This window comes from Schistocerca cancellata, chromosome 4 (genome assembly GCF_023864275.1).
Source record: "Schistocerca cancellata isolate TAMUIC-IGC-003103 chromosome 4, iqSchCanc2.1, whole genome shotgun sequence".
Classification (NCBI taxonomy): Eukaryota; Metazoa; Arthropoda; class Insecta; order Orthoptera; family Acrididae; genus Schistocerca; species Schistocerca cancellata.
In genome coordinates, this window is record NC_064629.1 from 347215882 (window position 1) to 347360060 (window position 144179).

Consider the following 144179-nt stretch of genomic DNA (forward strand, 5'->3'; position numbering starts at 1 on the left):
GCCTGTGCGGGCGTATTTTCGCTGTCTGTCTCCTTCTGCATGTGCAGGCGCCACTGGTGAGAGCCGTTTCCTTCTACGGGATCGATGACGTTTTTTTAAAATATATTGATTTACTGGCATTTGGGACGCGCTCATACAACCATCTTCATAGTTGGATTTCAGTTTTGACGATACCGTCGTAAGGACAACATAACACCCAGCTCCCGTGTGCACAAAATTTCCGACTCGTATGGGAATCAAACCCGGGCCCCTTCGGATAACAATCCCCCGCGGTGATCGCGCAGATACCCAGACGGATAACGGTTGGCTTCTGCACCTTACGCCGTGACCTTTCCTGAGTAGGGAGTTGCATCCAGTCGGCGCAGACATAGCCACACGCACCTCGCTCCAGTATTCCAGCCGAGCGCGTGGCGCCACCGTAGGCTGCCTGTCAAACTCGGTGCCTCTACAAACCCAGTCTTCAGCAAATACCCTGGAGGGAGTTTCCAACGCAGAGTGTCGTTACGATCGTTGTACTGTGTTCCCTAAGTTCCAGCATCCACCACACAAGTTGGCCAGAAACAGTCGGAACAGCTTGTAAGGATGTTCCGGGGGAGTTTGTGCTGAGGAGTAGTTGTTAAGAGAAAAAAATATACATGTTGCGTCGTTTCCGAGTTATTGCGTGCGAAAATACAAGCACTTACACGAGCTAAAGTGCGGTAATGCACAAACATCCCTATGTCCGTGAGTTACCACTTGTGGAAATGTTCATTACCAGTTAAAAGCCGGCCGGTGTGGCCAGCCGGTGTGGCCGAGCGGTTCTAGGCGCTTCAATCTGGAACCGCGCGACCGCTACTGTCGCAGGCTCGAAGTCCCATAGTGCTCAGAGCCATTTGAACCATATGAACCAGTTAAAAGGTGCCTTTTTGCGAAGTGATAAATTTAAGCTAGGTGCGTGAAAGCTAAGTTTGTTCAATTTGAGGACACCAAACGAAGAACCCGTTTAGCGGCATTGCCTCTGGCAGGTTGCTTCAACTTACGAGCGTGATGACCTGATTGCCTAACATATATGCCAAGTAACTCGGAAATGACACAACGCATCGAATTTTTTTCTAAACAATTATTTCTCAGCACAGACTGTTTACAACACCTTCGGGCCTCAACGTGCAGCATCAAAACTCAGTGGGACGAGTGCGCTGAGTGTTTTGCTTTTATTTTGTTTCTTTTTTTTCTTTATCCTGTGAGTATCATATTCAGTTAGACAATTGTCTACCATGTTTTCAATCTGTCCTCTTCTTTGAAGTGTGGCAAGTAAACTTAGATAGTGATCTGAGAAAGTATAAATACACTACTGGCCATCAAAATTGCTACACCAAGAAGAAATGCAGATGACAAACGGGTATTCATTGGACAAATATATTATACTACAACTGACATGTGATTACATTTTCACGCAATTTGGGTGCATAGATTCTTAGAAATCAGTACCCAGAACAACCACCTCCGACCGTAATAATGACCTTGATACGGTTGGGCATTGAGTCAAACAGAGTTTGGATAGCGTGTACAGGTACAGTTGCCCATGCAGCTACAACCCGATACCACAGTTCATCAAGAGTAGTGAATGGCGTATTGTGACGAGCCAGTTGTTCGGCCACCATTGACCAGACGTTTTCAGTTGGCGGGAGATCTGGGGAATGTGCTGGCCAGGGCAGCAGTCGAACATTATCTGTATCCAGGAAGACCCGTACAGAAACTGCAACAAGCGGTCGTGCATTATCCTGCTGAAATGTAGGGTTTCGCAGGGATCAAATTAAGGGCAGAGCCACGGGTCCTAACACATGTGAAATGTTACGTCCACTGTTCAACGTGCCGTCAATGCGAACAAGAGATGACCGAGACGTGTAACCAATGGCACCCCATACCATCACGCCGGATGATACGCCAGTATGGCGATGACGGATACATGCTTCCAATGTGCGTTCACCGCGATGTCACCTAACATGGATGCGACCATCTTGATGCTGTAAACAGAACCTGGATTCATCCGAAATGACGTTTTGCCATTCGTGCACCCAGGTTCGTCGTTGAGTACACCATCGCAGGCACTCCTGTCTGTGATGCAGCGTCAAGGGTAACCGCAGCCATGGTCCCCGAGCTGATAGTCCATGCTGCTGCAAACGTCGTCGAACTGTTCGTGCAGATGGTTGTTGTCTTGCAAACGTCCCCATCTATTGACTCCGGGATCGAGACGTGGCTGCACGATCCATTACAGCCATGCGGATAAAATGCCTGTCATCTCGACTGCTAGTGATACGAGGCCGTTGGGATCGAGCTTGGCGTTCCGTATTACCCTCCTGAACCCACCGATTCCATATTCTGCTAATAGTCAGTGGATCTCGACCAACGCTAGCAGCAATGTCGCGATACGATAAACCGCAATCAAAGTCGGAAACGTGATGGTACGCATTTCTCCTCCTTACACGAGGCATCACAACAACGTTTCACCAGGCCGGTAATCTGCTGTTTGTGTATAAGAAATCGGTTGGAATCTTTCCTCATGTCAGCACGTTGTAGCTGTCGCCACCGGCGCCAACCTTGTGTGAACGCTCTGAAAAGCTAATCATTTGCATATCACAGACTCTTCTTCCTGTCGGTTAAATTTCGTTTCTGTAGCACGTCACCTTCGTGGTGTAGCAATTTTAATGGCCAGTAGCATAAGAAGAGCGAAACCTCATGTACATTTTGTTGTTGTTGTTGTGGTCTGCCGGCCGTTGTGGCCGAGCGCTTCTAGGCGCTTCAGTCCGGAATCGCGCTGCTGCTACAGTCGTAGGCTCGAATCCTGCCTCGGGCATGGATGTGTGTGATGTCCTTAGGTTAGTTACGTTTAAGTAGTTCTAAGTCTAGGGGACTGAGAGCCATTTGAACAATTTTTTTGTGGTCTTCAGTCCAGAGAATGGTTTGATTAAGCTCTCCACGCTATTCTACCCTGTGCAAGCTTCTTCATTTCCAAGTAACTGCTGCACCCTACATCCTTCTGTATCTGTTTAGTGTATTCATCTCTTGGTCCCCCTCTACGATTTTGCCCTCCACTCTGCCCTCCAATACTAACTTGGTGATCCCTAGATGCCTCAGAACAAGTCCTACGAACCGATCCCTTCTTCTAGATAAGTTGTGCCACAAATTCCTCTTCTCCCCAATTCTGTTCAGTACCTCCTCATTAGCTGCATGATCTACCCATCTAATTTTCAGCATTATTCTTTAGCACCACATGTAGAAAGTTTCTATTCTCTTCTTGTCTAAACTATTTATCGTCCACGTTTCACATCCATACATGGCTACACTCCACACAAATACTTTGAGAAAAGAATTTCTGACACTTAAATCTGTACTCAATGTTAGCAATTTTCTCCTCTTGAGAAATGCTTTTCTTGCCATTGCCAGTCTACATTTTATACCCTCCCTACTTCGACTATCATTAGTTACTTTGCTGCCCAAGTAGCAAAACTCATCTACTACTTTAAGCGTCTCATTTCCTAATCTAATTCCCTCAGCATCCCCTGATTTAGTTGGACTACATTCCATTATACTCGTTTTGCTTTTGTTGATAATCATGTTATAACCTCCTTTCAATACACTGTCCATTCCGTTCAACTGCTCTTCCAGGTCCCTTTCTGTCTCTGACAGAATTATAATGTCATCGGCAAACCTCCAAGTTTTTATTTCGTCTTCATGGATTTTAATTCCCGTTTCCTTTACTGCTTGCTCAGTTCCGTACAGTAGACCAATGCTGTCATCCTTCGAACCAAGCTGTAGCTTATGATATGGGTAATGTACAGAACTGAAGTACACTATTGCACTGGTTAGATTGCATTTGTCGAATATTTGGGAATCCTACTTTATATTCCCTCTACTATCTGTTTGTAGCCTCGGAATAATAAATCGAGGAATTTCAAGTGGAACTGATGTCTTAATTGCCCAACACTGTTAGAATACTGTTCGTAGAACTCGATACTGTAGAGTTCCCATGAACAGATACTTAATGCCACTTGAACTCCAGAATCTAATACACGTAAAATTTCAAAGACTTCTCATCTGATACAGACAGATGAGGAACTTGCCGTACCAGTTTATTGTAGAAAATTTAATTTTCTTTTTGCACATCTTGAATATACGCGCTGTTATCTGTCGTACTTTCAATGATAATCAATTCCTGTTTGGCCTTTATGATTATGTGCTTATTACCCTCAGAGAACCCAGTAAACATTTTGAGAGGAATACACACGCTAAACTGATTGCTTATCGATCCCTCTATGAAATGTCCTGGATTTTGCAAAGCACTGGCTCTGAGCACTATGGGACTTAACATCTGAGGTCATCAGTCCCCTAGAACTTAGAACTACTTAAACCTAACTAACCTAAGGACATCACACACATCCATGCCCGAGGCAGGATTCGAACCTGCGACCGTATCGGTCACGCGGTTCCAGACTGATGCGCCTAGAACCGCACGGCCACACAGGCCGGCCATGCAAAGCACTCAGGTTCACGGTTGGTGTGGAGATGTTTATTTTATGGGATGATGTTATCTCCTCAGTGTGTGCGCAGTCAGCCTCGATGCCATTAAGTTCTTTTTTTTTTTTTTTCTTGAAACAGAAAGTTGAGCGCAGTAGGTGTAAATAGTAATGTTGCTGCTAGAGAGCTACCATCCTTCATAAGTGTGCCGTCCAGGTATATGAACTGTTGCTTGGAATAGATTAAGCATCTTGATTTTAAACGAGAATACTTATCTTTTCATTATTATTAAACATTGCCAGAGTAAAAGGTTTGTGGGAGAAATACGAGGAGTGATTCTCTCATTACATTGAACTGGGGCTAATATGTTAAGAGACATCATTACATGGTTTCAATCCCATCAATTTAAGGAACAGGTAATTCTCACGTATCATGTTGTCCTTCTGTTGCAGAGTCGAGTACTCACAGATGTCTGGGTCGGTTTGGTATTTCATATCCACGCAGCAACTGATGTAAGTCTAATATCCGAAGTCAATTGGAGGTATATCGGGCTACTCGGAACCTCATCGAGCTACACCTGATCCCATTGTAGAGAAGAATCTGTAGACTACGTTTACTCGATCGCTGAGATACGAAATCGTTACCACATGGAGCGTACTAACAGATAGAATATGTGACACATACATTTTATCAATATTATTCCTGAAAACTTGGCGCCTTGAGAAACCCGTTACTCATCCAGTTTTGTCGTTTTCGTCTCTGTTTTAAACATATTGACGTACGCATATAAGTTAAATCCTTTTACAGGTCACTTGTAGTTGCATTTAAATCGTCAATATCGTATGAGCCAGGGGGTATTTCCACAGTTTTACTATTTCCTACATGCAGTATATTGTTCTTCTCTGTGATAATAGGAATGTTTATGTGTCTTTCCAGACTCATCGGTACAATACTCCATTCCCCTTTGCCTAGATCTATTGGAGGGGCGGTTATTCACATATAAAACTGATGGGCGTTCTTTTAAAGTCAGAGTGTCCATCATAACTCATAAATCTCAACTGACATGGAGATCCGCTTGCTGCTTGTTTTTATGCAGTCATCAGGAGAAACATTAGACAGAAATGTTCACAGAGATATGAATCGATATCTTGGTAGTGTCGAAAGTTGTAGAACTTGCGGTTGTTAGCGAAACAATGGCACAATTCTTCAGGCGAGTATAAATACGCACACAAGTCAAAGCAGAACATGTTATTTCCATTTCTATAAACATATGCAACGTAGAGCGTTCTGATATTCCTCCAGTTCTACAATTGCGATCCCATATTCTTTGGACTTCCACATAGTCTTCGGCTATGTACTCCACATATGGCTCAAATGGCTATAAGCACTATGGGACTTAACATCTGAGGTCATCAGTCCCTTAGACTTAGTACTACTTAAACCTAACTAACATAAGGACATCACACACATCCATGCCCGAGGCAGACTTCGAACCCGCTACCGTAGCAGCTGCACGGTTCCGGACTGAAGCGCCTAGAATCGCTCGGTCACAGCGGCCGGCTGTAGTCCACATAAACACTCCACAAAATCTTGTCATTTTGAAGGTGTTGGCGAATTATGCAGACCTGTATTTGTAAGTGGTTTTTCCGGTACTATGCCCAGGGGAATTTTTTATGCAGAGACCAAGTCTTTTCCTGTCTGGTGTAAAACATAGTCCTTTACCGACAGGAAAAGCCTCCATCATCCTATTATGCCTTTCAGCATCCTGTAGTTGCTCCTCTGCGTTTTGTGCGTTCCCCACTGTTCAGGCTACGGTAGCCGCCCCTCATGATAATGAACGATTGTTGATACTCCAAAAAGTGTTGGAATTAGAATTGGGATAATTGCATCAAATGTCTTAGGTATTGAGAGAATCCTAAGTGTTTTAACATTTCTTTTTCATCTGGTTACTGCTTCTGCTTCAAGGCATTTTTCCACTGCCACCACTGAATGAATGCAGCTTCTTAGATATCCTACGTATAGTGTATGATAAGCTGCACATATAGGTTTTATGTATTTTATTATAGTACCTATTTCAAGTTTATCACACACTGCTTTATCAACTTCAGATTCATAGAAAAAATTCAAAGGAATTGTGCAATATTTCCCAGACATGTGTGTTCCGAGTAAGGTCTTAGGGATGGGAAAGACCCACCGCGGTATAACAGCCGTACTAGAAAACCGCTACGTTAACAAAGAGAACATTACCCCAGGTTCAAGAGAAGTAAAAACCTAGCTGACAAACAAAAGATAACGAAGCGAAAATGAACGTAAGGAGAGCAATGAGAGGAGCGTTCAATGACTGTGAAAGTAAACCTTTGTTAACCGATCTGAGTGAAAAGCCTAAAAGGTTTTGGTCGTATGTAAAATCGGAAAGTGGGTCTAAATCATCTATTCATTCACTCAGGCCGGTTGGTGTGGCCGAGCGGTTCTAGGCGCTTCAGTCTGGAACCGCGCGACCACTACGGTCGCAGGTTCGAATCCTGCCTCGGGCATGGATGTGTGTGATATCCTTAGGTTAGTTAGGTTTAGGTAGTTCTAAGTTCTAGGGGACTGATGACCTCAGATGTTAAGTCCCATAGTGCTCAGAACCGTTTGAATCATTCACTCAGTGACCACGCACGGGAACGGAAGATAACAGAGAGAGGGCCGAAATACTGAATTCGATCTTCCAAAATTGTTTCACCACGGAAAATTGTAACATGGTCCCGCCTTTCACTCATCATAGGAACGTCAGAATTGCATATAATGAGATAACCGATCGCGTAATAGAGAAACAACTACAATCGCTTAGTAGTGGATAGGCGTCAGGGCAAGATGAGATACGTATAAGATTCTACAAAGATTAGGCGAGAGAACTTGCTCCCTCTCTAGCAGTAATTCATCATAGATCGCTTGAACAACGAAGGGTACCTAACGTTTTCAAGAAGGGCCATAGGACGGAAACAATTATAGACCTATATCGTTGATGTCAATCTGTTGTAGAATTATGGAACACGTTTTATACTCAAGAGTTATGACGTTCTTGGAGAAGGAAAATCTGCTCTATAAAAATCAACATGGATTCCGCAAACAGAGATTCTGTGAAACTCAGCTCGCTCAGTTTCTCCACGAGATCCACAGTGCCGTAGACAATGGCGCTCGGGTCGATGCCGTGTTCCTTCACTTCAGGAAGGCCTTTGACACTCTCCCGTACTGCCGTTTAGTGAAAAAAGTACGAGCTTATTGAGTATCAGGGCAGATTTGCGACTGGATTCAAGACTTCCTTGGAGACAGAACAAGGCACGTCGCTCTTAACATAGCAAAATTGACAGATGTATAAGTAGTGTATTCCAAGGAAGTGTGATAGGACCGTTACTGTTTACAATTTATTCTTTCTTTTTTTTTAAGTGTTATTTTAATCTGTTGGTTGGTTGGTTTAAAGGAGGGGGAGGAGGGACCAAACTGCGAGGTCATCGGTCCCTTACAGTGTATACAAGCGATCTAATAGAAAGCGTCGGATGCTCTAAAAGGCTGTTCACAGATTATGCAGTTGTGTACAAGAAAGGATCAACGACAGAAGATAGTAACGATTTGCAGAATGACCTCCACTGTTGATGACAAACCGTTGGAAACAGTATTTGCTGTAAAATATCTAGGAATAACTATCCTGAGCAACCTTAAGGGTAATGACCATATAAAACAAATAATGGGAAAGGAGGATACCAGACTTAGATTCATAGGAAGAATCTAAAGGAAGTGTAACTCATCCGCGAAGAAGTGGCTTATAAGGCGCTTTTTCGGCTCAATCTTAAGTATTGTTCATTTATCTGGGATCCCTACCAGACAGGACTGATAAAAGAGATAGAGAAGATCCAACGAAAAGCGTCACGTTTCGTCACGGGATCTTTTATTCGTCACGAGAGAGTTACGGAGATGGTCAACAAACTCCATTGGCAGACAAGAGAGGCGTTGCGCATCGCGGAGAGATTTACTATTGAAATTACGAAAGAGCACTTTCCGGGAAGAGTCGGACTACATATTACTTCCTGACACATATATCTCGCGTAATGACCATGTGGAGAAAATTCGAGAAATTACATCCAACACAAAGGCTTACTGACAATCATTCTTCCCACGACCTATTCGCGAGTGGAACAGGACTGAAGGGCTTCACTGTCCTTAACACGTAAGTTATAAGGTTTTTCTGCAACATTTTTCAAGATTGTTAATATCTCGGCTGACCAGTTCAGCAGGTTAAGAGTTTTGTATTTCCAAATGCCCACCAATACACTTATACTCAATTTGTGTTTGCATTGATCCACCGTTTTGACATGATTTTGTACTGTATTTACAAACCCATTACCATGAAAATCAATTACTCTCATTTTAATCATATGATGTTTGGTTTGATTACACTCCCTAATAATTTGTGGGAGAACGCCTGACAACTTTTATGATCCTCGAAGATATAATTGCATTCCTATACAGTTTTTTATCATTCTTCTCACATTCTCCACAATACATACATTCATGTCAGAGAATGTCAGGTAGTGCTTTATCCCATATCATTCCATTACCAACTTTAAATATCTGTTATAAAACTCTCCACCATGGTCAGTTTGTAGATATTCAGGACGCTGATTCATCTTACTCCGCAGCGGTTGTTCAGACACCTCTGGCATTTCCTTCCCAGTCTTTGCCTTCACAGGGAGGGCCCAGGCAAATTTGGAATATATATCAATGATCATGAAGATTTATTTGAAAATCTCATTTCATTGTGAATATTATATCAGATCTATAAAACTCATTTGGTTGGAGTTGGGTTATTTGGGGAAGGAGACCAGATAGCGAGGACATCGGTCTCATCGGATTAGGGAAGGATGGGGAAGAAAGTCGTCCGTGCCCTTTCAGGGAACCATCCCGGCATTTGCCTGGAGTGATTGAGGGAAATCACGGAAAACCTAAATCAGGATGGCCGGACGCGGAATTGAACCGTCGTCTTCCCGATATCAGATCTATGATATTGGCCTGTTACAAATTATCCAAACCAAATATTATGGCGTGTCTATATGGAAACGATTTGCACACAGGCCTGTGGAGATCTCGGACCATTATCTCCATAATTATTGTTCAATAATGCATCTTTCTCGAAACTCCAACATGACTGTTATTATTTCATTTGTGTGACCTGTATTCCCTGCGGAAGCCAATGTTGTGAGTAGTCATAAAGATTCTATGATTTTGAAAGTTCCTGGCGTATTAAAACTGTGTGCCGGACCGAGATTCGAACTCGGGATCTGTTGCCTTTCGCGAGCAAGCGCTCTACCAACGGAGCTACCCAAGCACGACTCACGACCCGTTCTCACAATTTTACTTCCGCCAGTACCTCGTCTCCTACCTTCCAAACTTCACAGAAGTGTATGTATTAAAGAGGCAATGGCGTTCAGTTTTTTATGCTTTCTCAATGCCTTCACCTTCACTATATACACCATTTAACACTGATATAATAATCTGAATGTATTCCATACTGTTTTGTGATTTTTAACTGACCATTTGGTGCATTGTCTCGCCTGTGTGCATTAGTAGTATTTAATAGTTCAGCATACGTTATTAGCTCTTTCGACAAAAACTTTTTGTGGTTCTAAGTTATTAGGAATATTAGTTTCATTAAACTGGACGTTTGTTCAAAATCCTTATCTCTAACATTTTTTGTGCACTTAGTTAGGCTTATAGGATACTTTCCCAGCGTATTCAGCTAATCCAGGCTGGCTCAATATGTTGTTCTTGTTGTGATCTTCAGTCCTGAGACTGGTTTGATGCAGCTCTCCATGCTACTCTATCCTGTGCAAGCTTCTTCATCTTCCAGTACCTACTGCAGCCTACATCCTTCTGAATCTGCTTAGTGTATTCATCTCTTGGTCTCCCTCTATGATTTTACCCTCCACACTGCACTCCAATACTAAATTGGCGATCCCTTGATGCCTCAGAACATGTCCTACCAACCGGTCCCTTCTTCTTGTCAAGTTCTGCCACAAACTCCTCTTCTCCCCAATTCTATTCAATACCTCCTCATTAGTTATGTGATCTACCCATATAATCTTCAGAATTCTTCTGTAGCACCACATTTCGAAAGCTTCTATTCTCTTCTTGTCTAAACTATTTATCGTCCATATTTCACTTCCATACATGCCTACACTCCATACAAATAGTTTCAGAAACGACTTCCTGACACTTAAATCTATACTCGATGTTAACAAATTTCTCTTCTTCAGAAACGCTTTCCTTGCCATTGCCAGTGTACAATTTATATCCTCTCTACTTCGACCATCATCAGTTATTTTGCTCCCCAAATAGCAAAAATCCTTTACTACTTTAAGTGACTCATTTCGTAATCTAATTCCCTCAGCATCACCCGACTTAATTCGACTACATTCCATTACCCTCGTTTTGCTCTTGTTGATGTTCATCTTATACCCTCCTTTCAAGACAGTGTCCATTCCGTTCAACTGCTCTTGCAAGTCCTTTGCTGTCTCGGACAAAATTACAATGCCATCGGCAAACCTCAAAGTTTTTATTTCTTCTCCATGGATCTTAATACCTACACCGAACTTTTCTTTTGTTTCCTTTACTGCTTGCTCAATATACAGATTGAATAGCATCTGGGAGAGGCTACAACCCTGTCTCACTCCCTTCCCAACCACTGCTTCCCTTTCATGTCCCTCGACTTATAACTGCCATCTGGTTTCTGTACAAATTGTAAGTAGCCTTTCGTTCCCAGTATTTTACCCCTGCCACCTTCAGAATTTGAAAGAGAGTATTCCAGTCGACATTGTCGAAAGCTTTCTCTAAGTCTACAAATGCTAGAAACGTAGGTTTGCCTTTCCTTAATCTTTCTTCTAAGATAAGTCGTAGGGTTAGTATTGCGTCACGTGTTCCAACATTTCTACGGAATCCAAACTGATCTTCCCCGAGGTCGGCTTCTACCAGTTTTTCCATTCGTCTGTAAAGAATTCGCGTTAGTATTTTGCAGCTGTGACTCATTAAACTGATAGTTCGGTAATTTTCACATCTGTCAACACCTGCTTTCTTTGGGATTTGAATTACTATATTCGTCTTGAAGTCTGAGGGAATTTCGCCTGTCTCATACATCTTGCTCACCAGATGGTAGAGTTTTGTTACGCCTGGGTCTCCCAAGGCTGTCAGTAGTTCTAATGGAATGTTGTCTACTCCCGGGGCCTTGTTTCGACATACGTCTTTCAGTGCTCTGTCAAACTCTTCACGCAGTATCATATCTCCCATTTCAACTTCATCTACCTCCTCTTCCATTTCCATAATATTGTCCTCAAGAACATCGCCCCTGTATAGACCCTCTATATACTCCTTCCGCCTGTCTGCTTTTCCTTCTTTGCTTAAAACTGGGTTTCCATCAAAGCTCTTGATATTCATGTAAGTGGTTCTCTTTTCTCCAAAGGTCTCTTTAATTTTCCTGTAAGCAGTATCTATCTTACCACTCGTGAGATAAGCCTCTACATCCTTACATTTGTCCTCTAGCCATCCCTGCTTAGCCATTTTGCACTTCCGGTCAATCTCATTTTTGAGACATTTGTATTCCTTTTTGCCTGCTTCACTTACTGCATTTTTGTATTTTCTCCTTTCATCAATTAAATTCAGTATCTCTTCTGTTACCCAAGGATTTTTACTAGCCCTCGTCTTTTTACCTACGTGATCCTCTGCTGCCTTCACTATTTCATTCCTCAAAGCTACCCATTCTTCTTCTACTGTATTTCTTTACCCCATTCCTGTCAATTGTTCCCTTATGCCTTCCCTGAAACTCTGTACAACCTCTGGTTCTTTCAGTTCATTCAGGTCCCATCTCCTTAAATTTCCATCTTTTCGCAGTTTCTTCAGTTTTAATCTACAGTTCATAACCAATAGATTGTGGTAAGAGTCCATATCTGCCCCTGGAAATGTCTTACAATTTAAAACCTGATTGCTAAATCTCTGTCTTACCATTAAATAATCTATCTGAAACCTTTTAGTATCTCCAGGGTTCTTCCATGTATACAACCTTCTTTCATGATTCTTGAACCAAACTGCATATGCTGCATCTAATTCGGTAGCACAGTGGTGGATATGATATTGGTGATTGAATATTTTTCTTCCTCTTCTTCTTCTTCTTCTTCTTCTTCTTCTTCTTCTTCGCCTCCTCTTTCCCTGCCTCCAGCCGCCATGTGTGAGAGCAATTAAATAGTTTCTATTAATGGCTTAAGTGTTTCAGAGAGAGACTGTTCTCACTCCAGCTGCCCTAGTTAGAACGTCATCACTTTCGACAAATATATTTTATCGATATGCTCCTGCATACAAAGCTGAATTCAAGTTGGTACACGTCTTATACGCTTATGCAGGGCTTTCTCCTCATATATTTTAAACTATTCGCATCACATCAGCTTTTGAATTTATTACATTGATTAATCTCCGAAGGGACTCACTGCCTTTTCCCCAAGAATTTCTTTCTGAATTATTCAGAGGAGAAGTTTTTTATATCTTCTAATTTTTTCTTAAGTTCATGAACCTTATCAGTGGCCATTTTCATACCATCTCCCAGCATCTGCATTTCAATAGTGTGATGTTCTAGAGTCTCAGTGATGTTTTCGATAGAGCTTTTAAGATATGCATTTATTGTCTCGATTTTTTTTGTTCATATATCAACGTGTATAGGCTTGTGCTTCATCCCATCAGAATGAGCACATTATAGATGTGCGAATTTGCTCTTGGCCTACAACATGCCGACAGTTACATACTGGTTCACTACCTCTTACGCACAATCTCCTAGTTTTGTCTGTATCGACGCTCATTCAATTTCCTCGTTTCATCAGTAATTTTATTCCAGCAATGCAGCACATGGTACAAATTCATTGAATGTCATGCCGGTTCCCATACGCACTTTGTAAATATGCCTTAAATTCATATTGTCCTGTTTGAAAGTGATTATAAAATTTGCATTACCCTCACCAACTGCTTCAAGATCCTCGAGTACGTCTGGCTCAAATAAAACGCATTCACTTTCATATACTGGACAAAACAAAAGAGTTTTCATATCCGTTCGTATTTTTCCACTACAGTGTAATCAGCTATGAATATGCTGTTCGGCTTTACTTTTTCAAGTGGTGAATTGTACCTGCTGTTGCTGAATGTCAGGTAAGTTGCTCTAATCTCCTGCTATTGGCACTACATCCCGGGATGGAACTTGGCTTCCTCAATAATTTTCTGTCATTGCTCTCTGAACTTCGCCGTGGACCTCCTATCTCGTCGCTCCATCTCAACCTAGGTCGTCCTCTTGCTCTTCTTCCTCCAGGTTCACTGCAGCAGGCTTTCTTTGCGGGATCTGTCTCATCGAGTCGCATTACATGTCCAGCCCATCTCAGTCTACAAAGCTTTATGAACTTTACCACATCATTCTCCTTACGGCACTCATAAATTTCGTCATTTCTTCGCCTTCTCCAGGTCCCATTTTCATATACAGGTCCAAAATTCCTCTTCAATATACTTGTCTCATGTGATCTCAGTTTGTTTTAGCCCTGCTTGGTAACTGTCCATGTTTCTGAGCCATAAGTAAGTACTGCGCGTATCAGCGTTTTCTAAAGTCTGCACTTTGTCCCTCGTGATATAAGGTTGGATTTAAAGTGTCGCAACATTCCAAAGTAGCTTTGGTTAGAAGAACTTATGCGAGCCATAATTTCAGTAAAAGTTGTGACATTTGCTTCTATTTTTGAGCGCAGAGAGGTGAAATATTCCATTCGCTCAAATGTCATTCCATCAAGGGTTATTGTGGGCTGTAAGGGTTGGTTAGTGCCACTACACATATACTTCGTCTTTCCTTCGTTAATTCTCAGGCCCATCTTCTCTGCACTCACTTTTAGAGCTTAAAACGCACTTCGTAGATCTCTAAGTGTTCTGCTCATTAAATCTAAGTCATCTGTACATCCCAGCAATTGTACAGACTTACAGTAGATAGTTCCTCTTGTCTGAATACCCGATTCGCGTACCACTTTTTCAAGCGCCAGGTTGAAAAGTAGGCAGGAAAGGCCATCTCCTTGCCTTAGCCCAGTTGGAGTGGGAAACTGAGGTGATAGCCTTGATTGCACTCGCACGGTACACTGGGGATACTTTAGGGTGGCCTCTATTAAATGCACCAATTTTCCAGGCACTCGAAATTCCCGCATTGCCTCATAAAGTTTGGCCCGATTTGTTGTGTCATACGCAGATTTAAAGTCAATGAATAGATGGTGCACACCAACATTGAATTCATTGCTCCTTTCTACTATTTGTCGGAGAGTAAATACCTGGTTTACAGTTGACTTTCTTGGTCTGACCTCGCACTGATAGCGTCCAATAATATCTTCTGCTATAGGTGAAAATCTACTAAACCAGATATTTGATAGTTCTTTTATATAATATTTAAAAGTGTTATGCCTGTGTAATTGCTACATTCAAATAGATCTCCTTTCTTATGCACCAGACACACTATCCCTACATTCCATTTTTCTTGTAACTCTTCCTTTTCCCAGATGAGGCACACAGTCTTGTAGATCCTACGATTTAGCTCAACTCCAACAGCTTTCAACAGTTCAGATGCTAAATTGTCAGTCCCTGGTGGTCCAATGATAACATGAAAAATCTCCTGTGCTAGCTGTATGGGATGAAATAATGTTTTTGAAAAAATATATACATGATCGAAGTAAATCCCCTCTGGATATGTTAGCAGTGATACAAACATTTTAGTCCTCCTACAGTCACCTGTCCAACACTTAACGCATTTATATAGCGGGGAAGCAATAATCCATTCTCTTTTTTCTTCCGATTTACAGTATCAATGCAGAAGCAAAACTGTTATAACGAGGTTGTTTCAAAACACACACACACACACACACACACACATGTAGCTCTGAAACATTTTTCACCTATGTATATCAGGATATATGAACATGCTTAAACAATATCGTAGTTCTGCGCATACGTCTGGCAAAGCTGACTCATATTTCAACTACTACTGATGCATAGCGTAAATCATAGAGCTGAGCGATAGTTTCTTCTGATAGACTATGGGAGAGCTAACTGCAGCAGATTACTCCACAATATCTTATAGTATTGGGGGACACTTGCTTACCTGCTTAGTTGACAGCCTAGGGCATGCTGGATTGCATGAATGGTGTACATTAAATTCTTCAATGTTCACTCCTGTAGATGTGTGCACTCCTGTCATCAAACATTTTAACCGTTCAAGGGAACTCGTCTGCTGTGATCATTTGATCCCGCAGTACCACTGATGGCGAGTGAGCGTTTCTGCGGGACAAATCAGAAATGTACACTGAAGTATCACATAAATGACCCCACTCATCCATAGATTATACGCTGTACAATCTCGTTAACCCTCGCAATACCAAGGGGGGAGAGGTACCTTATGCCCACCTTATCAGTATATTGTTATCTATGCGTGTACCTTCTACTTTATAATATAAAAAATATTGTTTTTAATTATATCTTCTACCATGCTCCAGAATTGTTTTAAAATTTTCAGTAAATCTTAATCGAGAAGTGTAAGTCGCAAAAGTAGACGTGACTTTTCGCAATAAAGTTTATATTGATTTTTTCACAGTCAGGACCTTTTATACATAAATATATCTTTAAAAATATGTTGTGTATAAAAGCCAACAACAATTAATAAATTTTGTATTTTTTAAATTTATTGTGGTGGTCATAAAGTATTAGTCATTGGTTACGGAAAAACGTATTGATATTGCTAATATTACGGTAAAATAAATTTTCAGTCTCTTAACCCTACTTACAAATCAGTACTTATTTAAAAAGTGTGTTGTTAATAACGATTAACGAAAATTTTTTTAAACTCCTCTGTGGTGGGCATCCTTGGTAGTACGCGTAATGGAAAATACGTTGGTATTGCTAAGGCTAATGTGATCACATTTCAAAACCTGAATAACCATCCCTTGTAGCATGGACCACTGCAAGAAACATAGGAAGTGAGTCATCAAGGTTCTGGGAGGTACCATTAGCGATCTGGAGCCATGCTGACTCCAGTGCGATGGCTAGCTGTACTAGGTTTCTCAGTGGAGAATCCGTGGCTTGAACATCCAGGCTAAGGTATTCCCACAGATTCTCAACTGGGTTTAAATCTGGGGAGTTTGGAGCCAAGGGAGTATGGTAAACCCATACCGATGCTCTTTAAACCATGCACATATACTGTGAGCCGTGTGACACTTTGTGTTGTCCTGCTGTTAGATGCCATCATATCGAGGAAAAACAAACTGCACGTGGAGGTAGACATGGTCCCTAAGGATAGACACATAGTTGCGTTGATCCATTGTGCCTCCCCGAATGACGAGATCACACAGAGACTAGCTAATAAATATTTCCCAGACGATAATGCTCCCACCTCTGGCCTAGACCCATCGACGATTGTTGTAGGGTGTTTACTTTTACACATTTCATTACATGCCAACGGTCATCTGTCGTCTGAAAAGAACACCTGTCGCCACTCAGTTGACGTCCAGATAGGGTATTGCCGTGCAAATTCCAGCCTTCGTCACCGATGAACAGCAGCCAGCACGGGTGCATGAACCAGTCACTTGCTGCGAAGGCCAACACACAGCAACGCTCATGGAACAGTCATTGAAGAGACAACGATGGTAGCCCCTTGATTCATGGGTGCAGTCAGTTGCTCAACAGTTGCAAATCTAGTTGCATCTCTGCAGCCTTCATTCACACATTTCATCCAGGGTCCATGGTGCTCCACAGTTGCCTTGGCGGAAATTTTCCATAGTGCCATTTTCTCATGCACAGTATACTATAACCATGGCGGCACATGAACAATTTACAAACTTAACAATATTGGAAATACTTCCATCCTTGGTCCAAAAGCCACTGATCATACCCCATCAGACATCAGATACATTACTCCATTTCCACATAACAACAACTACTGAACTGTTTTCCATGACACCTCAACACACTTTAAATATCCTCCACTATTAGTACTGCTATATCCCAACTGTTAGTGGTTACCGCATGTTGATGTCGAACATAGGTAGTGATAGCATTAATGTGAATGGACTATGTATTACGAGGTATCAGTAATATGAGGATTTTTTAATAACCTCGCCAGACAGAACTCATTATCTTATATTATACGCACACTGATTGATTTTCAGCTGGTCCGCAGCTCGTGGTCGTGCAGTAGCGTTCTCGCTTCCCGCGCCCGGGTTCGATTCCCGGCGGGGTCAGGGATTTTCTCTGCCTCGTGATGACTAGGTGTTGTGTGATGTCCTTAGGTTAGTTATGTTTAAGTAGTTCTAAGTTCTAGGGGACTGATGACCATAGATGTTAAGTCTCATAGTGCTCAGAGCCATTTGAACCATTTTTTTCATTTTCAGCTGCTGTTGTTTAAATTGTAGCTAATGTTATACAACATTATTTCAAAATCAGGTGGCTGCTTTAATGAATCGCCTTTGCCGCAAAGAAAGAATTATAATTTAATCCTATATATTTTCAACTACAATCCTATTAATCACCGTTGGTACTAATACTTTGTGATAGCTGTCTTGCAGCAGGGAGTGCTGCTAAGTGACTAACCGTCATTATGCTTTTAGAGTCTTACATGAATGGGTCCACTATTTATCGTCTGCGATTAATATAATATTTTGCAGCAGTTTAAACGACATTAAAAACATATTAAAATTTATGTATCGTCTTTGGTTATGGTGGAAAGGATTAATAAACTGAGCTGTACAGTGATTTTATTGCTGTCGATCGTGCTATGATGAGCAAGGTTATGATTCTTCATGCTAAATGCAGAGCAACAGTGCTCTTGTTGACTTTTGTGAAGACAGTGAGAGAATACTGTGTATTACAACCACTGATAAATTTCCTGTACCTCTAATACAGCCGTTAACTCGCTGTTAAGAAAAAATAGCATCTGCACAACTTTGGTATATTCAAGAAATACACCTGGACAATTTTGTTCCCGAATATGTTACGACACTCCAGCTGGAATACTACAGTTTCAACAAAAAGGACTTTCTTACAATTTATAACGTGTATTAGTGGCTGAAAAAAGAGTGCATAAAGTAGTCTTGGACGTTTATAAGGAACTTACTGAACGGTGTCATAGTTTGAATGCGATCGACTACTATTTGTTTCCTAGACAACTTACACCACTGTGATGTGGTATTTCTTACCGATTTAACTGGCTCTCCCAAGTGTTTAAGGGCGATGTAACTCTTTCTAAATATGAACCCTGCTATAAATATTATATTGTGAAGGCAAGGTGCCAGACAGATGGAGATTCTCCTATTAAGTTGCACTGTATTGGTTATAAACAGGAACGTGAAATAAATAAATGGTTTCCTTCTCAGTGTATGTCTTTTTGTTTATCAAATGTAATATGAGTAGTCATCGTAGCTTATCACGTAGGTTAGATTATGGTAATGGGAATCTAGATCAGTTTAGGATCAAGCACCTTACATACAAAGCCACAGTGACTACATCTTTTCGTAAATTCTTAATTCATACTTGAATACTGACAACCGCTGTTAGAGAAGAAGGACGAGCTTTCAAATACATTTGTCTTGGTCCTTACGAATGTATGCGTATGTGCGCAGCTTATCGAAACTTCAGCTCTTAATGTAGGTGTGACTGTATTTCTATGGCCGTCGGACAGTTTTCCACATCTGCTATACTCATCTGCCAGTGTAGAAGCAGTGTCAGAGATGGCAGGCAATGTCGCCGGAAGTGGTAGTGGTGGCAGCGGAGCCACGATTGGTGGCAGGCACGCAAACACCAAGTCATGGTAAGTAGCCATATTCTTTGAACAACATAGGAATCTTTGCTTCTCGAAAGATAGGACGGGGAGGGAGGAATAAAAACAGATTTGCATAAAATATTTTGATTTACTTACATATATACTGTTTAGAGTCATTGTGCTCTGCAGTATTTTACAAATAGCTTTCTCCTATAAGCCTTAACATTGGCCTGTATAGCATTCACTACTGAAGAGCCAAAGAAACTGGTACACCTGCCTAATATCGTGTACGGCCCCCGCGAGCACGCAGAAGTACGCAACACGATGTGGCATGGAATCGACTAGTGTCTGAAGTAGTGCTGGAGGGAACTGACACCATGAATCCTGCATGGCTGTCCATAAATCCGTAAGAGTACGAGGGGATGGAGATTCCTTCTAAACAGCACGTTGCAAGGCATCCCAGATATGCTCAATAATGTTCATATCTGGGGAGTTTGATGGCCAGCGGAAGTGTTTAAACTCAGAAGACTGTTCCTGGAGCCACTCTGTATGAATTCTGCGCGTATGGGGTGTCACGTTGTCCTGCTGGAATTGCCCAGGACCGTCGGAATTCACTACGGACATGAATGGATGTAGGTTATTAGACTGTCAGAGTCGTATCTAGCCGTATCAGGTATCCCATATCACTCCAAATGCACACGCCCTACAGCATTACAGAGCCTACGCCAGTTTTAACAGTCCCCTGCTGACATGGAGGGTCCATTTATTTATGAGTTGTCATCATACCCGTACACGTCCCTCCGCTCGATACAATTTGAAACGAGACTCGTCTGACCAGGCAACATGTTTCCAGTCATCAACAGTCCAATATCCGTGCGCACGGGCCTAGCTGAGGCGTAAAGCTTTCTATCGTGCAGTCATCAAGGGTACACGGGTGGGCCTTTGGCTCCGAAAGCCCATATCGATGATGTTCCGTTGAATGGTTTGCTCGCTAACACTTGTTGATGACCCAGCATTGAAATCTGCAGCAGTTTGCGGAAGGGTTGCACTTCTGTCACGTTGAACGATTCTCTTCAGTCGTTGTTGATCCCATTCTTTCAGGACCCTTTTCCAGCCGCAGCGATGTCGGGGATATCATGTTTTACCGGATTCCTAATAGTCACGGTGCACTCATGAATGATCGTACGGGAAAATCCCCACTTCATCACTAGCTCGGAGATGCTGTGTGCCATCGATCGTGCACCAGCTGTAACACCACATTGAAACTCACTTAAATCTTGATAACCTGCCATTGTACGAGCAGTAACCGATCTAACAACTCTGTCAGACACTTGCTATACAGGGTGTTACAAAAAGGAACGGCCAAACTTTCAGGAAACATTCCTCACACACCAAGAAAGAAAATATGGTATGTGGACATGTGTCTGGAAACGCTTACTTTCAATGTTAGAGCTCATTTTATTACTTCTCTTCAAATCATATTAATCATGGAATGGAAACACACAGCAACAGAACGTACCAGCGTGACTTCAAACACTTTGTTACAGGAAATGTTCAAAATGTCCTCCGTTGGCGAGGATACATGCATCCACCCTCCGTCGCATGGAATCCCTGATGCGCTGATGCAGCCCTGGAGAATGGCGTATTGTATCACAGTCGTCCACAATACGAGCACGAAGAGTCTCTACATTTGGTACCGGGGTTGCGTAGTCAAGAGCTTTCAAATGCCGCCATAAATGAAAGTGAAGAGGGTTGAGGTCAGGAGAGCATGGAGGCCATGGAATTGGTCCGCCTCTACCAATCCATCGGTCACCGAATCTGTTGTTGAGAAGCGTACGAACACTTCGACTGAAATGTGCAGGAGCTCCATCGTGCATGAACCACATGTTGTGTCGTACTTGTAAAGGCACATGTTCTAGCAGCACAGGTAGAGTATCCCGTATGAAATCATGATAACGTGCTCCATTGAGCGTAGGTGGAAGAACATGGGGCCCAATCAAGACATCACCAACAATGCCTGCCCAAACGTTCACAGAAAATCTGTGTTGATGACGTGACAGCACAATTGCGTGCGGATTCTCGTCAGCCCACACATGTTGATTGTGAAAATTTACAATTTGATCACGTTGGAATGAAGCCTCATCCGTAAAGAGAACATTTGCACTGAAATGGGGATTGACACATTGTTGGATGAACCATTCGCAGAAGTGTACCCGTGGAGGCCAATCAGCTGCTGATAGTGCCTGCACACACTGTACACGGTACGGAAACAACTGGTTCTCCTGTAGCACTCTCCATACAGTGACGTGGTCAACGTTACCTTGTACAGCAGCAACTTCTCTGACTCTGACATTAGGGTTATCGTCAACTGCACGAAGAATTGCCTCGTCCATTGCAGGTGTCCTCGTCGTTCTAGTCGCGAGTCATAGGCTGGAATGTTCCGTGCCCCCTAACACGCCGATCAATTGCTTCGAACGTCTTCTTGTCGGGACACCTTCGTTCTGGAAATCCGTCTCGATACAAACGTACCGCGGCACGGCTATTGCCCCGTGCTAATCCATACATCAAATGGGCATCTGCCAACTCCGCATTTGTAAACATTGTACTGACTGCAAAACCACGTTGGTGATGAACACTAACCTGTTGATGCTACGTACTGATGTGCTTGATGCTAGTACTGTAGAACAATGAGTCGCATGTCAACACAAGCACCGAAGTCAACATTACCTTCCTTCAATTGGGCCAACTGGCGGTGAATCGAGGAAGTACAGTACATACTGACGAAACTAAAATGGAAATTAAGCGTTTCCGGACACATGTCCACATAACAACTTTTCTTTATTTGTGTGTGAGGAATGTTTCCTGAATGTTTGGCCGTACCTTTTTGTAATACCCTGTATAGGCGTTGCCGACCGCAGATCCGTATTCTGTTGTTTACGTTTCTCTGCATTTGAATACGCATGCCTATGCCAGTTTCTTTGGCACTACAGTGCATATATACTGTTCTATCTAATTCATTTTTACACCATTCTCACACAAATAGTTCAGAAATTTACTAAGCTCTAACATACGGACGCCAGTGACTCAGCCTACGTGTAGTAGTCATCAAGGCACATCATCGACTGGGTGTATTGAGAACACTACTGTAATATATGTACCTATGTATTAACTCGAAAATTAATTCTATAAAAATTTCCCCATACTGTGGAAAATTTACTCACAAACTCGCAAACATATAGGTGTGTGCGATGGATTGTACTTGGCAGTCATCTTCTTCTCTGCGTAATCCACCATGCTGTACAAATAGTTCCATTTGTGCGATGAATACTATTACACTCCATCTGTATGACACTGAATTTTTCTGTTTCATTTAACGCTTTAAAGTCATTGTCAGGTGCCAGGCCTACATTCGCATGTTTAGACGCAGTATCAGTCAATTTACGTGACGAAGAGCAGTATTCTGCTGGCATTTATTTGATGCTCTGTGATTTTTTTGCACAAAGTTCAAAACCATCGTAAAATATGCTTTATATGAGTATGTGGCAAGCAACGTCGTAAGAGATGGAAAAGAGCCACCGTGGTACAACAACCGAGTTAGAAAACTGCTGTGGAAGGAAAAGAAAACTTCACAACAAACATAAACATAGCAAACGCCTTGAAGACAAACAAAAGTTACGCTAAGCGAAATGTAATGTGAGGAGGGCCGTGCGAGAGGCGTTCAATGAATTCGAAAGTAAAGATCTATGTACTGACTTGGCATAAAATCGTAAGAAATTTTGGTCTTATGTCAAAGCGGTAGGTGGATCAAAACAAAATGTCCAGAAACTCTGTGACCAAAATGGTACTGAAACAGAGGATGACAGACTAAAGGCCGAAATACTAAATGTCTTTTTCCAAAGCTGTTTCACAGAGGAAGACTGCACTGCAGTTCCTTCTCTAGATTGTCACACAGATTACAAAATTGTAGATATCGAAATAGGCGACAGAGGGATAGAGAAACAATTAAAATCGCTCGAAGAGGAAAGGCCGCTGGACCTGATGGGATACCAGTTCGATTTTACACAGAGTACGCGAAGGAACTTGCCCCCCTTCTTGCAGCGGTGTACCGTAGGTCTCTAGAAGCGCGTAGCGTTCCAAAGGGTTGGTAAAGGGCACAGGTCATCCCCGTTTTCAAGAAGGGACGTCGAACGGATGTGCAGAACTATAGACCTATATATCTAACGTCGATCAGTTGTAGAACTTTGGAACACGTGTTATGTTCGAGTGTAATGACTTTTCTGGAAACTAGAAATCTACTCTGTAGGAATCAGCATCGGTTTCGAAAAAGACGATCGTGTGAAACCCGGCTCGCGCTATTCGTCCACGAGACTCAGAGGGCCATAGACACGGGTTCCCAGGTAGATGCCGTGTTTCTTGACTTCCGCAAGGCGTTCGATACAGTTCCCCACAGTCGTTTAATGAACAAAGTAAAAGCATATGGACTATCAGACAAATTGTGTGATTGGATTCAAGAGTTCCTAGATAACAGAACGCAGCATGTCATTCTCAATGGAGAGAAGTCATCCCAAGTAAGAGTGATTTCAGGTGTGCCGCAGGGGAGTGCCGTAGGACCGTTGCTATTCACAATGTACATGAATGACCTTGTGGGTGACATCGGAAGTTCACTGAGGCTTTTTGCGGATGATGCTGTGGTATATCGAGAGGTTGTAACAATGGAAAATTGTCCTGAAACGCAGGAGGATCTGCAGCGAATTGACGCATGGTGCAGGGAATGGCAATTGAATGTCAATGTAGACAAGTGTAATGTGCTGCGAATACATAGAAAGAAAGATCCCTTATCATTTAGCTAAAATATACCAGGTCAGCAACTGGAAGCAGTATATTCCATAAATTATCTGGGAGTAGGCATTAGGAGTGATTTAAAATGGAATTATCATATAAAGTTGATCGTCGGTAAAGCAGATGCCAGACTGAGATTAATTGGAAGAATCCTAAGGAAATGCAATCCGAAAACAAAGGAAGTAGGTTACAGTACACTTGTTCGCCCACTGCTTGAATAATGCTCACCAGTGTGGGATCCGTACCAGATAGGGTTGATAGAAGAGATACAGAAGATCCGACGGAGAGCAGCGCGCTTCGTTACTGGACCATTTAGTAATTGCGAAAGCGTTACGGAGATGATAGATAAACTCCAGTGGAAGACTCAGCAGGAGAGACGCTCAGTAGCTCGGTACGGGCTTTTGTTGAAGTTTCGAGAACATATCTTCACCGAGGAGTCAAGCAGTATGTTGCTCCCTCCTACGTATATATCGCGAAGAGACCATGAGGATAAAGTCAGAGAGATTAGAGCCCACACAGAGGCATACCGACAATCCTTCTTTCCACGAACAATACGATACTGGAATAGAAGGGAGAACCGATGGAGGTACTCAAGGTACCCTCCGCCACACACCGTCAGGTGGCTTGCGGAGTATGGATGTAGATGTAGATGTAGATCGAGGAAGTTCTGATGGTGGCTGCTGCTGCCGCTGTTGTTGTGGTTATAGCAGTGGTACAGAATAGTCGAAAGATAGGTCAGGAAGGACACCTGTGAGCTGCTACTGTGTTGGCACAGACGAAAGTATGATGACTGGATCAGACCACATTTTGCTGCCGGAGAAACAGAAACCGCTTCATGGTAATTTTTTCACTACGATACACAGAACTCGAATGAAGGAGCTGAGGCAACACAATTTATAGTTTATATACTTTTGAAATCTCGTTTGTAAATTTATTCTCCAAATCTTTTGGTTTCATCGGTTACTCACTTTTTCTTTCAGTACTTCGTTACTTATTTCATATATTAACGCACGCTTCGCTTGCAATTGCATCAAAGTTTTCTTTTGAATGTGACAGTTTTACATGTACATTACAAACATGTGCACAACACTTGTCATCGACAATTACACGGCACTTGACAATATTCGCGGTTTCAGTCACCGAGTTAAAAAAAATAGTTTGTTGACAGCTCTTCGCAAAGTATTACGAAGCTGAACACGGCCACAGAGTATAAAGTGCCGGAAACGCTATTGCTTATCACAGCAAGAGCAGTTCATGAATATCTACGTGAAACAATCTTCCAGGTCGCACTGTGTTCGAACACCAAAAATACGTTTGGGCAGCGCTGGAAAGCTTCCTGATATGATGTCATCATAACGAGGTACAGTCCAGGAGTACCGAACAAAGTTTGCGAAGACGGGGAACAGAGCTAATTTTGTAAAACACACATCAGCAACGAAATTGAACCCCTAGACGATGGTGTGAACTGATAGCCGTTAAGGATACTGTAATTTCCAATCCCCTTCTGCACCACCTTGAACTGTCGGAAGAACAGCATATCAAGTGTGCACCCAGGAGGAATGGTCAATACTGTATACACTTTCTTTAACGCTCGGATAGCGTCGATATGAGCCACGTCACAATATGTCCCGAGCTAATCAACCAGAAGAAGAGACTCCTTCGCTCCATACGGAAAGCAGACATCTTGAAAGAAATGCGTCAGAATTCCTTTCGTGATTAGGCCGGACTTCGAGGCCACTTGAATCAGATTTTGTGGTTTCAGCATGTGTTGCAATGTTTGCACTCTATACTTACCCCAATGATCCCGTTACGGTACTAGCATCTTTGGAAACACATATTCACTTGTCGACGTAACAGGTAGAATGATGTAAGAATGAGTTGTGACATGGTCACTCCAGCCGGCCGATGTGGCCGAGCGGTTCTAGGTGCTTCAGTCTGGAACCGCACGACCACTACGGTCGCAGGTTCGAATCCTGCCTCGGGCATGGATTGTGTGATGTCCTTCGGTTAGTTAGCTTTAAGCAGTTCTAAGTTGTAATGGACTGATGACCTCAGATGTTACGTCCCGTAGTGCTCAGAGCCATTTCAATCCATGGTCACTCCGCACCGAACTTCTTACCGATTTCTCTCCCTTCAAATGTAGAGTTTGCGATGAGTGAAGTTCTTGCTGTAGACCACTTTGATCGGTATTATAAATCTGTATACTTTCCATGGTGCTCATTAAGGACATTACTTCCTTGTGAAACTCGTCAGTTCTTCCATTCACGTCACCATCTGTAATCCAGGTTTAGCGGTTACACATATTGTTATTGCCAGTGAGCCAAGATGGTGTCTCCCTTTAAACCTTGCAATCCATCCATGGATAGGTCCAATGACTCGAGGTAGAATCATTTCTCGAGCAGCAAGCACGAATATCCCTGTCGTGAACACTAGCGCCCGGGACAGTTCTCGCCGACATTAATTTTTCAGCCATATAATCGTCAAGCATGCGAAGTTCTGAGTGCTGACTTCCTCTCCTTTATCTGCCAAGTGATGTAGCCGGCCGTTGTGGCAGAGCGGTCCTAGGCGCTTGAGTCAGGAACCGCGCTGCTGCTACGGTTGCAGGTTCGATTCCTACCTCGGGCATGGATGTATGTGCTCTCCTTCGATTAATTAGGTTTAAGTAGTTCTAAGTCTAGGGGACTGATGACCTCAGATGTTAATTCCCATAGTGCTCATAGCCATTTGAGCCATTTTGAACCAAGTGACGTAAATTTCCTAGATGATATACTGTATTGAAGCCTAATCTTTTAGTTTTATCCGTATCTTGAAATCAAATAATCTCCTTTGCATTTTTAAAAGATTTATCACCCCACTTCTTTCTCTTTGGTGGGATCGGCTGATAAGCAGACGACTGGCCTCCATCACTTCGTAACAACTCTTCGTAACTATCAGATTCTGGGTCATCCATAAATTTTTCGAAATCAGATAAGCCTTCCTCTGCGTTTTCGTACTCTTCAATTCAGTCTATTGCGCTTTCGAGATGTATAGGTTGATTATAATTAAACTTTCAGACCGCTGTAGAAATAACACCACTGGTCAGAATGACGTCAAACTGCACCGGAATAGTATCGGAGATGGGGGAAAACATATGGCAGAAGAAAAATAAATAGTTAGAAAATGCAGCAATAGTTGGCGCTGTAAGCATCATAATTTAATAGTGGTCGATTACAAATGACAAATAAATCATACAACAATGCCTAAGGTGCACATTTCACGTTAAACAAACTGGACTACTGAGTTTGCATGGGTGTACAGGTGTGATACTGTTAGTTACATAATCCCATCCACCACGGCAAGCTCATATCACATTGGATGGGAAAAATCGGTTTTTAATTGTCCTGAGGCCAAAAACCGTGTAAAAAGCATCAGTCAAAATCAAATCGGATTATCAATTTCTGTGGGACTCGCGCAAAACATGTTCAGTATGTTGAATATGCTGTCCACCGTTTTCTGCAAAAAGTTGAAATCGAGAATCAGCATGTTCCACAACTGATCGAAGTGTTTCCGGGGTCACGTTCAGAATGTGTTGCGCAATGCGTGCCTTCAATGCAGCTAAACTTACAGTCGGAACACTGAACGCAACATTTTTCAGATAGCCCCACAGCCACAAGAAACACAGATTAAGGTCAGGTGATCGGGGCGGCAAGGCTGTAGAAAAATGGCGGGTCATATTTCTAGGATTTACGAAATGGCACTTCAGCTACTGCTTAACTGGATTTGCAATGTGCGGAGATGCGCAATATTGCATAAAAATGATGACATCCACACATCCACGGTGTTGGAGAGCTGGAATGACGTGGTTGCGCAGAAGACACTCACAGCGCTTACCAGTGACGGTACAGGTAACAGGACCCGAAACACATGTCTTTTCGAAAAAATATGGCCCTATGATAAATGATGCTGTAAACCCGCACAACACAGTGACCTTTTCAGGATAAAGTGGTACTGGTTGACTTGCGTGTGGATTCTGTGTATTGACATACCCTGTCTGATGGAAGTGGGTTTCATCTGTCCACAAAATATTCCACGGCCAATCATTGTCCGCTTCCATGCGAGCAATAAATTCTAAAGCAAAGGTCTCTCTTGTTGGTATGTCAACAGGAAGCAACTCGTGCACATGGATAATTTTGAATGAATAGCAAAGAAGGATGTTTCTTAGGATTTTAAGCGCCGTGCTCACGGGTATGTCCAATGTTCGGGCAATTCTCCGTGCACTACACGTTTGCACACCATCACTCGTCTCCTCCTGCATGGCTGTGGCCACTGCCTCCACTGACATCGAATCAGTTCGTTTCCTCCCTTTATCAGGTTCCACACCAAAAGAACCTGTCTTTTCGAATTTCCGAATCATTTTCTCCTGGCCCACGGCAGCCATCGGACCAACGCTTTTTCCAAACCCTTCAGTGACAGGAACTTCTGCTGAGCGACGTGTGCACAATCATTGTTCTTGTAATGCAGCTCTGTAAGCAGGGTGCGATCCTGGATTCAGACAGTCATGGCGAACGTCGCAGACGCGAAAGGAGGAAAAGCCGTGTACCCGACGTGTTTATACCAACGTCAATGGGTCGTGCGCGTGACAGGTGATTTCATTTCGTATTCTGACACATACAGCGCCATCTATTGGTCAATTTTCACACTATTTGTTTTCCTCTCCAATACGTTTTCGCCCTTCCCCGATAATATGCCGTTGTAATTTGACGTCTTTCTGACGCAAGGTGTTATTTCAACAGCGTTTTGAAAGTTTAACTTTAATTATAATCACCCTGTATATTATTAGCATTCGTTATCACTGTTTCATCTGTCACACTGATTATTTTTCTCCCTTAATTAATTTCTGTGGATTGTCTTTTGTGTTTGTAATGGCTAACAATCATAATCACTATATTTGCAGGATTTATTATCACACGATTACGTTGACAGTGAGAGGAACATGACACGCTAAGATATCGGTAACACTGCGAACGGACCGAATTAACTGCCGAGGTTGGTACAACACAGATGGAACTTACGGTTGTACAGGTTTCCTTTTTCCTATGCGTAATATCTACCTGCTTTCCCTAGATGTTGCATAGGACACTTGATCAAATGGCCTTAGGTACGGTGCGCCGTGTGTCGACCATATTATACACTGCAAATAATTACATTAGCTACAGGAATGCTGTTTACGATGACTATCGTTACTAAAGTCAAGATATCATGCTAGGTATGGTCCACTGAGAGCGGAATATCGCATTTTTGTAGCTTCCAGTGTAATTAGCGATGGAACTTATTTTACGTGCTTTTGTAATCAGCACTTCATACATATTCATACAGATCACAATTCAACTTGCGCTAACTCATTTGTTAGCTTCTTCAGTGCACTCATCCTACTGGATAGACTACTTAAAAAAAAACAGCTAACTCGCGCAGTAATGACAACTTTCAAGGGAACCTCCCCATCACACCCCTGTCAGATTTGGTCCTAGATGGCCAAGTGGATAGCCCGTCAAAAACTGGACACAGATCGAATATGAAAACAGGAAGAAGGTGTACTGAACAATGAAAAGAAAGCAAAATAGAAACAAGCTTAAGAGCTGCAACATTGAGCAGAATATAACAGCTGTGGCTTCGTGGTTAAGTGGAGACAGTGTTAGACTGCGAAGCGAGAGGGCCGGTTTCTGAACCCCCGTGGGTCCTTTTTTTCCTTTCTTTTAGTTTCACAGCTTCATGAACTGTCCGTGGGGCACTGAAATGTTTGTTCTCTTTCTGTAGTCTTGGCATTTGTCACACTATACATTGGATATAGAATATAAGAATACGCAACCGTCGGAAGAAAATGTGATGAATAGTGGGAGCAGGCGAGATAACACATAGACGTCTGACAGCAGTTGAAACAAAAAATAAACGGATCTGAACTGTGTTACAACAAAGTAATTCAAGAGTCAACACTTCCAAAACTAAATGCAATTTCAAAAACCTTAAAAACGTATGTTTTGACAGAGCGCAGGGAAACTGTATTAATGTGAAACCGTTTCGTTCTTTTGTTGCAGCTTATGTGACAAACTATTAGGTTTTCTTCATTTCCTTGAGAGTGATCACATTCACATTCATACGAACACCTAAATCGGGCAAGGAGGAATATCTCACTCACTCACCAAGCATACAAATTAGGCCCTATCATACGCCACACGTACTGTCACAGAAGCATTTTCAGATGGAGCATTCAGTTGACTTGACGCCTTGTCATCAAAGATTTGCGGATGCCATTCGAAAGCCACTCTCTCTCGGCAGCTAGTAGAGTAGTTCTGCAGAATCAGCTGTCATTTTAGGTCACTTCCTTACACCTCTCTGTTGCAAACGGACGTTACACCAAGACACAGACCTGAATTTGGCCGGTCGGAGTGGCCGTGCGGTTCTAGGCGCTACAGTTTGGAACAGAGCGACCGCTACGGTCGCAGGTTCGAATCCTGTCTCGGGCATGGATGTGTGAGATGTGCTTACGTTAGTTAGGTTTAATTAGTTCTAAGTTCTAGGCGACTGATGACCTCAGAAGTTAAGTCGCATAGTGCTCAGAGCCATTTGAACCATTTGAACCTAAATTTGAATAAAGCGAATAGTGAAGAAAAATAAAAACAAGAAAAAGAAGGGTACAATAGAGCTTTGAACACGGCGCGGCCGCTTGACGGTCTACCACTGTGACTACTTACCCACGACACCATTCCTTCCCCCGCCCTCGCTCAATGTGGCACTTGTTAAGCTTGGACCGTTCAATTTCCTTTTTTGCTTTTTTTCACAGTTCAGTACACCTTCTTCCTGTTTTCATGTTTGATCTGTGCTCGGTTTTTGTCGCGCTGTCCACTGAGCCCTCTTACCACTAAACCTGAGGAGGATGCGATGGGGAGATTCCCTTATTAGAACCAAAGAAATGACAGTTTGTACAGGACACACCAACTGTGACCAGCGACATTGACAGTCGCTCTGAAACTGAACTCAGCAATGAATCAAACACACACTAGCGATATTACTGCAGATTTGCATTCCATGTTTTCAAATTACCCCCTTCCTTTCCTCTCGACACCAAAATCCTGGGCCTACTGGGCCACACTACGGCCATAACAATGAATCTCCCATGGAACTACTTTGCGCAGGCATCATACTACAAGTTCTCACTGGATTAACATATCCCCTTCTGTACCTCTTACGTAGAAAACAGCTATCAATTATTTATACGTATTCAAGCAACGTTAGAGCAACAATTCGCTGTATTTAAGACAGGTAATTTCACTGTACTTGTCAATCAACTGCTGCAAACGAGTATTAGTTTCTATGTTTGATGCAGAATTTCCTGTGTCAAGGACATCAGTGTCAGTTCATGTAAGTGAAACCAAGAAATTCCTGTTAGAGGAAGAAGAAAATCTCTCGGCGTATTAGAAATTGGCTATTGACATGAGTGGAGTATTGCTGTGTTATGTCTGTAAATTTTCGTACTGAAGCAAGTTTCATTTTTATTTGTGGAATACTTCAGCTGAAATGGCTTTCTAATGTAATCGTCTTGTGAATGTTCTGTTCTAATGTATTTTACGAAATCTCATGCCTTCAGAAGACTCAACTTCATCTGTTAGAAATATTACGGAGCGCATTTTCCTGATAACAACAAATAATGTTTATTTTTCACAAGTAATTGTCGTATAGTAAAAATATTTTCTTGTCGAATTAGACGAAAAAATATGTCAGTTTTAATGTGGCAATGGGTTATAAAAATGGCTCTGAGCACTATGGGACTTAACAGCTGAGGTCATCAGTCCCCTAGAACTTAGAACTACTTAAACCTAATTAACCTAAGGACATCACACACATCCATGCCCGAGGCAGGATCCGAACCTGCGACCGTAGCGGTCGCGCGGTTCCACACTGCAGTGCCTAGAATCGCTCGGCCACTCCGGCCGGCAATGGGTTATAACGGAAGTACGACGGCGTACTGAAAAGATATGCCTTCGAAATTTTTATTGTGCTCTCAATATTGGCTGAGTTATTACATTTCAAGCATATTACTCGGCCGACTTCCCCGCTTCGCTGATGAAAGTTGCAACCCTCTGCCACTAGTGGGTTCCGAATTTTAGCGTGTAAAATGGCGGCATGTAACTTAACTATGTAGGTGGAGACAGAGAGTGCTGTAATCAAGTTTGTAACCGCAGAAAACGTGCTTCCATTGGAAATTCATAGAAGAATGGGAGCTGTTTACGGTGATTATTGTATCGACATCAGTTGTTGTATGTGCTCGTAATGAAAGAGACGATGGTGCTAACCTCAATGTGTGTGCCAGAGCTCGGAGTGTTTACGAAACTTAAGGAACATCTTTGAGGACATCACTCTGACAGGGATGAATTGTGACTCCGTCAACAACGTCAAACATTCTACAGTGATGGTATCAACAAACTGATCTCTCGTTAGGAGAAGTGTGTTCGTCGCCAATGTGACTATTTTGAGAAACAAATTTATAGATATGAAGAATAAAGATGTAGAATGTTAGTAATGTTTGCTTTACTTTAAAAGCCTTGGGAGAGACACTACCTTTCGGAGACGTTACGCTTCAACACGCCCTCGTGTATCATCTTTCATGAGCGTAATAGAGCTCTCCACACAGGTGACGTAGAAGTTTACGACCTTACGAATTTGAAAGACGACCTATTGGAACATGCGCCATATTCAGCAGATCAAAACTTGATAGGGTGTTTACGCTTGCTTTCCTGAAACGAACTTCAAAAATAGAAACTACTCAGAGGAAGAACTTCGGATAAAGTGCAGTGACTTAAAAGGGGACTACATCGAGATATAAGTGCATTTTGACCTTAGAGATACAGTTTCGTACACAAAACAAAGCGCGAGTATCTCACTGGTTATTATGATGATGATATTCTAACGGATAATACCTTGTCGATGCAGCCGCTCTCTTCTGTCACTGCCTGTTCGTTTCAGTATCGTGTAACTGTCACAAAATTTATTATATGTGTATAAAATTATCCGATATAGAATGTGGCGCCAACAGCAGTTGCACTGGCTACCTGTAACTAGTTTAGGCGTTCTTCTGTAAAGGCTACGGAGTACATAGTTAATACAGAATGTTACCAGTGTGATGAGGCACCACTAGGACAGGACGCACGCGAGCGAGGCAGTTGTGCTGCGGGCCGTAATGGCAAGTGGACTCCGTGCGGCGATGGTTCACTGACACCGAGCCACGTGTACGGCAGCGGCAGGCGGGGCGGCGACGACCTCAATCCCAGCGCCCCAGCGCCGTGCTGCCAGTGCAAAACACTGCCTGGCCCGCTGACGCTGCCGTCCCTCCCACTGAGTAAGGTGTCATTCAGAAATCGTAACTGCATTCATGTCAAATGACATCAGAAGAAACCGCACGAAAACTGACAGGCTGTACAGTTAAAATGAATACGAGTAGGAACTTTGAGGATAGGCTGCTTGCATCAGAACAAAATACGAGCGTCGGGAATATCAGACAAGCTTTGTGACTGGACTGAATAGTTCCTAACAAACAGAACATAGCATGCAATTCTTAACGGAGAGAAATTTTCAGATGTACGAAGGTCGTTCAATAAATAATGCCCCACATTTTTTTAAAAAGCCATTAATATACATAGACAAACGTCTTTGTTGGTGCTTCACATTTGATGTTTGTTTTGTGTGCCGGTGAAGCCTCGAAGCGTCCTGGCAGATGGCAGAGACATAGTACAGCGTCAAAGTGGCGTCTTCATACGACTCACGTTACAAGCAGCGTGCTGTTGTTGAATTCGTGGGTGCAGGAAAAGAAACAGTGGTGAACATCCGTAAGCGTTGGTGTGCAGTGTATGGCGATGCTGCAGTTGGGCGATGGGTAAAGAAATTTACAGCCTCAGGAAATGCAGAAACAGAGTTCCATGATCAGCCGTGCTCGGTACGTTCTGTCACAGACACTGCTTCAGACATGCCATCATTGGTGCCGACCGGCGCATCACAACTCGACAATTGGCTCAGCATTGGAAGTGCGTGAAAGATGGAAACATGGCTACGTCTACAGGACAAGTGCTTTTGCCAGCAGGGAATACATGCTCTTCCACAACGTTGGCGTACGGCCATAGAACGTGATGGAGACTACGTAGAAAAATAGGACATGGACAAGACATGTTGATATATATTGTCACCAAGTTCTGACTCTGAGAAAAAAAAGTGGGGCATTGCTTATTGAACGACCCTCGTGGAAGTAACTTATGACGTATCGCGATGAAGTGACACTGGTGCATAAAGTACGCTCTGCCACACTCCTTAAGCCGGCTTTCAGGGTTTAGATGTATAAGTTATTTTATACAGAGTGGTCAGAAACAGTCTGAAAAGCTTGTAAGTTTGTTGCAGGGTAGGTTGCGCTGGGAAATAGTTGTTAAGAAAAATCTCGATACGTTCCGTTGCCCTCTCAAATTCAAGCGGCCCGCAGGATACTGTTAGTGTCAGTTGTTCTCACAGCGTAGATGATGGCGCACGAGACTGCTCAGCCTGTGGCTACGGTGTGATCTGTACTAGCGTCCCCAGGTCCAGTTTTTGAATCCCTCTCTTATTTGGTTGTAGCAAACCAAACCAAGTACACGTTTGGCGACACCGTCTCTGACAGGTCGCTTGAATTTGCGCGCCCAACGGTCTGATTGCTAACTTCCATGGTAGTTATATCGGAAACGGCGTAAAGTATTGAATTTTTTTCTTAACAATTATTTCTCAGGTTAACCTATCCTGCAATAACCTTACAAGCTTTTTGGACTGTCTCTGACCATCATATATAGGTGTACATCCAGAAAAGCATACTTTACGAGCGAGTTTAATTACGTCACACAAATACAATAATGAAGTTTTACGCTCAAAACAATGATGAATATATTTTATCTGCTGTGTTGTACCCTTTAATTCAATGAACTGTGGACTTTGCACCCTTTCAAGAATGTCGGCATGGATGTGAATGGCCTCCCAGCCATCCGCGATTTATTAATAAAGTACTTCAGTATTTATCATTCATACATGCAGACACTAAGGACTTTTAAATTCCCTCGTTGGGTTCAGGACTGGCGACTGTGTATCACAGTTTTAACAGTGTGAATGAAATGAGTCAAATCCTCAACATGCATAGCTGCATGCAAGGTAGGCAACTGTGTTTATCTATTTATCACCCAGAAGTTTTGCAAGACATTTTCCGGTAACCTACAATATAAAGTAGTAAATGGTGTGACCGATAAGACGTTGCTGGTGACTAGCTTTTGCCTTCGTTTGCTCAACACCGTCTGTAAAGAGCATGTAGGAGATAAACACAGCATCAGGAGCACAGGCAAAAAAATAGCCCGTTGCTGGTAATTGTTAGGTCCGATTCCAATGCCCTGCACACTTCAAAGGTGATATGGCTAGAGAAGTTTCTCAGCAGGTATCATCTCTGAGGCTTATGTTGTTGCCAGGTTCGTCTCAACGTATTACAGAAATGCTCCTACAAATCATGTAGCGGGATGCTTCAGCACAACATTTCTTTCTTGTCTTAATATGAACTACACTGCGCAATTTTTGGTTTACACACATTTCATATTAACATTGTATGTTTATATGAAAGTTAATAACTACGGAGACGATTAGAGTAGGGAAGAGCAAAATCTGAAAGCGTAGTTTTTCTGGTAGTTCCCCTTTTGCTTACATTTTCAGTGTAATATGTAACGTAAACGAATTCTCCAGCAGTTTCGGCATATTGCTGACAAAAATTCACACATTGTTGAAAATTCAGCTGTTCAGACAGCACAGAGGATTAAGTTTATCATCCGTTTATTATTTAATTCAGATGCAGTTAAAAATTTCAAAAGATAGGACGAGTAGACTAGGTGACAACAATTCCAAAAGAACGTACGTTTTTGTACAGCTGTGGGTAGATTGCACTGGCAGTGCTCCAAATACATACCCATATTCAAATGAAAATTAGCTTAAGGCTCTTGCGTAATACCAACTACAATTATATGCGATTTTCGTGGCTTTTAGGAACATTCTGAATACACAAACATATCAAACAGTTTTCAAAGGTACAGATTACTTCAAGACGTCTTTATTTTTCTAAGAATAATAGATCGTAGTTGTGTTGACAGAAACCAGGATCCACATCGGGGCTCGGGGAAATCTGTTATGAGTACGGCGTCGATCTGTACAGCCGAACCAGGAATTCTTCAAAATACACATCAAGTTTCTTGACTCTACCCAACCATGTTTGGTAGGGAATGCATTTGTGACCTCATGCGATGGATTGTAGAGGAAGTGATAAATTTCAATGAGCTCCATGGCAAATGTCTTTAATACAGTATCTACTGTAATTCAAAAAATTTAGAAGATAAAAACAAAGTAAACAGACGGAACAAGCTAACTCAATACTCGTCATTCATATCAAAAGAGAGGCATTTAGTTTCCATTAGTATATGATTACTGAATCCAAAAACCTACCCAGTCTCTCTTACTGGGAACGCGAGTTAAAAGACTCCTTAGCACAACTGTATAATACAAATCACGGTTCATAAAGACATCATCCTACTACATTCTCGTATCATCGTCTATGAAGTATTCAGATGATCTGTGAATGTCTGCTATCGGTACTGACTTGTGACTATGTCTAATCGGTCTGTTCTGTCCACATTCTTGTGGGATTCGATTAGAAAGTTCCCATGGCTCGCAGAAAACTATACCTTTCTAGTGCTTAGAAACAAAATTGTCTTTAGAACTTATTTTTATTTTAAATACCTATTGTCATAATTACGAAATAGGCATTTTTCAACAAGATAACGGGCCATGTCGCAAGGCCAGGAGTGTGATGGAATGGTTCGAAGACACAGTATGGCGAATTAGAATTGATGTGCAGGCCTCCCATCTCACTAGATCTGAATCCAATGGAACACATCTGGGATGAAACTGAACACGGCGTCAGAGCTCATCGCCCCCCTCCCCAGAATTAACGGGAATTAGGGGACTTGTGTGTGCAGATGTGGTGCCACCTCCCTCAAGGGCTCATTACGTCATGCCACGACGTGTCGCTGCTGCTACTCGTGCCAAAGATAGACACACCGGCTGTTAGGTAAGTGGTCATAATGTTCTGGCTGACCAGTGTATGCCTTAATAAAAACGTTTTAACCCTTTGATTTAAGTTCGTCCTCTTTGATAACACGCATGACTTTTTCCTACACGAAGAAGGAAGGAAGAATAAGGATTAACATCTAATCAACTAAGAAATGTTTAGTGACGAAACTCAACTGGGGATTAATCAGGAATGAGCAAGAAAATCGGCCATGCCTTATCAAAACAACGTTTCCGGCATAGGCCTTAAGCGATTTAGGGAAATCTGACTGTCCCAATATTTCAACCCCTATGCTTCCGGATTTCCGTAGCGAAATAACAGTGTGCGTTCGTGATGATATTTCTTATCCAGCTTTCACCTGCATTTTCATTTCTATTTCCATCTCTCGCCATAAAATTCACCATTTATTGCGTTTCACCCACTAAACAAAATTCCTGGGATACCTACTGATATCGTGTAGGACCTCCTTCCACTCGACGTAGTGCAGCAACTCGGAGTGGTATGGACTCAACAGGTCGTTTGACAGGATTCATGTCGGGCGATCTAGGTGGCCAAATCATTCGTTCAATCCAATCGCGAAAAATTGTAGTCCAGTGCCACGATATGTTGTCAAATATGAAAGCTTCATCTTTGTTTGGAAACATGAAGTCCATGAATGGCTGCAAAAGGTCTCCAAGTAGCCGAACATAACCATTTCCAGTCAATGATCCGTTCATTTGGACCAGAGGATCCAGTCCATTCCATGTAAACACAGCTTACAGAGTGCCTTGTTGATAACCTGGGTCCATGACTTCGTGGAGTCTGCGCCACATTCTACCGTCAGCTCTTACCAACTGAAATCGGGACTCGTATGATAAGGCCACCGTTTTCCAGTCGTCTAGGGCCCAAGCGATATGGTCATGAGTCAGGGAGAGGCACTGAAGGCCTTCAGAAAGGCACTGGCTTTGATCGTTTGCTGCCATAGCCCATTAACGCCAGATTTTGCCGCACTGTCCGAAAGGATACGTTCGTCGTCGTCCCAAATTGATTTCTGCGGTTATTTCACGCAGTGTTGCTTATTTGTTAGCACTGACAACTCTGCGCAAACGCTGGTGCTCTCGGTCGTTAAGTGAAGGCAGTCGGCCACTGCGTTGCCTTGGTGGGAGGTAATGTCTGAAATATGGTATTCAGGGCACATTCCTGACATTGCACTGCCAATTTGTACCTTGCATACACATCTGTATATGTGTATATCGCTGTTCTAGGACTTTTGTCACCTCACTGTACATCGATTCAGTAACAGTGAAAACTCAAATACCTAAAACTATGTATTCTTTCTACTTTTGCGATATTCACTAAAATGTTTTAACGGCCACACTCGCTTTCTCTAGACACAAATACGCTCCTTATGACATGCGATATTTGTAATAAATTTTAAGCTTCTTATTTAGTATTTTGGGGATTTTTCGTTTATTTGCACATTAAAATAGGAAATATACCTGTAGACTGACGAAAATTTCTCTCTCTCGAAGTGCAAATATGAATTATAAATAAGTTTTCTCTGAAAGTATCACTATCAAAACGAAAAGATATCACAAGAGACACACTCCTTCGCATCTAAATTTCAGCTTGGTTATATTGACACAAATTAAACATTTGTTTGTACACAGTATACTTAGTTGCACAAACACATTAATGCGACTTCAACGATCATTTTAGGTCGCTATCAGCCGTATGATTCATGGCAGTTACTCTGTTTAAATGAAATTACCGGTACTGCACAAAAAAAGGAAAATTACTAACCACATGTTAAGAATAAGTACACCATCAGAGAAAATTTTAGACTTATACAGTAGATACGAGAAATGGAGATAAGCTGATAAAATTTGCCAGCTAATTGAAAACAAGAAATAAGATGAATTACTATAGTGCTAGGACCTTGCTTACAAGAATGAAGTTGAATAACTACAGGTGTTGCCCAGAAAGTAATTCACCGCAGTTTTTTTCTCAGCTGTAAACAATGCTGCGAAAATGTTTTATTTGAAGTCTCCTGAGTGAGCGCGCCAAGTTTCCGTCGCTTCCGACAGATAGCGTAGCTGCAGGACCGTTTCAAAATGGCGTGTGTAGGTGATGTATGTTACAAGCAACGTGCCGTCATAGAATTTCGCACTGCAGAGAAAGAAATAGTGGGGAATACTCACAAACGCTTGTGCAAAGTCTATGGAGCACTTTCTGTCTATAGAAGTACAGTTGGTCGCTGGACATGGAAGGTGAGATATCTGACATTGCTGCAATTCCTCCCCTTCTGTCTGTGGAGCTTCTTAATTCTGGAGGAAATAAATGCATCATTTCGGAACCAACATCTGCACCCCACCATCTGCACTTAACACTCCCATCACTACACAGGACATCAGCCTCACACTCCGCGCTAAACGCAACACTGCTCCCAGCCACGACTGCGTTACCTACCGCCACCTCAAACACTGCCCTCCCTCCTTCCTTTCCCTCCTTGCCACCCTCTACAATGTCATCCTTGCCACTGGCTTCTATCCCGACCTGTGGAAAACCTCCCATATCCTGATGTTCTCCAAACCCAATAAGCCTCCATCTGATTCCTCTTCCTATCGTCCTATCTGTCTCACATCGGTGTTCAGCAAGCTCTTGGAATCCATCCTTTCCCGGCGCATCCATCTCCACCTCCACCGAAACCACCTCCTCCCAAACACCCAATGTGGCTTTCGACCTTCCTTCTCCGCTGATGACCAACTCCTCCACCTCACTCATCTCCTCTCCCTCCAGCTTAACTCCCGTCGTTCCGCCATTTTTGTCTCACTTGACCTCAAAAAGGCCTACGACCGTGTCTGGCATCCCGGTCTCCTGTTTAAACTCCAAACCTACGCCCTTCCTATCAACTACATCCGTCTGGTGGCCTCCTTCCTCTCCCACCGCCCCTCCTATGTTACCATCCATAATGCCAATTCCCACACCTTCTACCCCTCTGCCGGTGTGCCCCAGGGCTCTGTCCTCTCCCCTCTCCTCTACCTCCTGTACGCGGCAGATATGCCCCAACCCCCCCCCCTCCAGTACACCTCTTGCAATATGCTGATGACACCGCATTCCTCGCCCTCGCTCCTACCCTCCAACGGTCCCAACGCCTTCTCCAGAATCACCTTGACCTTTTTGCTGCATGGTGTAACCAGTGGCTCCTGAAACTCAATCCTTCCAAGACCCAGGCAATCATCGTAGGTCGTACCACTCGCTCCTTCCGGCTCCTGGATTTCTCCCTTACTGTCTGCGCACGTCCTGTCCGCCTCACCCCCACCCTCACCTACCTTGGCCTCACCATTGACCGTCACCTCACCTGGATACCTCATCTCCGCTCCATCCAATCCAAAGCCCACAACTGCCTCCGACTCCTCAAACTCCTCTCTGGCCGGACGTGGGGGTTGCACTCCTCTACCATCCTCCACACCTACAAATCCTTAATCCGTCCCATCCTCTGTTATGCCAGTCCTGCCTGGATATCTGCCCCCCCCCCCAAATTCTATAAGTCCCTCCAGATCCTTGAGCGTCATGCACTCCGCCTCGCCTTCCGTATCCGCCTCCCATCCCCCACGCGGATCCTCTATGATCTCATTCCTTTTCCCCATCTGCTCCTATTCCTCGAACATATCCGCATCCTCTATACCTCCCGCCATCTTGAACCCCCTCACCCCCTGGTTGCTCCTCTCCTCTCCCATCCCTGCCCCCTGCCACGTCTTCACCGTTGTGTCCCCCCTACCCTCCATCTCTACACCCTCCATCTCTACACCCTCCATCTCCTTTCCCAAGGTGGCTTCCATCAACTCCCCCTCCCGGACGATGCCCTCTCTCCCTCCATTTATCCTTCCTATCAACTCTGATCCTCACTCCCCCTCCTTTCCTCTATCCATTCCCTGGGCTCCCTCTTCCCCCCTTCCGTCCTGTTTTCTCCCCACTAACCCTCTCCCTACCTTCCTTCTCCCCCGCAAGTCCTTTTGTATTCCCCTCCTCTGCCTACCCCACTCCCTGTCGCGTCTGCCCCCCACCCCTCTTATGGGTCCTCATCCTCCATCAGCTCCTTTCCCGGTTTCCCCCTTCGCTTTTACTCTCCTTTGCCCCCTTTTTTGTTTTCCCATCTTCTGTCCAGTTTCCCCCCACCTGCTCTAGACTGTGGTATGTCACATTTGCCAACTTATTAGTGCAGTGTTCCAGTGACTATTCAGTGTTGTTTGTCTTTCTCGTGTTGTGAACAGAAACCATGCTGTCGCTAGGTGTGAATTTTATGTCTTCTGCGAACAGAATCCAGACTGTCGCCGTGTTTTTTAATTGTCTGTCTATTGTTTTCCCTGTCTGCTTCGTATGTATTTTATTAGCATCATCATCCCTCTGTTGTTTGTTTTAAGTTCCTCGATTTCTTTTCGCCATGTTACTCTTTAAGTCTCCGATTTTCTCGCCTGTTTTTCATTATTTATTCTCTTGAACTTTCTCGCAAAATCTGTAGGCTGAAGAGCGGCATACTAAGCTGCTGCCAGCTCGCCCCCTTCGGGGGGAATTGAAATTCAATAAAGAAAAAAAAAAACCAACATCTGCATCTCCTCGAGGAATAGACACAGTCATGCATGATGTGGAAATGGTCTCCGTCTTCTCTCCAGAAGAGAATTTCTCCAGGATATCTCTTTGAGAACTCAGTAAGTTTGCTATGCAAGGTGTCAGCATCTCCCGCTCTTTCTGTGACAATGACGTCACTGTAGTACAACCTGGTAGAGACTTCACATAATTTAATAAATCCTGTAAACCATGGGAACATGAGTAGGAAGTCAGTTCGTATTTTGTCAAACAGTTCATGGTTATATTCAAACACGTTAACAAAGCTCCATTGTCTTCTCCCAGTGACCATAGGATACTCGTTACCAGGTATGTGAGGAGCTTCAGGGATGGTTTCTTCACTTCGGCTTCCAGCATTGTCCACATCAAGGTTATCAATTCCACTGTGTGTTCCATTTTCAGAATTCTGCAAACAAATTACCAAACATTAACTCATCATCTCCATCAGAATCGGAAACTGCACCTAGACAACCTCCACAATGTACACTACGAAATAGTGGGGTGTTTGCACAAAATGAGCACCAATAATTATATTTATTTACAATGGGTGGTGCAAATACATCTTCCACAACTTCCTAAGGATTAACAACTAGTGATATGTTGTCGACACAAAACATTTTATAAATTAGATCTCTGGGTCGTACAGAAAGCATTTCGTTTACACACCGCTCACAAATATTTATTCTCCATCTTGAATTCTTCAAGTATGAATTACTGATCTTAATACAATAATACTGCACACTTCTTTTGAAAACACTGTTAAAGAAATTGAAAGGTTCCATATCAATCATTTCTAATACACATAATTCATTCCAAGGTTTCCTTTCTGAATTCCGAAACTTTCTTCCAAACATAGCAGCTTCTGTTGCTTGAGGCTTTCCCGACGGACATGTCGCATATATGGTTCTCGGGCGAGACGTCGGATGTCATAGTGAAAACTCCACAATATTTCGTCAGCGCAACTGGCCAACATCTTCAGGTGCGATGAACACACTGCTAAGGCAGGTTTTTTCTTTTTTTTTCCTTTATTGATTTTCAATTACCCCCGAAGGGGGCGGGCTGGCAGCAGCTTAGTACGCTGCTCTACAGCCTACAGACTTTTATTCTAAAAAACGGAAGAAGAAAAGAAACAAGAAAAACAGGCGATAAAACGGTGACGTCAAGTGTAAAATGGCGGAAAAATGCGGAAAGTTAAAACAGAAAGCAAAAGGGGTCGGCAACGTTAATAAAAGACACAGGAATCAGACAAGTAATATAGTACACACACAATTAAAAAAAAACATGGCGACAGTCTGGTCTCTGTTCGCAAGAGATAAAAGGCACACCCAGCGACAGTATGATGGCCGTTCGCAACACTTCCCAAAAAAACGCAACACGGAACACTCACTGTAGAACACTCACTGTTGAACACTCAATGTAGAACACTGCACGAAAGTGGCGGCACAAAGATGACACTTCCGAGCCAAAGGCAGATGGGGGGGGGGGGGGGGGACCTGGAGGAGGGGGAAGAACAAGGAGGGAGGAAGGAAAAAAACGAAAAGGGGGGGAGTGGGGGTGCTAAGGCAGGACCAGGGCCCCCTATTTATGCCAGTTTTAGGCAGGAAGTGCGCGTGCGTGGAAGCGCCAAATTCGATGGCCAATAGCGACGATATCAACTGATAGCTGGAAGGACAGTGACGCCACCTACAGGATGAAGAACCAAATACTACGGCGCACGCGCGGAGGCTGACGCCGCTGCTCTGCGCTGCCATCGGCCGCCCGAGCGACCTCTGTCGGAAGCCGCAAGCAAAAATGCGCGTCCACGTGGACGCCTTGATTATCCTCCCGTTGTCAACAGAATATTTATGTTGCTGGCGAATCGTTGTCCGTCTTACGACCAATAGTATTCCTCTCTGCTCGAAGCGACTTCAATATGGCCATTGCTGGATCCCAAGCTGTACTAAGCTGAAAGCCCGTGTCTCTGTTTACAAGATTCGTCGAGCTACGTATTTCCACTGCTTCCTTAATAACACTGTCCCAGTACGAACTCGTCAATGCGAGAATTTTTGTATGTTAATAATTCATAGAATGGCCTGTACTGAGACAATGCTCGGCCACTGCAGACTTTTCTGGTTGCTCCAGAGGTGTGTAGCGTCGGTGTTCAGTGCATCCCTCTTCTACAGTGCGACAAGTTTGTCCGATGTACGACATGCCGCAGCTACAAGGAATCTCGTAAACACCGGGTCTTCTTAGGCCAAGGCTGTCCTTAGATGAGCCCAAGAGAGCTCTGAGTTTTGCTGGCGGACAAAAACACATTTAACTTTATACCTCTTCAATAATCTTCCTATTTTTGAAGAGACACCGCCGATGTATGGCAAGATGACTATTCCCCTTTGTTCTTCGCCTTCTTCCACTTCCTCACGTTGGGTAGCCCGCTTCGGTTGTAAGGCACGTCGAATCTCCCGTTCGGAGCATCCATTTTGTTGGAAAATGGTACGCAGATGGAGTAGCTCATTGGATAAGCTGTCTGAGTCTGATATGGCTCGTGCTCTGTGGACCAACGTCGTCAGTATACCACTTCGTTGCGAAGGATGGTGACAGCTGGTGGCCTGTAAGTATAAGTCCGTTTGCGTTGGTTTACTGTACACTGCGTGACCTAATGTGCCATCTTCTTTTCTCCGTACCAACACGTCCAGGAATGGAAGTTCGCCGTTTTTCTCCATCTCCATCGTGAACTTGATGTTGGGATGACGCGAGTTAAGATGCTTGAGCTGCCTAAAACTGGTATAAATAGGGGGCCCTGGTCCTGCCTTAGCAGTGTGTTCGTCGCACCTGAAGATGTCAGCCAGTTGCGCTGACGAAATATTGTGGAATTTTCACTATGACATCCGACGTCTCACCCGAGAACCATATATACGATAGAAGCTTCTATTACAATTTCTCGCAACATGGTACATTTTCTGAGTTGTGAAAAATACAATCTGGTGATAAACGATAACGTGAAAGAATATAACGGATTTTTTCATTTCTAAAATGTAAAATAAAATCCTCTTTCGACAGATCCGGAATATTTAAGTCAGTTGAATGGAGAGCATTGTCCAGGTGTCCTATTATTACAAATCTGCTCAATTTGTACAAAGTAGAAACCATTTAGTAGTGTACTTACGAAAAATTCACTAAGTGCAGCCTCGGCGAGGTCAGAGGTAGACGCAGTGTTCAGTAAGTCGTCAGAAGACATGGTTACTAAGACCCTAATATACACCTTATATAGTGCATGGCGCAAATGGCCGTGACCGATTACGCGCGATTTCTTTCTGTCGCCAACCTTTTGCTGGCGTGGGTGCTTGCCCAGATAGCCGGCTTGAAAAGCCAACTATCTCAGCACCACAGCCACAGGCGCCATGGCGACCGTGGGACCAGGTGACCCGGGGTGGGGGTGGGGAGATCGAGTGTATGGTGTATGGTCAACGAATCGACGCACATGTGCGGCCGCACGTGCGTCATGATTCGTGTTGATCATCCACGACTGTTACACCTGGCATGTTACAGCGAGCTGATGTCATTCGCGAGGACCGACGCATTACGACTCGGCAGTTAGTGCTTGATCTGTGAATCAGCAAAGGAAGTATGGATTCAATTATACGCACTCTTGGGTATTCAAAATTGTGTGGAAGATGGGTCCCGCGGTATCTAACGATAGATCACAAATCGCACAGAAAAAAACATTTGTCTTGATTTGTTACAACGTTTTGAAGCTGAGGGGGAGGCCTCCTTGTCCCGGATTATGATAGATGATGAAACCTGGGTTCACCAATTTGAGCCCGAAACGAAACGACAGTCGAAGAAATGGCGCCATTCCCAATCCTCACAGACACAATAAAAATGCAAAGCAACTGCTGTTCTGGGACTGTGAAGGTATGATTCTCATTTATGTGTTGCCAAGAGGCGGTACCATTAATTCAGAATCAAATGTCAACACGTTAACGAAACTCAAGACACGCTTCCGACGACTTTGGCGCCACTGCAACCCAGGAGATATTTTGCTTCAACACAATAACGCTCGGCCCCACCAAGTCTGAGGACTGCTGAACACATCGAGAAGCAGGGTTGTGCAGTGTTACACCATCCACCCTATAGTCCTGACCTAGCCCCCTTGGACTTCCATTTGTTTGGACCATTAAAGGATGCCATTCGTGGAAGACATTTTGAGGATGATGAGTATGTGATTCACACAGTGAAGCACTGGGTCCGCCACCAGGACAAGGATAGGTACCGAGAGGCATATACGTGCCTTGTTTGGCGCTGGAGGTAGGCCATATAACGGAATGGAGATTACGTGCGTGTGTAGATAAAACACCATTCTTTCGTGTGTGTAATTCTCATTATCTTCAATAAAGAATTGTTGAAGGAAAAAAAATGCGCTGCATTACTTTCTGGGCAACCTTCCTTCTTTAATGTGTAAGACTTTTTTTTTTTTAATGTTACCTTAATGTACCCGTCTTCATAGCCGAGGTCGATAATGCACGAACGGTCTACATCGTTGTGGTGGATGAAATTTTCACCACCAGAATTTGGTCGCCAAGGAGAGGAGAGGTGGCGATATAAAGTCTCTGATCACCAGTCTTTGTACCATTGTCCTGGATTAAATTCCAAACCTCTCAGCAGTCTCTGAAATGAGTGCACGTGACAGTGTTGTTGGGGATCCGTATGTCGGATGGGGACGTTAAGCTCGGAGGTCCCCTTGGTGCCTTTCGAGAGGAGTAGGCCATGTATCGGCACTGGGTTTCAACCTATTCCTTCCCTTCATCCGTAACAGCACAAATTCCCACTCTACATTGTTCAAGCACTCAGACGTCATCCATACAATACAGATACACACTTCATAACAGGTCGGAGGAAGGAAACGCAAACCACCTTCACTAGGACCTTGCGACGAGCGCCAGTGCAGGAATCCTACAGCTGCTTCCCCTACGCCCCATTTCCTAAGTATGGTACTACTTATGAAGTTAACGTCTTTGTTGAAAGACGACAGCCAATACTATATCCGAAAATTTCTTTAATGTCACTGGCCATTAATCATAACGGGTAGCATAATAATCTCCTTCAACATCACCATATCGCAAATATTAATTACGGAGGTCACCGCTTCTCTCTCCCCATTTTACACGTTCTTGCATCGAGTCAGTCACCTTCCTAGAATCTTCTGGCCGTTATTGACTCACAGATAGCATTCTTCTATGTCCTACATGGGCCTTTTCTCTTCCTTCTCCCTTGCAGTGTTCATTTGCAAATTCTTATTCAAATTACTGCAACCATTCGCCTTTTATTCTGTTCTTCAATGTTTTTAACTATTCGATTACCGGTTTCGATACGCTTAGCGATTCATCATCAGATGGTACTAATTATTAATTGTCTGCAGCAGTGTGGGAGTCGTGTAGCTGTGGCAAGATGTATAAATGAAACATGTAAGCACCAAGTGTCGTGAGAATTATTCACATTATGAGATGGATTTTGTTGCTTTACTTACAGTGATTAGTATCCGTTGGTTGGATGATGGTGTAGACAGTATTCTGGAAGACATAATGTATGTTTTCCAGTGACGTTAATTGTACTGCACTTTACACACTTAGCCACAGGTAACAGGTTCTACATGCTTTACAAAACGTAAGAGAGCCAAAGAGTATGGCTAAAGTTATGTCAAAGAGTTGGTGTTAGGACAGAGAGTCTCTTTTTCAGTTCTTGTAATATATACTGGCGTCAGTAAGTATGTATCATTTTCTCTGTTGTAAAATAACATGCAGTAACAGGGCAAAATTGACATGTACTATTTATAAAATCTATCAAACAATGAGTTAGGAAGACAATATAACTACAATTTTAACGCTGCAACTTCCATTTAATTTCCTTTACCTTTTTTTTAGTTAACATTGATCAACACTTATGATATTACGATAAACATCACAGCATTACTTTTTTTATACATATAATCAACTGTTAAGTTGGGTGGTACGTGGGAGGAGGAGATAGTGAGTGTGTGTGTGTGTGTGTCTGTGGTAATAATCACTGTAAAGTAAGGCAACAAAATCTGTCCCATAATGCGAAAAATTGTCACTACGCTCAGCACTTACATGTTTCGTTTATACATATTGCCACAGCTACACGTCTCCCACACTGCTGCAGACAATTAAGAAATATTAACAGATAATAAATTAAACTGCAACAGCTGCTGCTGCTACAACAATGGGGAAGCAGGACGAAATTTGGAAATGTGATACAAAGAACACACACATGCACTACGTTTAAAAAATTTACGTAAATCTAGTTTTTCAGCCCACCTATAACAGAACAGTTATTCAGTTACAAACATCAAAGCAAACCTCCACATCCTACACATTGCAGACAAAGGAATCAAAATGGATCCCCTGAAAGAATTAGAAATTTTGGATCATAAGAATAAGTCCCCCCACATCACGTTAAATGAACAAACAGATACAGAAATAACAGATTCCTCCAAGATTTCAAAGAATCGTTACAGTTGAAGAATTAAATAACTAAAAAATAACTATCTCCCCCTCCTCTACCCCCCCCCCTCTCTCTCTCTCTCTCTCTCTCTCTCTCTCCTGCATTGACACACCTAGTCAACACTCTCTTCCTCCTTATAGTACACACAGACACAGACACACACACACACACACACACACACACACACACACACACACACACACACAAACACGTAATCTCCTGCTGCGATATATCACCCAGCTTAACACCTCATTATATAACAAAAAGTAATGCTGTGATGTTTATTGTTAATTTCATAAGTGTTGATCAATGTTAGTTAAACAAAAGGCGAATGAAATATCAGCCGAAATTCTAGTGCTAAAATTGTAGCTGTATTATCTTACAAACTCATTGTTTAATATATTTTACAAATAGTATATGTCAATTTTGCCCTATTTCTACATGTTATATCACAATAGAGGAATAGATACGTAGTTACTGACGCCAGTGTGTATTACAAGAGCTTAACAAAGAGACTCTGTGTCCTAACACCAACACTTTTATATGACTTTAGCCATACTCTGGTTTATTTAAGTTTTGTAACGCATGTAAAGTGCTACCTGTGGCTAATTGTATAAATTTCAGTACAATTAACGTCACTGGAGAACATTCATTATGTATTTCAGTATACCGTGTACACCAGCATCCAGCCAACGGATACTAATCACTATAAATAAAGCAATAAAATCCTGCCAAGAAACCTTTATTTCAAGAAAACTTCATTATCACAGTCGCAGTGTTCCTCATCCATAATGGATAAAAGTTTTAAATTCGTTTTAGCTTCTCATTTCTATTACGTCGATTATTCTCTTACTGTCTCCCATAGTATCTTTTACAGTGTTATTCTTCACATGATATGTCCTCGAAATCCCACAAATTTCTCTCCGAACATCCGTTTCCAGTGCCAGACGGCCCTCTCTCTCTGTCTCGGTCTCTCTCTCTCTCTGGCCCTACCTTTTATTCATCTCTAGTGTTGCAGTACCATTTGTATCAGTACTCTCAGCGATGGATTTATAGTTGACTTGTTTCATCCTTTTTGTATGTAGCTATTCCAGAGAGCAGAGTTGAATTGCCTTGTTGCTCCCTTGGCCTCTTTCGTGAACAGCGATACTACCAAGTATCTGAAAGTATCACATCCTTGAATTTTCTGAAATCAGTGGCTAGGCCATCTACATTTCTTTCTCCTACTGATAAACATCCAACTCTCTGCGTGTTAATTGTCGGTCCTATGCGTCGTACTCTTTCGTTGTCATTCGCCGTATGTTGCTCGCATGGTGCTTACCTCGAATTACAATAATCTGCTCGTCAGCGGAGAGATGGGTGTGCAACGTTTTATCATCTGCGCCACAGCACATTTATTCCACATCTCTCAAGGACTTCCTCTAAGTTGATTTACACTACTGGCCATTAAAACTGCTACACCACGAAGATGACGTGCTACAGACGCGACATTTAACCGACAGGAAGAACATGGTGTGATATGCAAATGATTAGCTTTTCAGAGTATTCACACAAGGTTGACGCTGGTGGCGACAGCTACAACGTTCTGACATGAGGAAAGTTTCCAACCGATTTCTCATACACAAACAGCAGTTGACCGGCGTGCCTGGTGAAACGTTGTTGTGATGCCTCGTGTAAGGAGGAGAAATGCGTACCATCACGTTTCCGACTTTGATAAAGATCGGATTGTAGCCTATCACGATTGTGGTTTATCGTATCGCGACATTGCTGCTCGCTTTGGCCGAGATCCAATGACTGTTAACCGAATATGGAATCGGTGGGTTCAGGAGGGTAATACGGAACGCCGTGCTGGAACCCAACGGCCTCGTCTCACTAGCAGTCGAGATGACAGGCATCTTATCCGCATGGCTGTAACGGATCGTGCAGCCACGTCTCTATCCCTGAGTCAACAGATGGGGACGTTTGCAAGACGACAACCATCTGCACGAACAGTTCGACGACGTTTGCAGCAGCACGGACTATCACCTCGGAGACCATGGCTGCGGTTACCCTTGACGCTGCATCACAGAGAAGAGCGCCTGCGATGGTGTACTCAACGACGAACCTGTCCGCTAACGGGTTTTCCGACTTAACAGTTACACATCTCATAGGCGCACCGCACGCCTTGGGTCTGAGGTTTTTAAATTGAGGTTTGGACCACCGTTTATCGAAAACACCACGGACGAGGCGAGAATGGCCTCTTTACCCCTCTTATATAGGTGCATATAAGATAGAGTTCATTTCTTACAATCAACACTGCATGAATATTGCAGAGAAGAGAGCATGCCACAGATAATACTTCTTGAAGAATGGCAAAACGTAATTTTTTCGGATGAATCCAGGTTCTGTTTACAGCATCGTGATGGTCGCATCCGTGTTTGGCGACATCGCGGTGAACGCACACTGGAAGCGTGTATTCGTCATCGCCATACTGGCGTATCATCCGGCGTGATGGTATTGGGTTCCATTGGTTACACGTCTCGGTCACCTCTAGTTCGCATTGACGGCACTTTGAACAGTGGACGTTACATTTCAAATGAGTTACGACCCGTGGCTGTACCCTTAAAAAAATGGTTCAAATGGTTCTGAGCACTATGCGACTTAACTTCTGAGGTCATCAGTCGCCTAGAACTTAGAACTAATTAAACCTAACTAACCTAAGGACATCACACACATCCATGCCCGAGGCAGGATTCGAATCTGCGACCTTAGCGGTCACTCGGCTCCAGACTGTAGCGCTTAGAACGGCACGGCCACTCCGGCCGGCCTCTACCCTTCATTCGATTCCCGCGAAACCCTACATTTTAGCAGGACAATGCACGACTGCATGTTGCAGGTCCTGTACGGGCCTTTCTGGATACAGAAAATGTTTGACTGCTGCCCTGGCCAGCACATTCTCCAGATCTCTCACCAATTGAAAGCGTCTGGTCAATGGTGGCCGAGCAACTGGCTCGTCACAATACGCCAGTCACTACCCTTGATGAACTGTGGTATCGTGTTGAAGCTGCATGGGCAGCTGTACCTGTACAGGCAATCCAAGCTTTATTTGATTCAATGCCCAGGCGTACACGGCCGTTTTTACGGCCAGAGGTGGTTGTTCTGGGTACTGATTTCTCATAATCTATGCACCCAAATTGCGTGAAAATGTAATCAGTCATCAGTTATAGTATAATATATTTGCCCAATAAATACCCGTTTATCATCTGCATTTCTTCTTGGTGGAGCAGTTTTAATGGCTAGTAGTGTATATTGGGCTGACGCTTTACATCACCTTCATCGCGGATCATCGAAGACTGGAAAGGACTGGGAAAGACTTACATCCACCGATACAGCACGTAAAGAATTTCTGTATAGTTTTAAGGAGTGTGTGTGTAACGTCCAGACTTTCTTCAAGCAAATATCCCAGTTAAGCATGACCATCCCGGTCTAAATCATCTCTGCTCTTCTGGTTCCTGTGTTTGCAGCTCTTTTCTTTGTTTACCTATATTCTCATGGCAGCGTTGGCATCACACTGATTCCTCGGTAGGTATTATGGTCCTGTCGGCTACCATTCATCTCAACAGTATTGGTTACAACTTCCCTTCATCCACCTGCAACTGTACTTTCTGTTACACATACGCTGTACGTTTTCACCAAGATCTCATACAGCACCGCTGCTGTTGCCGTTATAAGTTCGATAATTTAGTTACCTGTGCACAGCACTTTGCCATTGCTCATACATTTCATGTTTTTTCTTCAAGAAGTATTATCTGTGGCATGCTCTCTTCTCTGCAATATTCATGCAGTGTTGATTGTAAGAAATGAACTCTATCTGATATGCACCTATATAAGAGGGGTAAAGAGGCCATTCTCGCCTCGTCCGTGGTGTTTTCGATAAACGGTGGTCCAAACCTCAATTTAAAAACCTCAGACCCAAGGCGTGCGGTGCGCCTATGAGATGTGTAACTGTTTAGTCGGAAAACCCGTTAGCGGACAACCTCTTTCGCACTTGCCGCACCTAAATCGTATAAGGCTTAACTCGGCCGGCGGGGCCCTGTGTGGGCAGAGCCTTATTCCTCAATCTGCTTGTGGGACCAACACCGAACCATCGAACCTCAGCTTCCCAGAGGAGCTGGTGTACTGCTGGTGGGTATCAACTTCCAGCCCAACAAGAGGACTCGTGTAGCTAGCCCTCACACAGGTATTATTCTGATCACATCATTTTATACTAACATAACACATGCAGCAAAACAGAATGTGTTTTAACAGTAAAATGAAAGGCATCTTTGACAGAGTTTAACCTTTTTACACTGAAAAGTATATTGCTGGCCACTTAAAATGTATGAAATGATTGAGAATTGGGGCATTGTTGGAGGAATGATATACAATGTCAAACAGAATTAAAGGATCACTTTTCAGAAACCATGTAATTCCCACACATTGTTACGCTTAATTTATAACTTTGGCTCAAAGGTGCGTACAATATTCTTCTTTAATGGTGTAAAAGCGTTGCACCCTGCTAAATTACCTTCGGGGTCGTCGACGCTTGGAACAACAGTGTGTTGACACATGCGAGAAGGAAGGCCACAACACAAAAGTCCATGTGACGTGTAATATGGGTTAATGAGATCACATTGGCACCAAATATCACCGTACGTGTGCCACACGATCAGGAGGTCGACACACCACCTCTCACATTCCATCCCATCTTTTTATGCCTCTGCGTCGCAGTTCAGAACCGCTATGCCTAGCGTTGAAATCACGCAGTTTTCTTATGAGTGGCCGATGAAAACATTCCGGAAGCACTTCCGCCCAGAATAGGCACAAATACGCCGCGGGGGTGGCACAAAGGGCGTCAATGAGAGCACCCCTTTCCGTGGAGCGTTGTTTCCCACCCACTTCGTGATCACAAAACTACAATTTACAATAGAATGAGCAACAGGAAGAGGTTCTTCACTACCTTTGACATTACTGACCCCCTCGGACGTGTCAACCGTTTTCTAACGTTATTGCGGGCCTGCTCGCCATCGAACATTTTCACACCCGTTTGCAGTGGATCGCAACCGTAATTCCTCTCATGTACAGAATGGGACCACTAGGGTTCGTTAAAAACCATTCGACAAAATCTTAACGTGATTAGACGTAGCTAAGGCTGCTGATGGTTTTTTTTTTTCAGATTTCCTATTTTGTGTCCTCCTGTGGCGTGACGATGGGAGGATGCGACACTGACCCATTCCTGAATAAAACGACAAAGGGTCTCCCTCGGACCCGTCCGAGTCGGTAAATCCCTCTTTGGCACCCGCCCACCTTTATTGAGAAATGTAAGGATTCAGACAGAACCCACGAAGACGTCATATGCGCTTATGTACCTGCAACCCATTTAACACCCTGTGTTTCCGGATGGCCTAGCATCAGGCGCAACAACAACATTTTAGCGGCGAAAGGGCAGAAGAGTAGCCTGCCTGTAGACGCCTGGTACTCTCGACATGGGTTCTGTCTGTGGGTGATGTCGCTGGCCACTATGGTTTGGCAGCATTACAAAGGAAGGTTGTACGCAGCTTTGAGCTAAATTTCAAACTCAAGGGTAGCAATGGGTGGGAATTACGGTATTTCGAAAAAGTAATCCTTTAATTCTGTTGCGTAGTGTAGTCCCGACAGCCAACGGATCTCGGAGCAGCATGTGCATCGGGGAATATGTCATCGATACAAAGTTAGAGATCACCCTCAATTATAGCAATAGAGTTGTGTCACGCAGGGGTATTTCAGATAATGCCAAAGAAGAACTGAGAGATGAGTGGGATGGAGAAAGTGTGGCTAATGTTCAAAATAGAATGAAAAGGACAGATGGCAAACTCGTTAAAACTGATTCCTTTGTTATTACGTTTCGTAACACAACAATTTCAGGGCATATCAAGGGGGTTTCATTAGCCTAAACGTGATGCCTTACGTACATAACCGAATGCGCCGTTTTAAATGGCAGCGCTTTGTGCACACCACTCTAGAGCTTAAGGAAGAAGTAACTTCGGCAAAATGTGGCCAGGCCGCCCCTCAAGGATTCGTTCGTACATCTTCTCCAATGCCTCTGGGTCTTATACTCTCTGTAGCAGACACTGTAGTGTCCAACATGAAGAAAGAAAAATACAGGAGCTAAGAATAATCAAATAAAAACAATGAAATGTATATCGTATGTTAAAGCCAGAAACATCTATAGGGATATACAACCTAACCCTTTCGCTTCATCGGTTGCTTCAGCTCTTAAAAAGCCTATTCAGAAAGTCAATACATGCACACAAACACAGGTTAATAGTGCTAGCACTAATACCTGCATCTCCAAGCTCAGTGGCAACGGTGCTGTTATTATGAAGCCTATAACTCTCCCAAAACATCAGAAAAGCCCACAGAAGCTGGTATTGTAAAACAGGCCTCGCCAAACAGCACAATGCGAGCGAGAGTTCCCTGGCCCGCATCTGCCTAGCACTCCAGGCACAGCTATGAGTGGAGGAAGAGAAAAATACTGTAGCCAGCCGGCACTAGAGCGAGGCCTTCAGTTTGTCACACTTTGCTAACAACGTCAACTGTGTTAAGTTAGATTTATGTGCTGCATAACCACATCTTTCAGTGCTGATTGGCATTTGGTTTACTTTTTGTATAGCTTCTAGGCCATATAAAGTGATTAATATGCCATCGCCCTATTATGAGCTGGAAAACATACTCTGGAACATCGTTACAACACTAGCCACAACGAAAATATATGATGCACTTGTTTTCTGACAAACAAGAGTGAATGCTGTTTGAACTTAAGATGACCATGAGGGAAAAAACTAAGTAATGGATAAACAGAACAGTGACAGAAAATATTTTACGGTTAACGTCATCAGTAGCTTGAATTCATTAATTTTTTTAATGGAAGGGGAGAATCATTAGGTAACAAATAAGGCAGACAAGACTGATGTTATCAAACAAAAATTAATCCTATGGGAAAAAGCAGCAAATTCTTTTTCTGTTATCAAACAAATTCCCCCAAACTTCTGGGTTTGACAGATTTTAACTCCATGTGTTTGACTGTATTACGAACCACAAGTCCGGATGTACCACATATCTAAAATCCAAATGCGCATAGATTTAAAAATATTACAACTTAATGTTAAATGTCTGTAAGTAAGGCTTTTGTAGTTCTGCTCATTGTCTTACCGTTGTCTAATGTACTTATTGAATTAAATATTAAAATTAAATATTAAAATTATTGCTTTGTAAGGAAAAGCTGAAATTAAACGCTAGTAATAAAACGCTGCTTATAAAAGTATGGCGCAATATTCGCCTCTTCGAAGTAATAGCATTGAATCGCGAACACGTCTTCCACATTTACTGCATTCGGCATACAGCCATTTCACTCACACACCTGCTCGGGATAGCGCAGTCATGGGGCAAGCCAGAGCGCTCAGCAGACTCAACTGCCCTCTCGGAGCACGAATGAGCTCCGGGAACGCAAATCGGGCCAGACCTATTGTAAGGCTTCCAAAATCTCGTAGACTCAGGCAAACAGGCTGGCAATGCCGCTACCATTGCCGTAATTGTTTCTCCAAAGTTTCCGCTGGCAAACAAACCAAATGGAAAGTGCCGACCACACAAGTAGACTGTTAATAAACTCTCAGACTATGTAAGCCCCGCCGGCCGGAATGGTCGAGCGGTTCTAGGCACTACAGTCTGGAACCGCGCGACCGGCACGGTCGCAGGTTCGAATCCTGCCTCGGCCATGGATGTGTGTATGTCCTTAGGTTAGTTAGGTTTAAGTAGTTCTAAGTTCTAGGGGACTGATGACCTCAGAAGTTAAGTCCCATAGTGCTCAGGGCCATTTGAACCATTTATGTAAACCCCCCTTCTGTTTGAGGGTTCCCATGATTCGCATTCGAAGACGATGGGCTATTAATTCTGCCTGGGACGATCATCTACCCCCTGGACCAAGCCTGAAACCATCACTGGTCCCCACTCCAGAGTGAAGAAAATGTCTTACCGATTAAATTTCTCTTATACTACAGTAAAACATCAATGGGTTAGTACTGAAACAAATCGAGCCCAGGTATAGAGGTTGCCAGATCTCCACCAAGGTCAAGGTCGTTCCCTCTCCCACTCCGCCTCCCCAACCCCCTTCCACTGTTATTCTAGGCTAGATGGGTGAGTGATAAACAGTGGAAAATTCAAGAATTTGGAGTGGGTCTTTATGTTACTGGCTGGAGGTACAGGAACAGCCAGCATACCTGCCAGATTCATCCAAGATGGCAGATCGGACATGCCACATACTATACATCTTAATCTAACATAATGCACGCAGGAAGGTAGAAAGTAAAGAGATGTAAAGTGTCTCCCCAGTCTAAAAAATAAGAAGCTGTTCCTAATTATAGTGAAAGGTCCATCATCATAATGTGTCATCAGAGTCCTGCCACCTCCTTCGGACAGAAAGAACTGACCTACACAGTTATTAGCAAGTATTAACCAATTCCTCTCTCTCTCATTACTTATTGTTACTATTATTCCATGGGTATATGCGTTTTTTCTTTTCTTATTATTTCTGCATTGGCACAACAGTACTCTGATGCACTGGAGCAGAAATCAGCACTACCAGATGTATTGGAGCAGGACACACATCTTTTGGAGTTTCTGTTGTCTGTGCGCCGGCCGCGGTGGTCTAGCGGTTCTGGCGCTGCAGTCCGGAACCGCGGGACTGCTACGGTCGCAGGTTCGAATCCTGCCTCGGGCATGGGTGTGTGTGATGTCCTTAGGTTAGTTAGGTTTAAGTAGTTCTAAGTTCTAGGGGACTTATGACCTAAGATGTTGAGTCCCACAGTGCTCAGAGCCATTTGAACCATTTGTTGTCTGTGCCACTGCTCATCAAGCTGCTATTAAGTCCTGAGTACATAGACACTCTCTGATACATAGGAACAAGAATCGCAACGGTTGGAGTGTCTATTGTCTTCACCACCACTTGTGAAGCTACAGCTAAGTGTATTCAGTATTCTGCTCTTTGCTACTAAATATCAGTTGACTGCCAGTAGATCTAAACATGTGAATGTAAGTGTAGTACCAGAGAGTTTCTGCCAATAAATGAAGGAAAAAAAGAAAGTTCAATGCTGTTCTGAAGTGCAGTATTCATGGATGGAGTGGGATCATCTATTTAACATGATGGCTTACATCAGAGTCACATGATAATAGAGTATCATCCATCGTGTCCTCCTCCAGACATGTAATTCCTTACGAATAAGATCTTCATCACCGTCATGTGCGGAGCTGCCTCACAGAAATTAATTTCTGGAGGCTCTTTGTAGTGAATTTATCTACACAGTTTGAATATTATGAATTTGCATGCTCCATATGGTGTATTCTTGATTGTGAAAGATTGGCTGAATTGATGGCAGCTGTATGTCAAAGCACTATCTGATCATTTTGTGAGCTATCTGCATGACCGTAGTGTGCATGGGGAGGAGTTAGAGCAATCTGTAAATTCATGTACTCAAGCAGCGCCCAAGTCAGTTACTACTACCATCATGGATATTAAATCCACACAAGCCGAATTTACAGATGGAGTGCCTAAATGTTGGGGTTGAACGCAATACAGGGTACATTTAAGGACTTAAAGATATAATAGCAAAATATTGGAGTATGTACCGATAGCTGTATAAAAATACATAACAAAATAACTTTCCATATAAAATTGTTGTTTTTCTCCTCTCACGCCCCGACATTTAATGTGACTTAAAAGTTTATTAAGACGTAGAGTCATTGCAGCTTAGTTATTAAGAAAACTGCAGAGGTTTACACAAAACAGAGTAGTCCCATTACTATTATATCTCCAAATGGCTAAGCTATAATGACTGTGTATTTTGGTAAAAGCTTGTGTTTCTCCCATATCTTAAACCACAGATCATAGAGATACACATTTTCTTTGTTTTTAAAGTTGCATTCACTTCTGTGAATGTTAACAACAGCCGAAAAAACATTTTCACAGTAAAAAAAAAGAACTCTGAGAGGCTGAACATGTCGAAATGTGTAGCACAGCTCCCTTCATCAATGTTGATGTTATGTAAGTATTACTGAGGATGATGGTGGTAGGGTAATGTAGTTATAAATACATGACTAACTCATAAGTGATATTTCTCCGTGCATGTGAAGCAAATCCAACACGATTACTTGATGTAATAATAATGCTGTTTCATTCAACATACTGTTTAAACAGGAGTGATAGCAAAGGCATTAATGTGAGAATGTCTTCAGACTGGGGGCTTTCGAAAATCCTCGGTATAGTGATATGAAAGTCGCATTATTCCTGAATAAATGGATTATTCCAAGTAATATTTCAATTTAGATAGCTACCATGTTCAGCAGAAATGCTCGAACTTCTTCCATAAAGAAAGTGCACTCATCTCCAAGAGCATTGCAATCGGTTATTACAGCAGTGATGCTGAACGAGGGGTGTATTCCAACAATGTATGGAGACTTCGCCCCAACATAGTCAGAGCATTTTCTGATGGTTATTGCCACTGCCAGCCAGCATCCAGCATTCCACCGCTATCATACGACCATGGAGAGGGGTAAGATGGACTTCAGTTCCAACCATTCTGAGTCCTACAACTGCCTTATCTCCATGTGGGAGATGGATTCAACATCGTCTGAAGCTGGTGATATTGCTAACAAATTCGATGCAACAAGCTGCGAAAACTGCAAAAAGTGTCAAAAGAAATCTTCCTAGTCTGTAGCATTTCGATATTGCAGTCAGGACAATTTCCCAACACGTGGAGAAAAAAAGTTTTGGTACCTTTTCTCAAACCAGCAAAGGACTGCAAGTCTCACAGTAGTTACTGGAGCGATGCTTTAACGAGCTCTGTAGGAAAGACCCTGAAGTGATTGATTATCCGTCGTCTGGTCTGGAAATTTGAGACGAGGCAGCTGATTAGCCATTCTCATTGTGGATTCAGTAGATGTTGACAATCTGACCCTGCTGTAGGTGGCTGTGCTGTAGCTTTTCCTGTGTATACAACATTGTATATGGACGTTTTTAACGTCAGTAAGGTATAGGAAATTAAATGAAGGCATAATATGGTAGGAAATCTCCACAAATACAGGTTTCATGGCCACCTTCCAGTATTAATTCGCTCCTTCTTAACTAAACGCTTTTTGACTGTAAATTTGGAAATTTCTGCCATACCAGGACTCGAACTCGGATTTCCCAGTTGTCACGAGCAGTCGCCTAAACTTTTCGGCGGTCTCTGCACACTTCATGGCCAGACCCTAACTTCCACTCGTCAATGTCCACATGTCATTAACCTGCATTTGTAAACTTACTGTGAGTCATATCTACAGGGGAGACATTTAATCGAAAGTCGCTAGTTCGGTTTCAGCCCATAAATGTGACACCTGCAGTTCCAGTGTTTGTAAAAAGTATGAAAAGCCCCCCACACAAAAAAGTGTTAAATCAGTTTTTGAGAGTAAATTTTAATGTATTTTTCTTCTAATAGATATTTTATTTTTTATTTTTTTATTTCTTAATTTTTAATATGTTCTTCATTTTAATTTTTTAACAAATTTTTTCTTAATAAATGGAAGCCATTCATTTGAAAATTTGTAACATATTGTAAGATTGAGAAATCAACTGTTAATTTACTTCACATAAATATACAGAAGACGGTTACGGAACAATGTGCAAACCTTTTTCAAATAAATATCTATATACAGGGTGGTCCATCTGAAGTTTCGGATGAGATTATCTCGAAAACTATACATCGGGTAAAAATAGTGGGTAAGACAAGTTCGTAAGCTCAAACGGGGATATAAAATGACTACACGCGACCTCCAGCCCCTGCTCCCTTGGGTGAGGGAACACCCATTTTTATTGCAGGTTCGGATTCTCCATAAAAAAGTAATCTAATTTTGCCTGAAACATTTTTAAACCATTGACAGATGGCGCTGAAATCGAGAAAAAAGTAAAATTTGGGAAGAACTCTTATTTAGAATTATCCGAGAAAGACGCATCAGATCGATAAAAAATGTGCACCAACTCTTTCGTTACGCCAAATTAAGCTCTTATTTTTACAAAATGTATCCTACCCGCCACTGTTTTTAATGGAGGGAGGCGGAATGTTATTAAAATCTCGTTAGGGACAGTCTCGCAAGCTAGTGTGATCGCCGACGTTACAAATAAACGCAGGCTATCCGGATACTTATTCCATAGCTTTGAATCTGGAGATGAATTGCTCGACAGACCTAATGTACACTGAAACTGCTTACGCTGCTAACATGTAACTCCTCATCAAAGGATTTCTTTAATTTGCAATTAGTTCCTGTGAATTGTCATAAGGTCTCAGTATACATCTACGTTTTATTTGGCATACTGATACTTAATTATCAGATTTTTGTACGTAACTTACGATGTAAACGCTGTAGAATCCGTGACGACCAAACGTTGACGTTCTTCTTTACTAGCGCAATATTTCGTCCGCAACCAACTTTCGAGGGAAGCGTCTGGATGCCGAGACACACTTTTGAAGTAATCACTATATTTTGAGATCATTAACCCAATAAATTATCCCCAGGGAATCTTCAAAATCAAAAATTCAACATTTCTGAATTTTTTTTATACGGGACGCAGTTGTTGTTGTACAGTAGAAATAAACAATGCTTTATAACTTTTGTTTAAGAATTAGATAAGGAAATACTCAATTTTCTAAACTACCTAATTAAAAGTCACCTTTAATTCCTAATGACCTTCTGTGCTTCAGAAACGGGCGTGTGTGTGCAACCGACCAACGTGTGCCGAGACGCCCTTTCCAAGTGTAGGCCTAGAATTTTTTCATAAATCCAGTGTCCTGGAAAAATAGGACAGCAATCCGCTACTGAATATTACTAGAAAATTGTAGCCTGCGTTGCGGTAAAAGACATTTCTTTATGTGGCGACTAGTCAAGAAGGAATGTGACAAACACATTATAGCTGTTAATAGAACCATAGCATATCGACAGCTATTAATCTTATATGATCTCATTAACACCTATAAAGTAGTTGTCACGATCTTTGTTTTACATGGTGGTTAGAAAATGGGCTTCGCCCGAAACCAGTGGCCGCTTAAATAAGTACCTTTTACGCAACCCAGGCTACAATTCTGTAGTAATAATAATGCTAGAATTTTTTGTTTAATTGATGATATTTGCACTAAGTTTGTAATCAACAATACATTGTGGCTTCATTACTTTTTCGCTAGTCGTTCTGTTTGTCTTTCCCGTGTCACGCATTTCTGTAGTGTTGAACACTTCTCTCTTGTCGCACCACTTGATGAAAAGCATTGCATCAGTTGACACAAACTCAGCTTCTCCTCGTTTCAGTTTCTTTTGTAGCTTCAGAAAGTTGCGGCTGTTGCTACGTACAGTACTGCATGCTGCTGTTCTCTGGTTGTGAAGCCAGAGGAACAAGGCTGGACTTGTATGCCAATTGTCGACATACAGGGTATGTCCACGTTCAAGGTATGGCTTCATTGGTGTTGCCACAATTATCACCAGATTTCCCCAAATTATTGACTTCAATATCTGTTGGTGTGCCTGAGTATACAATGAAATCCAAGACGTATCCAGTTTTACAGTCGCACAACACGAATGTTTTTATTCCAAATCTACTTCATTTCGAAGGTATGTATTGTTTAAAAGATAAGCGACCTTTGAACAATAATAGGCTTTCATCGACACTGAGACGGCCGGTGTGGTCGTGCGGTCCTAGGCGCTTCAGTCTGGAGCCGCGTGACCGCTACGGTCGCAGGTTCGAATCCTGCCTCGGGCATGGATGTGTGTGATGTCCTTAGGTTAATTAGGTTTAAGTAGTTCTAAGTTCTAAGGGACTGATGACCACAGATGTTAAGTCCCATACTGCTCAGAGCCATTTGAACCATCGACACTGTGTTTTATGTATGGATTAAATGCACTGCGGAACGCCACATGAACTGTATCAATTATTTCCTAATTTTAAACAATCTGTCATATCCACCATTCCTTCCTTCAATAAAAAGTCCCTCCTCAAACAATGTTCAATCCAGTTCTCTTTCTGATGACTTTCAGCATGTTTCTTTCTTCTCCAACTCTTCTTAATACGCCTTCATTCCTTACTCGGTCTTCCCATTTCACTTTTTCCATTCTCCATATCCACATCTCTAGTGCCTCCAATCTCCTTTCATCTTCCTTCCTCAATGTCCAGATCTATGCAACATACAGTGCAACGCTCCAGATGTAACATTTGGCAAGTATTTTCATCAGATCTTTGTTTAGTGGCCCACAAAGTAATTTCTGCTTCCTCTTGAATCCTTGCAATTCTTTTCCTAATTTCTGTTGAGCAATAAATATCATCCATTATTACCCTGTCATTCCTTGTCACTCTCTCCAGTATCTCTTCGTCAAAGCAACGACGCCGATTTGTCATTTGTCTGTAGAACTCAAAAGTGACAGCACTCTAAAAATCCTGATGAAACAGCAGATAGCTAAATGACAACACAGAAGCAGAATGCAGAAGACACATGAACCAGCTGGCACGAGTGTCGATCACCAACTGCGAAATCCGTAGCAGAGCGTTTCCCAGATAGCAGGGACAGCGGCACAGAACAAGTGAAATAAATCTAAAAATAGAAAATTTAGTTAAACAATTTCAGAATAAATTAAGTTACATTGTTCATTGTAGTAAGACTTACGTTGTTGTTGTTGTAGTCTTCAGTCCAGAGACTGGTTTGATGCAGTTCTCCATGCTACTCTATCCTGTGCAAGGTTCTTCATCTCTCAGTACCTACTGCAACCTACATCCTTCTGAATCTGTTTAGTGTATTCATCTCTTGGTCTCCCTCTGCGATTTTTACCCTCCACGCTGCCCTATAATACTAAATTGGTGATCCCTTGATGCCTCATCTCCTCATTAGTTATTTAATCTGATCATCTAATCTTCTTCCACATTTCGAAAGCTTCTGTTCTCTTCTTGTCAAAACTATTTATCGTCAATGTTTTGTCTTCTTCAGAAATGCTTTCCTAGCCATTGCCAGTCTACATTTTATATCCTCTCTACTTCGACCATCATCAGTTATTTTGCTCCCCAAATAGCAAAACTCATTTACTACTTTAAGCGTCTCATATCTAAATCTACTTCCCGCAGCATCACCCGATTTAATTCGACTACATTCCATTATCCTCGCTTTTATTTTGTTGATGTTCATCTCATATACTCCTTTCAAGACACTGACCATTCCGTTCAACTGCTCTTCCAGGTCCTTTGCTGTCTCTGAAAGAATTACAATCTCATCGGCAAACCTAAAAGTTTTTATATCTTCTCCATGGATCGTAATTCCTACTGCGAAATTTTCTTTTGTTTCCTTTACTGCTTGCTCATTATACAGACTGAATAACATCGGGGAGAGGCTACAACCCTGTCTCACTCCCTTCCCGACCACTGCTTCCCTTTCATGCCCGTCGACTCTTATAACTGCCATATGGTTTCTCTACTAATTGTAAATAGCTTTTCGCTCCCTGGAGGAGGAGGAGGAGGAGATTAGTGTTTAACGTCCCATCGACAACGAGGTCATTAGTGACGGAGCACAAGCTCGGGTGAGGGAAGGATGGGGAAGGAAATCGGTCGTGCCCTTTCAAAGGAACCATCCCGGCATTTGCCTGAAGTGATTTAGGGAAATCAAGGAAAAACTAAATCAGGATGGCCGGAGACGGGATTTCGCTCCCTGTATTTTACCCCTGCCACCTTCAGAATTTGAAAGAGAGTATTCCAGCCAACATTTTCAAAAGCTTTCTCTAAGTGTACAAATGCTAGAAACGTAGGTTTGTCTTTCCTTAATCTATTTTCTAAGATAAGTCGTAGCGTCAGTATTGCCTCACATGTTCCAACATTTCTACGGAATCCAAACTGATCCTCCCCGAGGCCGGCTTCTACCAGTATCTCCATTTGTCTGTAAAGAATTCGTGTTAGTACTTTCCAGCAGTGGCATATTAAACTGATAGTTCGGTAATTTTCACATCTGTCAACACCTGCTTTCTTTGGGATTGGAATTACTATATTCTTCCTGAAGTACGTGGATATTTCGCCTGTCTCATACATCTTGCTCCCCAGATGGTAGAGTTTTGTAAGGGCCTGGCTTTCCCAAGGCTGTCAGTAGTTCTAATGGAATGTTGTCTACTCCCAGGGCCTTCTTTCGACCTAGGTCTTTCAGTGCTCTGTCAAACTCTTCACGCAGTATCATATCTCCCATTTCTTCTTCATCTACATCATCTTCCATTTCCATAATATTAGCCTCAAGAACATCGCCCTTGTATAGACCCTCTATACACTCCTTCCACCTTTCTGCTTTCCCTTCTTTGCTTAGAACAGGGTTTTCATCTGAGCTCTTGATATTTATGCAAGTGGTTCTCTTTTCTCCAAAGGTCTCTTTAATTTTCCTGTACCCAGTATCTATCTTACCCCTAGTGGTACCTGCCTCTACATCCTTACATTTGTCATCTAGCAATCCCTGCTTAGCCATTCTGCACTTCCTGTCGATCTCATTTTTGAAACGTTTGTATACCTTTTTGCCTGCTTCATTTACTGCATTTTTATGTTTTCTCTTTTCATCAGTTAAACTCAATATCTCTTCTGTTAGCCAAGGATTTATACTAATCCTCGTGTTTATATCTGCTTCATCCTCTGCTATCTTCACTATTTCGTCTCTCAAAGCTAGCCATTAATCCTTTACTGTATTTCTTTCCCCCATTCTTGTCAATCGCTCCCTAATGCTTTTCCTGAAGCTCTCTACAACCTCTTGTTCTTTCAGTTTATCCATGTCCCATCTCCTTAAATTTCTACATTTTTGTAGTTTCTTCAGTTTTAATCTACAGTGCATAACCAATACATTGTGGTCAGAGTCAACAGCTGCCCCTGGAGATGTCTTACAATTTCAAACCTGGTTCCTGAAACTCTGTCTTACCATTATATATTCTATCTGATACCTTCTAGTATCTACAGGCTTCTTCCACGTATACAACCATCTTTCATGATTCTTGAACCTCTTGTCAGCTATGATTATGTTATGCTCTGTGCAAAATAATCTACTAGGCGGCTTCCTCTTTCATTCTTCCCCCAATCCATATTCACCTACTACGATTCCTTCTCCCCCTTTTCCTACACTCGAATTCCAGTCACCCATGACTATTAAATTTTCGTCTCCCTTCACTATCTGAATAATTTCTTTTATCTCATCATTCATTTCATCAATCTCTCCGTCATCTGTGGAGCTAGGTGGCATATAAACTTGTACTACTGTGGTAGGCGTGGGCCTCGTGTCTATCTTGGCCACAATAATGCGTTCACTATGCTGTTTGTAGTAGCTTACCCGCATTCCTATTTTCCTATTCATTATTAAACCTAGTCCTGCATTACCCCTATTTGATTTTGTATTTATAACCCTGTATTCACCTGACCAGAAGTTTTGTTCCTCCTGCCACCCAAGTTCACTAAGTCCCACTATATCTTACTTCAGCCTATTTCCCTTTTTAAATTTTCTAACCTACCTGCCCGATCAAAGGATCTGACATTCCACGCTCCGATCCATAGAACGCCAGTTTTCTTTCTCCCGATTACAACGTCGTCCTGAGTAGTCCCCACCCGGAGATCCGAATGGGGGCTATTTTTTACTTCTGGAATATTTTACCCAAGAGGACGCCACCATCATTTAACTATACAGTAAAGCTGCATGCCCTCGGGAAAAATTATGGATGTAATTTCCCCTTGCTTTCAGCCGCTCGCAGTACCAGCACAGCAAGGCCGTTTTGGTTAGTGCTACACGGTCAGATCAGTCAATCATCCAGACTGTTGCCTCTGCAACTACTGAAAAGGCTGCTGCCCCTCTTCAGGATCCACTCGTTTGTCTTGCCTCTCAACAGATACCCTCCGCTGTGGCTGCGCCTACAGTACGCCTATCTGTATCGCTGAGGAACGCAAGCCTACCCACCAGTAGTAAGGTCCATGGTTCATGGGGGGGAAGAGTTACGTAACATCTGAAAATAAAAGATTAGTAGAAATGAGTGAACCAGCTAGTGGTTATGATCTTTATCAAACATTAGTAAGAAATATTTCAAAAATATTTTTACTGAGTTCGAATTTATAAGTACTTTAACATAATTTAATATCTATATAGAAAAAGAATTAAAAATATTTTGATCAATTTTAATAAAAGAAACAAAATTTATGAAAGTGCTGCAGAAGTTTATAGTAAAAAGGTAATTTAAATCAATTCAATGGTTAATTATTCTTTGTTAAGGAGTAATATTTTAATTTTTATGTATAACTAACTTGTAGTGAAGGAAATATGAAAGATTTTGTGTATGTGTTTACACTTTTAAAGTTGTTTTTATTTCTAAATACATAAAAAAAATTTATTTAACGATTTTGATACTTCATCAAGTCTGTTTTCGTACAACTTTATTAAATAATTACTGATAACCAACCAATGAGAATATTGCATTAATCAAATTTTGTAACTGAAAATTAAAAGATAAAGATAAATCTGTTCCAGTAAACGTAAAAATAATTTTTTCTGAAAATTAATACTATATAAATCAATAACATTAGTCAGACAACGATATTAGGTACCTAAAATGTAAAAAAATTACATCATCTATGTAGAACAACAAAAAATAGAAACCAAAAATTGAAAGAATCTGTTCTATCTGAAAACTAAACAACTAAATTTGTTAATAAATGTAGGAGACGGGATACAGTGTAATGAACGTCAAGAAGAAATTATTAATGAATTATGTATACCAGTTAGAAAAAATTCCAAGAGAAGAAACTTTATTTCTTTTGTAATAGACAATTTATGGCATGCAGATTTAGTAGAAATAGATGCTTGTATATTAAAGGGAATTACAAAATTAAATCAAAGATGTAAATATTTCTTAACAAAAGTTGATGTTTTTCTCTTAATAGCATGGGTTACTCCAATCAAATATAAAGCTAGCAAAAATATTTCAGAAACTTTTGAAAATTTTAAAGCAAAAAACTCCAAGAAATATACAAATAAATAATGGTAAAAAATTGTATAATAAAGGTATTCAAGATCATATGGGAAAATATAAATTAATTATTAACCAACTTTTATAGAATTAAAAGCATCTGCATTGAAATATTTAATTGAACATAAAAAGAAAAAATAGGAAAAAATATAACTTACAAAGAAATTTAAATGGATTGATTTAGTTTCCAATTAACTGATGAATATAATAATGGAAACATTGAACAATAAAAATGGAGCCAAAATGTAGACAAGAAAAATGAAAAAAATATTGCAATTTATTTATACAACATAGTTTAAAGATACTAAGACTCAATATATAATAGACGATGAAGTAGAATAAGTAAATTAAAAGTAATTTTTGAAGAACCTTATAAGGTTATACAGCTAACTGATCAACAGAAAATTTCGAAATTGGAAAAGTTATTTGTTTTAAACCAATCATATACAAATTAAAGGAAATGTACACTGAAGCCCCAAAGCAATTGATATAGGCATGTGTATTCAAATACAGCGACATGTAAGCAGCAAGAATACGGCACTGATGTCGGCAACGCCTGTATGAGATAATAAGGATCTGGCGCAATTGTTAGATCAGTTACTGCTGCTAAAATGTCAGTTTATCAAGATTTAAGTGAGTTGGAACGTGGTGTTATAGTCGGCGCAGGAGCGATTGGTCACAGCATCTCCGAGGTAGCGATGAGGTGGGGATTTTCCAGTATGGCCATTTCATGAGTGCACCATGAATATGAAGAATCCGCTAAAACATCAGATCTCCGACATCGCTGCTGCCGGAACAAGATCCCGCTAGAACAGAGCCAACGACGACTGAAGATAAACCTTCAACGTGACAGAATTGCAACTCTTCCTCAAATTGCTGTAGATATCAGTGCTGGGCCATCAATAAGTGTCAGTGTGCGAGCCATTCAATGAAACATCATCGATATGGGTTTTCGGAGTCGAAGCATACTCGTATACCCTTGATGACTGCATGACACAAAGTTTTACACCTCACCTGGACCTGTCAACACTGACATTGTATTGTTGATGACTGGAAACATGTTGTCTACTTGTACGAGTCACGTTTCAAATTGTATCAAGTGGATGGACGTGTACGGGTATGGAGACACCGTCATGAATCCATGCACCCTGCATGTGAGCAGGGGACTGTTCAAGCTGATAGCGGTTCTGTAATGGTGTAACACGTGTGCAGTTGGAGTGATATGGGACCCCTGATACCTGTCTGATCATCTGCATCCATCCATGTCCATAGTGTATTCCGACGGACTTGGGCAAATTACAGCAGGAAACTGCGACACCCCACACATCCAGAATTGCTACAGAGTTGCTCCAGGAACACTCTTCCTACTTTAAACACTTCCACTGGCCCCCAAACTCCACAGAGATTAACATTACTGAGTATATCTGGGATACCTTGCAACTTGCTGTTCAGAAGAGATCTCCACCCCATCGTACTGTTACGGATTTAGGGACAGACCTGCACGATTCATGGTGTCAGTTTCCTCCAGCTCTACTTCAGGCATTGGTCGAGTCTATGCCACATCGTGTTGCGGTACTTCTGCGTGGTCACGGGGGGCCTACACGATATTAGGCAGGTGTACAAGTTTCTTTGGCTCTTCAGTGTAGGATATCATGTAACTATTATGTGCAGTGTCGAAGTGTCCCCTTTAGAACTTTCCTCTGCAAAGATAATATCATTGAACACTGAGATTGATTCATTACTGTCCATCCTAATAATGGAGAAGTCTGAGTGGCCGTTTAGGTAGCTGCGATCGCTAATGCAAGCTAGTGACATGGCATTTGGCTTGAATATCATTTTTCGGAAACGTATTTTAGTTACTGGTATTTGACGTGCAGTGAGAGTACAGATGATGAAATTATGTTTTTGATAGTGAAAATCTTCACCAGTGGCCTGGATTAATGAAACTCTTTATGATAGAAGTACTAGGTCCCTCGACTTAAATTGCTGTTATCCGAGGAGAGCAGGCTAACGCTAAGTTCCATCCGCTCTTTTTCTTTTATACTGTCCTCATACGCGACAAAAGCCCGACACACTACATCATAGGTTTCACCCCTGACGAAAGGACTCAACATTGTGCGTTAGTTGTAAAGCACTGCTGTTAATATGAAAAACATTAAGTTGATTTTGTTTTTGTTGCTAACAGGGGTTTATTCTACAGTTTTCAACGGATTTGACCTCCATTGTAGTTGAAAATTGGAAGAGTACAGTGAGGTTTAAAAGTGTGACGTATCACTTCTCTTCCAGAAGTTATTAGGGCACGGATTTGTGTGTGTGTGTGTGTGTGTGTGTGTGTGTGTGTGTGTGCATGCGTGAATAACTACACATCTAAGGAATTCAATATCTTGTGGAGTGGTTACTTCCTTTCGGTTTTTGCCGGCCGCGGTGGTCTAGCGGTTCTAGGCGCTCAGTCCGGAGCCGCGCGACTACTACGGTCGCAGATTCGAATCCTGCCTCGGGCATGGATGTGTGTGATGTCCTTAGGTTAGTTAGGTTTAAGTAGTTCTAAGTTCTAGGGGACTGATGACCATAGATGTTAAGTCCCATAGTGCTCAGAGCCATTCTTTCGGTTTTTAAGTTATCTTTTACACGGAGAAAAATTTTATCTAGTGACTTAATGTTATTTTAGCGCATTCAAATAACAGTTTTATCAGTTATAAAGCGTATTCGTTGTGAAGATATTTTGCTGATGCCAATAGCCTGCATATTGGACGCCTTAAACCAAAACGCTAATAGCTCCTCTTCTATAACAGGCACCGACGTTACACAGTTACACATCTAATACGAAAGACGGCATAGCAATGTCCAGTAGAAAAATATTACCAGGCCGTGGGCAAAAAGAAAAATATATTCAGCAACAAAGAGCTACATGTTTACGTTTTTGCCTGTAAAAGAACACATTTACGGAATCGGGACTGTTAAAAATAAAATAAAAGTATCTTGGATCTACAGTGGGTAGACGCAGTGGTTAGCAAACAAGGTTCATATTCCGCAGGACGACGATTCAAATCCGCCTTCGGCCATACAGATTTAGGTTTTCCGTGATTTCCGTAAGACGCTTCAGGTGAATGCCAGAATGGTTTCCTTCCCCACCCTTCAAACATTCAGAGCTTGCACTTTGTCTCCAACGATCTTGATGTCGAAGGGACGTTAAACCCTAATCTTCCTTTTCATTTTACCCAAGCAGCACGAGAAGAATGTGACGAAATTAGTGTTCAGGATTCATAACGTGTACAGGCGTCGGTACATGGAGAAACATATAAGTTAACGAAGAGTAGCAACCAGCTAGGCAGACAAATCTCAGACGTAATGTCAAAGATACTTAAGGCTCTATTGCTCTTATTTATCCTTCATTCGCCCTACAAGATAGAACTCATACACCACTCATATTTTGTTCAAATCTTTTAAGTGGAATACGGTGTCTATGACGTGACCACCGCTGGCTAAAATTATTTTGCTACTAGGAGTCTAAATATTAATCGACATGTTTATTTGTCGACTTACTGGCCGCATATGTACTCAATGTGGCTCACTGTTCGTTTTACATCCTAGGTGTTCAGTATGCAACTCCCTATCAACGTGAAATACACAGCTCTGTCAGAGTATAACAGGAGGGACAGAAGGATTTCAGGTTTAATATCCGTTTATTTCAAAATACGGATATTAACCGAAAGCTACGCTTGATGAGGAATTGAGAGGATAAAGACAGTCTGTGTATTCGCCGGAGCATATACAAAAAGGGAATCGCACAAAGTCACTATTAGACAATTGACTTGCATTGGCCTTAACAATAATGAAATAGTACCCAGCACTAAAATTTCGTGAACTATTTGAAAGTCCTTACATGATCACGCACCATCTATTAATTTAAAATTCGCTCAAGCCCCATTAAACTTATGCAAAATCCTGGCATACATGCGCTAATACTATTTAAATTCAAAGCCCAAAACTTACTGCACACGTGAAAATCATTCGAATTCCGAGTACTATTGGACAGCTTCTAAGACTCTACACTGGGCGCTGATGACCTTGCTGTTTAGCGTCCTCTACCATAAATCATCATCATCAAAACTCTTCACCACTACTCATTAACAAAACGGTTAGATTCCGAAAATATAATACACCTAACAATTGTAAGGCCTGCAGCTTTGCTATCGCCTAGAATTTTAAATCGATTCAAGATCCACTTCCCGCACTCACTGAGCTTCTCATCCTTTGCGACATATATTAAAGCGGATTCGGACATAGTACATGAACAATGACCAGATAGTAGGGAAATGCCTAAGATATAAAGTCTTTGAGCTACAGAATTACTACTGATGGAGATATTGTTTAACAAAGGGATCACAATATGCAAACATTTCCAAATAAAACAAAAGAATATTCGTAATAATAATGCTGACTGGGCATATAAGGTATTAGTTGCAGACGATTTTTCATCCTGATGTCCGAAAAACAAAGCTGTTGTGCACGTTTTCTTGTAATTACGTTAATTACTTACATGAGCTTCCAAACTTAATTAATCAAGCACTATTTATTGCATTTTCTAAATTTAATGCTTTGTCCTAGTTTTATTTGGCAGTTATTAATTTTCGTAGAAGCATAGAATTGGTTCGCATTCCTACTATAAAACCGTTTAAAATATCAATGCTGCATTTCCAAAGGTAATTTTACTGCCAAATTTCCAATAGAAAGTAGCCTAAAATGACGTTGGCGGGCAAAATGACATATTGTCGTTATTGTCTGTACGAGTGATGTTATGTTGCGAAATTTCGTTCTAATTACTGCGTTCTAGATGCTGGCAACTGTCCGCAAACTATTGATCGATAGGCAACGGCAGTATTTGACGCCTGTAGTAACTAGGAATTTGCTTTCATATCCAGTGATTCCTACATTTCAGTGGAGTATTTGGCCAATAAGCCTACTGCTGAATTGCGTTAGAAGAAGAGAAGCAATGAATACCATTAATGTAAGATATTTTTTAGTTTCTTTGTGTTTTACCTTGCAGTGAAGATTTTTGTGGTTATGGTGTTTGAGTTACCATTTCCGGCAGCGGACGATACGATACTCAAATAACTCAAAATATGTTCATTTACAGATAAATACTGTTAATACGATCATTACACATTTATTTTTTTGTGCGTAGGATAGTGACTAGAAAATGACTGGCTTATTGGATTTCGAAGGAGAAATACGAAAATAAATCTTCGTCAGCCAGAGAATCAGGCTAAAATATCTACTCTCTGTTGACCTCAGTCATACAGAAATACATTATCAACCAAAATAACATTATAAATAGCTTAATCGGCCATAACAACAGCGCAAAAACCATCAAACTTCTTTAGGATGAAAGAGGCAAGAAACTGGTGGTGCTGTTACAAATACTGAACGTGGTATCCACGTCACAGTGGTAGTTTGTGTGAATTCCAGTGGACATTATATTCCTCCAGGTACAATTTTTCCTTCGAAGAAAATTAACCCCGCGTTGTAACATGAAATGTCACCAAGCACTCTATGTCTCCGCCTTGAAAGTAGGTACATGACAGACCTCTTAATAAAGTGACTGCAACGTTTCATATCTCCAGTTGAACTTACGATACAAGACAAGGTACTTATAGTCCTGGATGGATATATTATCCATAAGGGCATCCAGGCAGTTGAACTCGCGGAGTTCGTTGCTTATCTTTTCCCACATCGCAAACATCTATTGCAGCCTGTTGACTTGACATTTTCTGGTAACTAGACACCTATTATGATCAAGAGATCATAAAATGGCTAAGAAAAAACCCTGGCAGAACAGTACCCCTCTGCCACGTAAGATGACTATTTCGTGAAACTTATTTGATGGCTGTAACTCCGAAAACTACAGTGTCTGGCTTTCAACAATCTGGAATCTATCCATTAAATCCAGATATATTCTCAAACTATATGCATTACCCAAACAGAACAACCCATCTTGTAACGAACGTAACAGTGGAACAACTCAAGCAGAAAACCACACTAACACTCAATCTCCACGAGAACAGCGGCGTAACACCGATGCCTTGTTAGAAACGCTGTCACCAGGACCAATAAGTTTACATAGTAGGCCTAATTCTGTAGGGAGAGGGCAATAAAGAATTAACTTCAACACCAATCTTGTAGGAGTTGGAGGAGAAGAAAATCCAAATGAATGCTATAAATGTTATCTCCTGATCAACTAGAGATGGCTCAAAGCAACGTTTGGTCATGGCTTCAGCGTCGAATGAAGAAGAAGAGCTCGATCCCACTGATGATATTCCAAGTGACGAGGATGATGATGCTGCCCGTTTATATTGCTCTGACTTATTTAACTTACCAAAGGAAAAAGAAGTGTGGTTCAAATGTCTGTCCAGTTACAAGTGAAGTCATGCAGATTGAGTGGCGTTATCCACACTTGCCAAGACGTTTATTTGTGAACTGTTTCAATGGACTAATCATAACTTTGCAGAATGTCTAGTTCTGTACTTCCGATGATTGAAATTTTATAGCGTAGACCTGTAATTTCTTTTTCAAAAGATTCCCAGGAAAAGAATGCTCTACTTCAAATGCGTGACAGTGTGTTACTATTTTGCTTGATTTTGTTTTATTGGTATTTCGAAGATTGTTATCAAATAATCTAAGGAGTCAGAAACTGCAGAAATATACTATATCATTTTGCCCAACATGGTAGCCTAAACCGGCATACTGAACTCTTTCTTAAAATTTAAATTTATGAAAAGCCACGTTATTCTATATCCGATTTCCGAGATGTATCATGTTTCTCAAAGTACACTGAAGCTGTTCACCCGCTTTTCAAATTTTGTTTTCGAAGTTTACATACAGATTAGAGATCTTATAAAAGTATGACTACAATGTCTACTTAAACTTCGAAAACATAATTTGAAAAGCGAGCGAACAGCTTGGAGTTCTTATAAAAGTATGCCACCCCATAACCATGGACCTTGCCGCTGGTGAGGACACTTGCGTTCCTCTGTGATACAGATAGCCGTACCGTAGATGCAACCACGAAGGAGGGGTATCTACTGAGAGGCCGGGCAAACCTGTGGTTTCTGAAGAGGAGCTGCAGCCTTTTCAGTAGTTGCAAGTGCAACAATCTGTATGATTGACTGATCTGGCCTTGTAACATTAACCAAAACGACGTTGCTGTGCTGTTATTGCGAACGGCTGAAAGCAAGGGGAAACTACAGCCCTAATTTTTCCCGAGGGCATGCAGATTTACTGTATGGTTAAATGATGATGGCGTCCTCTTAGGTAAAATATTCCAGAGGTAAAATAGTCCCCCATTCGGATCTCCGGGCGAGGATTACTCAGGGCGACGCCTTTATCAGGAGAAAAAAAAACTGGCGTTCTACGGATCGGAGCGTGGAACGTCAGATCCCTTAATCGGGCATGTAGATTAGAAAATTTAAGTAGGGAAATGGATAGGTTAAAGTAAGATATAGTAGGAATTAGTGAAGTTCGGTGACAGGAGGAACAAGACTTCTGGTCAGGTGAATACAGGGTTATAAATACAAAATCAAATAGCCGTAATGCAGGAGTAGGTTTAATAATGAATAAAGAAATAGGTGCGCGGGTCAGCTATTACGAATAGCATAGTGAACGCATTGTTGTACCCAAGATAGATATGAAGCCCACACCTACCACAGTAGTACAAGTTTATATGCCAACTGGCTCCGCAGATGACGGAGAGATTGATGAAATGTATGATGAGATAAAAGAAATTATTCAGATAGTGAAGGGAGACGAAAATTTAATAGTCATGGGGACTGGAATTCGATAGTAAGGAAAGGAAGAGAAAGAAATGTAGTAGATGAATATGGACGGGGGTAAGGAATGAAAGAGGAAGCCGCCTAGCAGAATTTTGCGCAGTGCATAACTTAATCATACCTAACACTTATTTTAAGAATCATGAAAGAAGGTTACATACGTGAAAGAGGCCTGGAGATACTGGAAGGTTCCAGATAGATTATATAATGGTCAGACAGAGATTTAGGAACCAGGTTTTAAATTGTAAGACATTTCAAGGGGCAGATATGGAATCTTACCACAATCTATTGCTTATGAACTGTAGATTAAAACTGAAGAAACTGCGAGAAGATGGAAATTTAAGGAGATGGCGCCTGGATAAACTAAGAGAACCAGAGGTTGTAGAGAGTTTCAGAGCAACGATTAAGAAAGGATTTACAAGAACAGGGGAAAGAAATACAGTACAAGAAGAATCGGTAGCACTGATGAAATAGTAAAGACAGCAGAGGATCAAGAAAGTAAAAAGACGAGGACTAGTATAAATACTTGGGTAACAGAATAGATATTGAATTTCATTGATGAAAAGAGAAAACATAAGAATGCAGTAAATGAAGCAGGCAAAAAGGAATACAAACGTCTCAAAAATGAGATCGACAGGAAGTGCAAAATGGCTAAGCAGGGATGGCTAGGAGACAAATGTAAGGATGTAGAGGCACATATCACTAGCGGTAATATAGATACTGCCTACAGGAACATTAAAGAGACATTTGGAGAAAAGAGAACCACTTGCATGAAATCAAGAGCTCAGATGAAAACGTGTCCTAAACAAAGAAGGGAAAGCAGAAAGGTGGAAGGAGTATATAGTGGGTCTCTACAAGGGCGATGTTCTTGAGGCTAATATTATGGAAATGGAAGAGGATGTAGATGAAGATGAAATGGGAGATATGATACTGCGTGAAGAGTTTGACAAAGCACTGAAAGACCTATGTCGAAAGAAGGCCCCGGGAGTAGACAACTTTCCATTAGAACTACTGACAGCCTTGGGAGAGCCAGGCCTAACGAAACTCTACCATTTGGTGAGCAAGATGTATGAGACAGGCGAAATACCCTTAGACTTCAGGAAGAATATAATAATTCCAATCCCAAAGAAAGCACGTGTTGACAGATGTGAAAATTACCGAACTATCAGTTTAATAAGCCACTGCTGCAAAATACTAACACGAATTCTTTACACACAAATTGAGATACTGCTAAAAGCCTACCTCGGGGAGGATCAGTTTTGATTCCGTAGAAATGTTGGAACACGTGAGGCAATACTGGCCCTACGACTTATCTTAGAAAATAGATTAAGGAAAGACAAATCTACGTTTCTAGCATTTGTACACATAGAGAAAGCATTTGACAACATTCCATGGAATACTCTCTTTCAAATTCTGAAGGTGGCAATGGTAAAATACTGGGAGCGAAAGGCTATTTACAATTAGTAGAGAAACCATATGGCAGTTATAAGAGTCGACGGGCATGAAAGGGAAGCGGTGGTTGGGAAGGGAGTAAGACTTGGTTGTAGCCTATCCCCGATGTAATACAGTCTGTATATTTAGCAAGCAGTACAGGAAACAAAAGAAAAATTTTGTGTAAGAATTAAAATCTATGGAGAAGAAACAAAAACTTTGAGGATTGCCGATGAGATTGGAATTCTGTTAGAGACAGCAAATTACCTTTAAGAGCTGTATAACGCAATGGACAGTGTCTTGAAAAGAGGATATAAGATGAACATCAACAAAAGCAAAACGAGGATAATCGAATGTAGCCTAATGAAATCAGGTGATGCTGGGGGAATTAGATTAGGAAATGAAACAAAGTAGTAGATGAGTTTTGCTATTTGGGCAGCAAAATAACTGATGATGGTCGAAGTAGAGAGGATATAAAATGTAGATTGGCAATGGCAAGAAAATCGTTTCTAAAGAAGAGAAATTTGTTAACATCGAGTACAGATTTAAGTGTCAGGAAGTCTTTTCTAATAGTATTTGTAAGGAGTGTAGCCATGTACGGATGTGAAACATTGACGATAAATAGTTTGGACAAGAAGAGAATAGAAGCTTTCGAAATATGGTATTACACAAGAATGCTGAAGATTAGATGTGTAGGTCACGTAACTAATGTGGAGGAACTGCATAGAATTGGGGAGAAGAGGAATTTGTGGTACAATGTGAGGGGAATAAGGGATTGGTTGGTATGTTCTGAGGCATTAAGACCACAATAAAAACATAAAAGTATGTCATTTTAGGCCACTTCCCCCATTTGGATTTTGTTTGGCGCTAATGCTCCCACAGTTTTCTTTCACTTGAGTACATATTTTCAAGGTTACTTCGGTATCTTTGGCCGTTCGACTAAGGTAACCATTACCTACATGTACTGTACCAGTTCTTACTTTTTATTTTTATTTGACTTTCAGTGTGAGTACACTATTTATCTATCAACAACTACAAAAACCGATTTTGTTAAACATATAACTGAACACATATTTTAAAATAAGTAAACAATATTTCTTCAATATTATCGAAAAACAAAGTTTCTTAAGTTCTCGAGACAGAAGTAATAACTGAATTCATCGATAAAAAATTTGCAAAACAGGTTTTTACCGTCAGTACTCTTTCAGAAAAAAATAATTTTTAATTGAGCTCTAAAATGAGGAATACAATTTTCCTATTGATCTCTGGTCACATTTAATTAATTGTTAATTATAATAAATCTTATTAGACATTTGAGAACTGATTTATGACTCTTTAGCAAATGCTTGTAAGGACTGGTACCACAAGCTTTTCAATTCTGCGAGGAATTCTCCTTTATAGTTTGGAACTTGGAACAGGTGGAGATTAAATGATTACACTGTAATATCTCCCTACGACGAACTTTTTGCAATCACATATGTCTGATTTTCTTGGTTGTAGATGATACAAATGGGCTTATAGCAATCACAGTGTTTGTTTCCAGCGTCGAGTGCCCGAAATCACGCCTCTCCGAGGGACGGCTGCAGTCCGCACACCTGATCGTCTCTCCTGTCAAGCTAGATGACATGTAGTTGCTTCTCACCTGATGGGATCATGTCTCAATACACGCCCACCAGACCCGTCCGAGAAACGGCAAATGTCGCACGTCATTGAGGTACTTTCATTTGTGCCTTTATATGACGGTTTTCCTAATTAAGACGTGGAGTTTTCAGATTTTATATTGGTACCTTGTTTCACTATACGGTTCATTTAATTTATGATAAACGCAAATGTAACGTAACTAGGTAGTTTAGTAGAATTTCAGTTTAATCCCTCGTTTGTTTCACGTAGTGCAGAATGATAGGTAATATACTCAGTTACCAAGGATAGGACCCATTGTCTTATTCTTGTAGGATGCTGCTATGATTAAGCGTTGGTAACTTTAGTGACATATAAGTAAGCAGCCACTGGCTAAATCAACCATAGGGCTACTCAATTGCTTCAGAGAACTTTATGAAACATCTTTGCTGAGTGGCGCAATTTTCTTTACTTCGCGCTATGCTAATGCTTTGTCAGGGTCGTTGACAGCCGGAATTTCAAGGTGACCCACTAATTCTGCAAAAGAAAGCGCGAAATAAAGCTTGTCCTTCAGTAACAGAGAAGTCGCTCCTGAGTTTCCCACTTCTCACCTCTAATGACGAAATATCCAGTCAGTCCGCGTCAGCTGCACGGAACTGTACTCAGTCCTTGCTCACACACCACAGACACATTAGCTGGACGCCTACTTCCGTCTGAACAGTGGTAATCTCTGTACGAAAATAAAAGCTGTCATCACTAAATTCATCAGCGTATGTTTTCAGGTACCATCAAAGAATCTCAGTGTTAAGTTCCGATAGTGTAAATGCCGTTCTAGCTACCTTTGGTTGCCACATGTATCTACATTCCAAAAAGCGTAGAGTTTATACGCAGAAACTGTTATTGACCATTTAATTCAGTAACGCGAGTTTGTCCAATCCGCGGGATAAGCGAGTATCAGTGCGGTCCGAGAAGTGTTCATCTATCTATAAAAAAAGTTTATCTAAACTTATAACAAACACATATATTTTCAGTTTGAAACTTCCGCAACATACTGCTATTCTCTCAGTGGACCATCCTGTTCTTAACATTACAGCCCGTGCTATTCTTGAACCCCCAGAGTCTCGTTCTTATAAACGGCCAAGCGCTGCTCTGTTATCTTACGGCTACTTCAGTTGAAAATATGAAAGTAGATATTTAGACACCTATAATGAAATTAATCTACGGAAATCCAAGGAAATTCTGCATTATTTCTCTACAGTTATGATAAAGAGCCTCTTTCACTATAGTTTTATTTACAACAAGTCGGTAAAGATCTTTATGTGGATTGGAATTACTGCCTATGTTTGCTATCTAACAGTACCGCCATTCTGTTGTAACAGGTTTGATTTGATATGATATCTGTTGTAACATATAGGAATCACGTTTGAACGGGCTTTCACAAAGTCTTCTTACTTTCATGTACAATTTTTACTACAGCAGGTGTTCGGTACAAGGAGATGAGCTCTAATTCAATTCAATTTGTTCATTCGGCAGCCCACGAACTAACATCTTCTGGGACTCTATCATCGTCAGTTCCAGAAATCCCTTAGAAGTCTGGATGCTCAGTGTAGTGCTACCGTATATTTTACAGAAGTAACTTAGCTCAGTCAAAGCCAGATAGATATTAAAAAGATTTTATAATGTAATTAATGGAATAAAATCGTTCATGATATCAAAAGCAAACTCTGTGCCAGAACCTGACGATGTCGATTGGGTAGCAGATTTAGCACTTTTAGTAGATTTGACTGCTCTTTGGGTGACTTAATAGGACGTCTTCAACGTAGAAACCTACTTATCTCTACAATGTATCAAACAGTAAACATGTTCCAAATGCAATTGAAATTATGGCAAACACAGATCAACGCAAACTTTCTTCTTCGATTCAACACTTTGGCTAAACATATTATCTTTAGTGTTAAGTATGTACTGCGGCCCAGAAATAACCGTCTTGTTCCAATGTAGCCCAGATGAAGCTAAAAGGTTGAACATCCCTGCTGTAACGTGACTAATAGTCGGTGTTTTAGGGCGGCATTTATTTTTACCATTAAAGTTTCGGCTTTTTTAATAAATATTGAGATAATCCTTTTTATATCAGATGAGTGTGATGTACAAATGAGCTGTGGTGGGAAACTTTAGGTTGCTAGTTGTGAATTAAGAGTACAACAATTACACTAAACATAAACATAGCAAGAGAACAACAGGAAACAGGGAAGTATGCCCATTTCATACGTTCGCTTAATTAGGAAGAAATGTTTCAAAACTAAGTCAAGTGTAGGATCGTCAGAATCATTGACATCGATACAATTGCAATCACGGAGCTGGTGATTTAAAACAATGACGAAACTACAGTGACAACAGTAGTACCTTTATCCCAGGCATAGCATGAGATGCTTCTCGCTACCTGCTCAAAGCATTTATCATATGCATCGAAGAAATCGTATTTCTAGTTTCTTTGAGAAACTGACAGTCGTAACGGCACAGAGGAGCATCTCTTGCGGTACAAACAGTTGTAGAGAACATTGTTTCATATCACTTGCAGGGTGTCAATGATTGAAATACGGTTGGCCGCGGGAATGAAAGGAATTAGTATGCGCTGTAGGGTTTGGTTTAGCGACGAAGCCCACTTTCAATTGGAAGCCTTCGTCAGTAACCAAAAGTGGCGCATTTGGGGGACTGAGAATCAGCCTTTCGCGATCGAGAAGTCTCTTCACCCTCAACGGGTGACAGTGTGGCGTGCAATGTCCAGTCATTGAATATTTAGTGTGATATTCCTCGACAGCACGATGCCTAACGAACGGTACCTGAAGGTTTTGGAAGATTATTTCATCCCCATTATCCAAAGTGTCCCTGATTTCGGCAAGGCATGGTTTATGCAAGACGTAGCACGACCCCATCGAAGCAGGAGAGTTTTTAATGTGCTGAAGGAGCACTTTTGGGACCACGTTCTGTCTTTGGGGTACCCTGGGGCACTGGTGTGAGCCTCGGTTGGCCGCCATATTCTCCGGATCTGAACACATGAAACTCCTTTCTGTGAGTCTATATTTAAAGATAAGGTGTATAGCAACAAGCCCAAAACAACTGCTGAGCTCAAAACAGCCATTCAGGAGGTAATCGACAGCATCGATATTCCGACACTACAGCGGGCCATACAGAATTTCGCTATTCGTCTGCGCCACATCATCGTCAATGATAGTAGGCATATAAAACATGACGTAATCTGAATCCAAATACGTGTAGTAACGTTTGCACGTTGAATATAGTGTGTGCGCTCCGAATTTGTAACTAATTTACGTTTTTTTTCATACAGTTCAATAATTGTCACTGCAGCTCTACCCTGCACACACGCAGAACAAGCTCGTGCTGCGTTTACACATTTTGTGTTTTATGTAAATTATTGGTGTGTGTATTGATATTTAGGGGGATTGTATAGAAGAGTAGCTTGAGAGTAAGGATTTTTTTGTGTATATCAAGTGACGATTCATTCGCACTCCAAGAGACTACCGACCGTAGAGTAACGAACAGAGTCCAAGGGGACGGAACCAATACGGTACTTCGAAACTGAGGAATTTGTGTCGCTAAAAACAAAGTGAAGAAAATATAAAAAAATAAATAGGGTGGCCGCAAGCAATGGCGTAAGCCTTGGGGTCATTAATGCCTTTGATAGAGAGTAGGATACGCATGAATAATGAGCAGCACAATTGTACAGATTCAGAATCTAGTGGCGCGCCGTCAGAGACGAGGAACAGGGTGATGACAAGAGAATCCTGTCAGCTGTTGAGATCCGTATCCTTCAGTGGACAGGACCTTGATGAAACGCAGATTTTCTTGATAAGGCAATTCCTTGCACTTCAAAACGTGGGTAGCACAACTTAGAGACTGTTTCCTGAACTTTTGGACAATCCAGAGTAAATTACGAGTTCACGACTACTAATATAAATGGAGAGGTTATGGCGAAAGCGTCAATACCGCAATACTATGTTTTACTTTCATGGAATTCAAAGCAGGTATAATGAAAGCGTATTGATTGGCCGCAGATCAAAACAGGATGCGTTGAAGCATAATAGCCCTCATTGGCACTTAGATACTACTCCATTTCTATTATTACTGCAGGCAAAGGCTACGTCTTCACTCTGACAATAATTAATCACTATTGCTGATTAGCGTTAAGTACATCACTAGTATTTTTGTGTGTGTTGACTTATCTTCGTGTGGCTACTATTTCTTTGTGTGAATGTGTGTAACTGTATTTATGTCAAGTCACCTACAGCTAGTCATGTAGGGCGTCGGAGACGGAAGTATCTGTTAAAATCCTCTTTCCCTATAAATTAAGGGTACAGATCCCAAACTAATCGTCACAAAATCGCACGGCGTAACATATTAAATTTAGGGCACGGGGACAGACGCACATACCAAATTTTTATTTATTTATTTATGTTTTAAGTCAAGGAAACAGATCCAAATCTGTCCGTCGCAGAACGGCATATCCCGTCAGTATTATACTGCGTGAGGATAACACGTTTTTGACCAATGTTCTAGGTTTTAGTACTTTCTTCATGAGTGATAAGTATCGGTCGATTCTGACGGGATATGTGTATTTTGTTTTAGTAGCTCCTATGCAATAAAGTAACAAAGCACTGTATCGTTCCAAGGAAATTGTTCCATTTTTGGAATATGTGGTATCGTAGTTCTGGACGTCTTGTCCACGTTCTGTGTAATTCTAACAAACGTGGTGAGAAAATAGTGTTTTTAAATTTGAATAAAAAATAACATTGTTTTTCTGCACTCGCCTTTGAGTTTAGGTGGGAGTAGCGGTGTCTCAGGGCTTTTAGAGAGTTTTGATTTTTTGGTGAGAAGGAAGTATAGTTTTTTTTTTGGTTCAGCGTGGGTAGTATGCAATTCAGATGTGACTTGGAGTTTTTCGCCCTACCGACATCTGCTTAGACTGCCTGGCGGTATTGCCTTAGTGTTTAGGACTTTTGGGACGTCAGTTCTGCCGAGAAAGCGCTGATCGATCTTGACTAAGTGCCTGTTAGGTGATGTGTCCTCCTCAGTATCATTTCCTTTCGTGTGTGTTCGCTTGCCTATGTGGCCTGACAAAGCTGATTATTTGTAGTATGCAACCCACTCTGAACATAAAAGAATATGACGCAAATCTCACAATCTGCACTAACGTAGCTGTTAGAGTTAAAACTTTTGTTTAGTATGGGGATGATGACAGTTTCCATTCAGGAGCTGAAACCAACTTTGTCCCTGTAGACGTTGTTTGTTTTGCATCCTTTCAGAATTAACGAGTTTGGTGGCCCCGCCCCACCCCACCAGGCGTGGTTGCTCGGGGAACGGTTGGTAGCCGTCACCACGCCTAGCGTGTTGTCACTATCGGCACCGTCTGAGCAGGTCGGATTTGCCCCAGTCCGTGCTCATGCACTCTGCAGTGAAACTTGTGCAGGTAAATGCAGTTGTTTTCAACTTATGGTTCTTTATCTACAAAATAATTATTTTCAGCGTAATTACACACAAACTTAATTTTTATAGACATGTCTCAAAACAGGCGTGGACGTAAGAGGAAATTATTTTCTGTTGAAGGTAAATTTGGAATAAGTATAAATTAAAATGTGTTTTGAGTCATATCTATAAAAATTAAATCTGTGTGTAATTAAGCTGAAAATTATTATTTTATAGACAAATAACGAGAAACTGAAAACAAATGCACTTTTCTGCACAAGTTTCACCACAGTATGGTAGAGAGGTAAAATAACAACTAAATCGCAATCGTCGTTCACTGCAGATTGCCCGGGTACGGGCTGCTGCAAATGTGATGTGCACGGCAAACGGAACATAGACTAGACGAAGCCGATAGTGGCGTCGGTAACCTGCCGTTCCCGAAGCTACCACACCTAGTGGGGCAAGGGCATTGAACGTGTTAAAGGACTTTAAAAATATCACAGGAGCACAGTTAGTATTTAATGTCATGATAGTGTTAGCTTGTGATGTGATAAACAGGTTGCAAGCGCCAAAAATTCATTGACACTTTCGCATGTTAGAGGAAGACCGGTCAAAGTGAACAGAGAGACTATTAGTTGTGCACGCACTGTGGCTCCGCACACTGCCCATCCACAGTGACATGCCAGGTATCAGGGGTAAGAAGTATCATTGGGAAATGATGGCGCGTGCAGGCGTTCCACTGACCCAAGGTCCGGTGAACCTATCACTGTCAGGACAACCACCACTGAGAGGGTGAACCGCTAGGACCAAAGACCTTTTTGTAACTGAGCCATCGTTTGGAGGGAAACAACCCTCCTGGTGTGAATGGGTAAACGCCTACATAAATCCCTTGAGAGATAGTTTTCTCGTAATAATCGTTTTTATAACAGATGTGTACTATTAAGTTTTCCTTAAGAAAAACAAAAGGAGTTCACATGTCTATACCGAATGAATCATTATTTTTTTTCTCACACAAAGGTTCTAATCGGAAATGTGCCATTATTTTATCAAGTCGATTAAATGAGCTTGTACTCGTATTCGATTGGGTGAGACAGGGATATTATTTTATTTACTCCATCGGACTACCATGCCCCGTACCAGAGCTAAAGTAATTTTTTTTTCTGCAATCACCTTTCCTGAAACACAAATTCCTATAGGTATGGTTAATCTTCTTTACCACATAAAAATTGTATTTAACACATCCTCATATTATGTCTAGTAATTAAGTATCAGTCAGGTGTCACTATATTTTGCCGTGCCTCTTATCATAAAGGCTAACAGTGGGTGACCGTTTTGTAGACGCAGTGACTGGATGGATTGGTAAATTTTATAGTCAACCACATTTGACGACTGGGGTGCCAGTTGTGAGGGCCATAGGGTGTATGAGATATCGATTCCTCTCAGAGTCAGCAAATTTTTCTAATTTTACTTTTTTGGGCTGTCTGTGTGAAAGATAAAAGCTTCGCATCAGACAGAGGGTATTTTGTCATGATTGAGGAGCTGATCGGTAAATCTCACTTTTTCGACTACGCCTCATTGGTAGGTAGCCGAGTTTCTGCCTTCAGTCTTAATACACCCCACTCCCGCCTTTTACGAGTTGGCGACATGCACCAAGGGATGACAGTTGGTGTATGCCCCACCAACCTCTGGAGGTAAGTGAGAACGATAATCAGGCTGCTCTGTTTTGGTGCCTTGATGGCCGATGCCCTAGCGCCAGTGAACGTAGGAGTGGCGCCTCTGCTTTGCTCCAAAATCGTGTTTCAGCCAACAAGATTGTGTCACTTCGCCCAGTGTTGGGCGCTGACGAACTGTCCAAACGGAAAGAGCTTGGGTTAAGTCCAACAGCAACTTCACAAATAACTTGTTCATGATGTATATACAAGGAGGGAAATGTGTGGCCTTTTCGCAGATATTTAGAAAATTTTATGGTATTTCATGAGCATCATGTTCGCAATAGTATATAGGTAGGACCTCCATTTGTGATTTTTAAAAGGTTGGAAGTAGGAGGAAGGTCTCTTTTTTTTTTTGGGACAGAAGTTATAGTAGCATGGATGCTGTCTGGTAGTGCCATCGGCAATCCAAGCAGTTCACTTTCCATATGTCTGAATGTGTGCACTCTAACACGCTGAGTTAACTCCAGTGAGAACTTAATATCTTTAACCTTGCATCAGCGAGCTGCACAGATAAAGACCTACAGGTGCTGTTCCTTCCATCCAATCTTCCTTCCACAGTGTTAATCTCATCCAGTTAGTGAAAGTAATTCGAAAGCGATGTAATTTATGTCTTTTATTGTTAACATTTGTGTAATATTTGTGAAATTTAAGAGCAAAATCAGATTCTGCTAATAGAAGAGCTATTGTAGCTAATTTGTTTCATAAAAAGTAATACTTAGAAATTATGTTAAAGAGAAGTAACTCTTGACTCATTTTGTCCAGCCTTAGAATAAAGAAATTTGTTGTTGGTGAAAGCAGGTCTGACTTCCATTACAAGACCCTTAACTTGTCCCATTGCTTTCCTGTTAGACAGGATGAAGGTCACCTGATGTACCATCAAGTTGTGCTTTGCTGTGTCAGTGTTGCCCTTTGTGTACAGTGGACAGATTTAAGCTTAGAATATTGTTGTCTCATTAGCTTCAGCGGAAGCAACTTGAGCACACATGCTCTACTAAGTGTTTATAGTTGTAACTTAAGATGATCCCTATCATACCTTCTCCAAATAGATTTCGTCTTTTTTGTGGTTCGATCTCTTGATGGATAACTATTTCTACTTCCATAACATCCCTCAGATGCAACCTTCAGTTTCATTGGTTTGGTACATAATTTCAAGCGAATGGTGGATAGTTGTTCTTTCATATCCTGCTCTTCAAACCATATATTTATCGAGGTTTCATTTTGCAAGACAAATTCACTGTGCCCTAAGTCCTAATCTGCCTGATTTTCACTTGAAAAGTCGATTCCTCAAATCAATGATATTGGTAACTTAAGGACAACCGGAAGGTTTTACTCAAACCCGTACTCCTAGCACAAGAATTCATGACGAACTTGCTGGCGTACCTCTATGCTCTTCCCTATCAGCCCGCCACTGGGTTACAGTTCCATGGATGTTCGTTCCGTCCTCCTCTGTTCGGTCAGAAATGTCCACCACTATTCAGGTGGAATTGATTATTTCAGCATGTTATGTAGTCGCTGAGATCGGTTCATATTCCCATTGCCAGCAGTATTCTCCCCTCTACGCAAACTCCTATACTTGTAGTAGACTCTTAAAGGCTTCAGTGTCTTCACTAAAATGTCCAGCGAGAGTCTGCTAATAGTCTGGAGGTAACTTCTGGTAACAAAAGGCAACTGTATTTGAAGAACTATGTGGGATGTCCAGAAACTAAATTTTGCTCAACATGTTCTCCAGGAACTTCACTGGATTCCGAACACCTGATCCATAATTATCTCTACTTTCAATTCTTGTTGTAAAGCCTTCAATCACTATGTCCAAAGATGCATCTCAGTCTCTACTTCCATAGTAACGCGTAACTGAACTCATCATGGATGTCAACTGCAGTGCGATTGGACACATTCAGACCACCGTTGCTCCATTAAGAAGGCCGCAGATAAACTCAAGTCGGTAGATTAATCACGAAGAAGGTGGGAAACAATGACTGAACTCTTCCAGCCAAACCTTGGGATGTAGTGTTTTTCCGCTAGCTTTGTAAGTCTGTAACCTGTGTACAAATAGATAATGTATGTAGTCAAATGGTTCCGAGTCAGACGACATATTTTGCCTTTAGATGCTTGTACGCTGTTCTACCTCCATTCTTGAAAGTGTTAGCCCAAAGATATCATTTTTTATCTCTTGGGTATCACATCTCCTCTGACATATACCAACTATGGTGAGTTACGTGCAATTATTTATGCTGCAGGCTGCACGACTACAATTTAAAAATTCTGTAACTTTTGCTTGAAATACACCACACTCTCTTTTCTAAATGTTTATTTTTCTTACACTGTTGTTCATTTAAAACTCCCTGCTGTCCTTTTACCTGAACAATTGGCCACACTTTTGGTGCTTTTCCTGCTGGCACTGGAGATGCGTCCATTGATTCCTCCCTTAAATTCTATATTTCTTCATTAATAATGGCACAACTTGAAATGACTATCCGATCCTTGGCTGCTTACAAATGTTGTTCAGTATTTTTTGACTTTTGGTTCACCTTCACTGCAATCCTGTTTACACATGTTTTCATATGCTTTCCCTATTCACCTTGCTGACGCTTAATTTAGCAATCTGCTTTTTTAGTAGGGGAATCCGCATTAAAATAGTCGCCATCTCAGTAACCTGCATTGTTAATTTCATCAGGCACTCGCATGTCTTCTACATCCCCTGCTTAGTTTCTTTCCTCGCTTCTTCCAACTTTGCTTTCATGTCCTCTCTTGCCTTCGTTGTGGTCTTTCTGGTTAATAAATGCCGCTTCTTTGCATCCTGATCCCTCTTATTAAAAAATTTAAGGACTTCCATCCGTGCGTCATGTGGCTCGGAAGATACAGGTGATTATGGGCTAGGCGAATTCACTTGAACGTTTCACAGAGGAGTGATGCGTATTTCTACATAATCCTCCTCCTTGAAGTAATGAATCATAATGATCATTTCCACTGGATGGAGTGTTATTCCATCCTCTTCGCTGAAAACATTCTGTATTTCTTCGAACTAAATGCATTTATCACCTGACCCTGTCTCAGTTTGCCTATCGTTTGTAAATGCCTACTCAGTGGAGAAAGACACACCCTCTCTCTAACTGTCATTGCCTCTCTGTCGTGATCAGCATCCAAGTTCCCTATCTGAATGTTTCTTCCCAGAGCACTTTCTAGCCTGGCGCCAAACCCAGTGCACGTTCGTCTAAGGTAAAAGACAAAGATTCTCACCGCAGTTATTTCACACTGATGCACGTCCAAATTCCTATCTTCCCCACGTACTGCACATAAGCAAACCCATCCAATAAATTATCCTAAATGCTTCAACAATGGCGAACAGAACATAAGGAAACCAAACAAAACCAACATTAAACATAATAGAGTAAAAGCGGAAAAGAAAAAAACGTACATTAAATAAATGTGATAACCACTTAAACTGCTTCTCTTGCCGTTCTCAGAATTTTCGTTCATGTTTTTAACACAACATCATTACATTCCACCCAGTAATCAAGTATTCACTCATTCTTTAACAATTTTGAAACCAACTCCTCATTATCTTGCATATGCAGTGCTAAACGCATCACCACAAGAAAATTTTTAATGAGGCAAACATCAAAATTTAGACTGTGGGAAAAGAACAATATGAAAGAAAAAATCTAAAATAGTATAAAATTTACTTGAAACGAAAGGTTAAACCTAACGCCAAAGAATGTCTGCAAATTAATGGAAGGTCTGAAGATGGCTTACCAGAAGGAGTGCAGGCAAGGTCCACCAATTTAAATGAAAGTACTACTGATCTATGCCTAAGAGGACGCTATGCCTGTGATCTGACTCTAGTGGAGCCTTTCCTTATGCAGATGTCTCCCCCCAACTCGGGTCTAATATAACAAGCTGTATGCAAAACAAACAACTGGGAAATTAATAATGCCCGCATCTCGTGGTCGTGCGGTAGCGTTCTCGCTTCCCACGCCCGGGTTCCCGGGTTCGATTCCCGGCGGGGTCAGGGATTTTCTCGGCCTCGTGATGGCTGGGTGTTGTGTGATGTCCTTAGTTTAGTTAGGTTTAAGTAGTTCTAAGTTCTAGGGGACTGATGACCATAGATGTTAAGTCCCATAGTGCTCAGAGCCATTTTTGAAATTAATAATCCTGACTAATTAGTTGCGAATGTGGTCCTTTTCTCAATTAATAATAACTGAAGGAATTAAAGGGTCCATTTAACTAGAAAAATTTTTAATGTGTGCAATATGACCAACATTTAATGATATATTTAGTTATATGTAATTCAAGGGGAGTCTCAAAACTGATGCTTGTATAGAGACATGAGCTCAGGTATGATGTGTCTCAGGCGAGTGTTATAGGACCGTCGGTGTTCACTTTTGTTGTATATTAACGACTTAGCGAGTGGTAGCACATGCATTCTCAGTTTTTTCACAAATGATGTTACCTACGAAGAAGTTCTGCACAGTGAAAATTGCAGTAAAATCCAATTAGACGTAAACTAAATATCAGTCTGGTGCAACAGTGTCATCTGGTTATTAACGCAGACAACTTCACTGTATGGTAACCTGTGATGTCCTTGAACAACATAATTAATGAGTCAGAACTAAGTCGTGCCATAGAAATATCTAGGAGCAGTCGCTTCCAGATATATTACGCGAATTAACACATAAGGTTAATCGAAAGTAAAGGAAATGGCAAGGTGCGATACAGAGAAACTGTAGTTTGCCTACAAAAGACAAAAATACTTGTGTGACTAATGTTTGAATAATGCTCAATTGTTTGGGTCCCATATCCTGCCTGAGTAATAGGGGAAAGATGGACGGTTTGAATGGTAACTACGTTATTGAACCTGCACGAGTATGTATCAGAAGTACGGAAATATCTGAACTCAGAGAAACCCGAAAAAAGATTCCCGACATTAGGCAAGAATCTGCTTATAGCATTTCAATAGTTGTCTTTAGGTAGAAACTATGAATATTATTCAATTCGCCATACGAATCCATCCAGAAGAGGTAAAGAAGGGACAGCTCTCACAGAGGTTTCCAGGTAGATATTCTTCTCACGTTCCTACCGTGAATAGATTAGGAATCACACTTAACACGCGATACAATATAATGTGCCCTTTGCCACAGTGATTTGCAGAGTATACATGAAAATATAGATACAGATAGTATACCGAGTTCAGGCTTCTTTCGAATAGACTGATTTCTCTCCATCGATTAATCCTGGCGAAAACACATCTCTGATGTACACACCGTCGAGCAGGTTCTAATAGGGGTACCACCTGCTTTACCGTGGAGGTTGTGAGGTCCCTTCTCATTGCTTGCTTCGTTGATAATTACTCCTCTACTTGTTGACGATGTATTGTTTCATCAAGAATATTATTTGATACTCAGTTTGCGGGAATTCATTAAACTCAATTCAATGAGATGTCGCTGTTAAGTGTACTATATTCCTTGTCGATGGGTACTGAATGAAAGTAATAAAATCATGCCACGAGATATGAATAAAATTTCAATTTTAATGAATGTGTAAATATTCTACGCGACGTGAAATTCAGTACAATGCATTGCTTTCTTTCAAATACTTCGTCCGACCGAGAGTTCGCGATCGCCCACATCTGGGGACCCCAGATTAACTATTGCCGTGCTGGCGAGCGCTCAAAAACATGCAACCGTAAAACTTATTGTTGACCCCAGAGATGCTAACTGGGCGCTGTCGCATCTCACTGAGGTTGTATGTGATCTCGTGTCGATATAAATGCAACAACAATGACCTCACAAAGTTAAACCTTGTCTCTGTTCCTATAATTCTGTGTGGGATGTTTCGTATGACACTGCCACATAGTGCATCCATACTACCTGGCGTCAAATAGAGTGCATTTAGTATGGAATTTCTCAACTTCACACTGTGTGATATGTATGATATGTGTATATGGGGAGAGCTACAGATATACAGCAAATAGATGAATATTTTAAATTTTCTATTTAAGGGAACTAATTCTTTTGCAAATGTAGTATGTTGTGCAAAGATTGACTATGGGAGGTGCAGAATACAAGACAATCGTACTGGGACAGGTACATGTGCCACTGACATCATGTTGTGGATGCAGTGGAACACTTTCTCAAGCCTGCTGTGCAAGACTGTTGACCGGAAGCCTTCTTCGTCTCGTACTCCACGTTTGGAGTGTACGCAACCACGAGAAACAAGGCACTTCCTCTCTGATAATGACTTGCTTTCAAAGTGATTGTCGTTGCTGCCCCTGTAAGTCTGACTGGAGCTTATTTTAAGCCAGATCGCCACAACGGGTAGAGGTATCATGTATTATTCGTCGACGGTGTATTATCAGAAATACTGCAAGGTGCGGTCGCGAGTATTGACGCATAAAGTATTTATAAAATGACAGAATTTCACTGTTAAAATTTTCTGAATGACTATCTTACAGGCACGTTATGCAGCTGTCAAAACAATGGAAGTTGCCTGGAGGCCTGGACCACAGATTTCCCGACCCATCTTCTGAGTTTCTTTCTCTGTGGACAAATCGAGCAGTTTTTTCCGTGGAACTATCGTCAGGTCAGCGCATTCATGCAGTACTCTAATCGCAACGACGGGATAATCACCGTTGTTATATGCAGTCACCATCACACACGAAAGTGTGAGGTGTAGAGCGTTAACTGACAACTCCTTCTCCCTAGAGAAAAGAATTCGGTAGCTCATTACTCATCCTGTGTAGATCATTGCACCTTAAATGACACTAGAACGACAGACTTGAAATAACCGCCTTCCTAAGTAGTATAATTAACAAAATATTTACGAATGTATGTCCACAGTCACAAGGAATTGTACATAGATTTTTTATACGAGGGTTGTCCAGAAAGTAAATTCTGATCGGTCGCGAAATGGACACCACAGTGAAAACCCGATGAAGCATTGCACAGATATGTTGGGTAGCGTCTCTCATATGACTGTCGATCGCATCAAGACGCTCTTTTCCGTTGTGAGCGTACTGTGAGCGATTAAAGGTGCTTAGAACAACAATGTCTCCCGCCAAGTAGGAGGGCCCACTGAGAGGCTTCGCCTTAATGAATGCAGCCCACCTAACACAACTGCCACGCACTTCCTTCTTCATGGCAATTCTCATCCGCTCTCTACAGGGGCAGTGAAGACGCTCCTGCAGCCTTTTCGATGGGAAAGGTTCGATCACCCACAACATAGCCCTAATTGGCTCGTCCTGAGTATCATCTCTGTTCACATGAAACGCTGGATACGATGACAACACTTGGGCGCAGGCTACGCGCTATAGACTTGTGTAGAGAATTATCGAAAAGCACAGGCGGCTGCCTTCTATGACGATGGTGTTGGAAATTTGGCTCTGACAAATGTCTAAGTCGGAGCGGCGACTACGTAGAGAAGTATCTGGAAAGTGTAGACAACTCTTTGCAAATAAAATGTTTCTGATGTTCACTGTGGTTTCCATTTAGGAGACCGATCGGAACTTACTTTCTGAACAGCCCTCATAGTACGTAGATTATTTATGAAAATTCAGGGTATAAAACTTACTACACAATAGATCTTAGCGACGATGCTAGTCAGACCAACAATATGGCGAGTAGAACCGCAATTTCGTGCGCCACCACCAAAACAGAATTCCTTATCCTCCAGTATGCTACGATTTTCGTTCAAACGGCAAAATGAAAGCTTTCATCACTTCTACAATAAAAATAACTTATGCACATGACAATTGCTTTATTTGGTATTTGGTAATAATAATAATGATCGTAGTATTATATTATTGTCATAACTTTAAAGAAATTTTGAAGAAGTTTCATCTGCTTAGCGCTTCGTGCACCAGTGCCCTCTTCTTTACTTGATTCGTCTGCAGAATGGGAATATATTTTGGTATGTTACATCTAAGTAAGGTAATATTGACTAATTTCAGTTCATAACAGTTAATAAGTAAATAATTAGAGCTTAAAGCAATATACAGTATTTGTTACAATAAGAGGTCATGAGAATAGACAAGGGAAAGTTATAACAGCAAAAATGTGAAATAGTGCTTACTTTCGTTCGTAGCAGTACTTTTTCTGGTCTCCCGTTCCTCCTCTGTTTTCAACGCGGATTTTTCTAAGTCCTGCGAACGAGGTGGCTCACATTCTCGTAAACTGTATCGCAGTTGGAGCCGAGGAGGTCTGTTTTTCGGCTGCTACACGAGTAGCGATGTAACCCAGTTTTGCATTTGCGTGCGATATAAGTCGGAATAAGGTCGGATGCTGGCGGCTTTAAGCGTAGTGTTTGGAACAAGGCGAACCTTTGAGTTGGTACAACCTCTTTCCTAGGGATCTATATTTTTGTCCATCCACTGTTGCACCCAGTGATACTCTCTGAGAATGTGCTGGCAAGCAGCATCGTCAGATAGTGGCGATGTTGACAGTTGTTCTGAGAGCTGATTTGATGTAGTTTCTGTATGTGAGGTGGTTCATGGACTCACTGCTCCCATCACTATACAACTTGACGAGGAACTGTTTAGCACTACAGCCTCCTTGCCCGCGTTCGGTTCTTTAAATATTTGTATGTCCTGTTGCAATTCAATGTTTTTCTCAGTGTAGCGATGCACTTCACTGTTCCCAGACTGTAAAGAGCAGAAGTAGTGTCACAGCAACTGACTGCAAGCAAAAATAGGATATTTTCTCAAACGGGGTTGCCATCTCCCTATGTAGAGTAAAGCTATATTGGATTTTCGCTCTGAAACTATAATACACTATTTTCTTGACGAGGCCTTTTAGAATGATGAGAAGATCGACGTCTTCCCAACAACTACGGCAGTTGAATGTGTGGGAGCCAAGGACAGTGCAGTGTTCATAATCGAGACATCAGCATCTTCCGCAGCTTACTGGCAAGCATTTCCCGCTTTTGCCAATTTCTCCATTACCACTGACGTTAAGTCGCTGTTGTTCTTCGAATTAAAGAAGAATTTTGTCTCAGTGATAAGTGTCACTACAGAGCTGTGATAGTGGGACCTTCTCTCTCGTTTGTTCGCCTTGGAGCTGGTGCTCAGCTTGCCAGGATAACCGTGAAACACTACAACAGATCTTGAGTTGTACTTCGACTGAATGAAGAAACCGTAGCTGTCATAGATATCTGAAAATGACTGCCCACTGAGTCAAACAGCTCGATGCAACAGGTATACCCCAAAAGGAGGGGAGGTCATTGACATCTCATAAAGATCTTACCCCTCCACCTCGACAAGTATCAAGTACAAACCCATCGTAACACTACAGTAGACTTTTTAACGTGCATGACCTGCAAATATAGAGTAACAGTACTCTACATTTTTAAGTCATCAGCGTTGAACTGCCAATTCCAGCCATCTTATCGTTGTCCATGAACTCATTACTCTTTCACTTGGTCACACTGCTTCCATTTCGATTTTGTTTTCTCGTATTCCTCTTGCTGTCACACACTCGTTTCTACGTACAAGAGTTTTCCTGCAGTAAGCAGATATGTTAGGGCTTTCTCATTCTCTCTTAATTTTCTCACATTTTGTCGCAAAACCTCAATTTATACGTACCTAACGTCAATTTTCGTGAAACAGGTGGAACCCCTATTAGAACATGCTCGGCGGTGTGTACAACACAGATGTGTTTTCGTCAGGATTAATCGATGGAGAGAAATCAGTCGATTCGAAAGGAGCCTGAACTCGGTATACTATCTGTATCTATATTTTCATGTATACTCTGCAAATCACTGCGGCAAAGGGCACATTTTATTGTATCATGCGTTAAGTGTGATTCCTATTCAGTTCAAGGCTGGAACGTGAGAAGAATATCTACCTGGAAACCTCTGTGAGAGCTGTTATTTGCATAATTTTCTCTTCTTGACCTCTGCTGGATGGATTCGTACGGGGATCGAATAATACTCATAGTTTCTACCTAAGATAATTCTTGAAATGCTGTAAGCAGATTCTTGCCTAATGTCGGGAATCTTTCTTCGGATTTCTCTGAGTTCAGATATTTCAATACTTCTGATGCACACTCGTGCAGGTTCAATAGCGTAGTTACCATTCAAACAGGCCTTCTTTCCTCTATTACTCAGGCCTGATAAGGGACCCAAACAATTGAGCATTATTCAAACATTAGTCACACAAGTATTTTTGTCTTTTGTAGGCAACCTACAGTTTCTCTGTATCGTACCTTGCCATTTGCTTTACTTTCGATTGAGCTTGTGTGTTAATTCGAATAATATATCTGGAAACGACTGCTCCTAGATATTTCTATGGCACGACTTAGTTCTGACTCATTAATTGTGATGTTCAAGGAGACCACAGGTTACCATACCGTGAGGTTCTCTGCGTTAATAACCAGATGCCACTGTTGCACCAGGCTGATGTTTAGTTTACGTCTAATTGGATTTTACTGCAATTTTCAGTGGACAGAACTTCCTCTTAGGTAACATCATTTGTGAAGAAACTGAGAATGCATGTGCTACCACTCTCTAAGTCGTTAATGTACAACAAAAATGAACACCGATGGTCCTATAACACTCGCCTGAGACACATCAGATATTACTTCATACCTGAGCCCATGTCTCTATACAAGCATCAGGCTATCAAAAAAATTTCGATTCAGTCCCAAACTTGATTAGCTAACACATAGAACGCATTTTCTTTCGAAAACGTAGATGTGATACCAGCTAACCATTTTTTCGAAAGTGTGCAGACACCGAATCAACATGCTCTCCTTTGCCCATGACACTGAAGATGTCATGAATGAAGTGCGTGGGCTGAGATTCACGTGCTCGATATTTTCGGAACGCATAAATTTTTCCGAGTAAGCCATAATTTCTGAAGTCAGAATACGTTATAGATACAATTGCAAATAAGAATGCTGTAGAACGATATCCCTATGGAGTACTTTTACTTCCCTCTTTTGTAGATTGGTGTGACCTCTGCTCTTTTTCAGTCTGTCCGCAAGTGAACGGTGAATTACGTTGAAGAATAGATTTTTATTCACTTGCAAACTCTGTCTGGAGTTTAACAGGTACAGCAACCGTCAGTGGTGTCTTATGAGTTTTAGCAATTTAAACTGCTTTTAAACACCGCTAGTACTGATTACTCACCTTCACTACTGTCCAGCTACTGAACGATAGCTATATTTCTTGATTTCACTTTGTGAAGTGGCATTTGAATACAGAGTTCTACGTTACAGCTTATATTTTGTCATTACCTGTTTAAACTCTTGTCTCGTCCAAAACTATCTGGACACTGATTTTTGTGACAATCTGCGTTATCATGTGACCAACTTCTTGTGGTTCTGAGATAGGTCCCGCGGTATTATTTCATTACGATTATTACTGAATCTTGCTGTTAGCATAGTCCGTTTCCATTAGTACCCACCAACCTACGGATTCATTTTTTCTTTTTTACTTATTGTGCATTAGACACTGTTTCTTAATAAACTCTTCGGTACTGTTAAACGTCAAGGGGGTATGTCTACTATCTATAGTTACCTACTACAACACATTTTTCTGGAGCTTCGCCGACAGTTCGTTAAAATTCCACCACAACCAAAAAAATGGTTCCAATGGCTCTGAGCACTATGGGACTTAACTTCTGAGGTCATCAGTCCCCTAGAACTTAGAACTACTTAAACCTAACTTACTTAAGGACCTCACACACATCCATGCCCGAGGCAGGATTCGAACCTGCGACCGTAGCGGTCGCGCAGTTCCAGACTGTGTAGCGCCTAGAACCGCTCGGCCACTTCGGCCGGTCAACTACAATCCTCCTCATGTTAACTGCCTGAATTAAATGATTCTAGTTCTTGTCTTAGATAAAAAATAACCTCCTATGTATCCATTTTACAACAGCATGTAGACTTTTCTGCTTATTTTTCTAAGCTTTTGTATCACAGTGACAGTTGTCGCTAAAACTGCATCATACTCTATGAAGGAACATCCTCAACCCAAAAAGTGTAATATATTCCTGTCATGGATAGGATGCCGAGATATCTAGTCAAGGAAATTTTCAAAAAATCTGTTATAACCATTTCACAGAAAAATTTCTTTCGTCCGCTACTTACGAAGGTGTAATTTTTCCAATAAACTGTGGGGTTATTAAAACCTCCTCCAACTATCACAAATATTTCAGAGGATTTACATGTGCCGAATTCCGACGCAGTGGAAATGTAGTGAAAGTAATAAAGAAAGTTATCGCTTTTTTAGGCCTCAGAAATTAAATGATAGGGCTTGTTGAACTCTGAAGCGTATTGTGTAAGTCACCCGCCGATATCTTTATCAGCCAATGCGGAAAATTCCTGTTGCAGTTCGGGTATAGACGTCAATGACGGAACGTTCTCTCTAGAGACTACAGGATTCGCTCTTTACGGTCATCCTGCAAAAAAATAACACTTAGATGATACGTAATGCAGAAACCATTGTTGACCTATGTAGCAGTGGAAGAATATCGCTTGGACCTAATATAATACCGAGCGCCTATCAGCAAAGTGAGGATTATTACATCTCTCATCCTAGAAACGAGGCCAGTTTTTTCGTCTGCATTTATGTAAGATCCCACCTCGACATTATCGAATATCTTTGAAATAACGTAGACAGTGGGTCGGGTGCCAGACCAATGCACTTAAAAATTCGGCACGTACTGTTCACCATGCTACAGGAATATATATATACAAAAACTTCTCTCTTGTTGTATCATAACTTGGACGAAAGATTTTCTCATCCATTAATCGATTTAGTACTTGCAAAATGAGGTCCTACACGCCATTAGTCACCAACAAAACTAAGTGTCTTGAGACAAATGTACTGTAACACAGTTATAATACAGAGGTAAGTGTGGTCCCACGCGAGCTGCAGAAAACACCGTTTCCATTCTCGTAACAAAATCACATGCTCACTATAAACTGATGCGAATTTTTGATTGCTTTCTCTTCGGTACTTATGTTAACTTTATGCTTGTATTTCAGCCGAACGGCCACTTTTTCTAAATGTTTGTGTACTGCATATCTGAGAACTGAAGTGGATACCAGCCAGGTATTTACCTAACTGGATGTGGGAAACCGCAATACCAAATCTAGGCTGGCCCACTTACCAGCTCCTGTCGTAAATCCACGAGGCGGATTCGATATGGGGCAAGTTCAATATCCCACACTGCGGAAGCGATTCATTAACGCGGTTGCCCATCCGACCTAGTCTTTCGTTGGTATACATTGTACTCATAGATATGAGGAAAATACCACAGTGTTGGGATTCACAATCTCATTTTGTAGCCACCATTCTCAGTTGCAACAATTTATTTCAGAGTACTTAAGACAGTCGCACACCCCATCTTACACTCATTACGTCCCTCAGAAATAAGTGAACAGACGATTGCTATGCACTGACTGATGGTTCTCATTGTCATTCTTTGTTCAGAACTCGAAGTAAAGATCCAGTTCCATTGGCAATTATCCTCCTTGTGAGTTCTTCTGTTAACAGTGACAGAAACGGCAATGGTAGCAGATAAGTAGCTCTAATCACATCATTTGTATGTGTGTACTCCTTGTTATGTAGTAATTCAATACATCATTTCTATAGCAAAATCCAGAATCACCAAGCAGTGAGTAATGGAATACCTTCTAATATCATGTCGGAGCTCCTTTTGCTCAGCGCAGTGCAGTAGCTCGACGTGGCACAGACTTGACAAGTCGTTGGAAGTGCTCTGCAGAAATATTAAGCCATGTTGACTCTATAGTCGTCCATAATTGCGAAGGTGTTGCTGGTGCAGCATATTGTGCACGAACTGCCCTCTTGGTATAGCCAATAAATGTTTGAGTGAATTCATATCGGGCAATCTGGATGGCCAAATTGTTCACTTGAACTGTCCAGAACAGTTCTGGCTCACTGACATAGCACACTGTCAGCCATTAAAATTCCATCGTTATCTGGGAACAGGAAACTGCAAATGGTCTCCAAGTGGTCGAACATAAACATTTCCAATCAATGATAGGTTTAGTTGGACCAGAGGAGAAACTAAATTCCATGTCAACAAAGCAAACACCATTATACAGCCACGACAAGTGGCTCATCTGACCAGGCGACGGTTTTCTAGTTGCCTAGGGCCCAATCGATGAGGTCACAAGCCCAGCATAAGCTCTGCAGGCTGTGCTGTGCTGTTAGGAAATTCACTTACGTCGATCATCTGCTGCCATAGACCATTAATGCCAAATTTGGCGCATTGTCCAAAACGAATACGTTCATTGCACATCCCACATTGATTTCAGCAGCTTTACCACTGAACTCTACACAAACACTGCTGTGTTCGGACCTTTAGTGAAGGCCGTCGGCCACTGCATTGTCCGTGGTGAAAATTAACGGCTGAAATTTGGTCTTCTTGGCACACTCTTGACACTGTGGATCTTGGAATATTGAAGTACCTCACAATTTCAAAAATAGAATGCTTCCCTCCTCGATCCATATTCTCACTCTCGCCCCCGTTCAAGTATGATACTAAATGCCATCCCAGAACAAGAAAAGCCTGGACAGTTCTAAGTAGCAGGGCAAAGAGGTTTCTGGTACACTTTGTTACCACAGGTTGCATATAATCAGGACTAAGCATACATTCAAGGGCAAATCTATAACTATGCTAATTGATTTATGACCCCCTGAAAGTTAATTTATGACCCCCTGAGGATAACCCATCTTTCTGAGGACCCCTCCCTCCCAATGCCTCCCAGTCCCACTCCACATCCCCGCCCTTCTGTGCGGTCCCCAACACTCGCCCACCTCCCCCTTGCCAGTGCAACCCCATTTTTTATCAAATTAATTAGCTAATTAATTAAATTGATAAATTAATTCACCCCCTCTGGGAAATCCTCAAACCCTTCTGCTAACCTACTCTCCTCCCCTCCCCTACCTTGCCGGAAAATTGGAGGGACACTGTCTGTGATAGAGATGAAGGATTTCAAAACACAGAATTCAAATCAATGACAATTACATAACATAGGACATACTGTTTATTTAGAAAATTCAGTTTGTAAGTGTGGTATCTCTCTTTTCCCCTGCGAGAAAAGCTTATTATTCTCTGCTGATCTGGATGTAGTTGGTGTTGAAAAATATATCAAAAAGAAATAATTAAATATATCACTTTTTCCGATTGCACAAGGAATACCATCATGAAATAGATGGCAACATAACTCAGCACACATAATTACACTGTTATGTGTCTTCCAATCATGTCTTCACATTGGCCGTAGGTCAGATGTGGTTGGACACATGCTGGCCTGGACATTGCTTCTTCACATATCCACATGCTGGTTGCTTTGCCATCACTTCACCATTCACCACCACCACCACCATCCATAGCAGGGCTGGAGCTCTGCATGAGTTTCAACCCCTTTCTAGTGGTTTCTTCTGGTTGCAAGCAACTGTGGAGCAAAAGTCAGCATCCTCTGATGTTTGATATCTGGGAAACCATCTTCACTCTCTCTCACGTTAGTGTTTGTGCATGAACCAACATGTCCAAACAGTCAGATGGGGGTCTTCGTCCCTCCTCATATTACTGCATTCAGTGGCTAATGCAGAAATAGTGAAGGAATATAAAACCCACTCCCTCCAACCCCATCCTTGTTCTGCAGTTATCCACAGTTGGGTCAGCTCGATTTTCTTGTCTTGCTAATGTGTGCATTAATTGTTAGCTTGCTTCACCTCTGATCTAAAATGAAGTTTTCAGTGGCTCAGGCAGCAGCAGCAGCAGCAGCAGTGTGTTGATTGCAAATGTCCAAGACTGCCACAGGAATGAAAATTACGAGGTAAGCACATATTTAATTTCATAGCATGAGATCGGATTTCGTATTGTATATTTTTCCTAAAAAGATTTAACAGTATCGGATCACTGTGCATTCATACTTCGAAGTATATTTTCGCAAAAAAGTTTCATAGTACCAAATAACCTCGTGTTGAGAAAGAATCTTCATAGTGTCAGATCCTTGTGTATTCAGATTTCTAAGTTAAAATAAGTGCCATAGCATGTCTGTTATAATTTAGTTGCTATTTCTCTTTATTGTTGCTTTAGCAGACATCCACCAAATCATGGGTGAGTTGGAGGCAGAGAGGTTTCAGCTGCAACAGTAGCAATAGCAGCATTGTAAGTAGTACATATATTCTTCTTTGTATTCGTAATATGCTGCTGTTATTTAGTGCCAGTGAGTCTTTGCTGTGTTACATAATTTGAGGATTAAAATCTATAACTGCAACGTATTCACTAAGAATTTCGTAGTATTAAATACATTTTGTCTTATTCTTTCAGTATTTATTCAGTGGACAATTTATGACCTGGCTGCTGAAAGCCAGCAACAGCAGCAGCACCATTTTAAGTAACACATGTTTTGTTTACATAGTACTGCAGACATACGTTACATGCTGCTGATAGAAAAAATTTCATCCTATATGTAAAACATGTTGCATATTCTTTCTTGTTGCTGTAGATGATATCGAGGAGTAGGAGCAGGTGGGACAGAGGCTGTGATGTTGTCCACATCACAGCTATCGTGTAGGTATACATCTGTTTACCAAATTTTTTTCTGAGTTTTGTGTGTATGCTTTTTTTAGTAAATTAAATCAATATGTTGCTGTTGTATGTGATTTCAGAGGTCTCGATCGAACTTCCCTGTAAGATGACAGTGGTACCTATAAGGAATTTCTGCTTTTCTGTCTGACAGCAGCCCACAAATATCACAATCAACCGCTTTATTGTACAAATCTCCAACCTCTGATTTGATCATGGGAACATTATCGTTGTAAAGCATATCAACCTCCTATCAAACTTTTTAATGCTCAGTGAGAAGCCAAACTGTAGGCTTATCCCTGACATAAAATTTGTAGTGGATAAGACTTGAATAATAGGATGATACAATTTGGAATGCAGCTATGTATGGTATGTGTTTTCCTAAACTGGTAGTATGTGGGGATGTGGGTTCGCCTTCACAGTGGGCCACAGGCACAAGGAGGTATTCAAAGTCCACATGCAGCCCAAAAATGTGTATCACTCCTGGGCCGTGAGCATTCTCAAACGTTATGAATTTGTTTTCCTCAGTAGGTGCAATAACATATACCACGTTCTTGGAAGTGCAACCTTCTAGATGCTTTCCTAAATACTCGATTGTCAAAAAGGCATTGACACACCTTAAGCAAATATGCTCTTTACCATTATGATTACTCATCTGGGAGGTGAGAAGACAGGGCATGTCTTTGTTCCAGGACGATGATAATTGCCTTTCCACTTATTTTCTTCATTGGAGAATAACAGCATATTCACTTGAATTTAACAGCAGAGTTTGAGAAATGGGGGATTCCAACAACTATATGTTTGTTCTGCTCATCTGAGTTTCGTTTCTGCAGGGCATAAACATGAACTGATATTCTGGTATTCTGTACCTCAAATTTAGGTATGTCCTGGAGCTAGACAGGGAACTCGACACCATCAGAGTTATAACATGCATGAATGTCAAGGTATTTAATGCATCGGAATTTATGCTGCGGAATTTTCTTATAATTTCTCTTGCAAGACTGGTGGGTTTTATTTTCGACATTAATACATGCCTTCTTATCAGCTATATCCTTAGGAAGCTTGATATAGCTGGACACTCTATTTACTGGATCATAGACATCGATATGGATGTTGAGGCGTAGTATTTGGCTGAGTACTTTAACTGGCCCTGTAACACCAATCTTGGCAAACTGGCCGAGTATAGCACTCAGGGAGGACTCATGAAACCACCCAGCGATTGATGTGCTCCATGTTAACACGCCATTTTCCCTACAGATATAGTGAAGGCTTGTCTCTTCAATTGCAGAGGCCTATTTTGGGGGAGGAGTGATAGTTTGACACACAACAAAGCGCTGCATTTAATCGCAGGATACTGCAGATCATTAAAAACCTGGAGGATCACCGTTTCTAGAACTGGAAGGCATGCTTTCAGAATCCCTGCAGGATTACAGTACCCTCCTGCTGGATTCTAGATCATAGTGAACGCTATTCGATCCTCAAAGGTAACTGCAATCGCCAAATCTTCTAATTGCTGCATTTTGTTACTATTCTGATGTCATTCACTAAAAGGATGGAAGAGGGGACTCTCACTAGCCACAAGAGGACTACTACTATTACTGTAACTACAAGTACTACATGATGACAATGATGCTGCTCTTTATGACTGTTGTGTGGAGGAGTGAGGTGGTGCATATACCTTGCAGTTAAGGCAAGAACATGGGGCAGAAAGAGATTGTGCATTGCCCCAGTGTGAGCAACCAGGCTTCAGTTGCAACTGCAGATATGGTTGCTGTTGCCACATCCCTGAACCAGTTGCTGGAGAGAGGGTGGCCCATGGATGCCAGAGCAGGGTGGCACCAGGAGTGGGTGTGGCAGCTACGTTTGTGGCGGCTTGTGCTGAGGTGGATTCCCTTGCAGGGTTGAGGTCTGTCTGTCTTACATGGTGGAGTGTGTCGAACTGGACCGTGTCTTGTTGGTGGTTTCTTCACTGCCCCCAGTACCAGTGCCACTGTATACTGAAAGGACAGTAGTGCTATAGAGAAAAAATAATGAGAAATATGTGCGTCATTCCAGACCTCACCTGCTGCTTCAAGGAAAGAGGGAACACACGTAATTTGTAAGCAAAATGTGTACATGTATATTACCTATATTGCTCTGAAACTATGACACGTTCCTCAAGTCATCCAGCATCTCCTCATGGTGACATAGCTCTGTCGTGGAGCTTATCATGAAACATGCTCTCCTTCATGGCATTGCTACACACAGTGAGACAACATGTTTTATAGACAAGGAACGAACAGTCGTCCAATGGCTGAATTTTTCCAGTGGTTCCAGGTGGTATGAACTGCTATGTCACACACTTTTCAGGAGTGATAGTTCCTTGCAAAGGACTATGATTTTTATACAGACCAGGAAAAATAGTAAAAGCTAGTTATATTGCCCAGTTATTGGCCAAAAGCAGTGCTCATACACTACTGGCCATTAAAATTGCTACACCACGAAGATGACGTGCTACAGACGCGAAATTTAACCGACAGGAAGAAGATGCTGTGACATGCAAATGATTAGCTTTGCAGAACATTCACACAAAGTTGGCGCCGGTACGACACCTACAACTTGCTGACATGAGGAAAGTTTCCAACCGATTTCCCATACACAAACAGCAGTTGACCGGCGTTGCCTGGTGAAACGTTGTTGTGATGCCTCGTGTAAGGAGGAGAAATGCGAACCATCGCGTTTCCGACTTTTATAAAGGTCGGATTGTAGCCTATCGTTATTGCGGTTTATCGTATCGTGACGTTGCTGCTCACGTTGGCCGAGATCCAATGACTGTTAGCAGAATATGGAATCGGTGGGTTCAAGAGGGTAATACGGAACGCCGTGCTGGAACCCAACGGCCTCGTATCACTAGCAGTCGAGATGACAGGCATCTTATCCGCATGGCTGTAACGGATCGTGCAGCCACGTCTCGATCCCTGAGTCAACAGATGGGAACGTTTGCAAGACAACAACGATCTGCACGAACACTTCGATGACGTTTGCAGCAGCATGGACTATCAGCTCGGTGACCATGGCTGCGGTTACTCTTCACGCTGCATCACAGATAAGAGCACTTGCGATGGTGTACTCAAGGACGAACCTGGGTGCACGAATGGCAAAACGTCATTTTTTCGGATGAATCCAGGTTCTGTTTACAGCATCATGATGGTCGCATCCGTGTTTGGCGACATCGTGGTGAACGCACAATGGAAGCGTGCATTTGTCATCGCCTCACTGGCATATCATCCAGCGCGATGGTATGGGGTGCCATTGGTTACACGTCTCGGTCACCTCTAGTTCGCATTGACGGCACTTTGAACAGTGGACGTTGCACTGTTTGACTCAATGCGCAGGCGTATCAAGGCCGTTATTACGGCCAGAGGTGGTTGTTCTGGGTACTGATTTCTCAGGATCTCTGCATCCACATTGCGTGATAATGTAATCACATGTCAGTTCTAGTATAATATATTTGTCCAATGAATACCCGTTTATCATGTGTATTTCTTCTTGGTGTAGCAATTTTAATGGCCAGTAGTGTATTATAGTTGTAGTTCTTTTACGCACATTTTCCCACCCCCGACTTGCTGTAACGTAAATATTCCCTTCCGCCCATGCAAGACCACGCACACAAGAAAGAACTGTAGGGGCAGAGCCCCTGTGACTTCTCGCAGTACATCAGCCAATTTACCATCTAGATTAACAGTCGGCATAATTGCATACAAATGCGTTAAGGTACTGATGTTACTTTCTGTTCTAGGCGGAACCGCGCGACCGCTGCGGTCGCAGGTTCGAATCCTGCCTCGGGCAAGGATGTGTGTGATGTCCTTAGGTTAGTTAGGTTTAAGTAGTGCTAAGTTCTAGGGGACTGATGACCTCAGAAGTTAAGTCCCATAGTGCTCAGAGCCATTTGAACCATTTTACTTTCTGTTGATACAACTCTCTTGGTACATCTAATTTGCAGGGTTCCTTTCACATGTACTGCTTCTTCATGTCACAATTTTTCGGAATTGAAACGAAATTCCTTATGAAGGATAGGATAAGTTTGTTTATCTCACCTACAAACTGTCGGACTGATTCCGCGGTTTGTTGGGTATCGTCAAGTTTATGCTTACTTTGAAATTTCATATCCAACGTCTTCTGATTCTGTAGCACTCTTTTACATTATGCAACCATCCATTGCTTCCCTTGAAATCACTGTAATGTATGTCGCACGCAGTTTGATGTGCGTAACGTAATAGTGAAACTTCTTTATTTAAATGTGTGAATCTGTACTTAAATTGCTGAATGATTGAGAAGATGAAACGTCTACGCTATTTGATTCTGAAACAGCTGAGTATAACTGAACTTAATGAGCCTACTTTCTCCTTACCTTTTCTTATCATGTCAACACTGACCCACAATATTCTAGCCCAACGCAATCTGACTACTCAAAAAATTTACACCCTTGCTTCAAATAATTAATTCAAAATAATGGCCCCGACTAAAAAGAAATCTTAACAATAACCTATCAATTTCATTAAGCACTTACCTTACAAAAGTCTTTATTACGCGAACTACTGCAATACAGCGAGCGTCAACACTCTCAGCTAAATAAAAGATTCTGCTGAAGCCACTGACTACTAATAGGCATGCGGTTAGAAAAGGAAATATTTTGTTGCAAACCGAATAATGTATTTTTTACCCTAATAATGTGACATCCAGTTCAAACACGAATATAAATCGTCATTGACATCCAGCACACACAAAGATAGTACAATCGTGAATAATTTTCAATCTCCAAGTCGGATACCTCCAGATTGTTATCCTACGCTAACACTTCAGACCTCTACCCTCCATCAATGCTAACTTCTCACATTTAATATCCATCACTGCTGGCTGTTCACCTCCAACTGCCAAACAGTACTTCGATCACTGCTGGCGACTAACTTCCAACTGCCCAATAGTACTGGCGATTAACTTCAACAACGAGTCCAATCAGCCACAGAGTCTCTTACAAAGAAAATGCAGTCAGAGATCCAATGCAAAGCGCTACACAGCGCTGCCAACACAGAAGCAGCTCACTTACAGTAGGTCGCTATTATGCTCATGCTGTATTCATCTTGAAACGCACGAACAAGTACGCGTTTCGTATTTTATTCGTTTTGCAATTCCTTTATCGTCTTACAATTGCAGTGGGATGCCTATATCGCTAGCCAATTTCTACAGCAATATTACGTTGGTCAGAGAGAGAGAGGACGCGCGCAGGATATTTGTGAACCAAATTTAGCATGCTCCCTACAGCAACGACCAACGAGAGAAAAGGGAAGCCATCATGGTCACTCCAGGGAAACTGCTAAATTTGGTCAGTAAACACTTCCGGGCTAAGTTGCCGTGGTCGATCTGTAGAACTTCTTCTCCCTGACGTTTCGTTCTCAACTACGGAGAACATCTTCCGAGGTGAGTCAACGACTGTCGTTTACTCACCTCGGAAGATGTTCTCCGTAGTTGAGAACGAAACGTCAGGGAGAAGAAGTTCTACAGATCGACCACGGCAACTTAGCCCGGAAGTGTTTACTGACCAAATTTAGCAGTTTCCCTGGAGTGACCATGATGGCTTCCCTTTTCTCTTATTGGTCGTTGCTGTAGGGAGCATCTGGGACCAGTTTGAATTCTATGTAGTGGCCACAGTTGTTGTCCTTCCTAGCCTCACCAGTTGTGGTACCAATCCTGACGCTTAACTTCTCACTCCCTTTTAACGCTGAACAGTAGCCTCCCTGACGAAACTCTGGCCGTCCCCTGACGAATCAGGAGCCATTTTTCGGTGTTCCGGTGGCTAGCCATAAAGGCAAAGTGTTTCGCGGCAATCCCGTAGCCTCTGATGGGCCGCGCGCGATGCTAATATCGGTAAGCATTGGTGTTCTCCATGAATGCCAGCTTAGTCGTATAATGCACTTAGAGAACCAGGGATTAGTTAGTGACAGAGCGCTATTTTCTTTTCGTTTAACATAAATTTTGTTTCGTAAATTCGATATTCCGTTAGTAATGTTGGACTTGGCGTCTGACCTTTGTATGTTAGAGCGCGAGATCAGCTATGGGCTATATAAGGGTAAAGATTCTGGGCCTCAGATTTACAGTGTCGCCTTCAGCAGCTCATGGTTCAAATGGCTCTGAGAACTATGGGACTTAATTTCTAAGGTCATCAGTCCCCTAGAACTTAGAACTACTTAAACCTAACTAACCTAAGGACATCACACACATTCATGCCCGAGGCAGGATTCGAACCTGCGACCGTAGCGGTCACGCGGTTCCAGACTGTAGCGCCTAGAACTACGCTTCACTGGAGACAGGGTTTGTGATCTCTGTACCACAATAATGATCAACTGCATAGCTCGACATCTGTTTCAGAATCAGTCTTACTTGTTAAGCACGTATAATTATCATTGTACCCTTCACATACATTCTCTGTACAGTAGAGAGTATACGACGCGACATATTCCACTGACTCATCTTGCATAAACCCTAATGTTTCATCTGACACTTCTTTCTCACTCTGAGCAATTCCTTGGATTCCTTTCTGACGAAATGTCAAATTCAGAAACTGTTGTTACAGATATTATGCTGTCAGCGTATCGTGGCACTTTTAGGTGGGAAGTGTTTTTAACTATAGTTGCGTACGATACGGGTAGAGGTCGGACCTGAACTACCACTGCCAACTATAGCAAACAATTGCGCTGTAGACACTACCAAATGCTTTGTCCACTCCAATTTTCTGTGTGTTGTTGATTGCTTTTTTTCTATTTTTGTATTGAGTCAAGAGACAAATCCTGGCGCATAAAAGGATTCGAATGCGAGTCCTACCACATCTAAAGAATCAGCGATCCCGATGACCGTTATGTCAATTCTCCTTTCGTGGAAGCACAGAACGTGGACGTAGAATGGCAGCCCTCCCAGAGGGACGCGGGGCTTATTCACCCGTATTGCTCCTCTCCCCTCAGGCAGTCTAAGTTCTCCTTTGTTTACTGTCACGGCCGCTGCCACGATATGCTGTCTGCATAATATAATGCAGTGTTTGCTTTGAGAGTCATTGACATTGCTCTCCTTAGTATCAACATCACTAGAACTGTAGTACTGTTGTGAGTTATTCATCGAATTATCATTTCAAATACTCTTTGGGGGAGGAGACCAGACAGCGATGTCATCGGCCTCATCGGATTAGGAAAGGAAGTCGGCCGTGCCCTTTCGCAGGAACCATCCCGGCATTTGTCTGAAGCGCTTTAGGGAAATCACGGAAAACCTAAATCAGGATTTCTGGACACGAGATTGAACCGTCGTCCTCCCGACTGTGAGTCCAGTGTGCTCCTTCGCTATTTGTTTGTGATTTAGAGGACATTCGCAGGACCAGTGACTGTTTCCACAAACTGAGGTAGTCCAGCGATCTATCTCGAGAATCCTTCACAATGATTGGGAATGACAGAAGAGAAAGATGAGAATTCTCAAATCGCATAAGCGACAGGTACCGCTTATTTGCTACGAAACAGCATTACAGTACCGCGCTTAAAGAAGTGAACCTTTTAGACGATAATGAAACAGCAAAAAATTACAGGGATCAACGGAGGGGATTCATTGTTATGTACACGAAGAAGCACTTTGAGCTAAATTTGTAGCCATGGAGCACTTGAATAAATTAGTGGTACGAATAGAAAAATTTCTGAAGTCGCATCCGATTCCACTTTCATTTGCAACAGCTTCCAGTGGAAATGAACTAAAGTGTATAGACTTCATATATTACTGCAAAATACTTTGGTTAAGTAAAAGGGGATGCCTGGAACGAGTTTTCGACTTAAATCTTGTTAAATGTAGTGCAGGAACAAAAACTAAAACATTCGGAATGGACTGCCGATTTCGCATTTTAAGTGGAGTTGACTGCACTCTGCACAAAGTAAGGCATTGCAAGGTAACTTCTTTCTGCGTATGGGGATGCATTTAAAATCGCGTTGTAGAAGGGACACGTTCTGACAAAGACAATCTTCTTCCCTAAGTTCACTAGCGCTAAAGAAAGCGTGAGATGTAAAGAATTCATTGTGGTCTTGCAACAATTACAACGATAATTTGTAAGGGTTTTGAGGACATTGTCAATCTTACATCTGTTTTCGAACTGTTTTCGAGACCATTTGCCGTTGCAGTTGAAAGCATCCCTGGGCATGTGCAGATGTAACTGACTGACTTGCAAAGTAGTGCCAGTTTTAATTACAAATCATTTTAAATTAAAAATGTCCAGAAAGCCTACATTGCTTTTCTCAGGCAGATTTTCGAAGTCTCCATAGTGTGGTTTCAAAATAGCTACAATATTTCGATCGACATATTTGTGTGAAAAGCCCTTTTTTCGATTGTGAAACTAAATAAGTCATGATTATGTGGCAATTTGAGCGTGAAACTCTGTGACATTGCCTGTGTCTGTTCGCGTGCCGAGACTTTGTACCAGATAAAAATTGTATCATGTCTTCAGTGTGCCAAAAATAATTAATTAATACCGATAGCCAGTTCTGTCTGTGATCTATATTGTTGAGAAACGTGAAACATAAAAATGACGTGTATAAATTACGACTGCACTTCCATTTAAATACGTTGCGCCGTGCGTTCGCTGCTTTCCCCTCTTCCCCCTCCTAGTGCTCAGACAGCGTGACGTGGCGGTGGGGAAACGTGAAGCGAGGCTGAGCTCTTTGGTACTCGGGCCAAAGCATGGCCCGAAAGCCGACAACTTGGCCATCCGTGATGTAGGCAGTGTGCTTCAATGTGCCCCATAAAAAGTACTCACAAGAAGTTATATAGGGCGAATACAGAGACGAATGCATCTATGCGCCAGTAAATTCGTAAGAATCCAACACAGTGACTCTCTTCCCGAATTACTCATCAAGAAAGCGAAACACCTGTTGGAGCGATGTGGTCTGACCTCATCTTGCTTAAAGCACTCGTTGCCTGGTCAATCCTTCACCGCTAGCTGTGTGGCGACAAATTGTTCCAGACTTGCAACGCCATATTCACTAGTGGAAAAAACGACCAATAATGCATCTGTTGCATACTTAAGTACAAACAGTAACTTTGAGACGATACAGTGGTTGCACTTCGCACAAATGAGGATGTTCGGAACCACAAAATCGACTATTTTGTTTATTCACAACTCCATTCAGGTGAAAGTGATCCTCCGCCGTACACCATATACAGCCAACATCAAATTATTCGGTATCAATTACTGCGCAACGCCAGCCATCTGTCGGACAGTTCGTGCAATTATGACATGATGGCTTCGGATTTTGAGTAGAAATATGTGAAGGTTCTGTCTGAGTAGTGAGTACTGTCTGTGCCCTGGAACGCTTCAAATCATTATCTCTTGCAGTTATTCAGACATATTTCTTTGGATTTTACTACGTAATTCCAGAAACAGTGACTACATTTTCAGGGGTACCTTCAGATCGCTTTGAGGCAACATTCCTCACTAGATCATCAGCCATATTGCCTGTCCATTGGAATTTGGTGAAGAACTTGCAAATGGTTTTCGCATTGGGTCCTTTTCGAACATTAAATTGTGTTTCAGAACTGCGCATTATTGCCGTAGGACTGTGTTCTAACATGTGACATCACATTGCAAGAAAAAACACGTTGGACAGTGCAATACACGGTTTCCGCCTCTTTGATATACTAACTGTTGTGAATTGGCAGGAGCGAATTCACGGAGTTTGGAGGAAGCCGAAAGGCACGCGTTTAAGCTAAGCTCACGCAGGCTGGCGTGAGGTCTGGAAAATGACAAGGAATTATAGTAGCCAAAAATAGTACATAGCTTCTGGAATACTTTAATCCATAATTGGAGAACATCGCTCTTGATGATACATAATTACAATCTCAATATAAACTGGTAATGGCGCCTAGCTAGGTCGTAGCAAATGACGTAGCTGAAGGCTATGGTAACTATCGTGTCGGCAAATGAGAGCGTATTTGTCAGTGTAGCTTCGCTAGCAAAGTCGGCTGTACAACTGGGGCGAGTGCTAGGAAGTCTCTTTAGACCTGCCGTGTGGTGGCGCTCGGTCTGCAATCACTGACAGTGGCGACACGCAGGTCCGACGTATACTACCGGACCGCGGCCGATTTAAAGGCTACCACCTAGCAAGTGTGGTGTCTGGCGGTGACACCACATTCCTCCCCCGCAAATCGACGAACGGTTGTGTTATAAGGCTTCCGCCCGCCGTGGGGAGGACCCCATGTTGACGTATGCGACGAGGTGGGGAGCCTAACAACAGGCGAGGCTGTGCCACCCGCACCCTTCCATTCGGTCCGAGGGGAGCTAGGAAACGCCTGAAAACCTAGTCCAGGGTGCACGCCAACATGCGGTGTATGCGCCCGAAGATAGGCAGGAGGGACCGAAGGGTCGACCTCCATCGAGTCGGAGCACCCGACGGGCGAAGACGACAGATGGTCCGGAGCGGGCAAGAGTTCCATGGCGGAGGACAACTGGTCACGGGAAGCGATCGGCGGCGCGTGACCCTGGGAGGCGCCCGGCGGTTGCAGCGACGCGTCCACTGCGGGCGTCGCCGGCGGGAGAACAGGCGGCGGCGGCGGCGCGTCGCCATGGGGCAAAATGGAAGGCAGCGTCGGTTACACCTGGGGATGAGGCGAGCCAGTAGATGGGTCCCCAGGGCGCTGACCAGACGGCACCGTCGCTGAAAGCAGACGGGGAGCGGCAGATCCCGTGCGACGACAGAGGCGCAGCTGATGGAGATGCCGACGCACCTCACCAGAGGCCCCCAAAACCAAATACATCGCGCGACCGAGGCAGCGAAGAATGCGCCCTGTGAGCCAACGCCGTGAACCTCGATAGTTGCGATAGTATACAACGTCGCCTGGGGCAAAAGTAGGTGTCTGCCGCTGCACAGGAACCTGATGCGGCGGATGTAGCAAAGACATCAAGGTTCGATGAGGGCGACCATGAAGCAACTCAGCCGGCGAGCGACCATCTCGGGGCTGAGAGCGATACGAGGACAAAAAGAGCAATAACGCGTCCTCCCGCGAATGCGACTCTTTCAACTTCAACATCTGTGACTTGAAAGTCCGGACCAAACGTTCAGCGGCACCGTTTGACTGCGGCGAAAACGGCGCGGACGTCAGATGTTGAATACCATTGGCCCTGCAGAAGGACTGAAATTCTGCGGACATGAATTTTGGGCCATTGTCGGAAACAATAGTCTGCGGAAGACCTTCAATGCAAAAGATAGCGGATAACGCTTGGATGGTGGCTGAAGACGTCTTGGAAGACATCCGGACAACAAAAGGAAAATTACTGAATGAATCGACCAGAACCAACCATCGAGCATTCCAGAAGGGACCATCAAAATCGATGTGTAAGCGTTGCCAAGGGGAAGTGGCTTTCGGCCATGCAAAGAATTTCCGCGGAGGTGCGGATTGTTGTTCGGCACACGCCATGCAAGAAGAGCACATATTCGTAATCGCAGCATCGATTCCGAACCAAGTACAGTGCTGACGAGCAAGTTGTTTCGTTCGCACTATACCCCAATGTCCTTGGTGGAGAAGCCGTAAGACAGAGGACTGTAACGAACGTGGGACCACGACCCTGGACTGATCATTATCAGAACGCAACAGCAAAACACCACGTCGTACAAAAAGTCTCCTTGTGAGCGAAAAATCGGCGAACCAACGGATCCTCGATCCGTGACTTTGACAAGGGCCATTGCGTAGCAACAAAACGCAAAACGGTAGCAAGGACAGGGTCGGCAGCTGTAGCTGTAGCTACACGTCGAAAATCAATCGGAAACGATTCGACCACGTCATCGGTTTCCGAATCAATGAACATGCAAGCAAGTTCGGAAGAATCGAATGCTCTATCCGCAGCAACAGGCAAACGGGACAACGCATCGGCGTTTCCGTGCTTAGCAGTGGACCGATACAAGATATCGTAGCGGTACTGCGAGAGGAAAATAGACCAGCGAATGAATTTCTGCGCTGTACGTGGAGGTACAGGCTTGCTGGGATGAAAAAGCGATGTCAAAGGTTTGTGGTTCCTGATGATGGTAAAGTGACGACCATACAAGGAATCATGAAACTTTGTAACACCAAATACGAGAGCCAATGCTTCTTTCTCGATCTGGGAATAATGTCTTTGCGCAGACGAGAGCAATTTGGACGCAAAGGCAATAGGGCGATCATGTGATGCATCTTTGTGCGCAAGCACAGCACCGATCCCGAAATCCGATGCATCCACCATCAACAAAAGGGGTTTCTGGGGATCGAATGGCGTAAGGCAAGTATTGGAAAGCAACGCCGATTTCAACTGGCGAAAGGCGCGTTCGCAGTCCGTCGTCCAGACGAACGGAACACATTTACGGCGTAAGCGATGAAGCGGAGCTGAAATGGAAGGGGCGTGCGGCACATATTTGTTATAATAATTGATTTTTCCCAGCACACTCTGTAGCTGCTTCAAATTCTGCGGCGAAGGCAAGTCCTGTATGGTACGGAGGTGCTCTGGACTGGGATGTATGCCTTGGGCATCGATTACATGTCCCAAATATGGTAAGTCGCGAGCAAAATACACACATTTGTCCTTCCGCAAGCGAAGACCATTTTGTCGCAAAACCTAAAATAATGTTCTGAGATTGGCTAAATGTTCTTCTTCCGTCTTTCCGGAAATCACAATATCGTCCAGATAGTCTGCTGCAGTAGGGACCGACGCACAAACAGTTTTTAGATATTGCGGAAACAATGCAGGGGCGGATGCACACCCGAATGGCAGTCGTTTGAATCGGTACAAACCAAGATGCGTGTTAACCACCAAAACGCGCTGGGAGTCTTCGTCCACCGGTATTTGCAAGTACGCATCTGCTAGGTACAACTTCGAAAAATATTTACCCGGGCACAGTTTGTCAAAAATTCTTCCGGGTGGGGTAAAGGAAAAGTTGCAATCACGAGTTGGGGATTCACAGTAGCTTTGAAGTCCACGCAAAGTCTCAATTTTCCGGAAGGTTTTGGCAAAATTACTAAGGGTGAGGCCCAGAGAGAAGCCTGCACACGTTCAATGACACCTTGTGATTCCAAATCGTGTAACGTTCTTGCGACCTCATCACGCAATGCGTGGGGAACATTGCGCGCTCTGAAAAATTTCGGTTGCACGTTTACTTTCAGTTCCAAATGTGCTTTATAGTTCTTAGCGCAAACTAGGCCCGGTGCAAAAACGTCTGCAAATTCTTCACAGAGACGAGAAACACCGTCTGAAGACACAGTCTGGTTCACTGAGAGGACCTGATTTACTATAGACAAGTTAAACAACTGAAATAAATCTAAACCAAACAAGTTCACTGCAGAAGAAGAACGAAGGACGTAAAATGACACAAGTTTTGTTTGTCCCTTGTATGTTGCAAGAAGGCTGCACTGTCCTAACACAGGGATCGCCTGTCCGGAATAACTAGTTAGCTTAACATTTGCGGTACACAACGGAGGTTTGCCCAGCTGTTTGTACATGTCGTGATTGAGTTGTGAAACTGCAGCTCTGGTATCGAGCTGGAATGGGATCACTTTGCCATTAATGTCCAAGTCTACAACAAGTTTATTGTCCTGCTGACGACAAGAGTGACTGTCTTGTGCAACGTGAACAGACACTGGTACCGAATCACTTGCGACTTGACGGGATTTACTGCGACGTCGACACACACTGTTTGTGGGACAAACACAGTCACCGTTAGAGAGAGTGGCACTGGGCGGAGTGGAATGAACTGCATGAATTTCCATGGGCGAAGGTTCATGAGCCTGAGTATTCTTGGTTCGATTCCGGCGCGAAGCAAAGGGCCTGGAATGGTTGTGAGTGTCCGATCTAAGCTTTTTCTGGCAAACACTTGGAACATGGCCTTTTTTATTACAGAAAAAGCAAATAGCCTGGCGTGACGGGCAATTCTCACACGAATGTCTAGTAGCACACCGCGGGCATGATTTCACTGCAATTGCATGCTGGCGTGGGACACGTGGTTGAGAGCCAGGCGGCTTTGGCGTGGCCGGACGCGAGGACTGTTTACTGTTCCGTGCAGCTCGCCCGGCGGGCCGGTTAACGGGACACACAGGTGGCGAAGTTTCAAAAGATTCCCGAGCAAAGTCAAGTGTGTCCTGCCGATCCAATATGTCCATTACTTGTTGAAGGGAGGGATTGACTAGTTTCAAAATCTGTTCCCATGCACGAACATCAGAAACGTTCTGTGCAATTGCATCACGTACCATAGTATCTGAATAAGGGAGTCCACATTTACACTCAAAAGCACAATCCCTAGTAAGGCCTTGCAAGGTTGCAACCCACTCCCTATTAGTCTGACCTGCCATATGTATTGTACGAAAGAACATATACCTTTTTGCAACTACATTGACTGATTCTTTTAAATCAGGCCCGGCGGGCTGGTTAACGTGACACACAGGTGGCGAAGTTTCAAAAGATTCCCGAGCGAAGTCAAGTGTGTCCTGCCAATCCAATATGTCCATTACTTGTTGAAGGGAGGGATTGACTAGTTTCAAAATCTGTTCCCATGCACTAACATCAGAAACGTTCTGTGCAATTGCATCACGTACCATAGTATCTGAATAAGGGAGTCAACATTGACACTCAAAAGCACAATCCCTAGTAAGGCCTTGCAAGGTTGCAACCCACTCCCGATTAGTCTGAACTGCCGTACGTATTGTACGAAAGAACGTATACCATTTTGTAACTACATTGGCTGATTCTTTGAAATATGCATCTAATGCAGACAAAATTTCTTCGTAGGACAGAGTTGCTACGTCGCGTCGGGGAAATAATTTCACTATCACACGGTACGTGTGCACGCCGACGCACGCTAATAAAAAAGGTGCCGCTCGTTACCTAGAATTCTGTAGGCGGCGAGATGGAATCCAAATTGGCGTGACCACTCCGTCCAGCTTTCCAGTGCCGCATCAAAAGGACGAAAAGGTGGTGCAACTGCGTGTTGTGGCTGCGGTAGCGGTGAAGCGGCGGCTGCCGCATCGTTTTGCAGTGCACGTTGACCCTGGACGAGCTGTCCAAGGACATCCAATAAGGCCTACGTCTGCTGATTCTGCAAGCGATAAAAATCGGACAGTACATCTGGAGATTGTGGCGAAGCCATGACACAAGTAAATTAGTGCAATATAAAGAAGAAGACCGTTTGTACACTCGTCGCCATATGATGTGTTGGCAGAAGAGCCAACACCGTGTAGCTAGAGGAGGCCGAAATGCACGCCTTTAAGATCACGCAGGCTGGCGTGACATCTGGAAAATGACAAGGAATTATAGTAGCCAAAAATAGTACATAGCTTCTGGAATACTTAACTTTAATCCATAATTGGAGAACATCGCTCTTGATGATACATAATTACAATCTCAATATAAATTGGTAATGGCGTCTTGCTGGGTCGTAGCAAATGACGTACCTGAAGGCTATGGTAACTATCGTCTCGGCAAATGAGAGCGTATTTGTCAGTGTAGCTTCGCTAGCAAAGTCGGCTGTACAACTGGGGCGAGTGCTAGGAAGTCTCTTTAGACCTGCCGTGTGGTGGCGCTCGGTCTGCAATCACTGACAGTGGCGACACGCGGGTCCGACGTATACTACCGGACCGCGGCCGGTTTAAAGGCTACCACCTAGCAAGTGTGGTGTCTGGCGGTGACACCACACTAACCTCCTGTCACATTTCAAACGTGGAAGTGATCGCTCTGAGCTGGGGCACACTATTTATAGACAATACATATGGTGATTACAGAGTCATTTTTACCAGCTTTTCGAAAAATTTCGAACTTCCATATAACTTCTGACAATGAATAAATTTCTTACAGCTTTCACTATAAATAATCGTTTGTAGCACTCGCCTATCGACCTTAGTTTTCGAAAGCAGGCACTCTTTTGCAGAAGTGGGACGAAGTATGTTGAACCCCACATTGCGGGTTGCGTACATCAGGGGCAAGTATACATTTAGGGCCAAACCTATTTTTTTCATTTGATTAACAGGTCCTTAACCTATTGTCCTGCTAGGAGTATTAAAGCCCTCTGGGAATAATCCATCGTTTTGATAGGTAGGTTACGACACCCTGTAGATAATTCTTCCTTTCGATCGACAGGTCCTCAACCTATTGTTACCCTACCCCCCACCCTCCTCCTCCTCCTCCTCCTCCTCTCCTTCCACCCTCTCCTCCCCCTCCTCCCCCATCCCTCAGGAAACTCCCAGCGCTGATACAAGCACACTTTTGATATCAATTTGATTGACTAATTAATTTAATCGATCAGTCAACTAAATCCACCATCTGGAAAACCCACCTGCCTTCCTCCTCCACCTGCCAAAATAGGCGGACAAAAGTTATTGCAGTGTATAGAATATTGTTTAAACAATTCAGAAACAGTATGGAGTATTGTTTATTTAAACAATTTACGAGATACAAGGCAGCGTTTTGAATACAGTTTATTTACTTAGTTAAAGAATTGAATGCAGTGTACAGAATACTGTTTATTTGAACAACTTACAGGATAGAAGATAGTGTATGGAATATAGTTTGTTTAAAGAATTTGTCAGGAGATCGATCACAGTACGGAATTTTTAAACAATTGCGACGCTTTTTTATTCTGATTGCGCTTGGAAACGCTGAGTAGCCTTAGTTCGTATTTTCTGTCGGAGTCAGGGATGTTAAGGCCCTTATTATTTACTTTCCTCACTTTTCGAAGCACACTGGTGTCTGAGTACCGATGGGAAAATCACAACAATTACATATGTAAAAGTTCATGAAATATTTCAGAACCCACCATCACTTTCTGCAGACGGACAAATTACTAGAATCTCAGAAGCAAACTTTTTTGTACAGAACGAGAAACATACAGCAGTCATATTGCGCTGACAGTTAAACCCTGGAAAAGTGTTCTATAGGTCATGAATGGAATGAAGTGCGGTATAGTAGCCACCGTTTGGGGTCTCCTGTGCGTGTCTATTGTCAGGGCACCGCAACGAAGGTCAAAACCGCCCAGAGTCCTAATCACAGATGACGTTACTAAATACCACCGACCACGGACCACATATCGACCTCCTTTGATCTCGCAGCGCCCAAATAAAACATCAGGCGATGGCACTTTGTTGATCGGGAAATTCCATTCCCGCTCCCTGCGTCTGCCTTTCTCAAGAGGCCACTCCCTGATGGTCTGTGTCATCCAACGTCCAGAAACATGCAGACGGAGATTTGCATCTCTCATCAAAATACAGTGTTCCTACTGCCTAATGCTGGAGACAAATGGAGAGCTGATGCAATTCCGCTATCAAAAATAGAGTGGAATAAGCCATATGCACTACCCTTAAAAATTAATTGTTTAACAATTTACAGGTGTCAAATAGATCGCATAAAACACTCACTTCCAACTTACGATGATCCTTCTTCGTAATTAAACATAGTTTCAACTTTTAAGTATCACACACAAACATTATGCAAATCAAGTAATGGAATTTCCATCAGAAATGGATCGTAGTGCTACATATATCTGCGGTCTTGTACACACCGACATTTGCGAGCACAAACACATTCCTCCACCACAGTGCTCCAATAAACATATCTGGTGGAAAAAAAATCCTACCCATCACACAAACTATCATTCGCGACAGTATAATTCCCATTCGCACCGACTGGGAGAGAGATCCGCACCCAAACGCATGCGTGCATTTAGTACAATTGTTGGGAACAATAAACTGATCAATCAGGAATTTGGCCTCACGATTGGGTTTTCAAAAGTACTGTATAATTCCTAAATTGGTTCTCTGCACTATATTCTGAAGGAGGGAGGAATGTGCGTGAATAGATGTGTTCTGCCCACTAGTCTAATATAGGGTGCTTAGGAAACCTGCTTTCTCTGATCGCTACAAAACAATTCAAGCAAATCGTATTAATTAAGTTTATTAGAGTAAGGTAAATGGCAATATTTAACTTTGAGAAATGCACAGTCGTGCTCAAAGGTATCCGAACGACCTGAATTACATTTCGCCTGATTCGCATGCAGCCCGCATAGCGGTACTGTCTAGCAGGTCCTCTAATCGCTGATCGGTACAGTCGTTTGACTATTGAAAATCGTTCCAACAGATCACCACTAGACAACACTGCTCTGTATCGCAATAACTCAAGATGTAAAGTAATACCACGATGCTACAAATATCAGGGAACACCTTATCACAGATAAGACTGTCCTTAAGGCTTGTAAGCTCACATTTATTACAATAAATGACATACGTGAAATGTTACCACTCTCATTATTACGTCAGATAGGTAATGCACGTAGTAAGTTCGTCGTATTCATGATTTCCTCTTCAAAGTAACATACCGTACTTATCAGTTAACACAAAATGACATTAAAAATTTAAGTTATTCACAAGCAGCTAGTTGAGAACATGTATGACCTTCAAATTACACGACGAACCGTCTCGTTCTGCATATGAATTCAAACCTAGGTCATGCAGACTAAGCAAAGATTTCGTGACTGACAGAAACGAAGTCATTCCTGAATAGGCATACGGAGAGTGATATACGTCGATTTTAGACAGTATCAGTTAGCAAATATCAAATTTAAATTACATAACGTAAACATTTTTAACGGGCGAGAATCCCTACCCAGCACCTATTGTCCCTGTTAACGACCGGCTGGTCCCGGCGTAGGTTCGAGTCCTCCCTCGGGCATGGGTGTGTGTGTTTGTCCTTAGGATAATTTAGGTTAAATAGTGTGTAAGCTAAGGGACTGATGACTTTAGCAGTTAAGACCCATAAGATTTCACACACAAACACAGAAGTATCTTACTTGAAATACAGTGAGGTAAAGCTTTGTGTTGGACATGGATTCGAACCCAGAACCTAATCCGATTGTTTTCGAAGCACAATTAACTGTGACATATCGGATTTTCTCGGCAGTAGGTAATGTTTTAACTGAAATGACGAGACGAAACAGTAATTTTTTTGTTACCAGGACTCCAACCAGGCACCTATTGCCGTCATATTCTAGAGAAAACGAACGTTAAATATGTGTCTGTTACACCAGCAGCGACACGTGAGCATGTTTGAACTAGAAATAATATGACGAAGAGTTCAGTGCTGACTGGTTATCGAACCCCACACATACCGTTGTTGACTACACAGAGAGACGTCAGCTACCGAATTTTTCTCCACCAGCAGCTCGGAATAACATCCTTCAACTTACAGTGATCTCGCAAATAGTTCTGTGTGTCACTGGGAGTCAGAAACGTCAGATATCGTTAGTTTTGCAAACGAATGAAAATACATTAAAAATCAAAATTATTATCCACCAGCAGAAAGGTGTTCTCATGCTAGAGCTTTATAATACACAATGAAAACTTTAGTGCCAGGCCAGTATTCGAACCCATTCACGTGCAATATGTGGAGATTGTGGAGATGGTAAGGAATCTGCAGTTTTGAACAAACATCAAATTGTAGTCAAGCTGTGTTGTCCCGAAGTTATCAAATTCCGCGTTATGGGCTGTCTGAGTTGCATTACCAGTTCAGAACGAATTTTATCGACATAGAGAAGCTTAAATAAAAGATGTAATAAGTGTCCTGTGACCCTACATAGCTTTTGTTTCGCCACTAGAAATAAAAAAACTAGTATAAGAAAGGTTACTGATGATACAGTTTCTATATGTCACCACTCCTGACTTTATTGTGGTTCAAACTAAAGTCTACTTGGTAGAGAAGGAATATCATGTTTGATGTGAATTTCAGACCACAATCCCATTATACCTTCTTCACTTGGCGAAGCCAGAAGAGAATAGAACCAGTCTATCCCTATCAAAAATAGTCGGCAGAAGTTGGAATCGAACTCAGACTGTAAGTATATAAACATATCATCAGTCCAACAGACCACCATGCAATCTTCTCTCTAACTCATTTTTCTATCGTAACGCTGTTGCGCCACACTGGATGAGAATTCTGACACACAGGCTCCCAGTAGTGGTTTACAGCATTACAATACATTCATTTCCTTGGTTGACGGAATCGCCATGAACTTGCTGCCTCGGCGACCCAGTGCATACATTCGAATCTATTTAGTAATCACCGAAATAAAATCATGTAACTGCCTCCTACACAGAACTGCCAACAGTATAGGATGCAGAAATTAAATAGGAGGTATTCCCTTCCACTTGAGCTACTCTATTGTTCTATCTGTTTGTTGGAAACGTCGTGCAGTGCAAAGGAAAAGCTGAAACTGTCTGTATCTCAGAAGTCTAGACTTGACCAAATGCTTTATCTCACAGCACTGTGGAATTGGGAAGTTCTGGAGGAATTATTGTTGACTTCTGGAGCTGCTGTAGCTATGGGTTAGCTTGTAGTGTAACGGAAGCATCGCGCAGTGTAGAGAAGACGTTGCGAGTTAGAGCACATTCACTCCTACACTTTTTTAAACGCAGTTCTGCTGTCTGCAGAAAGGAACTTTGAACATAATTCCTTTCACTTCTCAACCCAAAATAGTCGATGTGGGAATAGGGCTAACTTTTGCGACATTTTGTCCTTTTCAGGTTTCATAGATGGCCTGGTGGCAGATGCATCTCGAAACGTTTGTATTATGTATGGGGAGATCGCAGCATGCCAAAACACATCAGAAAGTATTTTCTACATGACCTTTCATGTGGTAGTGCCATTTTATTCCTCTTCAATCCTTGTTTGACAGCAGTTTTCTACATGCAAGTAATCAATAAACTTCATGTGCATTGTCAGACTGTTACAGAACTGTTCAAACCTAATCTAATCATATCATGTTGCTGACTAGCCATGAAGAGTGTTGAATTACCGAAATTTTCGCCAATATCAGTAACCAAATCGTGCATGTAGAAAACTTGTTCTAAGTTAAAGCTGTCAAACAACGATCGAAGAAGAATAAAATGGCACTACCACATGAAATGTAGAAAATACTTTTCTGACGTTTTTTGTCACGATACGCTCTCCCCATACATTATACAAACGTTTCGAGATGCATCTGCCACCTGGCTGTGTATGAAACCTGAAAAGAACAAAATGTCGCAAAACTTAGCCCTTTTTTCACATCGACTATTTTGAGTTGAGAAGTGAAAGGAATTATGTTCAAAGTTCCTTTCTGTAGGCAACAGAATTGCATTTAAAAAAATGTAGCAGTGAATGTGCTCTAACTCGCAACGTCTTCTCTACACTGCGTGATGCTTACCATTACACTACAAGCTAACCCATAGCCACAGCAGCCCCAGAAGTCAACAATAATTCCTCCAGAACGTCCCAATTCTACAGTGCTCTGGGATAATGCATTTGGTCAGATCCAGACTTCTGAGACACAGACAGCTACAGCTTTTCTTTTGCACTGCACAGTGTTTCCAACCAACAGATAGCACAATAGAGTAGCGCAAGTGGAAAGGAATACTTCCTATTTAAATTCCTGCATCCTATACTGTTGGCAGTTCTGTGTAGGAGGGAGTTACGTGATTTTATTTCGGTGATTACTAAATAGATTCGAATGTATGCACTGGGTCGCCGAGGCAGCTAGTTTATGGCGATTGCGTCAACCAAGGAAATGAATGTACTGAACATGCTGCAAACCACTACTGGGAGCCTGTGTGTCAGAATTCTATTTCCAGTGTGGCGCAACGGCGTTACGACAGAAAGATAAGTTACAGAGAAGAATGTTTGGTGGTATGTTGGATTAATGATAGGTTCAAATACTTACAGTCTGAGTTCGATTCCAACTTCTGCCGACGATTTTTGATAGGGAGAGACAGGTTCGATTCTCTTCTGGCTTCGCCAAGTGAAGAAGGTATAATGGCATTGTAAGGTGGCAATGGCCTTGCACCTTACATGAGTCCATTTAATTTGACACTTCAGGTTTTTTGGAGTAATACTCTAAAGTACGGTGTAGAAAATCTATGTGGAAACGCATCGGCACACGAGAATTCCGCGATTTTGTAATTATAAGATTTTGCGGAAAGACAGTACGCGAGACAGAGCTCGGCTACCTCCCCGCCTAGCCGCCAAAGGCCACAGCCTAACGGTAAGAATGGTGAATTGGGGGATTTCTGTAATCCGTTTAGAGAGGACACAGCGGTCGCCAACCTCTGAAGGACGTGTGGCTGCAGGTGTTCAAGTGTTTACCAAAACAGAGCAGTGGATAGCTGGACGGGCTTTCCTGTGCGTGCTCTCGCCCATGTCCCACTAATTTTATGCCTTCGAGTAACTCAAGTGGGGCAGGCCAGGAGTTCCGAATAACAAACTTTCAATGCAAGAATCTGTGTTCGCTACGACGGGGAGTCTTGCCGGTAAAATCTCGAGTGGTCTCTTGGGAGAAAACTTCCAGTAAACGTGTTATTGCCCACAGCTGTGGTTCCTCCCAACCGGCGAGGGCGGAGTTTACTTGTGAAATTTTGTAGAAATAAAAGAATGGTGGAAAAGAGTTCTGTTCCCAGGCCGTACATTGGTCGGCACTGGCAAAACTGGGTATTTTGAGAGCTTCTACTGATGTGATTCGCTCGGTGAAAGTTGAGGGGAGAAAACGAAGGTGAAGAGCGATCTTGCTGGAATCTCGGTAAAGGTCTTCCGTTCTGGGCTCTCGTACTGAGAGGACGTTACCCAAGTCCTCTCCCATCTTGGTCTTTCGTCCTGAACGGACGTTAGCCACGCCAGATATTTGCTGCCGGGAAGATCGTTGCAAATAGAGAAGTTTATGGACAGCAGTCTGCTCTCCGAATAGTGTAGGAGTGTACTTTCCGAGACACCACACGCCAACCGCACAGCCGCGCCGTCGCCGTCGGAGACTGCCGCTGCAACAGGAACATAACGGTGAGATCGCTCCCGCTTCGGCCTGTGTTAGGAGTAACGTTAAATAGTTGGATCACGTGCAACTGCTGTTTCCACAGAGGTTTCACGGTACTTTGTGGTGTAGTGGTTCTTCGTATTTTACGTTTTGTGTCGATGTCAGTCGGTCAGCGTTATAAGAGATCGCGTTTTGGACCAATTTTAACACAGTTCACTGCCAATGCCAGTCAGGAGGATAATTTGTAAATTGTTCATTGTGTTTTATACAGCATTGATCTGAAGGTTATATTCAGCTTATTGCGATTAAGTAGAGCCGTAATTTCAGTAGTTGATCCTGAATTCACCCTTTTGCTTTATTTTACTTTTGTGTATGTGTTTGATGTCACTGAACACCCTAAGTGTTCGTGATCGTTCATGTTTGCAAGTAGAAACAGGTGTGATTTATCGTCAATGCTACCACCGCAGATTAATCAGGGGTGACAGGGCCACATTTAAATCTAGCGTTATCCATTTTTGCGTACAGTTCCACTCCCAATTTCTCTGTAAGTTGTTAGTCAGGGGCGAACACACGCAAAAATCGGACAAGTAACTGGTGGGGTGTTACAGCATTGTGGTCTAAAATTCACATTAAACATGATATTCCTTCTCTATCAAGTAGACTTTAGGTTGAACCACAATAAAGTCAGGAGTGGCGACATGTAGTAGCTCTATCAAAATGGCTCTGAGCACTAAGGGACTTAACTTTTGAGGTCATCAGTCCCCTAGAACTTAGAACTACTTAAACCTAACTAACCTAAGGACATCACACACATCCATGCTCGAAGCAGGATTCGACCCAACGACCGTAGCGATCGCGCAATTCCAGACTGTAGCGCCTAGAACTACTCGGCCACTCCGGCCGGTGAAACTGTATCATCAGTAACCTTTCTTATAATAGTTATTTATTTCTAGTGACGAAACAAACGCTATGTAGTGTCACAGGACACTTATTACATGTTTTATTTGAGGTTCTGTATGTCGATAAAATTGGTTCTGAACAGGGAATGCAACTAAGACCGCCCATAACGCGGAATTTTATGCATTCGTGTCAATACAGCTCGACTATAATTTGTTGTTTGTTCAAAACTGCAGAATCTTCAACATCTCCACATATTGCACGTGAATGGGTTCGAATCCTGGCCCGGCACTAAAGTTTTCATTATGTATTATAAAGCTCTAGCATGAGAACACCTATCTGCTGGTGGATAATAATTTTGATTTTTAATGTATTTTCATTTGTTTGCAAAACTAACGATATCTGACGTTTCTGACTCCCAGTGACACACAGAACTATCTGCGAGATCACTGTAACTTGAAGGATGTTATTCCGAACTGCCGGTTATGAAAAATTCGATAGCTGACGTCTCTCTGTAGTCAACAACGGTATGTGTGGGTTTCGATAACCAGTCAGCACTGAACTCTTCGTCATATTATTTGTAGTTCAAACATGCTCACGTGTCGCTGCTGGTGTAACAGACACATATTTAACGTTCGTTTTCTGTAGAATATGACGGCAATAGGTGCCGGGTTGGAGTCCTGGGACCAAAAAATTATTGTTTCGTCTCGTCATTTCAGTTAAAACATTAGCTACTGCCGAGAAAATTCGGTATGTCACAGTTGATTGTGCTTCGATATCAATCCGATTAGGTTCTGGGTTCGAATCCAGGTCTAACACAGAGCTTTACCTCACTGCATTTCAAGTAACTTACTTGTGAAGAAGCAATATCTAACATCTCTCGTAGTTCGTTAACAGGGACAATAGATGCTGGGTAGGAACTCGCGTCCATTAAAAATGTTTACGTTATGTAATTTAAAGTTGATATTTGCTAACTGATACTGTCTAAAATCGAGGTATATCACTCTCTGTATGCCTAGTCAGGAATGACTATTAGTTTCCGTCAGTTACGAAATCTTTACTTAGTGTGCATGACATGGGTTTGAATCCATATGCAGAACCAGACGGTTCGTCGTGTAATTTGAAGTTTATACATATTCTCAACTAGCTGCTCGTGAATAACTTAAGTTTTTAATGTAATTTTGTGTTAACTGGTAGGTACGATATGTTACTTTGAAGAAGAAATCATGAAATAGGACGAACTTACTACGTGCATTACCTATCTGACGTAATAATGAGAGTAGTAACATTTTACGTATGTCATTTATTGTAATAAATGTGAGCTTACGAGCCTTAAGGACAATCTTATCTGTGATAAGGTGTTCCCTGATATTTGTAGTATCATGGTATTACTTTACATCTTGAGTTATTGCGATACAGATTAGTGTTGGCTAGTGGTGACTTAATGGAACCTTTTTCAATACTCAAACTACTGTACTGAGGAGCGATTAGAGGACCTGCTAGATAGCTGCGTTGTGTGGGTTGCATGCGAATCAGGCGAAATGCAATTCAGGTCGTTCGGATACTTTTGAGCACGACTGTACAAGGAGATGTCGCAAGCAAAGGGCGACATGAAACATAATCAATCTACAGAATACACAATTCTACATACAAGTGAACTAATACAGTTTTGCCCGGCCGGAGGGGGCCGAGCGGTTCTAAGCGCTACAGTCTGGACCCGCGCGACCGCTACGGTCGCAGGTTCGAATCCAGCCTCGGGCATGGATGTGTGTGATGTTTAGGTTAGTTAGGTTTAAGTAGTTCTAAGCTCTAGGGGACTGATGACCTCCGATGTTCAGTCCCATAGTGCTCAGAGCCATTTGAACCATAACACAGTTTCTAAGTCACTGCTGTAGCGTTTGTAGGTCAGCTAGACTTCAACTCGCGAACTGGGCCGCGGTTAGGCGGCTCGGCGCTTACATTCTTTCCGTGTAGAGGCCGGTCCTGTCTCGGGGTCGTCCTAGAAAGAAGTCCGTCAGCGTACTATTGGCTGACGTCGTCTCACAGCCCTCTCTGCTGTAACGTTCCTGGCCGGCATACCAGGAGCTTGACGTTACGCCGGAACAAGAGACAACAGCGAATATCACTGCAAGACAGAGCCCACTGCTATGTATTGAGAAACAGTAAACACGACTCACTTAAACCACGAAGTTTTCATGGCTAGATGCCAGAGACAACTAAAAACACGTGCACACGCCGTGTGTTCCAGCCCCGACGTCCACACGCAGTGCGCCCGTCTCCATTTTCACCGCCAGTGCAGCGTAAAGCTGTCGGTGAAATTTTCCACCGTGGCCGCATTTACAGTCGTGGACGCCTGTGTATGTCGGAATGCACCACTCACGACCATGCAGGTCATCCGGCGATGACTGGAGGTATAGGAATTCGGATGTTATCAATACACCCAGCGCAAACATCCATCATTCTGAATCTTCTGACAACACACACAGGTCCGCTTTTATCACGCTCACCCAGCACAATGGTCACTTCGCCAGCCCTCGCAGCCGTGTGCGTGATCAGACAGGTAGGCAAATTCTTTGTACATGTCAAAGGCTGAGCAAATCCATTTCTTCCGGCTTCCAACTCTTCGTGACCGCCATTGGGGCAGCCGTGGTGCACTGCGAAACAAGCAACTGCAGCTTGGACGTATACAGTGTTTCCAAAAAATTCAACCTAGACATAGAACCACCAGCTTAAACAATCTCCTTTACCTAATCCAAGGCACCGCGCGGGGTACACGCGCGGTCAGGGCAGGGTCCGCGTGGCTCTCCCCCGTCGGAGGTTCGAGTCCTCCGGGCGTGTGTGTGTGTGTGTGTGTGTGTGTGTGTGTGTGTGTGTGTAGCATTTTCACGCCGCTAAAGTATTGTTACTGGTTGTGAAAATCCTATACAGTACTATGGCATAGGCAGTATTCCCTCCATCTAAACATTCTTTCATCACGTACAAAAATTTCTTTCCTTATCTGCCGTGTCATGCATCACTGGACTAGAATATTAAACTCATTTTACCTCATGACAGAGTGCTAAGATCGACGTCTGTCAAAGAAGAACGCCTCATTTTCGAACTCTCTCGTAAGTTAACCAGATGTCGCACAGAGAAATTGTAAATATTAGTTTTATACTAAGCATCACTTTATAAATTCGGTAATACATCTGATTTTATTACGATTGTGTCCCTCCCTGTATAGGTGGACGATTGAATTGTCGTTAAAAACTGTTGTCACAACAAGGAAACACCAAATGAAGAATCATATCCGCGGTGCCCGAGCCATCGCCTACACCCACCAGGCTTCATGTCACTGATATCAAATTGATAGGCTTATTAATTAAATTGATCATGAGAGTCATTTGGCATGGCGAGTAATTTTTCTTTTTCAGTAGTCGGGTTACACTCACCAGGTAGTTCAAAGGGGAATCCCAGGAGGAAAGATGATCTTTTCGGGAACACTGCTGAGAACCGACATTTGAATCTGACCACACAAGGATTCTACTGACGGTAACATACATTACACGTAAGGACAGCGGTATTAAAAACTATCACAACAACTATGTTACCATCAGTATGTATAAAAAGTGGTCTCGGTTCTACGGGCACACACAGGAGTCGCTGATAGTCTAACGCTTTCTGGTAGAAATGCTCTTAGCGATTTGGAATCAAGTGTCTCAATTCAACCACATATTTGCGTTGGATCCTATGAAGACGTCTTTTAATGGTTACAGCCACTGGTGAATAATATTCGTACCACTCTCATATCTCAAAAGGAGTCACCTTTTTCGAACCTTTCTGCAAGAGTAAAACTCCAACGTGGTGTTCGACAACTTCAACTGCTTCTCAGTCTCTCCGCACCACCCCTGCAGTTTTGTGCATGTGGTCGTTCCAATATAAGTAGGAACCGAATGAAATTTGGAGGGCGCTGTATCTACCACCTTCTTGCAGCCCTGTATAATTATGGTAAGCTGGGTTCAAGCAACAGGATCGCCTTTTGACCACTTTGTGGAAACAGTAATGTTTTGTCGTAGCTCGGCCAACACTGTACGATGTGTAGGGTCAGTGCTAAAACGAAGCTCTCTCCTGATACACGAAGTGGTATAAAAGACAGCACGAACAGTCACACTGGTGTTTCTTATCCGGAGAATTAGGAAGACTCCACATCACACAGGAACTGGAAGTAGGACTAACATTTTGCTACTGCATTGTGACGCATTTCCAAACTGCATATAGGTACTGCAGTTCGAAGGAAATGTGTATCCCTCAGGGTGCATTCACGTCTGTCACCCAAACATCCTATCATCGTCATTTTGTACCATCCAACTGAGGAAAACTGCAAACTATAAAAGCTCCGCTTACTTCACCCTATGGACAACTCGATAAGATTTTTATTCCATCTCTCTCTTCCGATTTAACGTCTGCACACTGGCATCGAGCATATGTGATTATCCTATTAAATATACAGGTATTGATCGATTGCAGCAGGTGGGCAGTAATCGAAGTCAGTAGCGCAGACTAGTATGAAATTTCATCGCCTGTATTGTAGGAAGACCATATCCCACACTATCAGTAGCAAGAGAGGTTTCCTGTTTGGTCGTCGATACTTTTTTTACCTACTGTAACAGGCGTAGTACACCGCTATACTTTTTGTTCTTTCCGTCACCACAATGAGGTCTATTTCTGGTTCTAAACTGACATTAAAACGTTTCGATCCATTGGCTCTCACAGAAAACTGGTCATCGCATGGTGTAAATCATGTTGCTGCTGCTCCCACAATACGCACCCTGGATCATTGAATCAGTCACAACATAAGGAAACTGTAAACGTTTTGTGGCGTTGTGGAGCGTTTCTAAACTGCCATCCAAAGGTGATTGACAACCTCTGTGTTTAAACTCATCTTTGACAATGATCGGATGGCTGATGTCTCAGTGTTCCGATTCGACTGATCTGCCATATTGCAGTCATGCACGCGATCACTGTTTCAGCGCTAGCTGTCACCGGAAGGTGTTGCCCCTCCACCAAGACTTTCTCCAACTCAAGCAAGTGACGTCAGTCTATCATAATAAGGTATTTAACAGCGTACCAGTGGAGAGATGGGATGCAAAATACACCACCGATATACTGTAATAAGCATTATACTTGATGGTGCAATTAGTTTTAGCAATTTTACCAGTTTTTTTATAATGCCAGCTAGTGACACAACTTCCCTATTCCTGTATCATCGCCAACTCGCTAGCCACCCCCCCCCTCCCTCTCCCGCGCTCCCCTCCTCTACTTTGCGAGTGCCATTGCGAATTTAGACACATTACTGTGCTGTACGTCCACTCATTGTTAATTCTCGAACATATTTGCCAAAGTACATCAGACAGCGATCAAAATATTTCTAGCACTTCGATCATAGTGCCTAATTTACGATAACGATTGCTCATCTTTCCCTGTGTTGGTGGGAGTCACATAGCATTCTCGCAATTCTGAGGATAAAGTTGGGGAGTGGAAGATGAAATGACATACAGTATTAAGTTGCTCCAAAGAAAAAAAAATTCCTGGTTCCCGGTGCTTCCATGTCAACGTTTCTCGCATTGCTGTTGCTGTCGCATACTCGTTCCCATCTACAAAAATTGTTCTGCACCAAGCGGAAGACATGCAAATACTCTTTCAATTTCCCCGCATTTTGGAGCATTTTCTCCCAGTTTATACGTATTGTAAGACGTCGTGGTCTTCTGACCTTCATTGCTTACATATTCCGCCCTCACAATCATATTCCGCGCATCAAGACGCTTCATTCGAACCCAAACTCGTTAAGATAAACCCAATGACGACACAAGCACTGGCAGATTATTTGAGTCCATGAATCAGCCAAAAACCGGATTTATGAGTAGATATGATACAGACCACTTCCTTACAGTTAGAAAATTTCAACTTTTCAAGGAAGAAGGCAGTAGTTTGCATGCACGCACATTGATCGACCAGTTTCAAGTAGGCTTACCAAACCACTGGAGCGTAGCTCACAAACTTGACTTCATTTGTGCACACAAGTCAGGGACGAAAGCAGAGGTGATGCAAAAGATCGCGGCTACCTGTACGTCTTACCTACAGAACAGCATTTCTCGAAAGGTATTGGTCCAAGGAGGCGCAAAACAAAATTAAATACGAGTTTCTTCAGATGACACCATATGAAAACTCAGGAGAGAAAAGCGTGGTAAAATTCTTTGATACAATGGACAAAAAGAATCTATGCCTAGACAAACCATGAAGTAACGGAGAGCTGTTACGTCTGTGTAGAATGAAATTACCGGTAAAGTATCAACAGGCAACAGTAGGAAAAAATGAAAATACCGAAGGATTCAAAGAGTTTTTAAGTGAACTTGAATTTATGTTTAAAGAAGACGAGGTGAAAGAAAAAAGAAAGGAAACGGAACAGCAAAAGGAGAGGACTAGGAACGAATATTCCAATAATAATAATAATCGTAATCCTAACATCAATGATTTCAGGCAATTTAACAGACTAGGACAGTGTCACAATGGAGACAATTGGCATAGAAACGATAACCAGAATAATTGGTACTGAAATAGGAACGATAATGGACACTCATACAGTGGCGGATATGGGTTTAGGAATCAAAATGCCAACGGTCAAGGGTACTTTGAAAGAGGTCACGATGTTAGAAACAGCAACTGACCATGGCGCGAAGAATAATTACAGAAGAAATTATGGTCCACACAGACAAGAACAACACCAAAGAGAAACCAGATGTAGAAGGTAGGCCACCGAACACTGCAAAACGTGAAGATTGAATTGAAAAATGCGGAAGAGGTTAGACAAACTAACGTCCACACTATCTTATACTAACCACTAAATAAAAGTTAAATTAATATATCAACAAAATAACATATTAATTAAAAGAATTAAGAGACACAATACACACTAACAATATCTTGTAGTATCAAGTACACTACAACATGCTCACAAACAATGAATGGTACACAACAATTAAAAGAATGAAGAAGTGGTAGGACATAATTAGAATAAAGAAAAGATATCATATATATACAATACTTTTTGCCACCATCAGAAAATTTTTGCATTATATAAAATCAGAGATAGCGACGGAGAGGGTACAGACATGTTGAGAAAGCACTTAGGGCAATAAGAACAACATGAAGACCAACGCCACACTGGAAATGCAGGTCGCAACCAGGTTGGACTTCAGGAGGACAACGTGCAGCAGGGACATTTCATATATTACGACACTGCTACACAACAGAAGAGTGTGGGGAGAATCACAATATGACGAGACGACAATGAAGGTACAAAAAATTACTAAGATCTACAAACTCATCAAGTAACAGTTGGAAAGGCAGCCAGATCCTACAAATCCTATATCACTCCTACACTAAAATTCACATATTCCTAGCCCAAGAAGAACAGAAGAATGCAAGAAAGAAGAGAAGAACAGAAGATGCAAGATGAAGAAGGGCAGAAGACAGCAAGATACCTTTCTTTCCTATCCTATAAAGCAACTTGCTACAAACGTCTTTCCATGAACTTTGAGGCATAGCAACTACTACAACCACCTCCCCAAAAATAAACCTTGAATCGTCAAACAAATACAAGCGAACGGCAAAGGAATATTAAGTAGTACCAACCAACATTATCTAGAAATAGATTCAGCAAAATGAACAGTATTCTCCCTACCACATCATCAAATTGCCATACCAAACCAGGTGTGACAGCAAAGGAGTACCAAGACATCACTGTTTATGCAGTAAACCATTTGTAAAAACAAATTTTTGGAAATGAAAAAGAAAAACAGAGATACGTACTGGCAACGACAAAGAATAACAACTTTTGTAAAGCCTATATTTGCCTAACAACAGAACATAAATTGTAGAATTAAAAAAATAGAAACAATAGCTATAAAGAAATCATTAGAAAAAATTGTTAAGAATGGCTGAGAAAAGTTTATTGGAAAATCTAAAAAAACAATTCTTGCCTGACTTTGTCAATGTTTTCCTCGGCATTGACAAACCCCAGACAAAACTTTCGTCAGAAGGAGGGAGGTATGTAAGATGTCGTGGTCTCCTGACCTTCATTGGTTACATATTCCACCCTCACAATCATATTCCGCACATTAAGACGCTTCATTCGAACCCAAACTCGATAAGATAAAGTCAGTGTTGTATGAATTCATGTAAACGATATGCAATTAACAAGTAAGCGCACCGTGGTTGAAATACTCGAGGCTGGCATACACACATACATTCCAGACACGACAGTCACAGAAGCTTTAGTTCGGGAGAGAAACCACGCAACGGCTCGCCGGTCCCTTCAGAGGATGACCCAGCCTATGTCGGCCGGTGACCGCCCGTGTAGCAGACAGCGTGGCCTGAGTGAAAGGGGGGAACAACCCAATGTTCAGCTTAAAAGCAAATTCCGCTACATTGTGTGGGAGCGGCCAGCCTACGCATTCTTTACAAATAGCACGCAGTTTTAGAGATTTTCAAAGGGAGACAGCAAACGCCGGATTGGTCGCCTTAAACGAAACGTCATTCTCCCATTTTAGAAGAGCAATGCTGATTGCCAGACGATATTTCTGATGCCTTGAGCTGAAGGAATAATGGAAGAGACCAAAAGATATACCCCTTCATGTCTGGCGTGGAGAGGCGCCGTTCCGTTGTCGCTCTTGGAGCGAGGAACAAGTCTCTCCTCAGTACCTCACTGGGAGAGCACCTCTGTTGAGAGCGAATCGAAGTGCTACTCTATATTGAGTCCTTGCGATTAAGCGTTGTTCACTGTGTTGGCCGACACACTTACTGTGCGGTGTGAACAGACAGAGCTATAGTTAAACGTCTGCGTTCGAATTTTGGGTGGCAAAGCGGTGGACTGGTTATCTGACCGGTGTACCACGCCAATAGTTAGACTAGGGGCGAATAGGAATCCTTGACTTCATCAAGGCATAGGGAGAGTCTGATTGGCAAAGGTCAATCCAGATAGAACAAGAGTTATCTTATTTGTCAGCAGCGAGTGGCGCAGACAGCAGTCATCGCAGCTTACGGTATTGTGCGCTACAGCTATTGCGAGCCCCATATTTCCTCCACAACAGTACACTTCACTGCATTTCACACGCGACAGCCTCGACCATACCTAACAACATTCTAATGGATAATTATTCAAGTTGAGTTGGCGCGCCTCTCAGCCATTCTGCCAAGTCAACAACCATCTTAAACTTTGTATATAAATTTCATTAGCGAATCCTATCCTTGAGAGGTAACTTCACATTCCGAAAAGAACCAGGATATAACTTGTTCAATTCATAACTAAAAGTGCCATTGTGATTTCTCAGAATTTTTGCAAAATAAATAATAACTTTCGCTAGTTTCATGTTTTTCTTACACTAACTTGCACTACTCCAGTACCCAAGTATTCCACTAGTTACGTAAGAAATTTTCTGAATTTTTGTGTCATTTCCTTACAGCGGACGACTCCAGAAGATATTTATTGCTGAAAGTTTTTCAGGCATTTCTCTTTAGAACGTTAGGAGCGTCTGTCTGACTTCTGTAGTAGTGTGGGGGTGGAAATTGCATCTTGCAGGAGCCACAGGGTAAAGGGTACATCTCAGATTAATCCGTTGCGCAGAATAACAGATCAGCCCCCCACACCTCAGAGTATTTTACGTCATTTTTCGTAATTTTATCGATTATATGTGCCTTCTACACATGCAATCATGACATCACTTCTAGTTCCGTATTCTAAAATTGTTTGTAAGTGTAGTACAGTTGTCAACACGTAGCGTAAATGAAGTACTTTGCTGGTCGGGCAGCATAATATAGCGCTGTACTCGAATGCGTCCAGTCACCTCCAACGAGACATTCTACAGTTGCAGTGCATTTGCTCTGTTTTCTGCATGTCTGTGTATGCATGTGCCGCGGATGGCAACAAGAGCAATACGAGAAAACGCTGACGTGGAAGCACAGCAAAACCAGAGAAATAGCCATTTTTTCGTCGAGGTAACATTCTAATGTATGTCTATTGAGGTAATACCGATACACATGTGTTGACTACTGTCGTTGATGCTTTCCTGGAAAAAACAGAACCATCTGCCTCTAAACTTACTTGCATCTGCGTTAAAGGATGACAGAGAGTGGATGGAGTGATCGATTCAGATGGAGTTTTAGCGAGGCATGGTTTAATGGTAGACTGATGACGCATTCTACTGTAGAGAGAGGGAGATGTTGCTGCAGGTCATTTGACAAATTCATTCCGTTGTTTTGTCGGGAGGCATCAGTTGTGTGACATAATCTGCGTTTGACTCTTATACAGCTGCGTGTTCTGTGTGTGACTTAGAGCACTGTCTACTTGTGATTGTTAAAGGCAAACCTCTCAGTCATCAGAGGACTTCCATCACATGTGTGAGGAATTTGTCCATCCTTTCGTCATGTTCCTCTAGACGAACGAAGATCTATGCGACGTACTCCATTCCCCTGCCGCATCTTAGGCATATAATCTAGTCTTCAGTTTCTTAAGTGTGGTGATTCTAAGTTAGTGACAGCTGTTCGTAAGGTACAGCAATCCCCGTGTATACATCTGTTTGAAGATTTCCTGTGTGTACGGAGTTAGTGGCGGTATGACGTGTAATTTCACATGTCAGGCACTGCTGCTGTACATTTGTCTCTTTCTCTGTTAGAAGCGTTCTCCATTTACGAACAATCATTTTATATAGGATTGATGAGAGCATAGTATAATTTATGAACCGTGACCGGATATGAACAGTGGGCTGTACACTTCTGGAATGCTATTGTGCAGATATCACAAATAATCGATGTTTTCAGGAAGTAATTTTTTTTTCATTTTACAGTTTGGCACTATAGTTTATCGTAGAGAGACCTGCCACAAGAATGTATGTCATGTGCTGGAAATATGTCCGTACATTGCGATTGTATTGTATTGTATCGTATGGAACTGGGACCTAGAAACGACGGAGAGCCTTCGTTCCCGTCATACACCTCAGTGGTTCAAAACCCCACAACAGGCTACAGCAGTCCACTCACCCCACGTCCCCCACCTCCGGGAATGTCTCATACCAGACGAGTGTAACCCCAATGTTTGCGTGGTACAGTAATTATGGTGTACGCGTATGTGGAGATAGTCTTTGCGCAGAAATCGCCGACGTAGTGTAACTGAAGCGGAATGGGGGGAACCAGCTTACATTCACCAAAGCAGATGGAAAACCGCCTTAAAAACCTTCCACAGACCGGCCGGCACACCGGACCCCGACACTAATCCGCCGGACGGATTCGTGGTGGGGTCCAGCACGCCTTCCCGCCCGGAAAGCAGTGCGTTAGACAGCACGGCTAACCGGGTGGACACATTGGGATAGTAACAGCGTTGCATTCCTCACGACTAATAGGTCAAAATCCGCAACGATATAACATTATAGCGTGTTTTAAGTGCTGAACAGTGTAGCCTTAGAGGGGCACGTGCTTAAGTACTCTTACTGATACCTTCTTGGTACTGATTCCAGTCACTAGAATCGTATTTTAGAATTGATAGCGCTGTAGATTTACATGAAACGCTTCAAACTCCGTCTATCTGGAGCTTCATTATGCATAAAAACCACCCGTTTCATGTTCTTTATCGTCTACTATATCATCAAATGGTTCAAATGGCTCTGAGCACTATGGGACTCAACTGCTGAGGTCATTAGTCCCCTAGAACTTAGAACTAGTTAAACCTAACTAACCTAAGGACATCACAAACATCCATGCCCGAGGCAGGATTCGAACCTGCGACCGTAGCGGTCTTGCGGTTCCAGACTGCAGCGCCTTTAACCGCACGGCCACTTCGGCCGGCACTATATCATCACAACACTTTCATATCTACTACACATCGATAAGGGATGCTAACCTCTTCGCCATCGCGCATCTGGAGAAATCTTGTGCACTTGGATGGGTGCAGGGCAGAAGCTGCTGACTCGGTTCGCTCTGTTCCTTCACGAAACGTGGACTGCAACATTGTACTTCTGGTCAGCTGCAGATTAAATCGGTGATAGTTCTTGTAACCGGGACCGGAACGGACGAGGGGTGGCCGAGAAAGCGTGGCGGGACCAAACGAAGAGCGGCCCGCGAACAAACGAACGGAATGGACGGACACGAAACAACGACGGACGATCGCGAGAGACCTTACGACGAAAACACGCAGGAAGCAGCAGGGTGACAGAGACAACCAAACGAATCCAAGACGTCCACTAGCAATGGAAACAAATAACGGTAAACACGCTGTCTGTTGTCGAGGCGATATGTCAAGACGCACGCAACGATTACACTCACTGGCTGAGCGAAAGGCAGGCCCCTTAAATACGAAGTCGAGGCGCCGCTATTGGCCGCTGGGACCATGTGTTCCACTGTGGCGCCATCACACTAAATGTGGGCCAGGAGGCGCGCGCAGCCACGGCTTACAGCGCGATAGTGCAGAGACTTCTAATGGGTTTTCGACGTCCATGACGTCTGACGAGGATTCAACTTCCCCGGCGTTCGGTACCAGAATAGTGTTCCCGGTAGCGTTGGCCAAAGACAATGCGAGGAGATCTTCCAGTCTGTTTCTACACAGGTCAAAATCCGATACAGCACTCTCCAACTTCCCTTCCGTTTCTACTTAAATTGGGACGATCACATGGACGAAGCTGCAGGGAATCTGGGGCAGAGACTGAAGAACAGTTGCAAGATGTAGAGGGATTCCTTAACCCACGTTGGAGTATTGCTATAGCAGATATGTTCGGAAAACGTGACTAGTTTCGCGATAAGAGATTGGCATGAGTATTATTCAACAGTGACTGTAATCATTAAAAGACGCCTCCATAGGATCCAAAGCAAGTGTGTGGCTGAATTGAGAGACTTGATTCCAAATCGCTGACAGCATTTCTACCAGAAAGCATTAGACTATCAGCAACTCTTGTATGTGCCCGTAGAACTAAGACCACTTTTTATGCAAGGTGACAGTAACATAGTTGTTGTAATCGAATTTTTAATAGCGCTGTCCTTACGTGTAATGTATATTACCGGCGGTAGAATCATTGTGTGGTCAGATTCAAATGTCAGTCCTCAGTAGTGTTCCCGGAAAGATCGTCATCTTTCCTCCAGGGATTCCCCTTTGAACTACCTGGTGAGTGTAATCCGACTACTGAGAAAGAAAAATTACTCGCCATGCAAAGTGACTCATGATCAATTTAATTAAGAAGCCTGTCAATTTGGTATCAGTGACATTCAGCCTGGTAAGTGTAGGCGATGGCTCGGGCACCGCGGATATGATTCTTCACTTAATATTTTTTGTTGTGGTAGTATTTTTTTAACAATATTTCAGTCTTCCACCTACACAGGAAGAGACAACCATCGCAATAAAATCAGATTCATTACCGAATTTATGAAGTGATTCATGGTATAAAACTAAATTTTACAATTTCTCTGCTTTGTTACCTTAAGAGACATCGTAAGTGGCGCGACATCTGGTTACTTTAAGAGAGAGTGTTCGAAAATGAGGTGTTCTGTGACAGTGGTAGATCTTAGCACTCTGTCATGAGCCAAAATGAGTTTAATATTCTAATCCAGTGATGCATGACGTGGCAGGCAAGGATATTTTTGTACGTAATGAAAGAATGTTTAGAGGGAGGGAATACTGCCTATGCCATAGACCTGTACAGGATTTTCGCAACAAGTAACGATACTTTGACGACGTGAAAATGCTCGTATTGTCATATCTTTGAAAATAACTTTTATAAACAGGAGGAATGTACGTTTTGCGTGAGAAATTCGAGGTGAATGGTCAACAACATCGTTGCTTCGGATTGGGTAAAGTATATTGTTTAAACTTATGAGTATGTTTTGGTTGAATTGTTTGGAACAACTGTATACGTCCAGTCTGCAGTTGCTTGTTTCGCAGTGCACCATAGCTGCCCCCAGTGACGGTCATGAGGAGTCGGTAGCCGGAAGTAATGGATTATCTCAGACTTTGAGATGTACAAAGAATGAGTCTGCCTGTCTGATCATGCAGTGAAGACTGGCGAAGAGACCAGTCTGATGGGTGAGCGTGACAGAAGCGGACGTGTGTGTGCTGTGTCACAGAAGATTCAAAATAATGGACTTTTGCGCTGTGTGTATCGATAACATCCAAATTCCTATCCCTCCAATCATCCCTCTTTTTCTTGTACAAGTTCCTGAGATAGGACTTAACTATCAATCTCCTGGATAGTTTTGCTTCTCAAGTCAACAGAATGCTTCATCATGCAGCAGCACGCGTGATGTAGTTTTGTCGTTCGATTTTCTTACACTGCGACCGAAAGGTATCCCAATCGTCGACAAACTCCAGCCGCGATGGACGCACCCCCAGAGAAGAACTCTCAGTGCAGAACACACCCCTGGAGCCATCAGACGGAAAATACCACGTTCACACCACTCCCCGTTCCAACCCACGTCCCCCGGCAGGGCTCAGCCTCTCACCTGTCATTAGTAAGTCAACGACAAAGGCATCACAACACATCACCAGTAACAGAACCGCACAGAAACGTTCAATGAGCGACCCGATGACATTCAAGCAGAACTGCAACAGTCACTCCGATGACCTCTGCTGCCTCGCACCGGAGGACACAGTACTCCCACATAAGACCTCCGAATCCCGCCCGCCGAACGCAAACGCCGCACGATGGCCAAATGGCAATCCATCACCTATATCAGCAGTCGAGACCCTCCCAACATAGACAATCATTCATACCAGAACGATCCTTGTTGAAACAAGGACATCCCCTCCCCCTGGTGTATTTCTAAAATCCCTCGAGTCACCCCCCCTCCCCCCTCCTCCCAACCAGCATTCACCCTTCCATTACACCAAAAGTAAACAATGTGTTGCAGATGCCAAATCTCCCCCACCCGCGACCTAATCCCACAACGCCCCACCGCAAATTACGACCCCCAAGCATGCAAAATCCAATGCCTAACTGCAAGATTACAACCAGAACCTCACATTCAAAAATGACAGCAGAGACACACAGGCAGCGCCGCGCCCACACGGACGGCGTCCGATCGCAGGGGGCAGGCGGCGCCTGGCCGGCGGCCGGCAGCCGCCGCAGCGCGAGTAAACTAGAGATGGGTAGTTCGCAAACGAACGGGTGCAACGGAACGGTTCACCAAGATGGACGAAAGGACCGAGGAACGAATTCCAAGGAACAATCGGTTCATAGTTCACTAGTTCACTTCGGTCGCGGCGGTCACTTCGGCTGTTCTCGTTCAGCCTCGGTCGCGTGCTCGTCTCAGTCTCGGTCTCCCTCGGCCACACACGTCGTTCTTCGCATGACCACCTGTGTCAGTTCCACTGCCGACTGCTCCTAGTTATTCAGTATCCAGTTGTTCGTTTCGTTCACTGCTCTCGCCCATTTTACATGTGTTCCAAACTGTTCTTGCACTTGGTTCTGGCTATTCAGAGTCCACGACCGGCAATTAAAAAGTATTTTATAGTCACGTAAATTACATAAAAATTACGTTGTATCTAATAGGTACGTCTTTTCAGGTAACAAAAGGGCATATCAGCTCACTTCATTATATCGATGAACAGCAGAAGACATACTTATAACAAGGCAAGTTTTTTTTGTTATTCCTATATTTTTTGGTTTCATCGACTAGATTTAGCAACCAACTTTCAATAATTTGCTTAATTTTTAGTGTAAGAAAATTCATACAAAACGATTTTCGTGTATCTTTCATATACAAAACATTACATTTACCAAGGCTCTAATTATTTTTAAGTTTCGTTGTTTCCAATTTGCATTACCTGCTAGTTAGGTTTCTTTGAAAAAAAGAAAAAAAAGGGGGGGATGTGGGTCATTTTGGCTCAGTAGGAAAAGCGTTGCATCTCCATTTGAAAGACATAGATTGCCGTAAAATCGTATTTACTTATTATCTCAAAAACATTTGTTCAGAAGGAGCTTCCAAACCAAAAACTTTATTACTGCGAACTTAATTATTATTATTATTGCTGCATTAACTTTAATAATGAAACATAAAAACCTAATTTTTACTAAGCGTGTGACGCAATTATGATGAGAAAACCACATTTTATTTTATGCTTCCATCAAGTCTCTACTTCGCCTACGAACTCAGAGACAACTTGGAGTATATGTAGGGCGTAAACGATTATTGTTTACAACGTAGCATCCGGTTTTCCGTGCGCCACCCTATATTATTTCCCTGCGATCAGCCATGCAACGCTACAGTTGGCTAAACGAGAGTTAATGCAGAATCACGGAAATTACTTCTAAAAGTGTGTAAGAATTCTGTAATGAATAAAAACTCTATGCTCCAGGGGGGAGATAGTGCCCTCCATCCTTCAGTCACCTACACTACTAGTTTTCAGTTTTTCATAAGAACCATATACCAAGCACAAGTGAACGGTGAACGAGTAAAAATGAACGGCTCCCAAAAAAGAAGGATCAGCAGTGAACTAGTTCCCAAGGATGAACGAGTTTGCCCATCTCTAGAGCAAACGCCCGAGCGCAAGCCATTCCCATCGCGACGCTGCTACCAGCCGCCCTGCGGAACCGCCCCCGGAAGTACTCGCCATTACCGGTGGGTAGAATGCGAAACGAACCATCCTCAATGTGCAATGAGACTCAACCTCAAACAAGGATCGAAATGCGGGGAAAAAAAAAACGGTGGGAAGCGAACACAAGGCTGCACGTCTAGAATGCGTGACTCCTCCAAAGCACTTATTTAAGGCAATCAATTAAATTAAAACAAAAGAAGTCATTTCGACAAAAACAAAAGGGTTACATCAGAGAAACATACATGAAGGAATATGGCGTTAATTGTAACGTGCCCACACCTTCTTTCCTCCGTCACTTCTATATTGTGTAATATTGAAATCCAAACAAGTGTGTTCACAAAAGGGGGGATTTCAACTCATCCAACTCCTTGTCGATGAAAAACAAGATACAGCATATTAGAAAAAAGCTGACGATAACGTGGCATCTTGAACCACGTGCAAGGGGCTGTTGCCATATTTTGGGAAAAGGCACTAGGATCTGCGTCATATCCACCCACCATCATATAGTTCATATAATGTCCAACAAGGCACATTATGGCATTGTTCTTCGATCGGAGAAAGGAGGTTGAATGGGGATGCACGAGAATCTCCGCCGAGATAGCCGTCTCCGACGTCCTGAGGAGAAAAGCTAGTTGTCGGCGAAGCCATCTCCAATGGCCATGACCGCAGGAAATCAACCGGTGACATAATGTATCAGTTTCATGGCAACGATTGCAGCGATCCGTCACATTGAGGCCAATACAAAAAAAGTCGCACGTTGGTAGGTACAATATCATGAACTACTTGGCACCACGAGGACGCCACTTCCATCGGGAAAATCGGGAGGCTAACGTTAGATCAAACAATCTTCCAATTCGTTTCTGGCGACAGGGCTTCGACATAGGGAATACTATGAGGAGCTGGCCAGCGGCTTAACACCATTTTTAGGGAGAGTTTCGCTTGGGAAAGGATATTTAATCCTAAATAACTGGCTTCAAGAAAAAATTCCTTAACGTGCTGTAGTTTATAACTAATCCTACCAACATCTACTGGAGGTGTTGAACTCTCCGGTTGGATACAGTCATGAAGGCGAGCTGTAAGCGACTAGTGAGGGGGGGTGGGGGGATGTAGATATGTTAAAACGATGCGATGGATGAATAAGGCAGAAGTCTTAACCCGAATGTCCGGGGCGCGCCATGACAGGGGCGCGCCATGACCCCATAACGCATGCGAAGTATAGAGTTGCGCCAGATAAACCTGCCTTGCGGTACATCATCGTAGGAAGTGGAAAGATTGGTGCAATAAAATACGCCTCACTTAACACATTCGTTTCCATGTCCTGGACCATAAGTGAGAGGGAGCGACGCTCGTGTTCAATGATTGCTCCCTGAATATTATCTGTGACAGACTTCCAGTTTATCGTAGCCATCTTTAGCGGACAACTGTTAATGATAACACGTAACGATCGATGTTGGGTGACCTTCAAAACTCATGGAATTTCAACAGCTTCAGATCCTCGCAAACTGAGTAAGCGACATTTCTGGTCATTAACCCGCAGTCCCATAAGACGGTAAAAGGCATCCAAAATTTCCTTCAGCAGTGGTACATCATCATGGGTCAGGAGAAGAACCATAATGTCATCAGAATATGCACGAACGGTAAACCTTTCTCCCAACAGCGACCAGCCACCCAAACGAGCAGCTATAGATCGCAATAAGGGTTCCAGAAACAGCACATA